Source organism: Trifolium pratense, linkage group LG3 (assembly GCF_020283565.1).
Source record: "Trifolium pratense cultivar HEN17-A07 linkage group LG3, ARS_RC_1.1, whole genome shotgun sequence".
Classification (NCBI taxonomy): Eukaryota; Viridiplantae; Streptophyta; class Magnoliopsida; order Fabales; family Fabaceae; genus Trifolium; species Trifolium pratense.
In genome coordinates, this window is record NC_060061.1 from 41,521,351 (window position 1) to 41,645,865 (window position 124,515).

General features: G+C 32.0%; 9 protein-coding genes across 11 annotated transcripts; 5 read left to right on the plus strand and 4 right to left on the minus strand.

Annotated features, from left to right (window-relative positions):
• Positions 1-27,687: 27,687 nt before the first annotated feature.
• LOC123917864 (asparagine synthetase, nodule [glutamine-hydrolyzing]) lies at positions 27,688-33,075 on the plus strand. The gene is made up of 13 exons (XM_045969741.1): positions 27,688-27,958; positions 28,960-29,098; positions 29,217-29,312; positions 29,724-29,865; positions 29,976-30,169; positions 30,309-30,470; positions 30,578-30,658; positions 31,275-31,496; positions 31,591-31,725; positions 31,830-31,910; positions 32,003-32,089; positions 32,169-32,276; positions 32,545-33,075. Exons 1-13 carry the CDS (start codon positions 27,879-27,881, stop codon positions 32,776-32,778), a joined length of 1,761 nt encoding a protein of 586 aa, XP_045825697.1. The 5' UTR covers positions 27,688-27,878; the 3' UTR covers positions 32,779-33,075.
• A 2,867-nt stretch (positions 33,076-35,942) lies between these two features.
• LOC123917314 (protein PMR5-like) lies at positions 35,943-40,684 on the minus strand. Of its 2 annotated transcripts, none has more exons than XM_045969005.1 (5): positions 40,141-40,684; positions 39,876-40,047; positions 38,749-38,927; positions 38,275-38,433; positions 35,943-36,467 (listed from the first exon to the last, which is right to left on the minus strand). In XM_045969005.1, exons 1-5 carry the CDS (start codon positions 40,467-40,469, stop codon positions 36,131-36,133), a joined length of 1,176 nt encoding a protein of 391 aa, XP_045824961.1. In that variant the 5' UTR covers positions 40,470-40,684; the 3' UTR covers positions 35,943-36,130. The 2 variants fall into 2 exon arrangements, with proteins under 2 accessions (XP_045824961.1, XP_045824962.1); XM_045969006.1 differs by having other exon boundaries at positions 39,876-40,061; positions 40,141-40,254.
• Positions 40,685-49,023: 8,339 nt separating this feature from the next.
• On the minus strand, positions 49,024-55,643 carry LOC123918177. Its single transcript, XM_045970152.1, has 11 exons — positions 55,277-55,643; positions 52,746-54,911; positions 52,519-52,639; positions 52,285-52,370; positions 51,914-52,158; positions 51,718-51,804; positions 51,493-51,592; positions 50,916-51,123; positions 50,707-50,827; positions 49,784-49,841; positions 49,024-49,500 (listed from the first exon to the last, which is right to left on the minus strand). The coding sequence occupies exons 1-11, from the start codon at positions 55,358-55,360 to the stop codon at positions 49,378-49,380; spliced, it is 3,399 nt and encodes a 1,132-aa protein (XP_045826108.1). The 5' UTR covers positions 55,361-55,643; the 3' UTR covers positions 49,024-49,377.
• A 1,514-nt stretch (positions 55,644-57,157) lies between these two features.
• Positions 57,158-67,295, minus strand: LOC123912842 (gibberellin 2-beta-dioxygenase 8). The gene is made up of 3 exons (XM_045963419.1): positions 66,778-67,295; positions 58,424-58,739; positions 57,158-57,422 (listed from the first exon to the last, which is right to left on the minus strand). Exons 1-3 carry the CDS (start codon positions 67,227-67,229, stop codon positions 57,192-57,194), a joined length of 999 nt encoding a protein of 332 aa, XP_045819375.1. The 5' UTR covers positions 67,230-67,295; the 3' UTR covers positions 57,158-57,191.
• A 5,711-nt stretch (positions 67,296-73,006) lies between these two features.
• Positions 73,007-76,768, plus strand: LOC123918454 (PHD finger-like domain-containing protein 5A). The gene is made up of 2 exons (XM_045970515.1): positions 73,007-73,138; positions 76,241-76,768. Exon 2 carries the CDS (start codon positions 76,263-76,265, stop codon positions 76,593-76,595), a length of 333 nt encoding a protein of 110 aa, XP_045826471.1. The 5' UTR covers positions 73,007-73,138; positions 76,241-76,262; the 3' UTR covers positions 76,596-76,768.
• A 4,646-nt stretch (positions 76,769-81,414) lies between these two features.
• LOC123913770 (internal alternative NAD(P)H-ubiquinone oxidoreductase A1, mitochondrial-like) lies at positions 81,415-85,462 on the plus strand. The gene is made up of 8 exons (XM_045964619.1): positions 81,415-81,987; positions 82,929-83,142; positions 83,468-83,628; positions 83,767-83,832; positions 84,066-84,229; positions 84,385-84,499; positions 84,834-85,013; positions 85,092-85,462. Exons 1-8 carry the CDS (start codon positions 81,532-81,534, stop codon positions 85,242-85,244), a joined length of 1,509 nt encoding a protein of 502 aa, XP_045820575.1. The 5' UTR covers positions 81,415-81,531; the 3' UTR covers positions 85,245-85,462.
• A 45-nt stretch (positions 85,463-85,507) lies between these two features.
• Positions 85,508-89,521, minus strand: LOC123913769 (jacalin-related lectin 3-like). Of its 2 annotated transcripts, XM_045964618.1 has the most exons (7): positions 89,009-89,521; positions 88,667-88,870; positions 87,412-87,870; positions 87,088-87,318; positions 86,621-86,992; positions 86,157-86,378; positions 85,508-86,050 (listed from the first exon to the last, which is right to left on the minus strand). In XM_045964618.1, the coding sequence occupies exons 1-7, from the start codon at positions 89,009-89,011 to the stop codon at positions 85,754-85,756; spliced, it is 1,788 nt and encodes a 595-aa protein (XP_045820574.1). In that variant the 5' UTR covers positions 89,012-89,521; the 3' UTR covers positions 85,508-85,753. The 2 variants fall into 2 exon arrangements, with proteins under 2 accessions (XP_045820574.1, XP_045820573.1); XM_045964617.1 differs by having other exon boundaries at positions 88,667-89,338.
• A 14,537-nt stretch (positions 89,522-104,058) lies between these two features.
• On the plus strand, positions 104,059-105,036 carry LOC123915122. The gene has a single exon (XM_045966269.1). The coding sequence runs from the start codon at positions 104,059-104,061 to the stop codon at positions 105,034-105,036; it is 978 nt and encodes a 325-aa protein (XP_045822225.1).
• Positions 105,037-111,432: 6,396 nt separating this feature from the next.
• Positions 111,433-115,933, plus strand: LOC123914473 (omega-3 fatty acid desaturase, endoplasmic reticulum-like). The gene is made up of 8 exons (XM_045965642.1): positions 111,433-111,942; positions 112,061-112,150; positions 112,294-112,360; positions 112,616-112,708; positions 112,810-112,995; positions 113,218-113,298; positions 114,567-114,704; positions 115,538-115,933. The coding sequence occupies exons 1-8, from the start codon at positions 111,629-111,631 to the stop codon at positions 115,727-115,729; spliced, it is 1,161 nt and encodes a 386-aa protein (XP_045821598.1). The 5' UTR covers positions 111,433-111,628; the 3' UTR covers positions 115,730-115,933.
• Positions 115,934-124,515: the final 8,582 nt, after the last annotated feature.

Consider the following 124,515-nt stretch of genomic DNA (forward strand, 5'->3'; position numbering starts at 1 on the left):
TTGAAATGATAAACTGATCGGTTATTATTTCCTTTTTTTTGACATATAATCATTTGGTGTTATTTTTTTGTTAACCATTAATTTGATTAATCATTTTTTTTTTGTACATGAGAGGGAAAAAGCCCGAAAACATTTCTGGGCATGCAAGTCCTGGAAACATCATAAAAAAAAAAATTTAAAGCTCTCTAGGAGGATTTTCCAAAACAAAAGCATTCAAATGAACCATAGAAATGCCAAAGTTTGAAAGCCAATCAACACGTCTATTTCTTTCTTGCAAAGTATGGTTGATTTGTACATGCCACCTCAACTTTAGAAGCTTCCAGATACGGTGAACTAGAATAGGGACACTCTCATTAAACTTGTAATTATCATGCATCATGTCAATCACAATCTTTGAGTCACTTTCCACTATAAGTTGAAAAAAATGATCCCTTCAGGCCATGTCTAAGCCCAAATATAGCCCCCACTTATTAGCATGTAAGACATCACAAGCTCCAATCTTCTTAATATAATCCATCTGTCGTCGGAATCACGAAAAAGACCATCATAACCAGCAATTTTTCTCATATCTTTATAGGCACCTTCATTATTGAGCTTGATCCAATTCTCTTGTGGTCGTTTCCATCCTAGCTAGATAGTATCCTTCAATTGATAACTTCTATAAAGAGGCTTCAGGTTGTTGTCTTCAATATCTTTTTGGATCAGTAAAGTTGGATTATTTAGCATTTGGAAATCAACTTCAAATATAGACTTATTCCTCCATTTCCACAAATACCAGCACATTGTCATAAAGGTGATTTGTCATCTATAAGTGTTTATGCCAGTCCCTTTCCTGTTGAGGTTATTGAAAACACAATCCCTACCATCAAATGAAGAAAAAGATTAGTTATAAACTCAGAAGGAACAATATAGAGCCATACTTGAGTTGCCTGGATACAATCACGCAACACATGAAGCACTGTTTCATCCCCATTTTCACAACGAACAAGTAGGCGACATCCTACCACCCTATCTACTTCTTCGAAAATTAGTAAGGATACTCCCATGTGCAACCAACCAAATAATGGTTTGAATGCGATGTGGGCCGCGCCACTTCCAAAGAATCTTCCAGTTACCAACAACTGTCGGACAATTCTTGTTGGGTTTTTGTATGTTGGCTACATTTTGCAAAAACATCTTTTAGCCAAGTGTTGAGACAAATGCGTTAGCATGTGGAACAACATCCCATGACAGGTTATCTCGCGCCAGCAAGCGGGTTATTTTTGTAGGCAATCTTTCGAAGATTAGCTTGAAGAATTATTCTACCCTAGCTTGTGCGCCAAGACACACGTGGTTTATTAATCTCCAAGAGGCGGTTTACTGTGTTACTTGGTCCTCAAGACTATTATAAAATAATAAGGAATCAAAAGATTTAATTTTATAATATAACCTCTGAAGGTTTTCTTGGAGCAGAAGTTTATTGATTCAAAGCCCACAAAGGTTCTGCTATATAAAGGGTGTCGCTAAACCCTATTTTATTAACATCAACCGAAGCCATTATTCGTCAAAGATGTAGTCTTTTAGAGTTTTGTGTCTTGTAGCCACTCTCAAGGAGAGTTGGTGTAAGTGAACCACTCGGGTTGTGAGATGTTCACTGTGTCCTCACTCATAAACCTGTGGGTAATGAGTTGAATATTGTACCTTGGAGAAAGCTTATAAGCAACTCCTAGTTGTGTACTTAGTCAAGGGTGTTGGGTAGGTATTGGTCAAGGAAGTGTGTCTTCCTGTTTGTTCAGAATTGTTCTATTGGTCCAATCACTGTCTGTGATTGATGAGGGAGTTGAGAAGGGCCTTATACCTAGGTAAGTCTTAGGTAGAAAGTATAGCACGGGTAGTGATTAAGTGAGAAGATCGTAAATTGAAGTGTTTGCTGTGTGGTCTTCGAATTAATACTATTTAGTGGACTTTATCCCTGGCTTGGTATGCCCCTAGAGTAGGCTGTTTTGCTGAACTGGGTTAACAATTCTGGTGTGTTATTTACTTTGCTGTTGTTTACTATTTTCATTGTTCTTTCTGTTAGTCAAGTGTTACGATAGGTGTCTGAACATCGTGGACAACACTTGTCTACTGTGCGTCTTTCAGTATTTGTTTTTTAATGATTATGTTTTTTCGTATTGTTCATGACAGACCAGGTGTCTCGACATCCTGTACAACATTTGGTTTCTCTATACTAGAATTTCAATTCTGATGCTGCAAAGAATAAACACTTTGAACTGTGAATTCCTAGGTAATTGTTCCTTCCCACCCAATAATATCAAGACCATCAACATCTGTAGGAGCTGGAAGAGCAAGAATATGACTAACATTATAAGCTGGCGAATTGTTCATAAGGAAATCATGGTCCCAATCTCCTGAAGTAGTCAAAGCATCACTAACTGAAAGAGTAGTAATTATGTAGTCCTGATTGGCTATTGATATTAGTGCTCCTTTATTAGGAGACCATTTATCCAGCCAAAAATTAGTACTATGACTGTCCCCGATTTGCTACACCACATGACAATGAAAATCATTCCAAATACCTACTAAGGCTTTCCTAATGGGAGAATCATATGACTGTACATTAATGCCAGCAATAAGGTCATTTATTATGCCCATATTTGCTATAGAGGACTTTACACCAAAGGTCGTCCGTGTTTTTGATTAAGTTTCAAAGCATCTTCATCAAAAAAGCTTCATTCATATGTTGAACTTGCCGAATACCATGACCCCCATGATTTTTAGGTAGGCAACAAACTTGCCAACTAACAAGACGAATTTTCGTACCCTGATCAGAATCTCCCCACACAAAATCACGTTGAATTTTATCAACCTCCTCACAGATGGTCTTGGGGATCGTAGCATACTGCATATGATAGTAGGGAATCGTGCCGAGGACAGACTTAGAGAGAGTGATTCTACCTGCCAAACTTAAAATTATTGTTTCCAAACACTCAACTTTGAATTTTGTTAACGATATGTTTAAAGTGGCCTCTTCAAACTCCTTCCTGGAGCAAGGTTAGCTCCAAGGTACCTGCCTAAGCTATTAGCTTGAGTAAAACCTGTATGTTGTAAAATCTCCTCGCGAAGCTGAGTATCAACATTTTTGGAAAAATGCAATGGGTTTTTGTCTATTTATCTTCTGCCTAGAAGCTTGACAAAAAGTATCAAGACAATGCAAAACACAATGAGCCTTTTCAAATGAAGTCTCTACAAAAAGGAGAAGATCATCAACAAAAATGAGAGATTTGATCATCTTTTTATTAAATAGTATAATAGTCAGAATTTCACTCTTAAAATGAATAAGTAATAAATCTCAAATTGTATAAAGTTATAAATACCCGAATAACTTTAAGCATATCTAACCCGATATGTAATAAAATGCGGTAGATTAGTTATATGTAAATGGAGAATTGTAGGTTAATTGTTAGGATTTTTGAATTTTGGATTTTTTAAGAGGTTTTGAAAATGAAAATGAAGTAGTTAGGTGGAAGAAAATGGGTTTGCAATATATGTAGGGAGCATCGAATTATAGAATCCGAAAATGTATAAGTGTCAAAAGAAAAGAAATGGATGAAGGTCACGAGAATTACGGGGGGAGGAGTGTGTGTTTCACGCCTAAAAAAATATGAGTTAGGATCCTCAGAAATATAGAGCTTCAGTTTAAAAAGAGACGGACACAAAAAATATATAATACTAATCAATAGGATCTTAACCCGAATTCCACCATCATTTAATATTGTTTAAAATAATTCAAATATCTTTATATCTATCTCTCTTCAAATAAAACTCTTCAATTTTTTAAAAAATGGACTGGAATCCTGACATGAGAAGTTTTCTCTTCCCACCCCCCGTGGTTCTTTTCAACTCCCCGTTTCTCCATTTTTGTCCTTCTATAAAAATTTCGGAATGCGTTTTTTGAAGTTTTTCTAGTTCAAATTCGGAAAAAATTCAAAAAACACATTCCAATGTTTTTTTTCAAGGCAAAAAAATTTTGGAAAACGCGTTCCAAAATATGTATGTAGGGCAAAAATGAAAATCCGAGGGGTAGAAAAGAAACATCGGAGGTGGGAAGAGAAATATTCTAAAATATACCGGGCTACTCAAAGCCCAATTACGGACCCAGCACAGCTGCTAATTCCCACTATATTTACTATTTAGTGTTAGTCGTTATCCGCACCCATCATTTGACAAACTGCACTCTTACTCCCCCCAAAAAAACTTCTAAATACTAATTCATAAAAATTATCATCACTTCTTCTAAAAAAGAAAATCACCATCACCAACTTCAAATTTTCTAATAACTATTCAAAACCCAACTTTCAGAAACTAACTTTCTTTTTTTTTGCTGTGTTTTTTAAGATACGTGGACGGGTCTAGTTATGGTGCATAAGCCAAACTTATGCACCATGGCTTATGCACCATGCATAAGCTTGCTTCCTACACCCCAGCCCATTTGCTTCCTACACCCAAGTCCACAACATAATTGCTTCGTACACCCCAGTCCATTTCGTCATACACCCCCAACATAATTACTTCGTACACCCCAGCTCATTTCGTCATACACTCCCCAACATAATTGCTTCGTACACCTCGGCCCATTTCGTCATACACTCCCCAACATAATTGCTTCGTACACCCCAGCCCATTTCGTCATACCCCCAAGCCCATCTTCAAACTAATTGCAACTAACGGTTATCATTTTTAAATCATCATCACCGTCAACAAAATTATCATTCATCGCCATCACAGAGTTCATAACCATCGCCGGCCACACCACAACATCACGAGAAACATCATTCATCGCCAAGTTCGAGATTAGTGATTAAAAATGGTTTCTTAATAGTATATCAATTCTTAATAATAATTTCATTGTTCTTTTATTTTATTAGAAACCATTACACAATTATTTTGGTTTCAAAGTGATTTTGAAAAAAGCTAGACAAAGGCAAAAACCCATTTTACAACGGAAGAAAGAAAACCATTAATTAGACAATTATTTTGGTTTCACATATAAGACTATCAAAACCATTAAACAATATTTATGGTTTCAGTAATAATCATTATTTAAAACCATCTAACAATAATAATGATTTCAGTGTATAACATCTTGAGACCATTTAACCAATATTAAGGATTTTAAAAATCTATTTTACCCTCATAGTCAATATTAATGGTTTAACAATACTAATGATTATATAAAACCATTTAACAATACTAATGATTTCAGTGTATAACATCTTAAAACCATTTAACATACCAAATATGATGAGATTCCAAAAATACAAAATAGGATTAATATTAGTTTGTCTAGCTTAGCATTCGATCATTCGAGGGGTGAGCGGTTGTAAACCCGCTGGTCCCCTTTTTACTCCAATTTTATTTATTAATTTTATTTGCAGAAGACAAACAACCGGAAGATAAAGTGCACGACAATCGTTCGGTCATTCTAGGGATGAGCGGATGTAAACCCACCAGTCCCCTTTTAAATCCAAATTATTTAATTACAATATATTTTTTAGGTTTTTATCATTTTTTTTGATTTTTTGGTTTAAATTATACAAATTAAATAAATTAGATAAAAAAAAAATTAACATTACAGGGGTGCAGAAAGTAAGCAGGAGAGGTGCAGGTAGCAGGAAAGAATACAGGCCCGACCCATAAGAAGGCACAGGGCGCAGCAACAAACAAAACAAACAGGGGAATGATCTGGGCTGTTTGATTAATCTGACGGCTCATGCATGATCAGAAGGGTGGAAGCACTAAGGCCACTTGATCAAGGATCAAAGGCTAAAACGGAATGGCGCGTGGAAGTAACGATGCAGGTGCGCGCAGGGGATCGGCGCCTATCCTTATGCACCATAACTTTTGCCACGTGGAGGGGTCAAAAAACTAATTTATTTGTAATTATATTAGTATATTTATAATAGGCTAAAACATGTTTTTTATTCTTAAATAAGAACATGTTTTTTGTAATAAGAACAATTATTTTGATTCTTAAACATGTTTTTTGTTAGTCATTTTGATTCTCAAATGTATTTTTCTTTTGTTAGTTTGATCCTCAAATATGCTTTATGTTAGCTAATCTGTCCAAAAAATTACTAATAATAGACATATTTAAAAATATTTTTGTAATTTCAATAGTGTATCGACAACATCTTATATATTTAAGGAACAAATCATTGTTTACTCTCCCCATATATATACATGTACTATTTATTTCTTTTATGTGTGTTTTTTTATTATATTATAATATTAATTTATGTATGTATAATACTAAATTAAATTATATAAAAAGATAATTGTGACTTTTTTTTGACAAAAAAAGATAATGGTGACTTAATAATATATGTTATATACATATATGAGTGGGTGGGGGCTTTGCCTCCCCCCTTTAAATTCGTCCCTATATATAAAATAATATTTTTATCAAGTGAATTAAACTCACCGGAATTATGCTATGTTAAGACAATCACTTGATTACATAATTGAATTGATAAATACCAATATTATTAGGCCAAGCGTCTATAATTTTATACCAATCACTTGGTTAGAACTATGCTATGTTAGGACAATCACTTGTTATAACAATCACCTGAGTTTGAACTCAAAACCTCGTATTTGTGTGTATTAATTTAAGTGTTATTTGTCGTTTTGTCTACTACAAAATAAAATGCTAATGGGCCTATTCTTTCTTAAAAATAACCGTGGCCAAAATTTTGATGAATAGATTGGACTGTGATGGCTTCTCATTAGGTCCCCCATATTTCTTTTTCACCCCTCTAGTACGTAAAAAAAATCGGTTTCTAAAATCCGAAGTTTTTTTTAGGGTAAAATTTACACTAAAAAAGACTTCGATTTCTAGAAACCGATTTTTTTTTTTTTTTTTTGCGAGCTAGAGTGGTGAAAAAGAAACATGGAAGCGGAAGCACAATTGACTACATTAACTTCCTAAGATGGGGCCTTTTCTTTTAATTTGACAAAAAAAGGTTTTCAGGAAAAGTGCTTCAAATTATCAAGGAATTAAATAGTGTTTATGATGTCTCGTGAGTTTAGTTCAGTTGACAGGGACAATACATTATATATTCAGGAAGCCGAGGTTCGAACCCCGATCATCCCACTTATGCACCTTGCAGGTAGAATTTCTAGCCATTAGACTAATTGACCAAAAAAGAAATAGTGATTATTACTGTAAAAAAAAATAGTACTGCTTATTTTTGGAGAATATATATTAATTAAAAAAACTTAACAGAAATAAGTAATTAATAAGTTAACAATAAACTTAGTCAAAAAAAAAATTAACAATAAACATATAAAATTTTATCTCCAAACATATAAAATTTTATTTCAAAAATCCATTAAGCCATATGCTATTAGATTTTCACCGTATAAATTGACTTTGGAAGAATAATTTTTTTATAGTGATTTTTGAAGAATAAATTAGACCTCAGCTAACGTTGTTATATATTATTATTTCTCTCAATTCTCTCTTCTTTTTTTAAGAAGCCAAATAATATATTAACGAAAATAATCTCAATTAAGTACAAGATGTACCTAATTAGGAAAAAATACAAGAATGTGAAGAAGATACACAATCACATCTCCCCTTCAAGAGAAATTACAGAAAATCAAAAGACTCAAGTAGATATAATCCCTAAACAGAATAAAGGATTGAACCACCACAAATGTAAATCATATACGAAGTCTTTTTTCTTAGTCTTCAACCACCACCAAACGAGAATCTTAATTTTATCAAGAATAGGCTGAATCGATAAAGGCATAAAGCCTTCCGAGAGAAAAAAATTATTATTCCTTTCTTGCTAAAGAAGCCAACAACACGTCGTCCAAATTGCCATCAAACACTTGTGTGTCTCCTTTTTAAACAAATAACTACTACCAAATTGAAAAGCATGAAAACGAACATCAATAGAAAAAATCACATTCAAAAAATAAATAACTAGCTGTTTCATTTGACCTAGGGGTGTACATGGGTTGGGCAAATCCGGTCGACCCGGTCAAACCAACCCAACCCAATTCAAAAAAGTGGGTTGGGTCGGGTAAGTGGGTGGATATGGATTTCAAAAATGAAAAACCCATTAAAAAAATCGGGTTTCGGGTAAAACCGGACCCAACCCAAAAAACACACTAACCCACTAGTGTTATGTTTCTTGAAATTTTTTTATGATAATACTAAATTTTTTTTCATTTGATTATTAAATATTTTTATATTGAAAATGAGTTATACTATTTTTTACAAAAATAAAAAAGATTGAATAATTTTTATGAACAAATATGATAATTTTTCGCATTATTTTTTTAAAATTTAAAAAAATTGAATAATTTTCATAAACAAATATAGTGATTCATGGTTTAGTCATTTGATATTAAAAAATGCAAAAACATCATTTGGATAACACGCTATCCAACCCGTAAATTAGTAGATTTACACACAAAAATGGGTGATTATTTTTTATAGTGAAAAAAAGTTAGCCTATTTTTCAAGAAAATACATTGATTGAGTTATTTTTTATGAAAAATATGATGATTCAACATTTAGATATTTAATATAAAAAAATAGAAAAATAATTTGGGTAACCCACAACCCAACCCAATCCAACCCGGAAATTAGTGGATTTACCCAACCCGGCCTAATGTTATAACGGGTGGTTATTTTACTAAACCCAACCCGGAGTACCATATGTGGTTTTGATTTTGGTTTTGGCCAAACCCAACCCAATCCGGCCCACGTACACCCCTAATTTGACCCACACCCTCTTCAGCAAAGTAGAGAATCCAAGTGGGTTACACCTCGTCACCATATTATCTTTGGTTGCTAGTTTATTTTGAAATAGTCGCCATGTAAAAATAGACGCTTTTAGTGGAAGTAAATTATTCCAAATCACTTCATTTTGTTTCGGCATGACCACTTGATCCTCCTTTGTTGACAAATGATAAACACCTTTGACAGAATAACCTTCAGACGGATTTAGCTGCCAGAGTCATTAATATTCACTTGCAAAAATAAAATTTATCATCTTTTTTAACAAAAATAACTTTATTTCTTAATTATGTTTAACCCTTATCCAAATATCCAACCCGTAGAAGGCAAACAATATTTCACATATACAAGAGTTAATAAATCAATAAAATACGACCAAATGTGAAATGTCACAAAGTTGAATTTGGACAAAAAACACCACACGTTATTGGATTATATAAACCATAATTCCAAGCATGATTATCCACTATTGATTCAATAATAATTCCAAAGTCATTGTCCAAAGACAGTGAAATTTCCAAGTTCCCTTTCGTGTCGCCGCACGCTTTTATTTTAGGTAATTTTTTATCCATTTTTCTAAGGCATTTTTTTCTTGAACATTTTAGGGCATTTTTCATCTTATCTTAGCTTGTGTTTTTTTTATAAGTGATGAATGCATGACGGTGATTGGGATTGTTGGAGGTTACCAAACAAACGAAAACATGTAACATCATTTCACATTATTTTAGTATTTTATGGTACCATAGCATAGCTACGTCATTTATTTTGTTTATTTAATTTAGTTATGCACAATGTGATATGTAATATATTTTTAATAAATTCATATAATGGGCAACGACTCCCCCGAATGCGTCTTCCTACGCCACATAATTATTTTTCTGGTTATCATAATATAATATGAGATTTTTACGCTGTTTACTAATCTTTATCGAAAAATCAAAAAATTAAACCCACAACTATTACTTTTTGACGGATGAAAATCACTTCCTTAAAAAGCTCAAATTCCTTAGTTCTTAAATGACTAGGCCACATAACCTTTAATGGCTTTATATAATAAAAGAAAAATGATTAAGCCACTTATCCATTTTTAAGGTGAAATTTCTAATCACTTACTTGACTAAAAAATAAAATAAAAAATATTACCACACAAATTTTAACTCATCAACTAAAATTGTCGAAATTATTAAGTTAGACGTCTGTGATTGGAGTTCAAACCTTAACTCCTCTATTTTTATGTGTCATTTTTTCTATAAGAAAAATTAATACTAAATAAGTTTCATTTCGTACATCTTACATATAAAATAGAAAAGAATGGCTAGACAAAAAAGAAAAAGAAAAAAGAGAGGATATTTTACCCCCTCCCCCCCATTATTGACAAATTCTTCTTAGCATAACTATAATTAAATTGAAGTTATTGTAAAAAAAAAAACTATAAATTGAAGTCACTGTATTTAATTAAAGTTTTGCAAGTTGATTCCTTCACCATTTTCTACGATCTAAATTCTCAGTAATTAAATCAGTATTTATGCTTTATTCTAACAGATTATAATGTATAATGATTCCATTTTGTTGGTATTTCTTCCTAGTACCTTCATATTTGAAATAGACAAATGACATCTTCTTTTGCTTGATGCTTTGATGTGCCAACACTTACATCTAAGTCTCGACATTTTGGACTATTAAAAGAAGACTCAAAAGGTTGTTGTAATTAAGAGTTAATTCATGACTTGAATATTTTTTCCTATATTTGTGATTCACATGATCAATAATTTTCTCCTTAAAAAAAAAAAATCAACAATTTTCCAAGAAAGCATAGAATATTTTAATGGGATTTTGTACAAAGAAGATAAGATTAAATAATAAAGACCCCTTTAACATTAGTACACGTGGTTTATTTGGATATGTTTGTTTTATCTTACCATGCCTTAGTTGTTTTGACCAAAGCAATTATATGTGTCCTAACTAACTCCTTCATTATTTGCACCAAGGTTTGTTGGTTTTTAATGCCATTCCATTCCTATTATACATGTGATGGATAAACTTTCAAATTTGTTTTTATTTTAAATTATTATTTTGAAGCTAAGCACAAATAAAATAACAAAAAAGGACATGTCCTAAGGGGTCCATATTGGCTATACCAAGGTGTCACTTCCTGTCAAAATGTTCCACATGTACTCTCTGCTCTCGTTTGATTGAGGATAATGAATGAATTGATAAGGCCAGAAGCAACACCCTACATTTGCTAAATTTGAGCACAAAGAATGAATCACATCAATGAATGTAAAGTAAAAGATAAAGATAAGAGTCCAAAATTTACAATAATGAAGTGAATATTGATTCTTCTTTTTCTATAAAATAAAGAATTTGATTGATTCATCATTATTGGTTCCTAACTTTAAGTCAATACAATTGGTAAGAAGAGAAATGTTTTTTAAGTGGGAAAAAGTTTGAGGAAATAATGTTTTTTAGAGTTGGATATTACGCTTAACACAATCCTATAAAATTGATTTGTAAGCTGATGATTGCTCTCACTTATAAATACACATCAGGCCATCTCAATCGATGTGAGACTTTCTTAACACACCCTTTGCGCCAAATATTATTTGGCTTGAAGCACAGATATAAATGGTAGATGGTCCGTTGGGAACCCGATAGCAGGCAGCCTAACAAATCATGTAGGAGGCTCTAATACAATCTTAGGATTTAGTATTGAGTCTAACCTAACCCTATAAAACCGGATTGTAAGGTTATAAACACACATTACCCTCACTTATAAACACACATTCATGAAAAAACAATCCCCCGTGAGCTTGACTCAGTTGGTAGGGATATCACACTATATATATTTGCAGGAGCCCGGGTTCGAACCCAGAACACTCCACTTATTCACTTTTAAGGTGAATTTTCTAGCCATTATGCTACTTGACCAAAAAAAAAGAAAACACATTCATGCCATTTAGCAACTGATGTGAAACTTTTCTTAAATGTGAATATATGGACCAATGAATTATAAATATTGAATAGTGTTTATATTTAAATGAAATGAACAAAAATTGATTAAAAGTTGAGATTTGAAAATTGAAAAAAAATGGAAGAATTTTCTTTTTAAAAGGATCTATTCTCGATAAAAAGAGGGTATGAATTAGACTTTTACCGATATAAAATATATTTTTTTAGGTTACAATGAAACTGATAATCAAACCCACAACCTCTAATATACGATTTAAATCCCTCAGCACTAGGCCAAACATAATGACTTAATGATATAAAGATCTTAATTTCGAGTATTTCTAATTATTAATGTAAGTAATTTTTAAATTTTAACACATTCTCCAATTCACTTAAAATATTTTAAACACGAAAATAAAACTTTGATAAAGACGAGTTAATCTTTATGAAAATAGTTAATGGATCCTTTATGAAAATGAGGTAGGTTTTTTTTAATAGATAAAAAATTATATTAAAAAACTACTTTGGCTCATGACGTGTGTAATTTTGTATTTTTAGTTGGTTGGGAGTTATTTTCGTTTTGTGTTTGTTGTTATGGATTTTTGGAGCGGTGACTTATTTTTTGAGGTGTTTGTAATAGCTAGTACTACTCTTTGTTCTGTACTCTTTGACCTTTTCAAAAAAAATAAAATCAAGTTGTACACATTTGATTATCGATAAAATAAAAAAAATAAAAAAAATCACATTTGATTATGGCAGCAATTATAAATTTGAATTTCGGATCTAATTTTGTTGTATATTTGGCTGGTAAGATGAGAACCGTTCAAATGATCTTTATAACATCAAAACTCCATTAAAGAATAAAAACTTGAAAAACAAATATGAAGTACTAGTACATCTTAATAGGGAGTTGATCTTTATTAGTTTTTGTTGATAAAATGCAGTTGTATTTTCTCTTTTTATGGTGAAATAGTTTATTAGCTAAAATTAAATTCCAATCATATATATTATATGTACTATCTTATCAACTGAGTTAACTCAACGAAACAACTCTGTTAAATCAATTTTACGAAAAGTAAAATGTGGATTTATGTTAGAAAAAAGAGGATTAAATCAAGGAATCTGCAATCTATACTAGCGCTACAAATTCTTCATCATTAAACCAATGCAAATGACTTAAAAGAATTAATTAATCATTATAAAAAAAAATTAATTAATGATTTTAAAGAAACGAGGAAATATGAAGTGGTTAACCCTTGAATCAATTTCACCAAAATTATGCATGTATGGTATGTAAAATTTAGCTACCCAATCAAATATATGCTTTTGTTTACGGTGTATTTAATATAGAGCTGATGATCGAACTCAAGACCTCCAAACTCTAGTATACTACTCAAACTTCTCATCACTAAATCAAATTTAATGACTTACGGACATAGTTTATTTATTGTTCTGGTAAAAATTAAAGGGGGTTATATTATTGATTAACTGGTGTGATTACACTTGGTTTAATCCCAACAACCCTGGGAGTTTTATAGATCAGAAAAAAAGGATCCCTCTACAGATGAAAATATGAAACTATTTATAGACTATTAAAGCCTTCTTCTCCAAGCTAGGGTTCCTACAAATCCGGTCTTCAGCGCCTTTTCCGCTGATGCAACGTGAAAGTAGGAATAAAACCTTGGTCTCCAAGCCATGGCAGTTTCAAGGAGTTGGTTTTTTCATTCCCAAGTTAATCGCTAAGGCAGGGAAGGATGGAGATATTTTATTATCGTATGCAAATCCGTCTTATGGGCGTTATCCGTCATCACCTACCTCGCCAAGGCCTTATATCGCCAAATGGACGTTTAGAATTTAATTGTTTTGGGCCTGTTTCCTTTCTCATATTAATTGGGCTAGTTTGATTTTGCCTTTAAGCCCATTGCCCAGTTCATTTATCAACGTAAATCATTTGAAACGCGTATCAAGACAATTAATGATCAATATTTACATTTTCTTTTTAACATGAAGCGAAAATCATCATTGTAATACATAATTACAAGGTCCCGAGTTTAAATCCGAGTGAAACGTCTAATCTAACATTATAGAGATTTGTTAGCAGTGCTTGTAGACTATTTTTTTTAAATGAAATATATTATGTACTTAATTTGTTTTTTTGTTATTTTAATCTGGTTTCAGCTTATCAAAAATTAGAGCACAAAAAACTTGAATTTGCTCTGAGTTTTGGTGTCGAATAATTGAGACGGACTCCTCTATTTATAGAGGAGGTCCGAGACCATTTTGAGAAAAATCTTATTACGCGTGGAGCAACCAATTTAAGGCATGACAATAAAATTAATATTCGCGGGTATTCGCCTAAATAATCTCCGCTTTGACGGGGAAAACTCAAATTGACCGGGTTTGAGTTTTCTCCGATTTCAAAAGACGGATGTGGACGAATAATGAGAACATTGATACTCACCTCACTTATATCAAAAGGAAAAAGCTAACATGTGCCCTTATCTTAAGAATCTAAATAAAGTAATGTTTTATTGAAATCTGTGCATTTGATTTGAATTTTAAACTTTTCATAAATTAAATGCACAAACTTTGAGAGAATATTTCTATTTATATATTCTTAAGGGCACATGTTAGCATGACCTTAGGGCACATATCAAAATTAGATTTTACCTCTCTTAAATTTGAAACTCTTAAACAATCTCTTAAATGATTTTCATATCTTTCTTTTATTTTTAAGTTGGGTATTAAACAAACCATTTTTTCTATTTTTTCTGTTTTAAAAAAACATATTGTTGGAACAACATAGTTCTAAGCTTTTAACTTTTTTTTTTTGTAATAAAAAAAATACCAAAGTACAACCTAAGTTCATGTGGGCATGGGTCACGACGGAAATACCTGAACTCCACTTGGGATATCGGAATCCAGTCGGATATGAGTTTGAGGTTCTACTTTTTATATCCGCTCGAAATTAGGATGGTTATGGGGATACCTAAATTTTATGGGTGTGGCGATCATTAATGATGGGTTGTTTCATATTTACAAAATTGGATATCCCTTAGGGCACATTCCAATAGTGCACCGTCCACCATATAAACACTAATTAATGAGTGTGCACTGTGTCATTTCTATTGTAAGACTTCTATCATTTTCGTGAGTATAACGCAGTTGATAAAGACATTACTTGTAATATGCAGAGATCGGGATTCATATTTTGGTAGGCTCATTAATTCACCTTTAAAAAGGTAAAATTCTAACAACTAAATTACTTGATAAAAGAATATCACACTTTATAATTGTTAAATATTTCGGCCTACGCTATTGGGCTTTTCATGTTAGTATTCTAGTCCACTAAGTATTATTATATGTGTTCCTACATAGATTCTAGGGTTCCTGGAATGTGACCTAGCCGGTAATGTTTTTATTATAGCTCGATAGGGAAGGTCTCCCTCGTCCTACGTATCCCTAAATTATTAGAGAATCAGAGCCATGTAGTTCTCTTATAAACTGGCGGTGTGGTGTATTATGTGAGTATCAAGCTAGCTGAATAGCTTTTCTGTGTATTTGGTGAAGGAGGAATGTATCCATAACTTAATGACCATAAGCCTATATATAGGAGAGTCTGATGGGAGTAGTCGGCTAGATAGTTGAGAGAGTCAAGGAGAGAATATAGGGAAAGGTGGAGATCATGGGAGAGGAAGTGATCTCATGTGTTCCTAATATTCCGGACATACCCGTTGACCCATGACTTGGTCTTATCCATATCCACTTGAGATGGACGGTTCGCGCCCTACTGGGCCTCTCGCTTCACAATCGTTGCGGGCCCATTAAGCTCGAGAAACTCGCCCGGTACAATATGAGAATTCTTTTTGGCACCTACAAATTTACTCATGTGCCCTGCAAAATTACAAAAATATCTTTGTTCACTACTTCAGTATAGCAGACGTGTAACATCTTGAAAATTTCATATTAGAAGTATTTTTTTTCAAAATTTTTATAACATCCGCTACTTAAATAGCGGAAGAGTAAAGATGAAAATAAGAAGGATGTGCGAGAAGTATCTAGCGTGCTAAAAGAACCATTCTTATTATATATTCTATTATAACATTTTGTAATGCAATGTAATTGACACTAGCTAGTGAAAGTACCCTAGTATATACCTTTGTTCTTTCTTTCCTTTGGTTATCATATCTCCATTGTTTTTTTTTTGTTACGATTATATTAGTACGAAGTTTCCACCACAATACAATAACTAATCTCCATCCCAACAGAATTTCCTCGATTGTTAACAACAGTTTCTGAGTTCAACTAATACTTACTCTTCCAATTTCCAACCAACATCCAATCAATGTTCTACTATGTTCCAAAAGACAAAAGTAGTTAATTTATTTACTTTTATGAGTATAGTGTACTTAATTAAAACAACTTGAAAAAGTGGCAATGACATACGTATGGCATCAACTACTTCGACCAAGATAGAGAATTTTGTATCACTAATGAATACGTACATGGATTAAACAATAAAAAACTTTATAATATTAATTCTTTCTATAAAATCGTCATCAATCAAGGTCACTTATTATATGGATTAGGGAAACGAACGAAAATAACATAAGAACGACCTAACGGAGATACCAAAAGTCGTAAACTATGCTTAAAAGGAGTGTGAACTAAAATTCATTTTTCACTAAAAACAAAAAAGAATCTCTTTATAACCTCTAAAAGTCACAAATATATTTTTGGATGCAAAAGAACGACATTGTTAATTTTCTTAATCGATATTTTCCACCATGGATGATTTATATGGATAAGGACATGCATGATGAAATTTTAGTTTTAATTTTTTGCTTTGGTCATGAACACAAAATACCAAAGATGTATCAATCATTAATACGGTTTCCAAATTTATCAAAACTCAAAAGTTATTTTAAACTAAACAATGTGTATTTTGAATACCAAAAAAAAAAAAAAAAAAACAATGTGTATTTTTTGATCAATAACAATGCGTATAATTAACGTACATAGATATCATCATCTCTTAGAGATGTCTAAAAGCCAAAATTTCTTCAAATGCAAATGGTTTTTAAGGCTTTTTCGATCGATTTTTCTCTTCTCATAAAAATGCATAATGCTGATCACATATTAATTTGATCATATTTTCTTTACATAAAAAAGAAGAAAATGATAGATAGCTCGATATATTCGGGCACTTATGTGATGACATGAATAATTTATTTTTATTTTATTGAATGGCAAAGAAAATTTTGTTGATATATAGTGGAAACAAGTAGAAATAGTACTTTGCGTCAAAAAAGAGAGTAGAAATAGTACTAAATTCACATAAAGATGACATGAAATATTTGTGTAATATAGTTTATTGGGGAAATAGTCATTTTGGTCCTTAATGTGTAACTTGTTGTCATTTTGGTCCCTCACTGAGGCAAAACTACTAAATAGTCTCTGAATCTGCATTCCGTTAGTCAGTTTAGACCCTGCTGTTAAGTTCGGTCGTTGACTCAACAAAAAGCTGACGTGACATTTTTTTGTGCACACATCAGCTTGCTAAGTTGTCACTAGGGACGGGGAAACAACAATTTTGGTCCCTGAATGTGCAACTCTCTGTCATTATGGTCCCTGACTCAAGAAAAAATACAAAGAGTCATTGACCCTACAATCCATTAGTCATTTTGGTCCCTAATGTTAAAAATGGTTGTTAACTTTATAAAAAAACTTATGTGACATTTTTTAGTGACACGCAGAGTTAACACATTTTTGCTTCTTCATACATTAAATAACCTAACAACTACATTTTTTGCTTCTTTCAACGATTGGTTCCTTGTTTCAAATTTTGTTGTTATGCAAATTCTATCGGGGAAATTAGATACTACCCGCTCCGTTCCTTTTTATTTGTCGTTTTAGATTAATTTATACTATTCATATAATCTACTTTGACCATAAATTTTTATTAATATATAAAAACCAAATGTTGGCAAATAAGATATTGTTCAATTTGTCTCGACGAATATTCTCAAAATATAAAATTTTCATAATTTTTTATAATAAATAATTAAAGTTATTAGTGATCAAAGTTATGCATTGGTATGTGTACAGTGATAAAAAACAAAAAATAAAAGGTAAAGGATGAAGTAGTTTATATATGATTTTTAGGTAAATGAATAGGTGACAATGATTTTTTTTTTAAAAAATTGGATTTAAAATTATGAGCTTTATTCATAAATGTATGAAGAAAATGAAGAAAAATGGGAGGAAGAAGATAAAGAAATGAAGAGAAAATAAAAAGTAATGTCATTTTAGTCTATGGTCACACAAATGTGTTAAATCTGCGTGCCACGAGTTCCTAAAAAATATCCTTTCAGCTTTTTTTATAAAGTTAGCAACAATTTTTAACGCAAGGAACCAAAGTGACTAATGGATTGCAGAGTCAAGCACTATTTTGTATTTTTTCTTGAATCAGGGATCATAATGACAACAAGTTGCACATTCAAGGACCAAAATGGTTGTTTCCCCGTCCCTCGTGTCAATTCAGCAAGCTGATGTGTGGCCAAAAAAATAACACGTCAGCTTTTTGTTGAGTTAACGGCCAAACTTAACAGCAGGGATCAAACTGACTAACGGAATGCAGATTTAGGGACTATTTAATAGTTTTTCCTTAGCGGGGGACCAAAATGACAGTGAATTGCACATTAAGGGACTAAAATTGCTATTTCGCCTAGTTTATTTTAGTTTGTAGAATTTGGATTTAATTAAATTTATACTCTATTTACATGTCAATTTCTGACATTTCTTTGCCATGTACAAAATTGAAAGTCAAATAAGAAAATTCGTGAAAACTACAAAGTGCATAGGTAGTTTAAAAACCCATTAATACTTTATTCATAAATGTCTAATCTATTCATATTTAAAAAAGTTAATAAATTGTTTATATTTATAAAATTTGTTTGATACGCAAAATATAAGTATCGAACCAAACAATACATAATAGAATAATACATGACAAATATTTAAGGTATTGAACAAATTTTGTGTTATACAATATTTGGTGGACAAAATGTTATTTTGGTATTTTAGACCACTTGTGCAAAGGATAAAAAGTTATCTTGTGGTTCAGTGAGGACAAGAATTTCAATTGTTGTCCTGTCCTTTGGCCACCAGTTTGTCCAGAATTAGGAACAATTTTAAAATCAAACACAGTACACCTGAAATTGTCATGTCCCTTACTACCTCCGTAACATTTTATAAGCAAAAATGCACTTTATAGGTTCATTGTATATTTAATGTATCTGATCCATAAATGAACCTAAAAAATGTATTTTTGCTTATAAAGTATTACGGAGTAAGTATTGTTTAGCAGATCAAAAGCAACCATTAATATTTTAAATTTTGTTTTGAATCTATACAAAAAATTTCAACAAGTAATTTTACTCCTCCAAATATAATTTAAGTCACAATTATTTACTTTTAAGTCAACTCCGTGTACTCTTATATTTTTGATTGACATAATTTTGGCATTCATTTTTATAATATTATAACAATCACTCCATAAAAATGTGAATTTGTCAGATAACATTAGCTTTTGGCTATCTAACGGGAGATAGGGAGGAGAGTGATATTATTGCACCAAAAGAGTATGACTATGGAGACCTTGTGTGTTATATTTTAATTTGTGGCTGAAGAAATGCAAAACTTGGAAGATCTTCAGGGAGGCAATTGAAATCAGTGATAATCACACTTGGTAACTTGTAGGGTTGTTGGGGGTAGTTGGGTGCAAGGAGAGTCCGATGTTGCAGTTTGTGGAACCACCTAAAATTCCAAGGTTGGTTGGAAGCAAGTAACCATTCGAGAGTACGGAAGACATTCTGGGGGTCGAAAAGGGTGTGGTGAGGCTTGTATGACTATCATAAAAATCCATGTATTGTCGAAAGCAAGCAGTTCTTCAGGAGGACGGAAAGCTACAATCTAGGGGCTGAAGAGGGTTCGGTATAGCTCGTAGGGTTGTCCTAAAAATTCAAGGGCAAGTGGAGGCAAACATTTTTCGGGAGTATGGAGAGATATACTTCGGGGGCCAAAGAGGGGATGGTGTAAACTTGTGGAGCTACCTAAAATTTCTATGGTGGCTGGATGCAAGATCTTCATGAGAGCGGAAGGCATTCCGAGGGATGAAGAAGAGAGGTTCAAACCAGGAAGTTTGTGAGTCTAGTAATGGTTGTTGGAAGCAAGTGAAGGTTGATGTCAAGATCAAGGTTCAGGTGGGACTTGGATTTGATCTGATGTCTTGAATGGTAGTTCAAGGTTGGAGAGAGCAACACGATGGTTGGTGGGAAGAAAGACATCACCATCGATTTAAAGTCAAGGTGGAGAATTGTTGAGCATGCCTTGAAATCCCGGTTATAAGAAGTCAGATTTTTTCAGTTCAAAAGTTGTGGCCTGCGCTAGGCACATCCACCTATGCATGGGGCACAAATGTTTCTTTCGTTTTTCAGTTTCGTGGCTGCCACCTGCGCTAGGCGCATGGTGTTGGGCACTAGGCGCGTGTGTGTGTGGTTAGGCTGGCTGCTTTGTTGATTTTGTAGAAAAATTAGTTGTTTTGAGATAATCTGACTTGAATCCTGTTTTATTTCAAAAGCATATTTGTTTATAAGATTTAAGCATATATTTTTCTATAAATAGAGGTTGCTATTAGTGCATAAAAATAAGAGAGTTAACAAAGATGTAGATGCAAGGATTAGGGTTTGCCACCACATAAAAGCTAGGGTTTTAGAGAGCAAAAAAGGGTTTTCTCTTGGTAAAACTCTAGGGGTAGGCGAACTATTTTTGTGATACACCTTGGGTAGACTAGATCAAATTGTGTCTTGTTTGTCGCATTGTTATTATTATTGCTTATCCTTTTGATTTTGGTTGTCGGTCCTTTTACTCCACACATCAAGTGTTTTATTAGTGTAATATTTTAGACGAATTCACAACAATTAGCGCCCACTGTAGGACAATCAAAATAATTTGAAGTGAGCATCATGAGTACCAAGGTGGAAATCAAGGGATTTTTTAAAGATAATTTGAAAATTATGAAAAGTGAAAATGAAAGCAATTTTAATATTCGAGAGGATAGATAAAACTTGTGGAAAGTCAAAGGAATTGAAATTGATTGATACACGTAAATGGAATTACTATAGACTTCCTAAACATTAGTTAGTTTTTTTTTTTTTTTTTGACAAAACGTATCCTTAGTTATATGACTTACTAAAATCTACCGTAAATTATCAACATAATTTGTCGTTGTCCTAAGAATGGGAGTGTAAGACAAAAGATAATGATCTTATCCACTTCCACATGTTCAGACGCGGAAAATATACATCATTACATTGAATGACCAAAAGATGATTGAATGGGATGTGCACAAAAAGACAAAAGGAGCAATTAAATTATTCATATTGAAAATTTCATTGCTTACTTTTTTTTTTTTCCGACCTTGATGAACATTTCACTTTTTTTTAAAATTTATTGAATAAGTAATATATCTAATGTTTTCTATAATATTATTAAGGAAAATACTAAACAATTACAATACCTCTGAAGTATTGTTTAAGGAAACAAATATAGCAATATAGACAAACTTACAAAAATTACTAAAATTATTGCAGTACATACAAATCAATAATTTATGTCGGTATTAAATTATTTGAGAACAACAAACAAATAAAATTTGTTCCATAAGTATACCACAACTAAAAAAAACAAAGGAAAATTAACATAAATTCAATCTTAAAGAGATTATACTTAGTCGCCACTAAATATAAAGAGTTTGAAAGCCATTAAATTTAATATGGTGAAAAAATTTGGATAGTATACTAGAAATCATCAGTTCGATTTTAACTTTATTGTTAATCAAAAAAAGTTCGGTAAAGAAAAAAGTAGAAAGAGGAAAATAATTCTTTAAGAGAAAAATGTAATACTATTTTAAATCATAGATAACATGAATAATACAACAAATTATAATACTATACTGTAATAGATAACATGAATACCACAAAAATGATGATATGTTTAAGAAACTTTAAAATGTGCTGTTTTTTTAAACGCTGCATGTGATAAATTGACAAGGATCTTTAGTTTACAGAGTCAGTTCAATGGATGTAGACAGTTTTTGGGAGCAAATTCGCATACATAAACACGACTCAAATTATATTCCACGGTATATCCCATTTTCAAGTACCAACTATACTATAGCTGCAATATAACATTATCATATTTGAATTCAGTGATCACTATAAAAATGTTACCGTAAAATTTAAATATATTGATCATGAAGTTTCACAACGGTTGTGAGATAGCTTAAATGTGTGTTTATAAAGTGAATTCAGTCCTCACTTTACAAGTAGGTTTTGTATGGATGAGTTAAGTTCAATACACAATTCTAAGATGATATAAAAGCGCAATCTCCACCTTACAAACGAATTTTGTATGGATAAGCACCCAATACCTAATTCTAAGATCGATCATCTTTTTCACTTTCTTGTCTTTCAACTTTCTATCTATTTTTTAATTTTGCTTTCTCTTTTCTTTTAAAAGTAAAAATATAATTAAGAGAGAAAATAAGATTAAGAGAGAGATAAAAAGTTAAAAGAGTAGAAAAGAGTAAAGCTACAAACTCAACTTTGATCTTATTGTGATTTCTTAAAAGCTACTACAAAATAATACGTCCGCGTACGTAGATGCAAAAAATTACTGTGATTTTAAGCAAACGTACATCTAATTAATATAATTAATGCAAAACTAAACATACACTACATTATAAGTTGAATAGAATAGTCATAAAAAACAACTAAGTTATTGGATTCAAGTGGTTAATGAGCTTCACCAAAAAAGACGGATTTTGGAAGAACTCAGGTTCAATTTCTGGGTGCACCAATTTCTTGACCAGACTTTACTTATCTCGTGGCCGAACTCTGGATAACTAGACCACTTTTCACCATAGAGGTTATATATAAAAAAAGAATAGTCATAAAAAATAAACATAGGCATAATCTCTCCAATGCAATTAGGTGGAATAGGGAGAAAGTTTTATTCTCTTCTTACTTGTTATTCAATCCGTCAAAGAAGTCGCTATTATTCACTAATCATATCCACGTAGATAACGCGTAGGGATCATATATCACACAAGTTACCGCCACGCAGGATTGTTGAAAATATGCACATAAGTTATACATTCTTTTTTAATCAAAGCAAGCAAAAACAATCAATTAAATAAGAACAATAAATATAATATTAAAAGCTATGGTAAATGTATGAATTTTGTACCTACAACAAAAAGTTGCCCAAGTTCATATTCTTCATTCATATTGTAAAATAAAATGCCATGTTAAATTTATCAATCTATATGTGCAATTGAATTATAGTAAAAATGAATTGAATATCAAAACTCTACAGAGAAGGGAGTAAAGAAGATCGTGAGATGCAATATCGAACCACCTACTATATAAAAGGAGGGATCCAGACTGTTACATTCGATATGTCTGGAATATAATATTCTTCAACTGAGAGATAATTTTTACAAACTATAAAACAAAACAATAATATGATATTGTTCGATTGTATTTAATTATATGTAGACATTTATAATGTAGAGTACTATGATAAAGACAATTCTAGAAAATTCAGTTTTGAAGGGAGAATCCACCTTATGTGTCTCACAGGTTCTCCGACGTAGATTATGTTAAGCATAAACGTGCTTCATTGATTATTGATCACAATACAAACCCCTTATATAGGTCAATACACAATACAAGTAACAAACTCTAAAACTGTAAAACTAGACTTTATGCTCACACGCGCGCCCTGAGCTTGCCTCTCAATTGTCTTGCGGGCCAAGCAACTCTTAACAATGCTATACACACAACAAGCTAAGCACAAGTAAACATAAACATTGAACGACTCCTAACACACACTCCCCTAAATTGAACTCCATTAAGAGATAGAGTTCAATTTACTGACTCTAATTTGCACAAGCCCAACTTGTCTCCATTTTGCTGAAGCCTTCAAAACTCAATGTTTTGGTCATGATGTCTGCTACTTGCTCAAATGATGAGCAGTAAACCAGTTGAACAGGTCCTTCCTTAGTCAAATCTCTTAAGAAATGGAACCTGACATCTATATGTTTACTCCTGTCATGCAACATAGGGTTCTTAGATAGTTCAATTGATGAACTGTTATCACAATATATGGTAATGCAACTGTTCTTTCTTGAATTAATTTGAGCCAAAATTCTAGACAACCAGATGCCTTGACATGCACTGCTAGATTGATCACAATTTAAGCATAAACGTGCTTCATTGATTATTGATCACAATACAAGCCCCTTATATAGACCAATACACAATACAAGTAACAAACTCTAAAACTGTAAAACTAGACTTTATGCTCACGCGCGCGCCCTGAGCTTACCTCTCAACTGTCTTGCAGGCCAAGCAACTCTTAACAATGCTATACACACAACAAGCTAAGCACAAGTAAACATACACATTGAATGACTCATAACAGATTAGTCATCGCTAACAGTGATGAAAACTTCATACTGATATCATATGGTAATAATAAAAAAAAGACATTTCTAGAAATGTTTCGCATTAATTTTGCTAAAATTACATATATGAAGAGCGATTGTTGATTTTTGACGATGAAGAGCGATTGTTGATTTTCGACGATGGAGAGCTATTATTGACGATGAAGAGTGATTGTTAATTCTCTGCGATGAAGAGCAATTCCGCGATTCTTGACGATGAAGAACGATTTTGCAATTCTCTTCTCGGTGATGAAGAGTGATTCACTGTTAGGAAAATTGAGAGCGTGAAAATGTTGAAGAGGGAAAATGAGAAATTGGGAATGAGAAGTGAAAACACGAAAGCGAAAAGCATGCGTCTTAACACAGAAAATAAAAGAATTGGATTAATTTAGCCACGGTTAAACCGTGGCAAATGCATTTCTTTACCCATAGGCCAAATAACCGTGGCTAATAGACCGTGACTAATGAGCGATTTTTTTTTATAGTGATACACCATATAATTATTCTCCGACTCTCCAAATAGGAGCATATATCATCTAAAAAAATAAAATACATCTAGGTGCTAGAATTTGGATTTGTTCCGTAATTACATTCAAAAGTAAAGTAAGAGTAAGGAAGAAGGATTTAGGGTCCGTTTAACCCTATTTTTTTTCTACTTTTTTTTTCTTCTCCTTAAAAGTAGGAAAGAAGTAAAAAAATTGTGTTTGACCCAACTTCTCTTTATTTTCTACTTCTTTACTTAATTTCTCTAATTCTTTTAAGGAGAAATATGACAAAATATAATTTTTGACTTCTCTTTTTCTTTTAAAGAGAAGTAGAAATGTAGAAAATAACTAAGGCCAAACGGGGCCTTAGAGTTAACTTGATGAAATGAAATTGCTATGCAAAAATTGTAGGTGCTCCACTTTGTATATATTTGCACATTAGTCAAAATCCCCTCAATATTTGATAGCTTGAATATAGGCAATTATAACAATTTTCTTTTCTTACTATAAAAAAAAAAAAACAATTTCTTTTCCAATCTCTCTACTATATTCAGGCACTTTTTATAAAATCCCTTCTAGGACCTTTTATAAAATCTCTCTACTCTTTAGGCACTTTAACACACTGTGGATTCTAAGGTGAGGGCTCCAACAAATCCCTCACCGGTGGACCATCATAAACAACCATCAGATTAATCAATCTCACATGTTCCCTTACACGCCCGATGAACACCTTTTTTTTTTTTCTTCTTCTTTCTTTCATCTATTCTTCTTTCTCCCTATCTCGTGTCAATGTCGTCATTTCTGCAACAATCGTCACCATTACCGGATCAAAGACATAGTCATTTTCCTCCACCGCTCCGGCAACAACCATAACAATTGCCACCGGGATGATTTCCAAAACCATGACGGCAAAAGTATATTTAAGTTTGACAACCACCGTGTTTTCATTTGTGCATCCCCTCAATAGTCTGATCATGTTAATCCATCTTCTTTGTTTTACATTTCAAGAATAAGTATGGACAAAATTTGTACTATTTTATTTTCTCTTAACTTGACCAAAAAAATCATAACCATTGCATAAATTATGCGTTTGATTATTACAGGCACAATAAGGAAATATTGGAAGTTTTATTTCTTGTTTGATTATCATATAAGAAAAAATTGCCTAATTGAAGAAATGATTTAAGTGAATACTATGGGAGTCAAGTAGATTTGTAATTGTGGAACTGCCGATGCATGTTTGGTGGAATTCCTCTTATTCTTGTCAATTGAATTTGAAATTTTTGTTACTATTTACCGTTGAAATGTTCATTCTACACCATGGTTATAGTTTTGCGGTTTTTTTCATAGGAAGACAAGGGAGAAAGAAAGAGGTGCGATACAATGTATATGATGTATAATAAGAAATGTGTGTTTGACTAATCTAATGGCTCTTAATTGTTATAATAATGGTCCATCGGTGAGGGATTTATTAGAGCCCTCACCCTAGAAGCCACCTTAACACACATCTTCTCGATCCAAATAAAAAAAATTAAATGTAAATCTTCTATATTTATCTGATATCTTGCAAAATCATATATACAAAACCATACATTAAAATTTACGATATTAGGTAGACATTTATATCCTAAATTATAGTGATGGGCACTTCTATTTATTTTAAATTTTAAGAATAAAAAGAGAAAATATCAACTCAAAAGCAGAGACAATGCCATGAGAAACTTAAGAAATGGGTTATTAAAAAACAAAAAAAACTTCCTAAACATCTTCCCATTACTTAAGTATACTATTATTATATGTTAAAATGGATACAAGTTGACGCAGCACTTGATTGGTATCAACTCACAAACAAAAATACAATAGTAAATGGATAAACCTTTCTACACTTTTAGTTATTTTGAGGAAGCAGGAAACCGCTCAAGCATAATCTAGAATCACATAAAATGATTAAATAAACAACAATAACAACAAAATCAATAATATCTTCATAAGAAAAAGAAATAAATCAATAATTATAATAATAATGATGAAATAGTCCATAAATCCTAATTTAACAGATAAAAATGTTAAAACTGTTAAGTTAAACGCTATGATCGCAGTCCGAAACTTGATCCTTCAATTTTGTGTGTGTGAATTTTTAATAAATTATTTTTATTTTTTTTGGTTCGTAATGACTTACCATTCTATCTACTAAAAATATAATAAAGAAAAATATATAATCAGGTGATAATAATAATAATAATAATAATAATAATAATAATAATAATAATAATAATAAGGTGACATCAACATTAAATTGATTGAAGTGGTAAATTTTTTTAGTGTCCTCTAAATAAATAGGCGGTTAAAATTTTGATTTATAATTCCTATGTAATGAAAAATTTTAATTAAGGTAAAATCATTTTAAATGCTATAAAAGTTCAAAAAAAATTATAAACCATTAAGTTTAATTTAATAGTAGGAATTTAGGATATATTAAAGATTTTGTGTGTTATTCTTCCGACCTCTGTTCGTCTTGTACAGAGACCAGTTATTAATAATATTATATTATTTTTCTGTTAAAAAAAAAATTATGTGTTTAATCTTCAGCTCTATGCAAACTAAAATTTTTCAAACTCTAAGCATATTTATAATTAAGAATTTTTTTCTTAAAACTTGTAAATTTAATTTGTAAAAAATTATTTTATCAACATTAATTTTATGTTTAATATGTGCACAGTTCACCATTATTACTCTTAAAAAATAATAAGGTGACAAAAATATCCCATAGCAAACCACGTCACAGCACGTGGCGTAACACAAGACAAAACAAGCGGTGGTCCCGATTTATCATCACCGGTAGCACCCGGTTACCTGTTAACAACTCCAAACGACACCGTTTAGAATCCACCCTTCACTTATAAATACGTGTACGTTGATAGAAGGTGTACTTAACATTCTACGTGTTACATCTTCCACACTCTTTGCTCCTTATTTTTCGTGTCTTTCTCTTTATCCTCTTCTCATTTTATCCATTCCCTTTTAAGTTTTTGGGTTCAAAATATTTATTATTGAAAATATTTTGTCTTGATTAATCACAATGTGTGGCATACTTGCTGTACTTGGTTGCTCAGATGATTCACAAGCTAAAAGGGTCCGCATCCTTGAGCTTTCTCGCAGGCAATACTCTTTTCATATTTTTACGTAATATTTATAGATCAAATATATTAATTATATAATAATTTAAAAAGTAAATTTTGTTTATATTTTATTACATGAACATAATATGTTCAACCCTTTTCTTTAACTTTGATGTTTGTATTCAAAGTTGTTTGTTTTGCATGTTTTTTCTTACATGATCAAACTCTTCTTTGTCTAGAGTTTTTCTTTTCTTGGTGGTTTACAAAGCTTCCATGGAAGTGGTTGAGTTTGATTTCATGGAATTGAAAATTGGGTGATTATGAGGAGGAATGAAAAAAAAATTAAGAGGATATAACTATATTTTTAGCAATTAGTAGCTAAAAATACTAAAGCATATATTTGGATATAAAATATGTATAATAATATTTAAATTACAAGTTCATATATTATGTGACAAGACAACTAAAGGATACTAGAAAAATCACCAAAATGGTAGTGCTTGTTATTAATTTCCTCGTATTAAAATGTCATGGTGATGTATCACCCAAAAAAAAAATGTCACGGTGATGTCTAGTGTCTACTAGTTCATCCAATATTATAAGGGGAATTAATGTGTTAAGGAATTGTATGTAAGAGTTGATATATATAATTATCTATTTATATTTGGGCCCTTGCTTATCTTTTTCAGTTGTAACTAGTAACTACTAGTAGTAATTTAGGATAAACATATTTGACTATGACAAGGTGAGTAGAGACAACTATGACACATTTTATCACATAATTCTTGAGATTACTTTATATTAAAATAAAAAAGTGGGATGTGGGGTCCACATGTTATGATGCAATAATTGGTTCAACAATTAACAAAAAAAAAAGGAGTAAAATTAATTTGTCCTTGAATTAATTGCATGTGGAAATTTTTAATTGCTTGTTCATACCTATGAAGTCCAATATGAATAATTAATAAGTAACTTTGGTTAATTGATAAGTAATAATTTAATTGATCATATATTAATGATTTTTGATATGATGTCACACAGATTGAAGCATCGTGGGCCAGATTGGAGTGGGCTCCACCAACATGGTGACAATTATTTGGCTCATCAAAGGTTAGCCATTGTTGATCCTGCTTCTGGTGATCAACCTCTCTTCAATGAAGACAAATCTATTATTGTCACTGTAAGTCTAATAATATTATTATGGTAATTTAATTTACACAATTATACTTCTCATACTTTATAATATATAATTTGGTATATATAATAACATATAAAATAAATTGTATCATATAAACTAGGTGAATGGGGAGATCTACAATCATGAAGAGCTCAGGAAACAATTGCCTAATCACAAATTTCGTACACAATGTGACTGTGATGTTATTGCACACCTGGTTAGTCATAATCATTATGTATTTTTATTTAATCATGTTTATGTACAAATTTTTTTTTTTAAAAAAAATAATAAAATATTTTTCCTATATAATGGTTGTGGAGAATTGCGGTCAAATGTGGTTGATACAGTTTCAATCGTTATCATGTTACGGTTTTGGCAACATAAAATCGCTATGTTGCGGTCCAAATTGCGATCGTAGACTTTTATTTAAGACTATGCTAACTAGTACCATATATAGAGTGTTTGGTATTACACTATTACGATGGACGTATCAGAATCACGGTGACCCACTTTGAAAAATCATGGTGGATGATCACCTTGATTCTAACATATTCACCGTGTTACCAAACATACCCTAATCATTATTGGAGATTTTGTTTGTTATTGATTTTGGTAATTTTTTTGTTAGTATGAGGAACATGGAGAAAATTTTGTGGACATGTTGGATGGTATCTTTTCATTTGTTCTGCTGGATACTCGTGACAACAGTTTCCTAGTTGCAAGGGATGCTATAGGGGTCACTTCCTTGTACATTGGTTGGGGACTAGATGGTAATTTTTATAGTGTATAGTACATGTATTTGAGAATTGAGTTCATGTGTTTTGTAACTATTAAGATTTGAATGAATTGTGACAAGTTTGATACATTTTTGTTATTGTAGGTTCTGTTTGGATTGCATCAGAATTGAAAGGGCTGCATGATGAATGCGAACATTTTGAAGTTTTTCCACCTGGTCACTTGTACTCGAGCAAAGAAAGAGAGTTCCGTAGATGGTACAATCCTCCATGGTTCAATGAGGCTGTTATTCCGTCAACCCCTTATGATCCGATAGTTTTGAGGAAAGCCTTTGAGAGGGTAAGATTCGCATAGACTAGCGATCAATACGGTCTAATATAGTTTGTAAAGCTTAAGACAAATTCTGACCTTTTTAAGTCGGTTCTGTAAGGTTGAGTTAGAATCAGTATAACTAATACGATTGATGCGTTGATTACAGGCTGTCATAAAACGGTTGATGACTGATGTACCGTTCGGTGTTTTACTATCCGGTGGTTTGGACTCTTCATTGGTTGCAGCTGTTACTGCTAGATACTTGGCTGGCACAAAAGCCGCTAAGCAATGGGGAGCAAAATTACACTCATTCTGCGTAGGCCTTAAGGTATTCACTTATTCTGGATTACGATAACACATCAATTTTAGTGGATTATTACATTTCATACAAGGTTGTATACTTGTCTTAATCTCTAGTCATGTTGTGTTGATTAGGGTGCACCTGATCTGAAGGCTGGAAGAGAAGTAGCAGAATTTTTAGGAACTGTCCATCATGAATTTGAGTTTACTATTCAGGTATATAATCATCTACTTCAAATAGTACTTGTCTGCTCAGAATTGCGAAAAAATTTCCGGTCAAATATGGCTGATGTGACTTTGATTATAACCGCAAACAGACTTAAAAAAAAAAATTATGTCACAGTCTGAATTGCGGTTGCAAATCTACTTGAAATGGTACTTGTTTGCTCAAAATTGCGAAAAGTTGCACTCTAATAGGGATGATGCAAATTTGATCATAATTGCATGTAGACATCAAAAACCTTGATGTTACTGTCCAAATTTAGGTCGCAAATCTACTTGAAATAGTACTTGTCTGCTCAAAATTGCGAAAAGTTGCGGTTTAATAGTGCTGATGCGACTTTGATCATAATTGCATGTAGACATAAAAAATCTTGATGTCACTTTCTGAATTTGGGTTGCAAATCTACTTGAAATAGTACTTGACTGCTCAAAATTACGAAAAGTTGAGGTCAAGTAGTGATGATGTGACTTTGATCATGATCGCACATCGACATCAGAAACCTTGATGCCACAGACAAACGGACTAAATTGGGACCGCAAACTTTTTGAAGACCATATGGGAAGCAATTTTATGATTCATTGTTAAATCTTTTATATGTGGTTTATGCAGGATGGTATAGATGCAATTGAAGATGTCATCTATCATACAGAAACATATGATGTAACTACAATCAGGGCCGCAACACCGATGTTTCTGATGTCTCGTAAGATCAAATCATCAGGAGTCAAAATGGTGATTTCTGGAGAAGGATCTGATGAGATCTTTGGAGGGTATTTGTATTTCCATAAGGCACCAAACAAAGAAGAGTTTCACCAAGAAACATGCCGCAAGGTCATAGAATTACATTACAATAGCTCTTATTCAGAAAAAATATTATGTGGTTAATATGATCATGATTAGTTTTTTTTTCTTTCTAATATTGCAGATCAAAGCACTTCATAGATATGATTGTTTGAGAGCAAATAAATCAACATATGCATGGGGTCTAGAAGCTAGAGTACCATTTTTGGACAAGGACTTTATCAATGTTGCAATGGACATTGATCCTGAGGCTAAAATGGTATGATACATGAATACAAAAAATGTTGCAAATTGCAATGAAACATTACTTAAAGATGTGACATTTTATCATTAAATGATAATTAACTATTCAATTTTTTTCAGATAAATCATGAAGAAGGAAGAATTGAGAAATGGATACTTAGGAGGGCTTTTGATGATGAAAAGAATCCTTATCTGCCTAAGGTACTCTACTCACTTATATGTTACATTTTTTGTCCATAATTTGCAAAGCTAATCTGTGATACTAACATATAAATTTAATTCTGTGTATGTAGCATATTTTATATAGGCAGAAGGAACAATTCAGTGATGGAGTCGGCTACGGTTGGATTGATGGCATTAAGGACCATGCTGCAAAACATGTAAGCATGAATCCAATCTCATTTTATCTTTGTAAACCATGTATGTGGCTAATAATTGTTTCTTGAAATTTTCTTATAGGTCACTGATAGAATGATGTTCAATGCATCTCACATCTTTCCTTTCAACACTCCACTTACCAAAGAAGCATATTACTATAGAATGATCTTTGAGAGGTTTTTCCCTCAGGTATATAGTGATTTGTATCCATGAGACTATAATTATTGTTCTTGATTTGACTTATTTGAGTTTATCTGCTGGCATAAATACGTGTCAGACTATTTAAGAGAGCTTATGGAAACAGCAGCCTATAGCACGACCACAAACTATTTTTAGCCTGTTTCCGTGAGCTCTTCAGAATAGCTTATACGCTAACGCTTAAAAGATAAATGCTTAAATAAGTTGTTTATCCAAACATGTTCTGTCTGATTGAAATTTTTGTGTCTTTTTTTTTCAGAACTCGGCAAGGCTTACTGTTCCTGGAGGAGCTAGTGTTGCATGTAGCACAGAGAAAGCTATTGAATGGGATGCTTCTTGGTCAGGCAACCTTGATCCTTCTGGTAGAGCAGCACTTGGAGTGCATGTTTCAGCTTATGAAAACAAACTGAACTCAGTTACCAAAGGTGTAGAGCCAGAGAAAATTATACCAAAGATGGGAATTTCTCCTTTTGGAGTTGCCATTCAGAGCTAGTATGAGACATGGGAAGGACTAGTTCCCTAAAAAGTCCAAGATATTATTTATAGTACTATAGTATTCAATAATTTCATAAGGAAAAATTTGCCTGTTGTGTATTTTATCTAAGGCAAATGCTATGTATAAGGCTTTCTATTTAGCTGTATTTAAGTGTTTTTCTGTTGTGTAATATTCTACATCTTGTCTTTACTTTGAATTAATGTGGTATTTGAAGACTGTCATATTGTACCATGGTTTTAAGAAAATTCTGTATTGTGTTGAATTTGAATGCAAGCTACTACTATTTTAATTAAACATTTCTTATCGATTTGCTGCAGTAAAAGAAGAACGCAATAATACATGGTGATGGAAAGTTTTGTGTAATTTGGCACTGTCTATATAACCGTTAGGATTAGATTACATGGATTTACTAGATTAATTAGGTCTTTGCTCAAGGTATTTGTATTTATTTTCAATTGAATATACCTTTTCTTTTTCTTAAAAAATATAGAGATGTAGATGGCATATAAATTTATATGTAAAATCCTTTTCGAGATTTATTTTAGAGATCATTACATGAAAAATTATATTATAACATAAAATATTACCAAACTTTTTTTATATAAATATCAAAAATATTTTTTTGCAATTTTACACCAATACTAAATATTATTGTATATAAATAAAGAAGAATATATCAATTTTCTCTTGTTTTACTAAAATTATATATTTTTATTTTTAAAATAAAAAAGCAACACAAACATGGAAAAAAAAAGAAGCTAAGATATTTTTAAAATAAATAATTTTGTTGTGTATAGATGGATATATTGTTTGAAAATATAATCACGACTTTTACTCTATAAATTTGTGGCTTTACCTTCGGCGAAAGTGGTTCAAACCTCCTCCTGATCGTAGTTGTGGGGATCAATCCGTGATCTCACTATCAAGTTCAGCGATAATCATCGTCTACAATGAAACACTTTTGCTTTGAATGTAATAAGTCATTTGACAGTGTCAGTACTTTGGGTGCCCATCAATGGATGGAATGTGAAGCAGACACACGATGTGATCAATGTGGTGAGCTGTGCTCATCGGTTTTATCTTGTGCTAATCATAAGAAGCAGGTCCATACACAACCTCCACCACCAATGCGTAATGGGTGTTTGTTTTGTTCAATGGAATTTTCTACTTCTACAGAACGAGACTACCACATGGCTAATGCTCACCCATTTTTGAAGAATTTACATGTATAATTTATATTTATGAATAATTATTTGGTCAGTTTTATTTATTATAGATTAGGGTTTTAACTTATTTTTAGGATTTTTTATTTTCTAATTATGAAAAGCAAGAAGATTATTTATATGATTTTGTATGCCCGCTATATATTTTATATGCTAATTATATGATTTTTATACTGTTAATTTGTCGTTATAGATGTGAAAAACTCACTATATATCTAAATTGTGGCACATCTTAAAAATTGTTTTGAAATTTTATTCTAATAAAATTTTGATATTATTAAATTACGATGCATTACAAAATAAGAGGGACAAACAATATAAAAAATTAATCTAGTTAAGCTAAAATATCAATACATGGTAGAACAATTTTATAGTTAGAAACATTGTTCCATAAACGATATATATATACAAGATTTATTAATAAAATAAGTAATGATCCCATTATTAAACAGATCACCAGTTTGTTTTGCAACAATTAAGCACCATCCAACAATACTAATCTTAGAAGGTAAATCATTCAAAGTTCATTTCGCTAAAAATTAAACTAAACGGTTTCAAAGTGTTACCGTCTATATAACCGTTAGGATTAGATTACGTGGATTTACTTGATTAGGTCTTTGCTCAAGGTGTTTGTATTTATTTTCAATTAAATATACTCCTTTTGTTTTTTCTTAAAAAATATAGAGATGCAGATGGCATATAAATTTATATATAAAATCCTTTTCGAGATTCATTTTAGAGATCATTACATGAAAAGTTATATTATAACATAAAATACTGCCAAACTTTTTTTTATATAAATATCAAAAATATTTTTTTTGCAATGTTACTTTTGTACTAAATATTGTTGTATATAAATATTGTTTTTGCAATTTTACTTTTGTACTAATTTTTTTTTTTTTTTTGCAAGGATCGAGGTTCGAATCCTGATACTTCCACTTATTTACTTTTTTTTTATAAGCAAAATTTTGAATTATAAGGAGTACAAAGGGTACTCGACCCTTACAATTCAAAGATATCTCCTTATATGTATTGAAAGCACACTAAAGGATTTTTTCACTAATCAGAAAAGATTAAATTAGCAATTGCTCCCTATTCGGTCTATAAACCAAAACCAAAAAATGTACATAATTTGGTTCCACTTATTTACTTTAAAATGTGAAATTCTATCCACTAAATTATTTGACAAAAAAAATTTAATTATTAATTTATTAAATCATATTTAGTGTAATTTTAATCTAAATATGATTTAATAAATTAATAATTTTATATATGTAGAGATTTACATTAATACACAAGTTTTGTTAGTCTGTCAACGTGGCAGGTGTTTGTTTGCTTTGGATTATGTCTTTAATGTATTATTATTAGGGTTGATGAAAACTTTTGTGCAATTTGGAACCTTCTATATAATATAAGTACCATTAGGGTTAGATTAAAATAAATTGTAGATTTGCTGGGACAGTGTTTGCTTTTTCTTTTTTTTTTCTTTTAAAAAAGTCGGTCTTTGCTCTTGGTCTTTGTATTTCTTTTGAATTAAATTTTTAGTTAAGTAGAAAATATTTAGACATTTGACAAAAATTATTATAGGCTACTTAAAAAAAAAAAAAAAAAAAGAGTCCACACAAAAGTATATGACATTTCAAACAATTGAAAAAGATTCAACTTTTAGTTTATCCTTACGAACATTAATTTGGCATATATAAGATTTCATAATTAATTTATATTATCATATTTAGTTTAATTTTAACCTTTAGTATTTTTAAAATATTAATAATTATATAGAGATTCACCACACTTTTCGACAGAATATTATGTAAGAACACATCAATTTCAATATTTTTGAGTGTTCTTAACTGAAAATGTAATCGAAGATGATAGTTATACAAGCAATTTTCTTAAAGTACAGACTAATAATATTAATTCCCAAAACCGGAGCAATAAGCCGAATTTGTCTAATTCTCTTTGAAAATATGTCTTTAAATAACATGATTAGCATATATTTTTACATATGAAACAGTTGCAAATTTCAATCATGCAACCCTCTCAATAAATGCATTACCTACTTATAAATAGTAAGAAGAAATTGTGTTAATTTAGTTACTAGTAATTAAAACACAAAATTTAGTTTAGTAGAACAATGTAGTATAGAACAATTCATTCCAAGTATCAGGTAATCCAGGAAGACACCAATGACTGCAATCAGAGTAACTAGGATTAGCTCTTTGTTGAGGACTCAAATCGCCGCTATAAACGGAAGGATGTCCATCTTTTCTATATGCTGATAACATTGTAATGTCAAGAAGATAAACAGGATAGTTCATTTCTCTAATCACCATGTCTATGACCTTCATTTGTTCAGGATATACACCAGGATATGATGTGCCTGTGCCACTGATTGGTGCTGTTTCACCATAGCAATTTTTTGATGTTATTGTTGTTACTCCTGAACTCCATTCATTTGGGCTGCATAGAATTGGCATTGAGTTTTAGCATAGCTTATGAATAAATATAGATATAGACTAGCTAACCAATGCCTTTTTTGGATAAACATATCAAGTGTTTAGGATTTTGAGTTGGACTCAACTCAACCCTACAAAACCGACTGTAGAGTGATGTTTGCACTCATTTATAACTCATTCAGATTATCTCTCATCTAATGTGAGATTCTTTAACACATCCCTTCACACTCAACACTATTGAGTTTGGTGTGTGTGGATATAAATGATGGCTGACCTAATAGCAGGTGGCACAATGGATCTTAGAGGAGACTCTAATACCATCTTATGTTTTCAAATTAGCTATCCTGAAATGTTTATGAAAATAAGCTCAAAACGGCTTATGAACATATCATAAGCTCTCTAAAACAACCACACAAATGCTTATGTTAGCACATAAGCTCAAGTAAGTCATCCAAACAGGCCCCAAATCATTAACTAATTTTCATAAAGGGCTTTTGTGAGTTTACCATTGCAACTAATTTTCTTATATTGTATAGATATACTTAAAACAATTTTAATATCTACTACCATGTTTTTTACTTTGACCACATATTTTTCACTTATGTTGAAAAGTTTTGATTATGAAGCCACAAAACTACAAAAAAAATCAGCAGCATTGGGGCTGCAGACCAAGGACACTCCCAATGAAATAATATATATGGCCGCCACCATGTGACATTTAAATATATGTTTTTTATGAAATAGGTGGCTCGAGACCTCAAACCAAAAATATAATGTACTAGTCAGTCAATAATCCTTTGTAAAAAATGTATCTAATGACTCATGCATTTTATTTCACCGACATATTAATTTTTTGGAATTATTTCCATGATCATGCACGTGGAGAGCAAAGTCTCCAGATTGAATCAGAATATCAGATAGTGGAAAGGCAATAAAAGTGGAAACAATATTTCATGTGATGTGAATTGTGAACATTACTACATTAGTGGTCATGAAGGTGATAAAAAGGTAACTTTTAACAAAATTTACAACCTCCCCCGTCTTGTTAAAAATCTCGCCCAAGTCTATCAGAAGTTCAGAAGATATCTTCTGATGGTAGTGTATTTTTTCAGCTGAAGATATCTTTTGATAGTGTATTTTGTCTGTTGTAGCAACATGGACGGAGAAGATACCTTTTGGTAGTGTAATTCTAGTGAATATTGAAGGGGTGCAAAATTTGGAAAATACAGTGTGCTACTTAGCGATCTGAGTTCGCATTTAACTAGCGAACCTTATAAAAATATTTTCATAAGGGGTGAAGGAAGGGTGGGGGGACAAAAATATTAGATTTTATAAGATTTGCAACTTAAAGTGCGAAGTCAGTTTGCTACTTAAGTAGCGAACTGTGTGTTTCCAGATTTTGCACCTCTTGAGTTCGCTACTTAAGGAACAAAGTAGCAAACTGTGTTTTTCCATATTTTTGCCACCTTCAACACTGACTACGTAACAACGTAAGTAGCGAGGGGGTAATTTTAGAATTTCATGGGGCGCAAAAAGAAACACCCTTGTACTAGAGATAGGACTAACACAAGCCTATGAATTTAAGCTCCAAGGCTCAAATTGCAATGGATAAGAGAATGGGACTCATACCCTTTTTAGGCCTCTTATCCCTTAAATTCAAATCATAGCAAAATTTAACAATTTACAAACCAAAGATATTTCTAGGCTTAGGATATGCTTTCCCAATTGAACAAACACAATCATGTTATAGTACAATAATGTATGAGAGAGAAATCAGGTCAAGACAGTAGAAAGAGAGTTAGAGTCCCTACTTGGTATGTGAAGGTGAAATTCCAAGGAAGAACACTTTGGTTTTGCTTTTATCAATATTTTTTTCTACCCAATTAGCCCATGTTTTTAGACCTCTTTCCATAGCTGCTAATCGATCCATTTCTTGGTAGTATTTTCCTCCTAATTCTATATAATCCCACCTGCATTTCATAATAACCCAACTACTAAATTACTTTAAAAGTTCAAATCTTTAAAACAAAAAATTTTAGTCTCAAATTGGAAATTAAGATAAAGACAGATGGACTAGTTTTGCCCATTTATAAGTTTCTTTTTTGTCAAGTAGTTTAACAATCAGGGTTTGAATCTCGGTCCCTGCATATTACAGGCAATATCCCTGCGAGATATGCTAAATTCACTGGGACAAAGATATCTAATCTAATTTATATAAACAAAAAAGCATATCTAACTCTAAATTTTATAATAAAAAGGAAATTAAGGAAAAGATATTTGCCTACCCTTGAAGAGATCCTTGATGTGTCCACCAATGTCCAGAGTTAAAGGACAAGATATCAGCATTCCTCCATACATCCCCATTACCATCAATTTCCTCCAGCTTCAAAACTCTCTTCCCTTGGACCACATCAACCTCTACCAAAAAAGGAGCTTTATAAAATGAAATGGTCACACCATAGTCCTGCACACACCATATCAAAACTCAGTCAAGAATCACTTATGTTTTGCAGCTGTAAAATGTGACTTTTTATGTTTACATTAGTCTACTTTACACACACATGACAACAACACATGAACACTGTTTTGCTTCCAGTTTGCATCAACTAGCCCAATACATATATAATGGCTTAATAGTACACTACTTTTGTGTCCCCATCAAAGACACCTTTTTTCCACTAGATACTGTCCTATTAAAATTAATAATATTAATCAATAACCTAACTTCCCTTATTTTATAGGAAAATTAACTAAGAGGTATGAACAACTTTCCCTTTTCTTGTAATAAAAAATTGAAACTTCCTTTTTCCGAAAAACCCAATTAAAAAATTTTAAAAAAAAAAATTGAATCTTTTTTATAAAATATAAAGTGGGTAATTGTTGAGTTTAATTTTCATCCATTATGATGTAAAAAAAAAATCATTGAGTTTAATTTTCATCCATTATGATGTAAAAAAAATCATAATTAATTATATATATATGACTTCTTTTTTTATCAAGTAGCTTAGTGGCTAGAAATTTCACCCTTAAGGTGGATAAGTGGGATTACCGAAATTCAAACCTCGGCTTCCTGCATATATAATGCAATAATTCTGTCAACTGAGCTAAGCTCACAAGACAATTATATATGACTTTATAAGTTAAATATTTTCAATAAACTAACGATTATAATTGATTGACGGTGTAAAAAACTTTTCTTAGGGCATAAATCAGGCATCTTCTCTGCAGAACAAGAGAGACTAATCTCTCAAGTCTTATGAGACCAAATAGATAGCAAATTTTTCCTATGAGTTTTAACTTTGCTGAATGCACCGAGACTATGTAAAAAACTTTACATTTTACACTATGGACGGTGGTAAATATGAATTAAATCCAGTTTTGATATGCATCCAGAAAATGTCAAAAAACTTACCAAGAATCTGAAAGTTGAGAGTTGTTCTCCTCTAACAAGTTGTGTTTGTGACTGAGGCACATCAGCATATATCATACATATCAATGACTCCCATTGATTTCTCCCCAAAGAATCACCAACAAACATAATACTTTTTCCTCTCATTCCTATCAAAAACTGAACTCCATTGAACCTAACAACAACAAGCTAAAGAACCATTAAAAAAACCACAACAAAACACAATAAAACATAACCAAAAAAATGCAATCTTTATGTCTCTTGTTACCTTGGAAGCTCACAGTTAAGTGGTCTCCATCTATATTTAAGGTAATTAGAATCGGGCCGGCCAAACATTTTACAATTGAACTGTGGATCTATGATGGGGCAATTTGAAGATTGGTAAAATGGGTCAGTGTCATCAGGAATCCATGTTCCAACAAACAATGCACAGTTTGTTTGGTTAGCATGAATCATTGGTCTTTGATGGTGGAAATTGTTGTGGTGGTGTTTCAAACTGTATAGAATAGCTGAAGAAGCTATATAACATTGAAGGGTAACTATGAAAAGAAGAAAAAAGAATGAAGAAGTTTGAGATTTAGAAGAAAGGGTTAACATTGGAGAAGTTAATAGAGAAAACAAAAAGTTTGAAGATAAAAGGTATAGGGAAAGAGGGTTAAAGAAGGAGGGATAATTTGACTGTTTTCAAATTTATTTATGTAATAAAAAGTGTTGAGTTTATTTATTTTTGTTGAGATTTGGATTTGGTGTGTGGAAAAATTATTAAATTTTTTTTTTGGGGGTTTTGTGTTTTGGTTGTGTAGATGACAAGTACATGGGACATGGATTCGGTGCAATCAGCACTTGTGACTATAAGTGCAGTCAATAAAATCAAGACCGACAATCGGTATTTAAAGATCAGAGTTTTGATATTTTAATTGCATTTAAATATGAATTATTTAATGTTAATCAGACGACTCTAATGCACCGACGGCATCAAATCGAATAGATTCAATCCATTTCCCAAGTACATGTGATGTGAGTATGGAAGGGGAGAGAATGTGTTTCTTTGTTTGTCTACCACATGATATGAAATTTGTAATATATGTGTTTATTTTTTATTTTTTTGGTAAATAAAAAGCCACTTGCTTTTTATGTCGGGGAGGTAAGATTCTTTAATGAGAGAACTTGACTCAAGAGAAGGGTATTTTGGGGTGGGCCTACAAAACTTGTGATTGGTGGGTTATTCTTTGAGAGGTGAAAAGGGGAAAGGATTGTCTCACTCTCCAGTAAAAATTTATCGAAGATAATTTAGTGTTAAAATCTCATTCATGTGAATTTATTCTATTTGAGTTTGAGTTTGATTGTGATTAATTAAAATTTTATTGCAAAAAATTATTGTACTTTAAAGATGGATTATTTGTGAAAATTGGAATTTGAGTATATTGATAATCATTGTTTAGGAATTACTCCCTCCGGACCACAATATATGTCACTTTAGGGAAAAAAATTGTAGTACAATATATGTCGTTTTATATTATCAATGAAACATTTAATGTTATTTTTCCTATTATACCCTTAACTATTTATTACTTTCTCTTCTTTCAATTCTTCAATTTATTTTTTCATACCATAAATGAAGGACAATTTTGTAAATCATCTCATAATATCTCTTTTCCATACAACATTAATTATCATTCTTAATATGTGTAAAAGTGCAAAAGCGACATATATTGTGGTACAGAGCGAGTAAAAGGTTAACAACAACGAGAAGGAAAGAACTTGGGCTTTTCTTATTTGAAGAAGAGAACTAGGTACTTCGGAGCAACAAATTATATGAAGATTCTTTCTTTTGACATCCCCCTAGTCACATACACCTCCCCCGATTTTTCAATACTATCCCCTCATGCTGTAGGAAGGCTAGTTGTGCCGGATTGAAGAGGAAGTGGCACGTAAACGGAATAATGCAGATTTAATTATTTTTATATTTTAGATAGATTTGTTATTTTTATATGTTATTTTAAAAGTATTAAACAATAAATTAATTAAATAATTAATTAATAATAATTAAAAAAATTAACGATTGAGAACAAAGTCAATGAACGATTGAGAGTGAGCGAACAAACACGAAGGATGTTAACACGAGCATGATGATTTGTTTTTCTGATTTCTTAGGGTTCCATGATTTGGGAACCAGCGTTTGCTTTTCTGACTTCTTTGAGTAAATTACTAATTTTTAGTTATATAATAATGTAATGAGCTTGACACATCAGCAAAATGTTGACCACATTGAGTTGGGTGACTAAAATTCAGAAAAATCTAAAATAGGGGATGAAAAGTTTAGGTTTTTCAAAATAGGGGATCAAAAAGTTGGCTTTTAAAATTGAGGGATCAAAAGTTCAGGTTTTTCAAAATAAGGGGATCAAAAAGTTGGCTTTTAAAATAGGAGGATCAAAAGTTCATATCTTTCAAAATAGGGGGATCAAAAGTGCATTAAAGCCTTAATATTATTTATTTTGTTTAAAGAAACCAGCTTATTATTTATTTTGTTTAAAAAAAAAGGTTTCTTTTCGGATTTAAAGAAAATATTATGAACGCTATAGATGAATAAAACTTTTCAATACAATTTTTTTTCTCTTTAACAAACGCCTTCAAAACATAATTCCTTTGTTCTAAAATATAAGAGAAAAAACTTATTTTTGTTGTTCTAAATTATAAGACAAAAAAAGAAATATTTATCTTTTTTTTTCTTCTGAAAACTTGGTATCCGGCCTTAGGATCAAATCTATCTAAAATATTTATCTTTTTTAATATTTTCTTTTTGCTTATTCTCAGTTAACTGTCTCTTATATTTTCCATAACCAATCAAAATTGTTTTTACACATTTTTTCATGCAATTTATTTTAAGAAAAATACACAAAAATATACTCCAGATTATTATATTTTAGTTTTTCTTAATAAATTTGATTGTTTTTTTTCTTATAAGTTAGTGTTGAGTATGGCTTATATGTATCAGGAAGAGGCTGAGGGCGGCCGAGGAGCTGAGCTAGCCGAGAGAAGCGAATTGAGTGAAGGAATTGGGTGTTGAACAAGGTGGAGTTCAAATGCATTGTGATAGTCAGACTATCATTTACTTGGCCAAGAATCAAGTGTATCATGCGAGAACTAAGCATATCCATGTAAGGTTTCACAAGGTACTTACAACTTGTCATATATTATTTGAGAAGGTTCATATTTCAAAAAATGCAGCTAGCATGTTGACCAAGCCAGTCACCAGTGACAAGTTCAAGCACTGCTAGAACTTGTTACATGTTTCTCTGTGTTAAGAAGGAAACGACTCCCTAGTGCTAAGGATGCAGATATCATACAGTGGTTCTTCATAAGGGTTTGATATTCGCCAAGGTGTAGATTGTTGATTATGGCTTATATGTATCAGGAAGAGGCTGGAGGCGGCTATGGAGTTGAGCTAGTGGAGCAAAGCGAACTTGGCACAAATGTTTTAGGGGGTGAAGGGACAATAGCCCCGCGGTACGGTTCAAGGTTATTTATTGTTGTTATATGGACCATAATATTATTATTATTATTATTATTATTATAAATACCGCTTGTAATATCGAAATCCTAATTCATTCATTTATCTAATAGAAACAAGTTGTAACGAATTCTACAGTCGGAGGCGTACTTACGGAGAACTATGTTATCAAACATGTGTTCATCATCGTTTGCTTTCATTATTATTTTCTTTTGTTACTAGTTATGCACAACCAGTAGGATGAAAATATCATCATATTTGTTAGCAAAAACCAAAATTACTTTTGAAATATTTAGAAATTAGAACAACAAAATGTCACCTCTCTCAAGCCTAATTTTTAGTTTAATCATTCTCACTATAGATAATTTAGGTGATCTGTTGATGCTTCCCTTCACAAGTAGTATTTGTCTTGGGAACAAAGAATCCTGACTAAGTATTTGTAAAAAGAGATATGAGAATACTTGTTCTATGAGAGCATATTTGGTCAAAAGGTTAATTGGTTTGCCACGTTAACTTTCTTTGAAAGAAGAACTTTTTGCTCTTTCCCACAAAAGAAATTAACAGTTTTGATAAAGTATATGTTCTTTCTTTCCTTGGCTCATCGTTATGGAACATAACTATTGTATGGTTTATTTTAAGAATGTTATAACACAATTAGAAGAATGTTCTTTTGTATTAACCTTCGCTGGTTTCTAGGAGAACGAAGTTCCAATATTTCATAGTTCAATCGCTTGATAAATAAAGCCCGGTAAAAATTTGTATACGTTTTGATTACTAATATTATTATAACACAATTAGAAGAATGTGTTATATGAACGTATCCCTTTGTCTTAACACACAACCCATACACAATTCATCAATCGAGCTGTCATTTATAAGAACCGACGATGTGGTTTGTCCTTAAGCATTCCGACATCCCAGACCCTCCATTTAAAAGGAAAAATCATCGTTTTCACTATAAATAGAGATAATACCAATCCACCAAATCATATTTTGTTTCAAAGCCGACTTTGAACATAATTAAATCATGATTCTTCTTCTTAGCTTCATCTACAACCACATTTGTAATCAAAACCCCATCAAGATTCAAGAATTTGTCTGTCGTTCACAAAAGTTGATTGAGTCACATACACCACCTTTCAAGTAATATTTTTAGACAGAATTTGCTAAGCATTTTGAAAGTACCTTATACACACAACCACCAAAGAAATCAATGTAAAATCTGAAAAAGCTTGAGGACTAAACTTCTTCGAAATTAATGTTATAAACTTGTTACTTAATTGACGCACCAATTTGTTTATTTCACTCACTTAAGAATGGATAACACTATCCACCACCATTTGAGTTTTTTTTTTTTTAATCAACAAAAGAATCATATATTATAACTAGCACTCTAAATTAGCACAAGGTGCGCACAATTTAGATGCTAACCAATGTCAAGATAAAAAAAAAGCATATAGCTAAATAGTTGAAAATAAAAGTTTCAAAACCGACAAATTCAAACAAAGTAGAGGGTTAAAAATCCAAAAGTTAAATGCACAATCGAAATTTTTGAACTTCACCTTGAACCACCACCAAACATGTAATTTAATTTGAAATACCATTGAATCTGCAACAAAAGTTTTATTGTTAAAACTAGCGGCCAAACAGGGTCTAATATGCAAATTTATTATGTCAAAAAAGAAAAAAGTCTTATATTATTGTTAGTTTGTTAATAAAAGATTTTTGCTGCTAAAAATATATTATGCTTTATGTTATGGTGAGTTTGTTAATAAAATATTTTTGCTGCTAAGAAAAAGACGGATGTATTGTTGGTATTATGAAAAGTTCACACAAAATTTTTTGTATCATCTTTATATATAAGTATAGATAACAATTATTATGAGCCCTCCATATTAAAGAAACTTGGAAGCACTTCTTATACTTCAAAAAAAGAACTTGTAATCCGATAAAATAATGAGCATGAACAACCTTTTATTATGAAAAGCACTTTGAATCTCTAACCACCGGAGAACACCACACCAAACCTTATGTGACATATCACAAGCAAAGAAAATATGCGAAAGCGATTCATTAAAACCGCAACTAAGAACACAATGTTGAGCATCAAAATTCAAAATACCACTTTTAAAGAGGTTATCATGAGTAACAATCCGGTTCTCCATGAAACACCAAGCAAAAACTGAAACTTTTACCGGTCCCACCTTGTTCCAAACCAATAGAGTGGAATTCAACAGCGGCTCCACTACCTCCTCAATGAGCGTTAAAGATTAATAAGCACCTTTAACGGTAAAAACATCTGAGTGCAAAGACCTCCAAAGCTACCTATCAATCACATTAGGCTGCAAAACAAAATTTATGAAACAAACCACAACACCCTTTCAACATCTCTTCTTCCTAGACAAACAGGGGACGCCTGCAACTCCAACCGCCCCCAACTACACCCCAATCCTTCTGACACATCTCGCCCATTGACACCCCCTAGTCCGTAAAAAGACGTGCTAATCTAGGAAATCATCCCTCAACGAAACCCCTTCTTCCAACTGATGGTCATCCCAAAACAAAAGATGGAATCCTTTGCATTACCCACCGGTCTAGAAATGAAATTGTTGAACCACTGATCAATCTCATTAAAATACCCATTTTTAATACTATTTATGTCCTTCCTCCACTATGAGGCCTTCCGTCCACCGGCACCGACTACACCTCTACTCTCTCCATACTTATGGACTAATGCATAACCCCAAAGCCCACCTCTCTCTCCTCAACCTCCAACAAAATTTACCTGACAAAACAACATTAAACTCCCTCACCCTCCTAACAGCAACCCCCCAACCTCGTTCTAGATAAATCATATCCCAATGAATCTTTCAAGCCTTCCCATCCCCACCCCACTACAAAGATTTAAAGAGAGATTTGATATTAGATACAACCTTTGGGAGCCTTGAAGAAGGAAAGAAAATAAACCAGAAGTGAAGACAATGCAGCTCAGAGAAGATCCAAACGACCCCAAAGACAAATAATGAAAGTTCCATGCTAACAAACGAGATGTTATTCTATCAGTGACTGGTTTCCAGAACGATAGTCTTCTGGGATTACCCCAATAGGCAATCTGAGATAGGTAAAAGAAGTTTTTTCCAATTTTACAATGGAGCACACTAGCAGCCTCCTCTAACCAAGAATCAGGAATATTCACCCCAACCGACAAACTTTTTATGAAAATTAACTTTTAAACCTGACTTCAGTTCAAACAACAGCAAAATAGCTTTAATAACATGAATATTTGCCTAATTCTTCTCGGTAACTACGAGAGTATCATCAGCAAACTACAGATTTGTAACCTTTTTTTTTTGGTTTACCAGATTTGTAACCTTAAACGACTCATCCTCCCTAACCGAAAACCCTGAAAACACTTTAGCATGGACTGAAGCATTCACCATAGCATTCAACCCTTCTGCCACAATAAGGAAGAGAAAAGGAGACAAAGGATCTCCTTGTCTCAACCCTCTTTCAAATTTGAACTCATCCTCAGGACTACCATTAACTAAGACTGATGCAGATGTTGATCGAACACACTTTGATATCCATTTTCGCCACTTGCAAGGAAAGATCATCTTGCTCATAATAGAAAATAGATAACTCCACTCCACTAAATCATACGTTTTTTCAAAATCCACTTTGAACAAAATCAACTCCTTTTTCTTTTTTGCTTCATCAACAGTATCATTAGCAATTAAAATACCATCAAGAATTTGACGACCCTTCACAAAAGCGGATTGATTAACATTAACCACCATTTGATAATCTAATTCAAAGATTACATTATGCAATTGTAATTGATGTATCTGGTTTATTGGATGACAAAGACCCAAGGTAAACCTTCACGAACATTGATATTTTGTTTATAATATATTGTTCTTGCTTAGATAAACTATGTACTCATTCTGGACACATATACCAAGACATGTGCCTCCTCTGCACCGAGACAACACACATATACCAACATTCTTCACTTCTAGGACAAGTTACGAAATGATGCGAAAAGTTCTCCTCGCTTGTTAGATTGAGAGTCTCAAGCTTTCTAAAATCCATACTACCACTGTTGGCCTTGTATATAGAGAGTTTCTCCCAAAACGAATTCCTTTAGTGTTTTCGGATTTTGTCCTCAAACAAAACGACTTCATCATTCTTTCAGTTTCATTCCCAATGGAGGGGGGAATTAGAAAGATGCTCGTTGCATAGCTCAAAATAGATTGAATGACTAATTTAATGAGAACTTCTCTTCCATCCTTTTATAGATTTTCATGACCAAATAGTTGAGCTTTTCCCAAATATCTCTTATGTACTTGAAAGTGCTTTTTTTTACTTCTGCCTATCATGGAAGGCAGGTAATTCCAAATACTTCCCCATTCGAAGATTTATGTTTAGGCCTAGGATAGATGACATGTTATCACTATTCTCTTGACATGTATTTCTATTGACAAATATTTCTTAGTTGTTCAAATTTATTGCTTAGTTTGAGGATCGTTCATACTTAGTCAAAATTTTCTACATGTGTCTAGTTTCATCCTATGTGGACCTGAAAAATAAAAGAAAATTATATGCAAACAAAATGCGAGTAATATATGGTGCCCTGCAACAAATTTTGGTTCCGTGCATTTCCCCACAACGTTAAGACTGCTAATGTAGAGCAGACAAACCTTCAACACAAAGGACATAGAGATAAGGAGACAACGGATCCCCTAGTTTTAAATCCCGTGAAGGAAAAATATGACCTACAAGATCAGCATTAACCAACACAAAGTAATTAATAATGATAACACACAAAAGCATCCAATCACCCCTTCTAAAGGCAAAGCCTAATTTTTGCAACATAGAGCAATAAAGGCATTGCCATATATTAATCTCCCTTCTACAAATGCTAACTAACTTTTAGAGACACGTTTGTGCATGACTCTCTTAAACCTATTTTGTAGAACTTTAGAGACAAATTTTCAAAGGACATTAGACATGATATAGGGAGTCAATCAAGGACAATATTTGTTTCGATTGAAGAGAGGGGAACATACCTTCTTCTAACCGTGTACAAGCAATGTTAAACATCTTAGCACCACAAAGCTTCCAAAACCGCTTATAGAAGAAGACAATTCAAACCATAAGTGCAAATTTTATAGTGAATCATTAATTCTAACCATTTGATGGATTTATTCGGTCATCCTTTTAAATGATACCAAATCGTATCTAAATCATAATAACTTCTTCACTAAACTTATCCTCTTCTTTTTTGTCAAAGAGCCAAGTGGCTAAAAATTCAGCCCCCTTGAAATAGTTAGTTGGTTCAGTGGTGATTGACGCTGAACTTGGTAGGGAGGACCGCGGTTCGATCCCCCGCAACTGCGATCGAAAGGGGGCTGGAACCACTTGATGCCAAAACTGACCCCCGAACCAGATTAAACTGGTGGTGAAAACCAAAAAATAAAAAATAAAAATTCACCCCTTGAGGTGAATAAGTGGGAAATCCCCGAGTTCCAACCCCGACCCCTGCAATATATAATGCAATGTCTCTATCAACTAAACTATTCTTCACTAAACTTATCTAAATCTTAGTTTTAACAAATTTGAAGAACTTAACTCGGTGGATTTCAAATGCATCATAACTTATGATAAAGGCTGAACTTTTTGGTTTCAATTTTCTCAAATCATTCTTGAGTCAAAAGAAATATAAAAAATAAACTCGATTATAATAGGGTTTTTTTGTACAAACCATTGTTAATTATACCCAAAACTATAGACATTTAGCTCCATTCACTTCATTAAAATTTACCTCTTGAAGTATCATAAACGCATAAAAAGTCTCCCACTTATGCACATATATACTTTGTACAAAGGAAACACAAACAAAAGAAGCTATAACTGAAGATAATCCGCATTGATGAACACTTCAGTTCCCTTCAACAAAATCTTGTGTTTCCATTTTACTCATAATTATAAATCCTACTCATGATTTTTCACCTTCCTTCTTCTAGAGTAACACAAGCCATTAAACTTTTCAAAAGTGCCCTGTGAAGTGGAGGTTCCGTCTTGGCAATGTTGATTCTCAGGACTTGGTTGCTCCCCCTATACGCCAATAAAATCATCACTCTCAATTCAAACAAGAGATGGCACAAGAAGAATATACAAAGAATCAATGTTGTTAATCGCAAATCATAGAAAATAGTAGTTTGTTTAAATTACACTACACTAAAGAGCTTGAACAATGCAATAGCAGCTATTTGACAATACTTTTGTACTAAAGAATGTACCATAGAATAATAGTAATTTGTTCAAATTCTGCTATGCTTATGGTGCCACTATTTGACAATTGTGTAGAATAATATGATGGATAACAAGATGTAATTACCATGGTGACACAGTCAATAACAGCACTGCCATGATTATCATTATTGCCTTCAGAAGTACTGCAAAAATATCAGACTTGTTAGATACATCATCATTATCACTACCTAAAATCATCTGAACAACATAGTACACTAACAAAATAATAATAACAACGACAACAATAACATCAATAATGATAATAATATTCATTCTACTATGAAATTGATATTTAGATTATCATATTAGAAGACCAATGTGACTCGGCATTCGTAAGGAAACAAAACATATCTTACTAGCACAATAAGATATGTACAACCTCTTTACTTCCTAAGTGTGTGAATTACAACTATGAATATCAAATGACATAGGTAAACATGTAATTTAGCAATATAAATGGAATTTTTTTATGCCATAAATCATCATTCATGTCTGCAGTTTTATTAAATGAAGAACAACAAAAGAATATATGTGTTGCTTGAGATTTGCGAACTTATGATTATGAAATTTCAGTATATATATTACTATTGTTTATTTTGGTTGGATCTTACGATTCTGATTACGTAAATAACAAGAACATTAATACAAGATAAATTGTGCAACAGACAGACACTACCTTAATACAAGGTAAATCATGCAAAAGATAGAACTACCCTTCTTATAAATGAACTACCATAAAAATGAACATTCATTGCAACTAACATTTTAAATTCCACGTCTTCATGAATATATTTAATAACAGTACAAGGGGTTCCTTTTTATGCCGAGTAAATACTCGTGCAACTTTCCCTTTTTGGGCCACAATATTATATCACCTTTGCAGTCACTTTTTTTTTTTTGTACATACATTTGCAGTCACTTTATTGCACTATTATATCACAAGCATTTAACATCATAATCTTGTTTTTCTTGTATGGTACAGATTAAATAGACAAGGGTGAAACATACTCCAACATTTGTTGGTCCTGCATTTCTTTTTTCTCTATCTCTCCGGCTTGGTCAACTTCAGATACCGGAGACTTGTTAGCAGTACTGCTTCCGGAGATAGTATCATGTTTTTGTGGGAACTCTGCAAAAATAATCATCGAAGTTGTAAATGTAATCCCATTAGCAAGGCACAAACTTACTTGTCTACTAAAGACAAACTAATTACAAACCTATTAACAAAACTGAATCTGGAGATTGAATCTTCATCAAAAGCTTCTGGCACATGATGGTGCTGGGAAAATCTAAGAAAGTATAATCCAGATATTTTGATCTTTCTAAGTTTGTCATCTTAGAAAAACCAAAACAGCCTGTCCATGTATCTGCCACACTTGGAACAGCAGGCAAAACGAGCCGCTCCACTCCTAATTGCATGAGTTTCTGGTGAAACAAAATATTATATTATATTATATTAGTGTATATTAGTGAGAAAGTGGTAGTAAAAATAACTATAGTAAAACAGGAAAAAATTGAAAAAAAAACATTTACTAATCCATTTCCATATAAAACCTAAAGTTTGATGATCATTAATGTATAGCTTTAGTTATTAATGTAGCTTTCGTTGATAACAATATCATAGAATATGTAAAAATTGTGAGCATCATTGGAATTAAATTAAGATATAGAGTAGAAATAGAAATGTTGCAGCCAATATACAAATAACATATATTATGATGATAAAAATGAAAAGGGGCTATCATAAGAGGGAGCAAACCAAAAAGGGCAAATGAGTTCCTTGTTTATTATTACCTTTTCCAGTTCATCCATTAATATGCGACACATTCCATGTCGACGATAATGAAATCTGGTAGCAACAAGAGGTACTTCAGCTACCTTATCTCCAAGGACCCTAAAAATTTGTAATAGTTAATCAGAATGACCATATCAAAAGGCACTAAAAACTGCTGCTAAAAAAAATGCAACCATTCAGTCAAACAAAGCCTAGATTTTTATGGTAACAAATTTAAAACTCACCTAATAGTTGCCACACTGACCAGATCTTCATTTTTCTCCAGAAGTACAGTATAGAAACCCCGGAAATTCATTCGATTAAGTTCGGACCTGAAAAATTCACAAGTACAGATATCAGATATATGACAAGAGGTAAAACAATAATTCACACAATATAAAAGGTATTCTAATTAAATTTTGATGGATAAGAATCTCTTACCATCTGCTGAATATAACATCTTCCACCAGATCATTACAAGATGCGGATTCCTTTAGGGGCTCAAAACATTCATGCATCACCGAAAGAGCAACATTGAGTTTGCTGTAACATTCTGCCGATAAGCCACTTTTACTACTATCAAGATCACAACTCTCAGAGTCTATACACTTTACCAATGTCCATGTTAGACCATCCACACCCACTGAAAATGGCTCTCCCAACAGATTTTGAAGGCCTGCGTATAACTGAAAAACAGACACAAACTTTAGTTGCATTAAACTTTATTCCATTAAATCTCAAGTGCAAGCGTTGACCAGAATCACATATAGAGAAGTATTAGCGATAAATATAACTTTGTTTCAATAATATACCTTTTCACAGTCTTTTCCGCAGAACCGGCTTTCCACATAACTTCCAGATTTACTTGTATCTCTACTTTTGAGGCACGCAACATGATCTATATTAGGTTGACAAAGATGAAATGGTAAGTAGTAAGTACAATATATATTGATTCAGAGATGCACACATATACTCATCAAATTCAAAAGATGTCCGGGTATTGATGAACTATTAAAGCAAATATTTTTTTGTGTCGGCACACTTACATTTATGTTCACACTGAATGCATGTATGGAAATGTCCATCCTCAGCACCCACATTGAATTTGCTTTGTCCACAAATCCCGCAATGACATGATGGACAAAACCATTCACCATCAGGAACATCCTATACATGAAAAATGAAACCAGTTATTAATGCAGAACAATAAAACTGAACTAAATATGAGATCCACTAAATATAGCATGAGCTAGAATGAAAATAATTAACCTACCTCCAGACCAAGACACGTCTTATGATATGAAGATGGGCAATTGTCGCACAAAAGAAGTTCGCCCCCGTAGTGGCAAACCGAACAAATGTAGTCGTTTTCACCCTGAATCAAAACACTGAGTGGTTTTACCATAGCCTCCTTTGACTTATCTTGCATTATTTGCATCTGGAAAGATAAGAGCGACCTACCATCGTCAAGAAAGATACTAGCACTTGGTCTGGTGGTATTAATGCCAGAAGCATGAAATTCGAAGGAAACAAGACTGTATATTCTGCAACAACAGTCACACTTGATTCCTTCATGAGTTATTCTCCCCCCAGCCAAAACACGGCGCCCACGTTTTGCTCGATAGGAAACCTTAGACCTTGGTAACACCATGTTGCTGTCTATCAACCAAGACAGAACATTTAGAGGTTTCTGGTTTGACAAACAAGAGGAAGATGCCTCTCTCACCCTTTTATGTGATCTCAGCACCCTTAGAGTTGATTCATTGCTTTGGCACTTCGGCAGGCTGTCATCCGAATTCCTAAAGCGTTTTCGCTTTCGATTTGCACGTGATTTATTCGCAGCAGCAGTGTCTATAGTGTGTACCTCAGGCTCCTGAGGAAGCAAATGTGATGATCTATTTGAAGGTTTTTGAACAAGTGATCTATTTGAAGGTTGCATGCCAGAAATAGTTAATTTTGGAATAATTTCTTCAACGTAGAATTTGCATGCTGTGATCAGTGACTGGAATCTCCGCTGTTGCGGAGAAATGTACACAACACCTCTTCTTCTATTATCTGGAGGTGGCTCAATTAAAGTCCATCCTTCTGCTAAAAGATGTCTTTTTACTTTTGAAATAAGTTTACTTTTCTGTTTCGCCCCGAATTGTTTGTGGTATTCCACAATGGCTTGAGGACAATAAGCTTGTTCATCTGCCGCTGCAACAGAAGGAGGCGCTTGTTTGTCTGCAACTAGAGGAGATGCATCTCGGTTCTGAATATCTTCCAATGGATTAAGAGGCACATCGGGAATAAGACAGTCACTGGTAGGATGCATCGATTCCATTTGCATAACTTTACAAAGTTCAATAAGTGAGTAGTAGTAAGGTTTCTTCTTGCAATGGTCTCCAGGGGGTGGCTTGTACCTGTAATGTTTATTACGGTCAACGTCAATTTCCCATCCAAGATATGCAAGATGTTTCAATACTTTTTCCTTCAAAGATTGCATAGCCGTTTTGTCCTTAGAAACAAGTATATATTGCTTAACAACATCAGGACAGTATTCAGTTTCTGAAAATATTACACGTTCCCACCTATTGGAGTTAAAATAAGTTAATGAAGTGTGTTCCTTTTTCTCAAAACCGATAGCAACCGAAACTTCTTCACCAGCGCCGTTGCAGGAAACTTCATTTTGAAACCTAGACAAGTCCTTTTCAACAGGAAGAACAGATTCTATCGGCTCAAAATTTTCCTTTTCAGATAAATTCGCGTTTGAATCAACATTAGATATTAGTTCAACTAAGTTCAGCTCTGGAAGCTTCAAGGCTGACAAAACTTCAGTTAATGTAATAGCCATGTAGTCACCAACTACCTCCATTATCATGTCTCTCCACAAATCCTTCTTCACATTCAAAGTCCATTCCTCAATTGCGGAAAATTCAACTTTCTGTCGCACATCATACCAAATTTGCTTTACCGAAACTGGAACATAAGATTCCCGCTCACACTCCTCAATCAATTCAAGAAACAACCATTTCCCGCGTTGCTCCCACTTCTCCGTGACTTCATCCCAATCCTGAGTAATCCGCATTTCATGAATTCCGACCTTCATTTCATCACCCAAATCAGGGAAAAACACACTCCTCTCCTCCATTCCGTCACAGTGATCATATACAACACCTTCCCACCAAGCTTCCTGATAATTTACATCAACACACAGACCATACTTAAGATCACATTTCTCAAACTCAACCAAAGGTGGCAGTGGCCTAATCACCCCGCGTATACTCGGAGTTCCGAAATTACCATCCAAAACACTTGAAACAGTCACTTCTTCCACAAAATGACTCAACCCATCATCATTCAAAATATTCTCATATCTAACATAACGATTCAGCTTCTCACAATGAATAACTGTTCCTGGATGCCATGATCCCAAAAAACCCTCCTCAAAACTCCTCACCTGAAAATAAAAATCAAAACTTTTTAACACCCCTACAATGAAACTTCAAATCAAAACACCAACATAAATAAACAAGTAACAAAGAAGGAAAAAAAATTACAACTTTTTTATCTACCCCTCCTTATTACATTACCATAAACAGTTCCAATAATCATAATCATCAAACTTTGCATGAACCCCAAAAACCCACAAACCATGAGAACAAAAAAAAAATTCAAAAAATTTCAACATGGTAACAATGACATTATCAATATTAGGGTTTCCCACACAAAAAAATAAACAAACCCACAAAAAAATTGAAAAACCCACAAATAAAAATCAAACCTTTCTGCAAAAAAAGGAAATAAAAATAAATTTGACATTACCTCAACCCTTTCACTGATTTGAAGCTTTTGTTGCGGGAAAGTAGGTTTAGGGTTTATGGAGCTCGAATTCTCGAAAGCCTCCATTAGCAATGGAGAAGATAAGGTTTGGATTTGAGAGACAGTTTCGGAAGTTTTTGACAATGTGGGTTTGTACTATGAAGAGATGAAAAAGGGGGAAAAAAAAAACAAAAAAAAAAAAAAAAGAGGAAGAAGAAAGTTTTGTGAATACTAAGAAAACAAAATGGGAGAAAATTAAGCGATGAAATCTTTTAGGTCTCTATTGATTTGATAGTATTTTCTTCTCATAACTTTGTTCCCAAGTAAGCATGAGTCACACTCGGTGCTGAAAGCCAGATACTCTCCACTAAAAGAGCGTCGTTATTTATAATATAATATTCTTTTTTTTTTTTTTTGTTAAATCCTCTAGTTTTCAGGAAAGAAGTCGGTGATCTTAAAATTGGTTGTCAGGTTGTCAGGTAAGTAAAGTATAGTTTTAGTTTTCTTTTATCGGTAAACCCTCCGGTTTTTAAGAAAGAGTCGGTGATCTCAAAATTGATAAAAATTAATTCGGTACACTCAGACTCTCCAAAGCAAATACCTAACTACATTTCACAATACTCTAACACAAGAGTATAAGCGAAAACAAAAACGTTAGATATGAGTTTAAAGTGATTCTGGTGTATCTTCTAACGGAGAATTATAGTCTCTATTTATAGAAATATAATTAAGCCTTCAAATTTGAATCATTTGAATCAAATCTGTAAATAAAACATAATCTTTGTTTTTAAACATATCAATTTAGAAATAAACAGAATCTTGCAAAAACATATTTTAAGGCAATATTTACAAATTTTGTTGGATTTTTCAACATGTATATTTTCAACGAACACCAACAACTCATTTACGTACAAAATGCAAACCGCTAGTAACGACAAATTACGTAAAGAATTTGTACGTTATTGGCAGAATATTTTAGCCCGGAAAAATTAATTTTTTTGTAATGTATCTTGCCTTCGAACCCCTAAATAAGGCAGCGCCCGCCGGAATGCACATTATGCACTGCCTTTAACCATCAGATTTGCTTCTAAATTATATACCTACCAAGCTAGAAATGGCCACTCAAACTCATATCCGTCTGGCCCCGACACCATTGTCACAGGGGAGGTGGGGTGTAATAGCATATAAAGAGAGGAGAGGAGATAACTATAACCTTTTTAGACTAAGAAGAAATAATCTCCACTTTATGGAGAAAACACCTAGATGGTTCTAGGAAGACGATAACCATTTTAAGGTTGCTAAAAGAAATGGTGAGATCAATATTTTTTAATTAATACATAGCTATGAAACACGGACACTCGTCGCAATAGATGTGTTCCGGTGTCGGACACCGACACGATGCCAGATACTTATATAGTTACATTGAATTGTGTAATTTTTTCAAATTACTATTGGTGTCGACATGTCAGTGTATGTGTCGTGTCTGGTATCCGTGTCTGTGTTTGTGCTTCATAGATACAGAGAAATGAGTTCCGATAATCTAAAGTTCGGCCGTGAGGTAAGTAAACTCTATCAAAAAATTATTTTTACCATGAATCAAACTCCAATTCTCCCAAATGATTTATCCTAAGGAAGTTCATTAATCACTTAAATTCAATGTCTTGTTTCTTTAATAATATTTTATATAAACTAAAATCATGATGTCACCCCAAAAGAAAAACATGATAGATAAAACATCTACTATCCACTAACACTTTTAATTTATCCAATTCTATGTTGGTGAACAATAACAAAATTTTAAGATGATTGCTCACCTAGCCCTAAAATGTAACATTTTATCAAAAATATGTTGCTGCTGGTAGTATATTTTAACATATTTGAGGATTTAGAAGATGAATTGAAAATTTTACAAGTTTAATTAACAATCTTGATTCAATTGAAACCTTGCAAGCCCAACTTTATGCCCAAGGGCTTTGATGTCTTTTTGCACTTGTGCTCTGAACTCATTGTAAGTAAAGGGATTGTACTTGGAGCTCTCAATTACAATGTCATCACCTGGGAATACAAAGTAGCATATTGAAATCCTTTCTATATCTTTCTCTACCTTCACTCTGTGTGATGCACTCTTGTATATGTCACTGCTAATTGCCTAAACCAAAATAAATTTGTTATATTGAAGAATACACACATTGTGATATATAACTTATAAATATAACTCGTATGTTTAACATGAACTCAATGATGGAATATGTAACAAATTATACTTCCCTAGTTCCCTCCCATTTATTAGTCCCTTTCAAAAAATTGAACAAAAAATCTTAAATTAAAAATAAATTTTTTTCTTTCCTTCACTTCTTCCATTCCTCTCCAACCACACAAATCCTTTAAACGGGTTTGACTTTCCTCCATTTATTATCCTTCATTTATTCTTCATTTAGAGAGATAGACACAAGTGAAGATTAGTGGGGGCCACAAATTAGTGGGACTCACTTTTTGGGTCCCACTAATTTTTAATGTGTCTATCTCTATAAATGGAGAATGAATGGAGTGCTAACAAATGGAGGAAACCCAAACTACATTTAAACCTCTCCAATAACACATCTAATTTTTGAATTTTTCTCTTTCCACCCCGTGTTTCTTTTCTACCCCTGTTTTTTCATTTTATCCCTTGTATAAAAACTTTGGAACGTGTTTTTCGAAGTTTTTCTAGATGAAATTTGGAAAACACATTCCGAAGTTTTTTTCCAAGGCAAAAATAATTCAAAAATCGCATTCCAAAAATTTATTCAAGAGCAAAACTGAAACGGGAGATAAAAAAACACGGGAGGTGGGAAGAGAAATTTCCTTAATTTTTTTTCTTCGGTAAGGTGGTTTAATTTAATCAAACAAGTCCCCATCTCTAAAAGTTTGCTTAGGAACTCAAAGGATGTTGGGCCTGAGTGGGGGGTGTAAGTTACACTCAAGTGTTTTTTTTAATTTAAGAAACAACTTATTTTTTAGATTTATTAAATAATCGGTATATATAGTCTATAATATAGATCAAATAAATTAGTTATTCAATAAACCTAAAAAATCAATTAATTCTTATAAAAATGATCGAAAATAGAAACAAATTAAAATTAACGAGTAACAAAATAAATAAATTAAGACCTGCATCATGTCACCAAGGTTGACAATCAATGTGTTGGAAATGGGCTTTACAGTTAGCCATTGATCATCTTTGAGAACTTGAAGCCCACTAACATGATCATCTTGGTTTAATATGGACAATACTGAGCTATCTGTATGAACCTCCATTCCCCAACCAACTTCAGTGCATGGATAACGATACACACGTACAAGACCAGTTTTTTCTGATACATAGGACTTTGTTGATTTCAGATTCAATTCAAGGTTCTTAGCCATTGCTTCAAATAAAGTTGTAGCAATTCTTGAAAGATGAGTTGCATAGTCCATTAGCAAAAGCCTTCCAAGAGAAACATTTAAGTCTTAGAACAAATTAATATAGAGTAGTTAGATATTAGTGTTCTTCAAATTATACGCGTCGTATAATTTGGTCCTCAAATTTGTAAAATAGTAATTTGATTCATTAAATTGTAAGATGGAGATTATCCCAATCAGCAGAGTAATGCATATTGTTTTAGACTCGCTTCTTTGAGAAGAAAGACACAAAGTAATGTAGGCAACGACGATTTTAGAAAGGTAGCGGTAGCTCAACATAAGTCGGTCAATAAGATATATCCTAGTGGTTTTTGGTTATATAAAAAAAAAGATATATCCCAGTCCTTTCAAGATAATTTCCCTAGGTTTGGTCCTTATTAATTGGGAAATAAGACATCTTGGGTCACAAAATTTTAAATTTGTTCCGACTCAACTATATAAAACATTAAATCATGATGGCAAAAAAAAATAGTCGACAAAGACGGTATATAATTCTTTTATAAGTTTTTTTCAACTTTTTTTTACAAGTTCTTTAAAATAATTTATGAAAACAACTCTGAATATAAAATCAGTTTAACTTTATTTTACCATTTACTATAGAAATTTAAACGTTTATTAAGATAAATGTTTGTGTTATTATATGTGAATATATGCCTTGACAGGAACATTGTGGTTTTGATGATTGACAAAAGAAGTCTAAGAATGACAATGATGCAAAAAGCGGAAAAGAGGATCAAGCTTTCATGACTTGGGTCATAGACTTATTGAGTTGTAATCCAGATATTTTTAGGATCCTTGTGTGAGTAGTAAAAATAGCTCTCATGAAAATATAACACACACTCACAGTAATTTTTACTTAATTATGATTTTGCATACAATTAATTTTGCATAAATTGTCTTTGGAAATTGCATATTTTTTTATCTCTTTAAAAATATTTTTAAGCATGTTTTTGAACAAGGCCATAATTATATTACAGCAAAGGAATTGCTAGCTTCTTACTAAACGTGATCATGATTTAATTTCCTTGCTACAAAAACATTTATGCAAATAATCAATTAGCCAATCTTTGTTTCAACGTTTTCCTTTTAATGCTAATTGATTATTATGATCAACAAATGAGGAAATAGTATATGGCATTAATCCATGATCTGCATTAAACAAATTCTAGCCGTTGTGCATTATATTATTTAGGCATGTATTTTTTATATGGCATATTGGATGGAAATTCGTTTTCAATGATATTAAGTTATCATGCAATGGATTATCACATTGTCCAGACCTGCTAATTGTGCATTAATTTTTTAACGGCTATTTTCTAAATTTAATTGGCAAACGGCTAAATTATTTTTCATTGCACCTCACTCATATTTTTCTATATAAATGGGTGCTTTGTGGCAGCTCAAACAAGAACTGAATTTTTACATCAAAATCATATAGAAAATAATACTCATCACTCTCACTATTTCTACACTTGCTAATATATTTACTTGAGAGCTCTTTTATACTACATAGTTTACTTTGTAGTACTTGTGCTTCAATTTGTTATATCTACACACTTGGTGTAAGATCATTGTAATTTCTTTTGTATTGGGTGTGATCCCAAGGTTTTCAAGAGAGGTGATATCTCTTGGTTTAGACGCTCTTGCACAAGGGAGGTGATATCCCATTGTTTGTGTTGAGAGTTCTCGGTTGTAAAGGTTATTAGCTTATCCTGTTATAAAAGCTTGGTTTAGTGAAATCTCAAGGTGCTTTCCTTGGGGACTGGAGTAGGCCCTTTGTTTTTGGCCGAACCAGGATAATTTCTTTGTGTTCTTTCTCCTTTCCCTTTCATCTCTTTTATATTCCTTGCAAGTTATTTCAATTTATTTACTTGTTTTCGGCAACTTTATTTATAATTTCTTATTCTATTTAAACTTATTTACAAGCACTTAATTTTATTTGATTAAATTTTTTAAGTGCTTATTTTTAATCGGTTTTTCGAGTACACAATTCACCCCCCCTCTTGTGTCGTTTGGAGTCACTTGACTAACAAGTGGCATCAGAGCATGAACTCTTGTTAAAGACTAATCGTCTCAAGAGCCAAGATGACTTCAAACAATTTTTATGGGGAAATTTCCATAAATAGACCACCACCTTTCAATGGTGAATTGTATGGTTATTGGAAAGAAAAAATGAAAATTTTTCTTCAAGGTATAGACCTTGATATATGGGATGCCGTGGAAAATGGTCCATTTATTCCCACTCGTTTAGTTAATAATGTAGTGGTGAATAAACCAAGAAATCTTTGGACCAAAAAGGAAAAAGAAAAGGTACAATACAATTTGAAGGCTAAAACAATTATAAGTATCGCTCTAAGCATGGATGAGTTTTACCGAGTTTCAAATTGTACTACCGCAAAGGAAATGTGGGACACCCTTCAAGTGACCCATGAGGGAACTCCCGAGGTCAAGAGGGCAAGAATGAACACATTAATTCGTGACTATGAACTATTTAGGATGAAATCGGAAGAAAATATAAAAGATATGCAAACACGATTCATCCACATAGTTAATCATCTCCGAGCACTTGGAAAAACTTTCAATAATGAGGATTTAATTAATAAAGTTCTTGGATGTCTAAATCGAAATTGGCAACCCAAAGTGACTGCCATTTCAGAATCCAGAGATTTAGCATCTATGGAATTGGCTACTCTTTTTGGAAAACTGCAGGAACACGAGATGCAACTAAATCGACTCATAGAAAGTGAAGAAGGAGAAAAGAAAAAGAAATGGCATGCTTTAGCTGCAACTACCAAAAATAGTGACTTTGAAGGTGGTGACAGTTCTGATGAAGATGACGTGGACATGGCCTTAATGTTTCGGAATTTCAAAAAGTTCATGCGACACCAAGGTAAACCAAAACAATTTCGAAATTCCCAAAAGAAAAGTGATGAAGGAACCTCTTTCAATCCAACATGCTATAAGTGTGGCAATAAAGGTCATATAAAATTTGAGTGCCCGCTATATCAAAAGAAACATGAGAAATTAGATAGAAGACCACAAATAGACTCCAAAGGGAGAAAGGCTTACATTTCATGGGACGACAAAGACATGAATTCATCCGACGAATCGGATAATGAGGAAGCAAATCTATGTCTCATGGCTCATCAAGAAGAAGAGGTAAATTCATTTGAATCTGAGCCCAACTTTACTTATGATGAGTTGCTCTTTATTTGTGAAGAATTAAATAAAGAGTCTAGTAAGTTTAAAAAAATTGTTTCTACTTCTAAGAAAACTATTTCCACTCTTGAATCAAAAATTGAAGTTTTAAATAAGGAAATAGATAATCTTAAAGAGAAACAAGTTTTTGTAAGTAAAGTCTCTACTTACACCCCTTGTGAAAACAAGAAAGAAAATATTGAATGTAATGAATGCAATATCTTGAAAGATAAAGTTGAAGATTTGAATAATGTTCTTGCAAAATTCACAATGGGTAGAGACAAATTAGACATCATTTTGGGCAATCAAAAGGGAAGCTATAATAAAGCTGGTTTAGGCTATCAACCAAAAAGACATTTTTTACCTTTTGAAAGAAATTTTAGCCCAAACAAAACTTCTAGCAGACCTTTTGTTAAATGTTTCTATTGCAACAAAAATGGTCATACTTCATCTATTTGTAATTTGAGAAAGAACCAATATTTAAATAATAGATGGGAATGGATCTCAAATGACACTTTGCCTAAAATTAACTCTCAAGGACCCAAAATGATTTGGGTACCAAAAGCCAAAACATGATTTTGTGTTGTAGGTGTGTTTGAAGCCCAAGAACTCAAATATTATATCTTTAATGGCTATTCAAAGCACACGATACGGGAGAAAAAGGAGTTGTCCGTGTATCCCAAGGCGATGTTATTGAAAGTTCTCCAAAAAGAAATTGCATATTCAAGGGAAGCAAAAATTGTTTACTCTTTTCACTTTACTATTTTTTATAATTTTTTTTTCCTGAATATATGGCTTGCCATGATTATTTCTTTCCCGCTTTTTTATAATGCCAAAAGGGGGAGAGTTGTGTGATTTGCATGTTTCAGGGGGAGTAGTTTGTAAATGTTTGCATATAGAAAGGGGGAGAATAATATGCGCTTATCTCTGACATATACTTTATTATTGATTAATTTTATCTTAACCCCTTCATTGAATAAATCCCACCATGAGATGTTTGTCATCATCAAAAAGGGGGAGAATGTGAATATATGCCTTGACAGGAACATTGTGGTTTTGATGATTGACAAAAGAAGTCTAAGAATGACAATGATGCAAAAAGCGGAAAAGAGGATCAAGCTTTCATGACTTGGGTCATAGACTTATTGAGTTGTAATCCAGATATTTTTAGGATCCTTGTGTGAGTAGTAAAAATAGCTCTCATGAAAATATAACACACACTCACAGTAATTTTTACTTAATTATGATTTTGCATACAATTAATTTTGCATAAATTGTCTTTGGAAATTGCATATTTTTTTATCTCTTTAAAAATATTTTTAAGCATGTTTTTGAACAAGGCCATAATTATATTACAGCAAAGGAATTGCTAGCTTCTTACTAAACGTGATCATGATTTAATTTCCTTGCTACAAAAACATTTATGCAAATAATCAATTAGCCAATCTTTGTTTCAACGTTTTCCTTTTAATGCTAATTGATTATTATGATCAACAAATGAGGAAATAGTATATGGCATTAATCCATGATCTGCATTAAACAAATTCTAGCCGTTGTGCATTATATTATTTAGGCATGTATTTTTTATATGGCATATTGGATGGAAATTCGTTTTCAATGATATTAAGTTATCATGCAATGGATTATCACATTGTCCAGACCTGCTAATTGTGCATTAATTTTTTAACGGCTATTTTCTAAATTTAATTGGCAAACGGCTAAATTATTTTTCATTGCACCTCACTCATATTTTTCTATATAAATGGGTGCTTTGTGGCAGCTCAAACAAGAACTGAATTTTTACATCAAAATCATATAGAAAATAATACTCATCACTCTCACTATTTCTACACTTGCTAATATATTTACTTGAGAGCTCTTTTATACTACATAGTTTACTTTGTAGTACTTGTGCTTCAATTTGTTATATCTACACACTTGGTGTAAGATCATTGTAATTTCTTTTGTATTGGGTGTGATCCCAAGGTTTTCAAGAGAGGTGATATCTCTTGGTTTAGACGCTCTTGCACAAGGGAGGTGATATCCCATTGTTTGTGTTGAGAGTTCTCGGTTGTAAAGGTTATTAGCTTATCCTGTTATAAAAGCTTGGTTTAGTGAAATCTCAAGGTGCTTTCCTTGGGGACTGGAGTAGGCCCTTTGTTTTTGGCCGAACCAGGATAATTTCTTTGTGTTCTTTCTCCTTTCCCTTTCATCTCTTTTATATTCCTTGCAAGTTATTTCAATTTATTTACTTGTTTTCGGCAACTTTATTTATAATTTCTTATTCTATTTAAACTTATTTACAAGCACTTAATTTTATTTGATTAAATTTTTTAAGTGCTTATTTTTAATCGGTTTTTCGAGTACACAATTCACCCCCCCTCTTGTGTCGTTTGGAGTCACTTGACTAACATTATAAAATGAGAAAAATAATATGCACCGATAATGTAAAATAATTTTACATTGTCAATCAATGACAATCATGTATTCCGCCACATCACCTCACTTCACTTCACTTTCTTCATATGACATGAAAGATGGATGATTTCTTATTGGATGACCGTGCAAAATTATTTTACACTGGTACATCTCAATTAAACTCTTAAAAATACTATATATATATATATATATATATATATATATATAAGCAACCTGTAAATCAACCGTTATACATCTTTCATAAATTGTTGGGTATGGTAGGACCAAAAATTAGATTAGGCAAACCCTACTTTGCTGCAGGCTAACTTTATTATGACAATAATGTCTTTGTATCTGTCTCTACCTTCATGCTGTAGCATTTGTTTCCATCTGTGTAACGATTCAATTTTAATTGAAAGCAACAATTCAATTTCAACTGAATATTGCAAATATTCTCCAAATCAGAGACGGCCAAGACTGCTAATAATTATTTGTCGCATTCATGATAATTTTTTCTTCTTCTTTTCTTGAGCAAATATATAATATATTGTACACTAATTCCATATTTGTCCCTTCACTTTTTTTTCCCTTCTTTCTGAATGAATTGGTCCCATTTATGAATTATGACAGGGTCTTAAAATTACTAGTTAGCACTCATGTTTTCTAATTGTCGCTACTTAAGACAATATGCATATTATTCAAATTTCTTATCACTAGGTCAAATCTAGTGGCTTCTCAATTGTCGTTTTTGTAAAAGGATTTTGTTGTTCTTTATTTTTTCGCATATATCTTTAAAATATGAAAAATTTAAATATGGATTACTCCTATAAAATATAAATGGTCTATCATGGAGCAATTCTTAAAATATATTTAAATTTTAACAGCGACATATTTATTGTTTGATAGTATAAGTTAATGATTATTCTCATTTTTATGATTAAAATAATGACTTAATTAATACTTATTTAACTAAAATAACAAAAATTAAAAATATAACATGTATTGAACTGACTTCGATCATATAATTGTTTTAGATGTAAAGACTTGAAAGGACTGTACTTAATTTTTTATTTTAAATAATATTATTGATAATCCTAAATTTTTTAATAATTTTAAAGACCGGTTCACGGCGGATAGCATCAGCCTTAAAATATTGTATATTAAGTTCATCTTGACATATTATATCTTTAGAATTTACTCCATACTATAGGTTCGTCTTAACCGGGGACTGCTCGAGGGTGGGGTAGTGGGGTTGACCCCACTTGCATATTATAGTTTTAGTTAAAATTAATATATTTATGCAATGTGATTCTACTTATAAGATATTATTCTTTTTATATAGTCAATTTACTTTCTACAATAAATTATAAAATTAATAAAAACACATTGATTAAGAAACTAAAAGAAGTAATTTTGTATAAAAAAATTATAATTATTACATTGATATATAAGTAACACGTTATATAATCAAAAATTGATCAACAAAAATAAATGTATTTGGTCCAAAATTTGAACCAAATATTTTAAGTTTGTTTGACTCATTTTTTGCTTGTATTTTAAAACGAATTTTTTTTTTTTTTTTAACTTATGACATTGACTCCACTTAATAAAATTTATAGTTTTGTGCCTGATCTTAACATATATCCTTGAATACAGTAATCTTTGTTCATATTATATAATAATTAAGTTCGGTGAGAATGTCTATCAAGTCTAATCATCCATGTTCAACAAGGATTTGCACAATCTAATTGGTCGAAACACTTGTTCATGCACTGTTAAGCAAAATGACATATTCGGAATAAAAACAATATTGCACCCAACAACCGACCCATAAAAGTCCACGTTCCACATATTGCACGCATGCACAAATTCCCAAAAATACGAGACATAGGGTGGCCAAGAAAGAGACGGGGGATAAGATATTGAACTACTCCCACCATTGGATTAATGATTTCTTAATCGAGATTAATCATCGCTAATAAAAATTTCATATTAACATCATGAAAATGTAAAAAATAAATAAATTAATGTGTCCATTTTGTATGTTCCCTTTAATTTTGTTTTTATATTTTAGAGTAAATTAATAGTATTAATAGTGAGTATATATAGAAAATAAAATAAAAAATACACCTAATACATTGCATATAAGTTTATATTTAGAGATAAAAATAATTTATCATTAGGGACAAATGAAATGTTATATATCAATATCGATTCAATTTCTTCTTTTTTTTTTATTAATTAATCGTAAGTATATATTTTTTTTAATGGCAAAATTTTTATTAATGTAAGTAACCATGCCATTTAAAAAAAAAATCGTACGTAACTATCAATATCAAATATATCAATACTTGATAAATAATAATAATAATATTTTTTAATTGTGTAAAATAGTAGTCAAATAAACAATTAAATAAATAGAAAATAATAATTGTCATTGATCTTACCTCATTGACTCGAGTGAAGGAAGATGGTGTTGAAATTGAGAGAGTTGACACAATGGCACATCAAAACCTTCAACCCAATTGATATTTTGAGGACCTCTTGTTATAGCTGTCCCAGATGGAGTTAAGGCAGGGGTACCCCAAAAATATGTAATAGGACTTTCATTGCATGCTTCTTGTTTGGACTCAAAAGACAAAGAAAATAGTTCTTTAGTTAAATCTTGAAGTTGTTCCAAAAGTGTTATTGGAACACCATGATTAACCAAACGAAATAGACCCCATTCTTTACAAGCCTCATCCAAATTTTTGTGGTTTAAGGACTTAAGATCTATGATTGGAATAGGATCCGGATCTTGAATCGGGTTAGGATCCATTTTGTCATTTGGGTCGTGTAGGTTTTGTGAATGGTTGTTGGGGAGGCGGAGAATTGGAGGGTAGGAGTCTAAGTTGTTCATTTTTGTTTCATGTAAAAATTTGAGAAATGAAAAATTGGAGATTAGAATGATGAGGTAACCATTGAAACCATATAGTACAAAATATATATACGAGTGATTCATTCATTTTTCTTTTTATAATAATAATAATAATAACAAAATAAAATTACTAGAGTTGTGATAGTGGGCCTTAAACACGTGCAACTCGACAAGTGTCCATACGGTCCCATCTGCCTAAAGGCCCAAAAAAATCTAGAGAAAGTCCTTGTACGGTTTGTTGTTGTATTTGAGTATTTCACTTTTCAATTCAATTCATTTAAATTCAAAGTGAAAAATCTACTCTCAAAATATTTAAGAGTAATTCGGTTGGTAATTACAAATAATATTATTGAAGAGATTTAAGTTCGACTTTTAAATTTTTCACTTCTTCATATTAGGCTACTAACCAAAAAAAAAGTATACTCACCTATTTTGAATTATTTTTATTTTTGAAAAGTCATATTATAAAGTATAAACTCTTATTATTTTTATTTAAAAAAATTATATAAAAATTATATTAATTATACAAAAAACATAAATTTTGACAAAATTGCATTCGTGAGATAACCTGCGAATTGGATTTGCATTTTAAAATGTGAACCTAGTCGATGGTTAGAATTCTTGATCTTTGTAACAATAAATGATCTTGGACGGTGGCTAGATTTTAATTGGCCACAACAATCACACGCATCTGAAAATTTTATAAATTGAAAATTTTCTTTTCTTTCATTCACATTCTCCCATCTCTTAATTATTCCATTTAGTTATTTTTTAATATATTTTTGTTACTTAAGGCGTAAAAGGCTGCATAATCCATGATCGGTTAGTCATAACGATCTTATTATAGTTTTTGATGATGATGATTGAAATCGTTATGCTAATCCACAAGGGATATTTTGGGGCCTATTGGGAATTTGGGATAGTTATGATCACTAACTAAGAAGAGTACATCATCTTGTGCTCCATATTTCCTAGGCGAGATTATTGAATTTTGCATCCCAAAAGTGGCAATCAGTCCTCCATCATTTTGCACTCCTAAAAGATAGGTCGATGGTGGATATATTGTTGTTGCTATTGTTTTATTACTTTTTATGTGAAATGTAATATGTTAGTTTGTTTTACGTTGCAATAAACATAGCTCAATGTAATTTTGTTTTATGTTCTAATGAAATCAATAAAAATATTCCTATTCAAATTAAAGTAGCAATGACTTTCATGCTATTTTTCCTGCTTTTTAATTTCATATCTTATTAATCTGAATAGTCATGTACATTTTGGACTATAATCATTTTACATAAAAAAAAAAGAAGCAAAAAGTGGTTAATCTAATCTGAGTAGTCATTACAAGTTTAAACTAATTTAATCATGTGCTATATCTACCGTTTCTTCCACAAAATTGCCATCTTCAACTTTTGCACTATCATTACTTGTCTCGAGGGGTGGCATTTAGGGTGCACAAAATGTAAAATCTGTGCACCATGCACAAAGTTTAAAAAGCAAGATGGGAGGTTGGATTTTGCATTTCCATTAAATCTTATCATACATCTCCTACACCTTATCACATACCCTTCTTCTTCCAAACTTTATTTTCTTCTCAGATCTGAATTTTCACTAGTTGGATTCTAAAATTCTGGATTTAAATGTGTAAACTCAGGTCACACTATATTCTCTTGCAATTATATTTCCCGACAATTGGTTCAAGCTCTCCGCTTCGGGTCCAAACAAAGTGGGTCGAATTCTACCTCCGCTGTGTATACCCATGACCCACCCACACGGTGTCTGTGCTCGAAAATCACCACCTGGCGTCGGAGCTCGTGCGCCGCAACTAAACCTCCGGCACCGTCGCCGATAACTGCAACGTGGCGCGGTGTTAACAATGGAGTTGCGGTTGACATGATGAATTTAATTGGCATGAACAATGAAATTAACTTTTTTGTTTTAATCATAATCGTAAAGAGCTGGAATGCTTCCAAGAGCTGAGCATAGAATTATAAAATGATTTAAATGAGAAAGATGAAAAAGTAAATCCACAGTTTCATGTTAAATATTTTGAGATTGAAATCTTAGAATTTGTGCCTTATTTTGGTCCAGCAAGTTTTTAGTAGTAATTTTTGTGTTCTTTCAATGGATTAAAGATGAAAAAGAAAGAAGATGAATGTTCCGTTCAAATACTTTAATGAAAAAATTCTGACAAAGAAGAGTGTGTAATTGTGTTAGCATGTAGGAAGAGTATGATAAGCTTTAGTAGGCAAAGCTTATCATCGATAGTAATTTTTGGGAAGTTTTTAGATTTTTAGATTTTTTTTTGGGAAGTTTTTAGATTTAGATTCAGATTTAGATTTTTCTGGAATTTCTTTCTATGTTTAGATGGTGATGAACATGAAGAAGAAGAGAGAAGAAGATGAAGAAAAGTGGGTGATGATGGATGTTAGATTTGATACTGACAGACCATGCTAAAAATATGCTCTTTAGTTGATCTAATGGCCAAAAACAAATTTGTGCATGGTGCACAAATTTATGATATGTATAAATTTGTGCATGCTAAATGCCACCGTCTCAAGGTTTATAACCTTCTTCTTATGTTGTGGTCTTTAACCTTCAACTTTTGCACCATCACCATAAGAGAAGAACTTTGTAGCTATGCACATACTTGCCTTTAACCAAACACTTATTTAGATATTGTATTTCTGTTCTTGGATCCCGAATAGACTTTTTCAATTTGTGATGTGCATTATAAATAAGCTTGATAGCTATGTTGCCTAGGCATGAGTACGATACCGGTACCCAGTATAGGTACAAAATACGACATTTTTAGAAAACCTAAGGTATGAGTACGTTTGTATAATTTTTTTTTTAAGATATAATTATATAAATAAAATTACAGTGTTAAACCAAATAAGTAAACATAAAAAAAAAAAATCACACTTTAAAAGTAATTCAAATTGTTCGCATGACAACAAAGCATCAAAACTAAAAAACAATTTGCTCAAAAAGAGCGGCCTTTAGGTTAAGTTTATCGAAAAAAAGACTAGCAACTTCAAGAATACTGGCTCCATTAAATAGATTTCGTTCATCTCCACCAATATCCTACATTTTGGTTGCTCCTTTATTATATATATCTCACTCTTTTTTGACAAAAAAACCGAAAACAATCTTTTTTTTTTGTGTTTGGCGTAGCCCATGTGTACGCATGGTGTACCCTGTATGAGAAAAAAAATTAAAAATATTGGTACGGATTTCGGTGCGTACCATGGTGTGTACCAGGTACATACTATAGTACCTGATACGTACCTGGTACCGGTACTCTCCTTCAAATGGAGTACTCATGCTTTATAGCTTGATAGTAGTTGGAGTCACATTACGTCTCTTCTTCAGAAGAACTCAAGTGATTAATAAACTTTTCTTAAAACAAATCATTCGGAAGAACTCAAATTCGATTACTGATGCAAACAATTTTTTATCAGACTTTCCTAAATTCGCGGCCGAACTCTATATTTCTGGGATCTTTTCCTAAGAATCAATGGGTTAATAAAAAAAAATCAAAACGTGGGAAGAAAATATATACTACTTATGAAGCACGGACTCCGACACGGACACCGCGACACGATACAGACACGGACACCACGACACCGCTAATGTAAAAAATATAGGACACCGCTACATATTTATAAAACATATAAATTGAGAATCAAAATATATACATGTAAATCTAATTTGAGCAAGTTATTTTTTTTAAAAAGTTTTAAAACAAGATATGATAGTATTTTACCTTTATTTATCCATCTACGATCGAAAAAACTAAAAATATCGTAATCAAAATGTAGTGTCTTCAATCCCTCATTGATCAATATTGTTGTTTCTACACATCTTTAACTCTTGTAGATATGTGTGATAGGTGCATAAGGAGAGTATAAGCAAAGAAAAATAATTATTTTTGGGACACTTGTCAGACACGTGTCATACGAGTGTCTTACAGGTGTCGGACACCGATCAAAGGAGTGTCAAACTAAATGAAAAATTGAATTTTTTCCGACACCGATATAAGCTATCCGACACGTGTCGAACGAGTGTCATAAGAGTGTCGGACACCGACACGTGTCGGACACCGCGACACACCTAATCATAGAGATGTCGGTGTTTCCTATTTCTGGGATCTTTTCCTAAGAATCAATGGGTTAATAAAAAAAAAATCAAAACGTGGGAAGAAAATATATACAACAGCTGCATATTTTCCATTTGTGGAGTAAAATCTTAAAGGGTCTTGTTAACATGTGCATATAAGGCACATGATAAGGTATCTTAATATAGAAATTTAATATTTAATGATATAAGACATTTAATGTTTGGAAAATTAAAATGCACAAATTTTAAAACATAATTTCTATTTTGATTACCTTAACATGTGTCATATATGCATATATTAACATTCTCGATTCTTAAAAGCACTTTATTCATACTCCTCATTTGCAAATAATACAGTACATAGAGTCATACTAGTCACAAGATTTCAAGAATCAAGACCTCTGTCTGCCACACCTCGTTCTCCATAATTACAAGCAATCACCTAAATGGAAAATATGAAACAGAATAACCATTAACCAATGGATTAATGACACATGTTATATACTTTGAGAGTTACTTATTATTATTTTGTATATTTTTAAAAATTAAAAGATGAGGGAGTAATCTTAAAAGGCCATGTTGAAGTAGAGTAAGGGATCAAAGTTTAAACTTAGATTATGATGTCCGACATTAATAATTTTAATATTTCTAGTAGCTGAACTAAAATTTGTGGACCGTTGAAGGTTCGTTCTAATTACTAATACTATTAACAAGGATGCCTAGAAAAAAAAATTGTGCTAAATATACGCTACTTAAAAGTATGGGTAAATCCTTTTTTAAAAAAAGTATGTAAATAAAACTTAATTATTGTTGTTTTTTTTTACTTATTTATATATATAAGTCAGGATCAAATGATACCAATATGTTAAACTTAAAAAATACATATATTGACCGTTGGATTGAATTAGATTATAACATATATCATGTTTATAAAATATGACATAACGAACTAAAAAATAATCAATGTTTGTAACAAAAAAATCATTGTTTTAATGATAAAATGCAATAGTCAAATTTTTTTAATCAACAAAAAAGCAATAGTCAAATTGTTTTATTTATGTTCCATATACTTACTATTTATGGGATTTGGTCTTCTTCTTCTTGACTTATGAGCTTAATCCACACGATCAAAGTTTTATTTCACTTTTCAAAAGTACATATTTTTTGTTTTGGTTAATGGAGCATCACACATAAAATCAATCAAAAGAATTAAAAGATGAAACAATGATGCTAAATTCGTGCATGTTTCATAAATCATAAGGCAATTAATTTGATTTTTTAATAATTATAATGGAATGTGCAAATAACACTTACAATTAATTTGGATTGGGCTTGAGATCTGGCCCAAGACTAGAGTCTGGACGCTTCTCATAAATTCCCCATGATGTTTTCTCTCCCCACCCCGTGATTCTTTTATATCCCCAATATTCCGATTTTGTCCTTGCAAAAAATTTCGGTTCGCAGAAATCGAATTTTTTCTAGTGCAAATTCAGAGTAAATTTCGGTTTTTAGAAACCGAAATTTATTTTCAAGGCAAAAAAAACTTCGGTTTCTACGAACCGAAGTTTTTTCAAGGGCAAAATTGGAAACTCAGGGATAAAAGATTCACGGGGATTGGGAGAGAAAACATCATTCCCCATTCATTGTTCAAATTTCTCACTTTTTGTGTTTTCTTTTCTATTCTTCTTCATCTTTCATCGCTTCCGCACAGTACAAGGTTCTTAGTTCATACAAAGCGACGTCGTTTAACACTTCTCTACTCACAACAGGTACTTTAACTTTCTTCATCTGATTAATGCTATAAATTGAAATTTTTCTTACGATTTGTTTCCAATCACCGGTTATATTGTCAATTTTTAGGTTTTCGTTTTTGTTTCTGGTATTTATTTCAAAGTTTTTAAGAAGAAAACATTGAAACCAATTAATGATGAAATTTATAGAAGAGGAATTTGATTATATTGGAAATAGATTAAGAAAAAGTTAAACAAGTTTTAGGGTCGTTTGGCCCAGCTTTTTTTCAGAGCTTATGCAATATAAATTAGGTTTTATGCTATTTTATAAGTTCACACTAGTGAAAATTGTAATTTTATAAGCTATTTTATCATAAACTACCTTGACAAACTTATAATAATATATAAAAATTGCATAAGCTCTAAAAAAAAGCTGGGCCAAACACTTTGTTTGGATTGGTGGTATGAGATGGAATGGAGTGGTATGTGGTGGTATGAAGTGAAGTTCCATTGTTTGGATTCTTTAAAAATGAATGGAATGGAGTGGTATGTGATGGTATGGATTCCATCCCATTCCATCATTTTCTCTTATTTTTCTTCCCCTCCAATTTGGGGTGTATGGGATGGAATACAAAATGTCCAAACAATGGAATACATTTTATGCTCCATTCCATCCCGCTCCGCTCCATTCCATCTTATTCCATTCCGCTCCATTCCGTTATGTACCATCAATCCAAACATAGCCTTAGGCTCTGTTTGGATAAATAGCTTATTTGCAGCTTATAGCATGACATGATATTGATAAGTGCTTATGTATAAGTTATTTCTATAGCAACGGATTACAATAAAGTTTAATTGTTTTTGTATAAGATATAAGTTGTTTTTATAATCTATTTTGGAGAACTTATGCAAATAAGTTGAAAACACCTTATAGATCTGTTTACATAAGTTCTCCCAAACAGTTTTACACAATTTATGTTAGCAGATAAGTTTAAATGAGTCTATCCATACAGGTCTTTCATACAACCCTTTAGAATAACATGGAAATCACATCACTGCCGTAAGCTCGTAGCAGAAGGTAGTATTAGACCGAGTAGAAAAGTAGGAGTGATTACTGTTAGGCTTGAATTTATAGTTAATCAATAACAGTAACGATTGCTTTGAAGAAATAATTAGTTGAGATTCAGTGTCATAGGGAGTTCCTTTTGCCTGGTTGTTAGCAGAGAAATTTTCACATAGGTCATTCTCAAGGCATCAATCAAAAAGTAGAATAATGATGCTTATTAAGTTCTGATTAGGATGCTTATTTTTGTGGCTTCTACAATTGATAAACACACATAGAATCACACTCAAACAGTCAGACAAGCTTTACTAAATCCGAGAACTTTAGAATACCATGATCATTTTAGTAGGTTAAAGGAAATTAACAATGACAGTTAAATACTTCATGAGTATCTTCAGAATGCTAAATTATTATACGTGAAGAATTAATAATTGGAAGCAAAACTTAAGCTAATGTTTTTTAAGGAAAAATGTTAGGAAGACTTTAATTAACTAAATATACTATGATTACTGAACTTCACCTCTTAGAATAGATAGCTAAACTTTTTCACCGTTGGAAGTTTAACTTTTAAGAATTAAGATTACTTTGCAAAATGGAAGGATGAAGTATAACTGTATAGGAATACTCTTGTTCAAAAAAACTGTATAGGAATACTTGTCAAAGTTTAATCTTTTAGTTCCTTGGCTGTAAGCAAGTTGCTAATATATTGGAATGTTGATTCTACAAACTTATGTCTTTATATTTGCCTACCTTTCATTTGTTTACCCATCCTATCTAATTTGAGAACAACTAGAGCAGGAAAAATAATACTCCATATTCAAGATACTGGACCATTTTGCATGTTGTTTCATAGCTGCATAAAGCATTGGGCCTGCCCACAGAATGTGTCTAATATATGAGTGTTTCTTTTGGCGCCCCCGAAGTTTCTTGCATGCTGTAAACACTGTCCGCTAGTTAAGTAGCGGACGGGTAAAAATGGAAAAGAGCAGGGCGCACGAGAAACACAGGGGGCGCCAAAAGAACCTCTTTTAATTGTGAGTCTGATTTTTTAATACAAGTCCACGCTCTGGCCTTGGCCTGCTGGACTTTTTAGCCCTGTGGGCTTTGGATTTTGTGGGCGTTTTTGGGAGAGTACACACTGGATGAATAAGGTGTAGGTTCAACTTTACCATTATTCTAGATTATCATCAATTTTTACAGTGCGAGGTTTTGACTTCAATTTCATGCTTGCTGTAATGGACTTGTTTTATCTTTAGAGAAAATTTTTTAAAGAAAAAAAGAAGTATTTGAAGGCAGAGCATGTTAGAGGTTTTAGGGTTTATGGTTGTAGTCAGTTGTATCAGAATATCTAAAGTTCCACCATCGTGCATGAAACTGAAATTTTATACAAGCTTTACTTGATCTATGCCCCCAGGGTGAGGTATATGGTGTAGGACTGTACTGTAGGTTATAATAGTTTGAACTATGTTATTGTTATGACTCTATGAGGCAAAGCTTCCCAACATGTTATTAGGCTCTTGAAGGTTTATTAACTTGCTCGGACTGACATTCCTTTCTCTACCATGAGTTTGTGATATTCATCTTAGGAGAAGTGATAAAATAGAATTTGTAGCCTGTAGGGTGGTAAAGCTGTCATTTTTTGTTGGAACTTGGTAGAGAAAGAATATCATTGAATACTTTTAGTTGCAGTGCCCTTTATATTTAGTGTCCCATCAACTGGGAAATTGAAAGTTGTGCTGTTTATTTTTTTATTTTTTTTATAATGTTTTTGAGGTAGTTGGTTATCTGTTATGACTTATGATTATTTGCTATTACCAGAATCCATGTTCTTCTAATGGGAAGATCATGATCATTTCATAGCTAATGTGATGAAGAGAGTATCGGATCAGCTGATTAAAATAGATTCCACTTGCATATGCATTTTGCATACCTACTAGGGAAGATTATTACTAATATTACAATCTATCGACTATTACAAAATTTTGTTTCAATTTTGCTATAATTATAGTGTATTAGTGAGTATATTCTGTTTGACTTTCAATTGTATACAACACTAAAGATTTTGTATACATATTCAGCATCTAGCAGGTTGTTGAAAATATGGCCAAGCATCATCCTGATTTGATCATGTGCCGTAAGCAGCCAGGAATTGCTATTGGACGACTGTGCGAGAAATGTGACGGCAAGTGTGTGATATGCGACTCTTACGTGCGTCCATGTACACTTGTTAGGGTCTGCGATGAATGCAACTATGGATCGTTTCAGGGTCGATGTGTCATATGTGGAGGAGTAGGAATTTCCGATGCTTACTACTGCAAGGAATGCACACAACAGGAGAAAGATAGGGATGGTTGCCCCAAAATTGTTAATTTAGGGAGTGCTAAAACTGATTTATTCTATGAACGCAAGAAGTATGGTTTTAAGAAAAGATGAAGAGGATGAATACAACATTTGTATTTCTATTAAACATTTACTCATTGTATGCCATGATCTGATATCTGCATTATAGGATGATGTTTATTCAACCTTGTGCATGTAAACTTTTATATCTGGCACAATCGTCGTGTGTTTAGTTACTATTATTATCATTAACCCTCATTTCCCTATACTGGGTGTTTTCAGGTCAACATGCAAATTACAGAATATTTAATTGATAAGTAGATTAAATTATCCGTTTAAATTCTAAATAATAATGTTTTGGTCTCAACAATGAAATGTAATGAATAGGGTTAAATCATTTTGGCTTAAATGCAGTTTTGTCCTCCCCTGTTTTGATTAAATTGGAATTTTATCCCCCTATTTTAAAATGCGGACTTTTACCCCCCGTTTTATAATTTTTTTGATTTTGCCCCCCTAATATTCTGCTTTCGAGTCACAACTTCAAAGCTTCGTACACAACTCAATTTGGATCAATAATTCATCAAACGGATATCAAAATGACTGTAATCGAGTTATCTTTCCATAGAATCAAACCTCACTAAATTTGGAGTTACAAATAGAGATTAATTACCGTTTTAGTGAAGGTATGTCCCCCAAAATTCTGCAAAAATTTGTTTTCGAGTCACAACTTCAAAGCTTCGCACACAACTCAATTTGGATCAATAATTCACCAAACAGATACCGAAATGACCATAATCGAGTTAGCTTTCCACAGAATTAAACCCCACTAAATCTGGAGTTACAAAGAGAGATTAATTACAGTTTTAGTGAAGGTCTGTCCAATTACTAATAATATTTAAAAAACAAAACATGTATATTTGTTGTATTTTTTTTTGAAAATTGTGTTGAAATAACATTTTCCTAAATGGTGGTAGAATATGCAGGTGATATACAGAAGAAAAAAAAACAAAAAAAAAAGTAAAAGCTGCATGTGTGAACGCGCCATCCACAATGACACTGTCCATTGTTGGACTCGCCATCTAGAATGTAGCAACCTGATAAATTTTAATTTTTTAAATAGATTTCACTATTAAGATAATAAGAGTCTAAGTCTATTTTAAAATTTAATTATAATAATTATTTTATTTATTTTTAATACACACATACACGCGAGTGCACACAGGCACACACGCGAGTGCACGCACATACACACATAGTAAGTTAAAAAAAATTGTTGCCCCTAAACTTTTGGTGCATGTGGAATCGCTTCTCTCGAACACCCTCCAAAACTCTTTCGAAAATGACTAATTTAAGTCGGAGAATTTATGGGACACACAAGGTGGATCCAAATTTTCTCTATACGCATCTAGAAATGGAACTCTAACCATATGTTTAAGGTGATCAAAACTCTTATTATTTGGACCTATTTATTGTTGGTGGGACCAAAAATTTATTTAACTCATTAATAAAAGAAAAGCCACTTGGAACATGCAACGAGATTTTTTTTTAAAAAAAGAGAATAAAATTAAAAATAGAAAATAGTTGAATATTATATTAAAATGGTAAAAATTATTATTTTTAAAAATGGTAAAAATTATTATTTGGTATAAAATGGTTCAATAATAATAAAATGGTAAAAACTATTATTTGGTATTAAAATGGTTGAATATTTCAAAATGCAATAAAAAACAGTATCATTCATTTTTTATTTTTTTTCCCAAAACAAAGTTTATGAAAGGTGTTGAATATGTTACGTTTTATTTATTTATTTGGTATGGTTCAATAGGTTTTCTTTTTGTTACAAGAGAATGAACGTTAGGTGTGGGCTATATATGTCATAAATATATATTTAAATGTTATTCTTTGTTTTTACTCAATTTAATATTAAACTTAAGTGAGCAATGCATTAATTTTTTTTTTATATATAATAATAGTTCTTACAACAACGACTCAAAAAAATAAATTAACACAACAACTCTACATGACTTTCATCACTCGGCTATGCTTGTTAGGGCTTTTATTCAGCTATGTGACCATTTGCTTTGCTAGGAACATGCCCAAAGGTAATATGACTTGTTGATTTCTTTATATTTGTTTTGAAACATTTTCTTTTGACTCGATGAATCTATTTGTTGTTTGCGAAAAATTTAATCTATTTGATAATTATGTATTTTTTGATCTTTTTCTATTCAATCATACGTATCAAAAGAATACTCAAATGTAAGATTGGCAGATTGCATTAACTACACTTTTGAAAGTGTTTTTATGTCATCAATGTATTTTTGAAAGAATTCGAAAATAAGGAAATGGTATGATTTAGCGATTTATTTTTTTCTGAAAGTCCTTGTTGCACCAAACAAATACCAAATTATCCCACTTTTTATAGAAAATTCAGTAAAATCCCGTGTATGGTAGGCCGCAACATGGCACCACTGTGAAGGCAGCCATAGCGGAAAGCATGGCGCCATAGGGTCTGTGTCCACAGATTGGGACAATACAAAACTTTTTTTTGAAAAGTGAGACAATTTGGTTTTTTTTTTTATGTAACAAGGACTTTAAAAAAAAAATCCCATTTAACTAGTATTATATATCACAATTTTAAATATCAGTCACAAAACAGAATAAGAACTAAAGAAATGGTATGATAATTGCAGTAAAATGCAGTCATAATGCAATTTAATTGCAGTTTCGATAACATAAAACTACTATTATGTGGCATAAGTAGTTACATACATTTTTTATTTAAAACCTTGCTCTATTGTATTGAATGTGCTAGCTCCATTACAACTTCAAATATTATTTATTTTTTATATTCACTAATTATTTTATTTATATAACAAAAATATTATATAAATAGTGGCATTGCCTTTAATAGGGAACCAAAATAACCAATATGAAATAGTAAATGATTACGGAGAACCGGTGGCTAATCCTGGACATGATCCCAAAAATCCTCCTCCTTCTCATCCACTTCAAGGTAAGTATATTATTGTTATCATGATTTTATTTTATAACTCTTGTATTTGAATTCTAAAAATCAAATTTTCTTATCAACTTTTATTTAAGTTATTTTTTTTCAATTTTATTTTTTTTTGTCTTTTGAGTAGACCATTATTTTTATTTATATAACAAAAATATCATATAAATAGTGGTATTGAACGACTTTAACAGGGAACCAAAATAACCAATACGAAATAGAAGATTACGGAGAACCGGTGGCTAATCCCGGACATGATCCCAAAAACCCTCCTCCTTCTCATCCACTTCGAGGTGAGTATATTATATTTATTACGATTTTATTCTTAACTCTAGTATTTGAATTTTAAAAATGAAATTTTCTTATCAACATTTATTTATGTTATTTTTTTTTCCATTTTTTTTGTCTTTTGAGTAGACCATTATTTTTATTTATATAACAAAAATATTATATAAATAGTGGTATTGATCGACTTTAACAGGGAACCAAAATAACCAATACGAAATAGAAGATTACGGTGAACCGGTGGCTAATCCCAGACATGATCCCAAAAATCCTCCTCCTTCTCATCCACTTCGAGGTGAGTGATTATATTATATTTTTTTTTCTCTCCTAAATTCATTTTTTTTGTCTAATAGCCCAGTGACTAGAAATTCTACTTTAAAGATGAATAAATAGATTGTCCGGTCCGGGCTTCGATATCACCTTCTGCAAAATATATGTGATGTCCCAACGAACTGAGATAAGATCACTGAGACAAAATGCATTATAATTTAAGGAAAATATTTATTTATTGAAAAATAAAGATATTAAATATTTGTTAGCAAAAAGATATTCATTGATATAGTTAAGGATAATATTTATTTATTATGAAGGACAATGTAAATTAAGCTACTAGGCTTGGTCTAGTGGTGAGGGATTTGAATAATATGCTGGAGCTCTCTGGCTCCATTGTAAATAAAAGAAGGACGGTGTAAATTACGGTCATTATTCAAATGAATGGTTACATTTTTTTTTCAGAGTAAGTGATGTAAATTGGTTAAACTTACTATCATCCAAAATTTAAAAGAAAAATTTGACTTGCCTTAATATTCTCACGAACTAAAAAGTTCATATCTAATACTTTCGTCTCTTTTTTTTCCCTTTTATGCAGATTAGTTAGGACAACTATGAAAGAATATAGGAGTTAAAGGCACTGTTTTAGAACCATCCGAAGTTCATCGAGTTCAATCACACTATTCTCAATGTGTTATGGAAATGAATCACGAGAAAAAAAATAAGCCACGTATTTGAGAAACTATTAAAAAATTAAATTTTTTGTGTGTTATTTGCATCAAGAATGAAAATAAATTAAAGAATATAATCCATAATGCACCTTTTCATTATTATAATGCACAAATATTTTTTGTTTTTGGTTAACCAAGGTTAAGAATTGTTTATTTTAAGCATTGAACTCAGAACCATTGATTTTAGGGAAAGATTACTAAACATTTGAAGACAATTATTTGGTTGCATAACTTTTAAATTACGGTGAATTTTGTTTTTTTTTTTGTTACGATTAATTCAAATTTTGTTGAAACAAAGAGAAAAATAATAGACCGGCAATGAATCGAAAAAATAGAAAAAGATAGTACTAACAATGAACCGAATAAATAGACTCAAATAGATTTACATGTCAATATTGTAATTTTTTTATTCGATTTAATTTTAATTTTTTTTTGTCAAGTAGTTTAATCGCTAAAAATTTCACCCTTAAAATTTGATTAGATACATCTGAATGAATTAAAATTTGAGTTTTTGTTGAGGAGTAGTACTTAGCAACATAACTAACCCATCACAAAGCCTACATCTTTGGATGTTATTTACTTGGTTCACTTTCCACACCCAATCTAGATTTTGTGATGCATATCTTCAATTCATATATCTAATAAACACCATAAAAAAAAAAAACACACTAAAAAGAATACATCAAAAACCTATTTGAAATTTTCCAACATAACTAGAACAACTAACATGTCTTGGTTAAGAAATCTCTCAAAATTTTCCAACATTAAATCATCTCAAAGACCCAACAAAACAGACCCATTTTTTCTTTTACCATCATTCACTTTTCTCTCCCATTTCAGTTCTCAACCCATTGAGGAAAAGCCTAGTGTTAAACATATTGAGTATGCTTCAAGTTTGCAACCAACAAAGCCTCATGAAAAACCAAGAGTGGTTGTTCTTGGTTCAGGTTGGGCAGGGTGTAGACTCATGAAAGGATTGGACCCTAATATTTATGACATTGTTTGTGTCTCACCTAGGAATCATATGGTTTTTACTCCTCTCTTAGCTTCCACTTGTGTTGGAACTCTTGAGTTTAGATCAGTTGCTGAACCTATTGGAAGGATTCAACCTGCTATTTCTAGGGAGCCTGGTTCTTATTTCTTTCTTGCCAATTGTACTTCCATTGATGCACACAATCATACGGTGTGTTAACATGAATATTCTTTTTTTTCTAGCTAGTATTTGAACATGAGTGCAAATGTTAACACACACACACACACACATATAAATAGTTTCTAAAATTATTATTGGATTTAATCTGCTTAAAAAAATACAGGCTAAATTGCATTTTTTGCCACCTGATTTTCACAAACTTGCGATTTTAGCCTCTTTAATTTACTTTCATAATAGTACTTTTGGCCCCTTTAACAAACTTGCAATTTTGGCCCCCTAACTTTAGTCCCTTTTGCAAAATGGTGGCTCCCCACTAATTTTGACCAAGTCAATGCACACGTGGCAAGTGACCCACATGTCACGTCAGCATGTCTTGCCACTCAAACAATAACTCACATGTCATGCCAACATAACTTGCCACATATGCTGATGTGGCATGTGAAAGTTAGAGGGCCAAAAATGCAATTTAGCCTAGTTTCTTTGCAAAAAAAATTCAAAGTATCGAGTCGTTTTAGTCTTTAAATGTGCGAGACAGTGTATCCATAGTCGCTAAATGTGTTCAAACATCATGTAAGTGACTAATGGAAGATGCATTCAAGATAAATTTAACTAACAACAACCACATTTAACGATCAAATTGATTAACTAAAAGACACATTTCGGTATGTTTTTTGTAATTTTGGATAACTCAGGGGATATAGCAATACACAATACCACATTTTACTCGTTTATTCCTTGATAAGATTAATTGATTACAATGATTTGGAACATGTTTGGCCAAGAATTTATTTTTTCCATGTCAACTTATATCTTACTACGTTTCTTTCCTTCAACATATTTTCTCAATCTATTTATTTTTTGCTCCAAGAAAAACATAGTATGATATTAATTTTGGTTGGAATGTGGTTGAAATGTTGGTACTTGCAGTGTGGCTTATATGGAAAATTTGTATCTGATGTTTGGTTTTGAAGGTGCATTGTGAGACTGTAACTGATGGAGAACAGACAATAGATCCTTGGAAATTTACAGTCTCTTATGATAAGCTAGTAATTGCATTAGGATCACATCCTGCTACTTTTGGAATTCAAGGAGTCAATGAACACGCCATTTTCCTTCGCGAAGTTCATCATGCACAGGAAATTCGTCGAAAGTTGCTCCTCAACTTGATGCTATCTGATGTTCCAGGTTTGCTACAATGTTTTAAGCCATACTTGGATAAACAACTTAATTTATTGCTTATAGCATAAACACTTATCGTATATCTGCTTATGTATTAGCTATTTCTATAATGTCTAACTGGTTTCATATAAGCTATTTCTATATATGAAAATAAGCTTAAAACAGCTTATGGACATGTCATATAAGCTGTTTCTGTAAGTTCTGTTAAGTAGTCTCGCAAGTGTTTATGCCACTAGATAAGATCAAATAAGTCGATCCAAGCAAACACTTAATCTTAGTATGTGTTGTTGAGTCATTCTGTTAATCAATTCTGTGTTTTACTTGGATACAGGAATTTCAGAAGAGGAAAAAAAAAGGCTTTTGCACTGTGTTGTTGTTGGAGGTGGTCCTACTGGAGTTGAATTCAGTGGTGAACTTAGTGATTTTATCATGAAGGACGTTCGTCAAAGATATACTCATGTGAAGGATTACATCCGTGTTACATTAATCGAGGTATGTTCAATAGTATCAGATATATGTAATACAAAATTATGCAAGCCATTTTTGGTTTTAGAAAATTACCATTTTTCTATGTCAAAGATGTCTTTTACTTTGTTCTAAGGGAACTTATGTTGTTAACCAATTTATTAGGCCAATGAGATATTGTCATCTTTTGACGACCGACTCAGGCTCTACGCTACTAAGCAGTTGACTAAGGTAAGCTAGGCATTTCTGCATTTTGAATGATTCATATAAGTTTTAGTTTAACATGATACATTAACATTATCTTGAGGTGTTTCTGATTGGTTGTATTGTGTTGATAGACGCTATGTTTATACAAGAATTATGTCTTTCACATACTGATGAAACTCGTCATGATAATAGTACTGTTTAGTTGTTTACATTTTCTATATTAGTTTTATATTTTCCAATATTGTAGTTTATCTCAGTCAGGAGTTCGTCTTGTTCGTGGCATTGTGAAAGACGTTAAAGCGCAGAAGATTATCCTAAATGACGGTACTGAGGTTCCGTATGGTTTGTTGGTTTGGTCTACTGGTGTTGGTCCATCGCCAATTATTCAATCTTTGGATCTCCCAAAAGCTCCCGGTGGAAGGTTAGTCTCATTACTCAACATTGTTGCATTCGCTTCACATTGTCAACTACGGAAAATTTGCAAAGTTGCAGTTGATTTATAAATAGAATTATAATCTTTTATCTGCCATGTAATGAAAGAAATCTCAAAGAAAATTCTGACTATTCTTATCTCAGGATTGGTGTTGATGAGTGGCTTCGTGTTCCTTCGGTACAAGATGTGTTCTCAATAGGTGACTGCAGTGGATTTGTTGAAAGTACAGGAAGACAAACACTTCCAGCATTGGCCCAAGTAAGTGATATTAGAACCAACCCTTTCATTTCATGTTTTCACTTTTTATAAAGTATGGACACTCCTCGGATTAAGCGTGTCCCGATGTTGGACACGCGTCGGTGTCCTACACCGATACGACGCCGGCACTTATGATTACATTTAATTATGTCATTTTTTCAAATTATTATCGGTGTTGACGTGTCAGTGTCATGTCCGATGTCCGTGTTTGTGTCCGTGCTTAAACAGTTTCTGATACCAAAACCAAATAGAGCCTTTAGTAGTTCTGATAGTTTCAACTTTTCCAGAAAGTTTGTTTTCGGCCATTTGATACATTACCATTTGGATTTCACAGGTGGCAGAAAGACAAGGTAAATATTTAGCAAGTATGTTGAATAAAATTGGTAAAGAAGGTGCAGGCCATGCAAATAGTGCAGAAGAAATAGAACTTGGTGATCCTTTTGTTTATAAGCATCTTGGAAGCATGGCAACTATTGGAAGATACAAAGCTCTTGTCGACCTTAGACAAAGCAAGGTAATTAATATAACATCATTCCTTAGCTTTAAAAGCTTTCGTGTTATTATTGTTACCTTACTAATCAAGGTCGTGCAGGAGGGAAAAGGGTTAGCACTGGCCGGAGTTCTGAGTTTTTTTATTTGGCGCTCGGCGTATATTACACGCGTTGTCAGCTGGAGGAACAGATTCTATGTATTTATCAACTGGATTACAACTCTTATCTTCGGCCGTGATATAAGCAGACTATGAATAAAAACAGTGGCAGAAGAAAGAGGTAATTGACGACCGAGCTTGAACCTTGAAGGACAAGGCAATGAAACTTTCATCTTGAAACTTCTCATAAATCAGAAATCTCACCATCCTATGTCCTTTTGTACAAATTAAAAACCAAGAAATCATTTCTCATGTTCATAATTAAACTACTCATGAAATGCATGATCTATATGAAATCAATTTATTTACTTACATGTACATAATCTCTTTTTGGTCAGTAAATTCTTGGATTGAAAAAATTGTCACAAGTTACTCTTGCAATTGATACTGTGTTAAAATGTATAATTAGATTGAATATAAGGACAAATCATTATTTAGATAGTATACGAAATCCTTGATTTGGCCAGGAAAGACTGCACTGCTTTGGGCCCTAGAAGCGAAGGGAATGAGCTCGGCTGCTTATCCTCTACACTTCTTTTTTTTCTCCGTGCCCCTTTCGCAGTAATCATCTGATTAATATTATTACAATTTTTTAATCTTCAGAATCAAAATATCTTGAAGAGGGATGATGACCTTGAAGTTTTCTGACTTCCTAACCAGTGTTGCATATGGACCCCAATAGCATCCAAGTACATGCTACTCCTCCCATGAAAACCCACCACCTTTCCCTCCGTTTTCGTTGAAGTGAAAAACTTCCCTACTTCATCACCAAATGGACCATACTTTCCTCTACTAGTATGGAAAGTCAGCGACTTAATGACTATAGCTTGTTCATCAGTAGCAACCGTACCATGATAGCCTGTTATGCAAGACAGAACCTCATTCGGATACTCCAATTTTATCTATGAACACAATATAGGCATCATTAGTAAGACTAAACTGACTAAGAATGAATAAGAAAAACCTTTTTGTGTTAGAAATCATGAATCTGCTTAAGATTATTCATACCCTATGTGTGATGCTTCCTACATTACCACCATGCTTCACAGACCATACAGATTGCTTATTCCGATCATACTCGATTTGAATTGAGCAAATTCCTTCTGGTGATTTTGTCAAATAAATCTGCTTAATATCAGAAAAGACTCCGTCATCCCAAGGTCTACCTCCATCTCCACCCCATGGACCTGGTCCGCATGGAGCTGGTTCTTTAATCACACCACTAGGAACCTATGAAGTCGATGGCAAATTATTTGAAATATGATATACATGATTCCGAAGATAACATAACATAATTTGACAGTTGGATTGCTTATTTTCATATGCTACAAAAAGATATTATGTATCAGTTAAAATGATAGTTTGTCACGTCCTATTATATATATGATATGATAACAGTATACCGTAGACTCGTGTGTAACACCGGAAAGGTGATATATCAAAGCATTAGCAGAAAATGATTTAAGAAATACCTCTTCAAGTGGTGCTGGTTTAGAAAGTACAGGTTTGGTTGGCCATTGAGCACTTTTGATTTCAGTAATACTTGGTTCTCTTGGTATGATTTCCATGGAGGGAGATGTTGGAACTGATACTATTACTTTTCCTTCTATGACATGTACACCAAGAGCATCTAGAAATAAACCTTTTCTACCATGAATGCCAACTACCTTTCCTTCTTTCAGCTTTGTTGTGAAATAAGTTCCATATTCATCTCCAAATGGTCCATAAGTCCTTTTGGTAGTGTGGAATGTAAGTGACCTTATAATAGAAGGCCCCATGTACATCAAAGATCCATAGTAGCCTGATATATGTGTTAGTACTTCATTTGGAAAATCAAAGATCATCTGCAAAATTACGCGTAAAAACAATTAGGCCCCGTTTGGATAAACAACTTACGTAAGTACGCGAGAGCTTACATAGTAAGCTCTTATGTAATCACCTTTTCATGTTTGAATCCTCCAGCTCCACCATATTTGTGTCCCCATACGGCCTCTCCATCAAGATCATACAAAACTCTTATCCACACAATTCCAATGTTACGCGACAAATCGATTTGCCTGATTCCAGTGTAAGGTCCATCATCAAATACATATCCACCATTACCACCCCAAGGTCCATATGTTACCACACCATCATCAACTATTGATGGTGCCTTCACCATAGGAACTATCTGAAGTTAACAAAGATTCTTAGTTTCACTTCTTGCAAACATGCACCAAAACATAAAAGTTGAGAAGAAAATTAAGGAACGCTTTTTTCTTACCTTTTCTTTTGATTCAATACTGTTAGGTTCTTTAAAGGTGAGAATCTTATTGGTTGGTGAAGTTTTGCTAGAAAAACCATCTTTCTGTTTTACAGCAACAACAATATCAAAACCTTGGCTAACACTTCCTTGTATTACAGAATAACCAACACTGTCATTGGTGTTATTAATGTGGTTGTGTGAATTAGACAATGTTTTGGATGGTTTTGGCTGCTGATAGGACCTTAGATGGACTCCAATGGCATCTATGTGCCAACCATATCTGCCATGGAATCCAACAATCTTGGCTCCTGTCACTGGCAAGGTAAAGTATGTTCCTTGTTCAACTCCAAATGGTCCATAGAGTTTCTTGTTACTCTCAAAACTTATTGACCTGATGAAGATTGGTCCCCATTGATTTAAGCTACCATAGTATCCATCAACGGATGTTAGGAACTCATTTGGGTAATCAAGTTTGATCTGCACCACAATCATAAATGTTTAATGTTAAACAATTATGTGTATTGACATATACAATCAATTTTCAGGAATTATAAATAATACTCCCTCCCGTCTCATATAAGCAAAGATTCTTTTTCAGGTTCATTGAATAACAAATGTATTTGGTCTATAATATGAACCAGATACATCAGTTATTCAATCAACCTGAAAAATGAATCTTTGGTTATCTATGAGACCAGAGGGAGTATTGATTATGGCCAATTGCTATTGAGCCGAGGTGGATCCTGAAGGATGTTTGGTGATGTTGAAGCGCAACAGAATGCAGATGTTCTGCATCTCATACCTGCAAGTACTCCAACGCTTAAGTTAGTGAGAAATCAAGGGGAGTGAGAGGTGATAAAAATGGTGTGTATCTTTCTCTTGAGTGAGAGAGGCCAATAAATAATGGAGCTCATCGAGAGAACTCGTTGAGGTCGTTGTGCAATATCCGCAATAATTAGCAGATTGACCTCTGATCAGCATCACACTATGATAAATGATTATCCCCAGAGGGCATTAAGTGTGTGCTTAGCCCTAGGCCGCTAATGAGATGATTCAGTTCGGATGAGCCTTGGCACAGTCCAGAACAGTTATTAAGCACACAAAAAATTTGATTAACATGTTATTAGGATTTGTTTTGAGTGGATGGTAACGGGTTGAGTCATTCTATTATGTCTGATGAGACGTCCCTACCCTACCCTAACGCGTCTAGTCATTAGTAAAAACTAACAAGTTGGACCTTCAAAATAATAAGTTAAGGACATAGAAAATTTACCTTTTCAATTTTATGGCCTCCACTTCCACCATGCTTCAATGACCAAACAGAATCTCCTTCTTTGTCATACTCAATCTGAATGGAGTCAATTCCTTCTCCATGAACTATCACCAATTGCCTTATTGTTGAATAAACACCATCATCCCAGCTATATCCTCCACTTCCTCCCCATGGTCCAACTGATACCGGTTTCTCCTCTAAACTCTGCATTAAAAAACATCATTCAATTTAAAAATGTTAAAAAAAGTGAGTCAAAATACAAGGTAGTTGAACACATAATTTGCAATAAAAAATGCATTGATTGATTCATAAGTAACATAATCTTCTTTAGTCATGCACTACCATCTTCTTTTTGCTTTTGTGATTATACTTAGAATTGTTGAAAAGAGAAGGCTGAAAGTATAAGTGTTTAGAGAAGGCTTAATAGGAATTTATGGTAGCAAAAAGTGAGGTTTATGCTTGACAGAAGATTATGAAGAAGGTACTAATTTGGAATCCACAATGGAAGGAAAGAATTGAAAGGTAGAGGAATCATGTTCCATGTAGAATTAGTCTCATGTTTCTTATAATTTCATTTTCATGCATTTGTGTGAATGTCACTTAGTAAATACTAAATAGTGTTTTTCCAAAATCTTATTCTCCATTTACAGCCCAAAATAAAATTCTGTCAATGAAAATGGAATGAAATTTCTATGTTATCTTAAATTCTCCATTTGGAATATAGAAAGGTGCACATCAACTATGCAAGTTGATTGAGCTGGCAAATGGAATCACTTAGTGGTAAGTTTTGTAAATTCTCCAACTATGTTATCATCAAATGCATATTATGCTACCTTCATGCTTAATTGTTCAAGAGTCTAGTAATCTTGTTGTCTTTTGTTTTTTTTTTGTAGGGTGAATATTTTCTAGATAATACATATATTCAAGATAATTACACATGAAGGAAAGGTAGACATGTAATAAATTGTGCTGCTAAGCCTTTCGGTATAGCAAAACCAATAGTTGAAAAAGTAATTTTGTTTTGAAATTGAAATTCATGTTGATGATGTTGGTTGATTTAGTTTTTAGAAAAGTAAAGAAAAATTCATGTTAATGGAAATTATTGGCCTCTATAAATTTATTACATTTAATTTTTATTATATTAAACATTTTATGTAATACACATACATTCTGTTGTAAAAATCTCTTTAATACTATTTTTTTATAGACAAAAATGTATGTTTGTTAACTTGTTAGTGTGTTATGTTAATAGTCAGGATTTGAATCCTGAATCGCTTCTCAAACTTCTATGGGCGTTTCAACTCAATCACTTGAGCTACGCTTTAAGTAGGTGAACCTGTTGCATAGAGCGATTAGCCAAATATGAGATATTTTATTGAGTGATTAGCCAAATATCCTCCTGAAATTGCAAAAATTGCCAAATACTCGCTTGAAATGTTTGAAATGTCAAGGGTATTTGACTATTCAATGTATTTTATTTCATGAGGATCATCATGCAAATTGATCAAACCAAGAGTGAATAAAGAGAGGTTTGTATGAATTTGAACAAAATAAAACAGAATAGCAGAACTAATTTTAGTGGTTAAATTACCATACAACCACTAGAGATTCACTTAATTCAATTGTTCAATGAAGAAGTCTCATATCAAAGCTCAAAGAACCACTATTTCTTAAGGATTCAGAACTTAATATATCTTATAGAAGAAAAATTAAGTAAACTCCTAACTTTTGAACTGTTGAGCTTAATATATCTTATAATTAATGTGTTAGTGGGAAATATCAAAGTTGAGACTGGAGTCTGGAGATAGGAAGAGGTTAAATTTTATGGGGGTTTCAATAAGAGAATTTTATGAAATTATAATTTTATTTGAGTAGTTTATACCTTTGTTGAGAAATATACAAAATTTTGAATATCGTTTAGTTAAGAATTTAAAATTTCTTATAATTTCACTAAATTGATATTTTGCCATTGTATATAAACTAAAATCTCACTCATTTATTCATTTTTCCTTGTCAGAACATTTTCTTTGAACGTTTTGGGTTGCAACTTTCTACCATAACACATTTTTGAAGTGTTTCTGAGAGTATTTTTCTACTGGAACACTCATCTCAATTGTTCAGATTTTGCGTGTTTTACCGAAACACTCAAAGTGATTCTGTTCTGTGTGTTCCGCTGGAACACTATTATAAAGGGTTCCGGTTTTGTTTGTTCTACCGGAACACCCATACAAACTATTTCAGTTTTTTAAGAAGAAATTAAATTTTTACTATTTGTTTATTATAACTTTTTTGCAGTGGTACGACTAGAGCACGAGATGTTGGGTTTTGTGTAGGAGTGAAGGGTTAATCATAAGAATTGGAGGTAAAATTTTCAAATATAAATAAAAGATACAAACATGCGTAGGCCCATAAGTTATCAATGGGCTCTGTTGTGTTAATATGGTTATGAAAAGGTAGATTTCTCTCCCCACCTCCCGTATTTCTTTTGTACCTCTCATTTTTTCATTTTTGTCCTTGATTAAATATTTTGGAACGTGTTTTTTGAAATTTTTTACCTTAGAAAAAACTTCGGAATGTGTTTTCTGAATTAAACCAGAAAAACTTCGAAAAACGCGTTCCAAAGTTTTTATATAAGAACAAAAATGAAAAAATGGGGGCAGAAAATAAAATACAGGGGTGGGAAGAGACAAAATCTATGAAAACTAAAGTGAGAGGGAAAATAGAAGTTTAATTTCCAACATGTGTTTAGAAGTATAATTTTTTTTTTTTTGGTACCATTTAGAAGTATAATTTTAGAAAGGAAAAAAAAGACTTTTTCATATATGTAGGTACATCAATAAAAATAAATAGAAGTTTCTATATTTTCGTTGATGTACTTATTTGTATTAAATATCTCATTATAAATGAAATGCTACATTAAATAAGTAGTTAATGTTTTGATTCCTAACTCTTATGTATGAAAAAAAAAAAAAAAAGAATTGTTAGAATGAGAAAAACTCGTCTTGTGTGTTAAACATATTCTTCAACAGAGATTAGTAACCAAATTCTTTGACAGATGAAGCCTATTTATGCAATGTATTGAAAATGATCATATTTGCAGCCTGAAGAATATCTCTCGTGGACTATAAATAGAAGACTTGCATCAATGAAGAAATGTTTTTCACTACTATAATTCTTACAAGTCTTGCTAAAATTCCCTAACAAATTCAGAGCAAACATTTGAAGTTTTGACAACAAGTTAAGAGAGCCAATGAACATGTTTTAACTTATATTCATTTGTATTTTTTAGCTTAAGATTTATATCCTTTCCATAGGCTTCTATATACAACGGTTCGCTGACCTGCTCGGACCGGATGCAGGCTCGGTTCCTAGTTGAACCGACCGAATCGGCTAATCTGGTCCGATTTCACTACCTTGGTTTAAATGCTTATATATAAAAATTCTTTATCAAGCTCAACTTTCTTGTGTTTTCCACTATGTTCAAAATACATCAATAAAAATAGGAGAAAATACAAGCATGTAGAGGCACAAAGTGAAAATCAATTTGGCATTGGTCTGTTAATTTCTCCAACAAGTTAGGCAATGGGGCCAATTTTAATTTATAACAAATATAGGGAGAAGAAGGAAAGCACTGACAATGTTCTTTTGGGTGGCAGGACAAGTTACAAAAGATAGTTGTTTTACTTTATGGCTGCACCCATTAAATAAAGTGGAAAGACATGTTTGGAGCAAGGTTCAAAGACATATATACTTTTTGGAGAATGTTAACTTGTGCCCTTAAGGCACATGTTAAGGAAACAAAAATAGAAATTATTAAATGCTAATTTGTGTATTTTGACTTTTGAAGCATTAAATTTCTTATATCATTAAATGTTGAATTTCTATTTTGGTATATCTTAACATGTGCCCTTAGGGCACATGTTAACAAGACCCATACTTTTTATTCTCCCAAAAGATACTCATTTTATTAAAATATGAAATAAGGAGCAAGCAATTTTTTATGTAAAAAAATAAGGAAAAGTCCTCGGGGCACTGTTTATGGAACAAAATATAGTAATATCATATTGAAGTTTGTGCGGTCAACGCCTCGAAAGTGTAAACAGTATTATTTTTAATTTTAAAATTTCTTTTTTTGATTTTCTTAACCAGTGCCCCGGGACACCGGTTAGCATGACAAAAAAATAAATATTTGGATGCTTAATAATAGTAGAATTGGAATCTTTTAGACTACACTAGATCTCAATCATAATAGACAAACAAAAATATGTGAAACATATTAGCAAAGATCTCAAGTCTCAGCTATTATAATATTGTTTATATTTTGTATGGATCTACCAAGCTATAATGACAAAGCCACCATATATTAAAGTATTAGCTACTTTCTTAGTTAAAACATTTTCGTTAATAAAGTGTAAATGTTTCATTAAAAACATTATTGGAAAATCTGATCACGTGACATAGAGCAACAGAACCAGACATGAACAGAATAAAAATTTAATATTCAAGAGCGGTTAGATAAGATGACATAGATTTTTTATAGTTTAACTAAAATTTTATGTTCGATTTTTGATTTGGGAATGTAACAATGTTAAAACTCTAAAAAAGAATATATCATTCAATTAAATTCTACAAAGTTCGAAAGATTAATCTCTAAAATGATGCGCAATAGCATGAGAAAGAAAATACAAATTTAATTACTAGACCAAGCTAACCGCTTTCGGAGACCCCAAAATAATGCGAATAAAATATATTACAACACCCCAAGATGTCAAAGTTAAACAACTAAAATGTATTCAGTAATTGAGATTTTACGAATCGATGACAGAGTAACCAGAAGGATTTCTACATAATATTGTACTATATACATAGTCCTATAACAGACACATTTGTTTTTCAGATGATATGTTGCAACTGCTTCACATATAGTTATATACAGTGGCGGAACTGGAAAATAAATCTTGGGTGGGCCGCACAAAAATTATAATATTTAAATTAGATATAAAAATTATATTTCATACAAAAATTTAATTTAGAATAAATATGAAATTTACCATTAAATTAAATTTCATGCTCTAAATAATATTCTACGTGTTCCAAATGACTTGAAAAATTATCAATGATTTATTTTAAATTAATATTTATATAAGTTGGATCATAAAAAAATTATATATTTTATTGCTTAAAAGATAATAATTATTTTTAATTGAAAATAGTTGTGCTTTTTTTATTAAAGAAAAACAAAATTGTCTATTTTTTTGTATTGATTATATACATGAAAATTAACATTTTATGAAAAAATGTGTTTGGTTAAGTGGTTTGAGGAATTGTTTTGGTCTCCAACTCTCCATGGGTTCAAATTATGGGTATTAAACATGAATTTTTTAAAAGAAAACAAGAAAATGCAAAAAATAATGAAGGAGGGAGTTGAACACACAACCTCTTCCCATAAAACCATGGGACAGACCACTAGGCCGAACTCTCGGTTTAGTAGATTTATACCGCAACCAACATATATATAGTAAATACATATAATTTTACAAAGCTCCCAAGGATATTTAAGTAATTTCACATTTTTTGGGGGTGGGCCATGGCCCTCCCCAGCCCCCCCTAGGTCCGCTGCTGGTTATATACCGAAATATTGAAATAGTGAGAGTATCAAAGTTCGAACTCCGGTCTCTTCATTTTACATTGAATATTCTTACCAACTGAGTTATGTTCACAGGGACTCATACTTGTTTAATTTTGAGGGTAATTAGTCGTATCCGTATTTATACGTATAATGTAGATTTTTACTCTATTCATTGTCTGTGTTGTTTGCATGTATTTATTAGGCATGAGTTCAATTGTTATCTCTATTCATAGAATTTCATGAGAAAATGTCCACTACTATTTTTGTTATAAACAAACCGACCTATAAATTTAAAAGAGAGTATAGACATTTTCTTACCCAAAAAAAAAAGTCGATGACTCTTAATAAATTTAATCCAAAATTTGATTATTCAGGCTTATATATTTGTAAAGAATGATAGTATAATCATTCGATTAATATATTAACACGTCGTTTTTATCTGCAAAGTATAAGTACTGGACAAAACAGTACAAAACATAATAGCAGAGGATAAAGTTTAAAGTGTTGGACAAATTTTGTCTTTGTACTATGTGTGGTGGACAAAGAGTTAATTTGATATTTTAGACAACTTGTGCAGAGGATACAAAGTTGTTTCGTGGTTCAGTGGGGACAAGAATTTAGGATTTTGTCCCGTCTCTTGACCCCCAATTGTCTAGTCCTAGGAACAATTTAGAAATCAAATACAGTATAGTTGAAGTTACCTTATTCAATCTCTTATTTTTTAGCATATCATTCAGACCTAACTTTAACAAATAATTCTAATCTAAAATTTGATTAATTGAAAAAATTATATGACCTTGAAAGAAACAGAACAGCCAGCAAGAACAAATAGAAGTTCAAAGAGAGTAAAACTTAATTTGTTCAATTTAATGTGGTTTATTTTATATTGAAGTTTAGGATATGCAAATGCGACTCCAAAGAACAATGATTTTTTTTATAAGGTTGGTAATGAAAATCGAACTTATATATATCCATATCTTTTATCATTAGATAAAATTTAGTGCCTTCTAAGAAAATAATGATTTATCTTATATATTCAATTTTATTCCTCACCTAACAATGTCATGAGACATTAGTTTAGTGGTAAGACTTTTATCTATGATTATACTCTCAAGAGTTTTGGTTAAAATCCCCCTCCCAAAATTTGTAAAATGACCATTACTATCATTCCAATTATTTTTATTTCTTTTGACAGAACTATCATTCCAATTATAATAATTTCTCTATTTTTAAATAATATAGTTTCTCTATTTTTAAATTTTTATTTTGAACTATAACTCTCGCATAAGAAAATTTCTTCAGCCCACACGTGCAGAAAAAGAAACATCAACAACTTCCACAAAAACTCAAAAAGCATAGAGAATTTTGTCAACAAACGCAATGTCATGGTGTCAAAACTCAAACTCAACGTATTTGTACTTTTCTTGAAATTCTTGTACTCTTTTGTGGCGGATTCTAGGGTGGGAGACCATGATAGGTCTCACACCGATGAGTCATGTGTTATGTGGTCTGGATTGAATGTGTACATGATATTATGATGTACTGTCAGTATTAAATTTTTTTTTTTTGAAAAAAAAGTTTTTGATATTTTTTCGGGAAAAAATTATCAATTTTTTCCCGAAAAAAGTTCCCGATTTTTTAGGGGAAAAGTTTCGATTTCAGATAAAAACAATTCCGGAGTTTTTCTGGAAAAAAAGTTTCCGTTCTTTTTTCGGGAAAAAAGTTTCGGATTTTTTCCGAAAAAAAGATTTCGATTTTTTCTGGAAAAAGTTCCGATGTTTTCCGGAAAAAAGTTCCCGATTTTTTGGGGAAAATAGTTTCGAAATGTTCATCTGAAAAAGTATTGCTGATACAAAAAAGAGTGAAAAAACAGAAAATATTTAAAACTTTTTTTTCGAATAAAATATTAGAAATTTTCCAGAAAAATATCGGAAACTTTTTTTCCAGAAAATATCCAAAACTTTTTTCCGAATAAAATATCGGAACTTTTTTCCCGAAAAAAAGAACGGAATCTTTTTTGTTCAGACAAAACCTCCGAAATTGTTTTTATCTAAAATCGAAAATTTTCTCCCGAAAATCGGAAACTTTTTTCCAAAAAAAAAATCAAAAATTTTTTCCACAAAAAAGATCGAAAACTTTTTTTCGAAAAAATCGGGAACTTTTTTTCAAAAATAGAAAATAATATAATACTGACAGTACACCATAATACCACGTACACATTCAATCCGATCCACATAACACATGACTCATTGGTGGGAGACATGCTCTACTAACTCACGCTAGCATCCGCCCTCTTTTGTTTCTCCAAAAATTGTAAGAAAGAAAGAAGTCTATGATGTTTAGTTTCCAATCTTATCTAATGAAACATTTAATTCAAAGATCTTTTTGATGAATATACTCAAAGATTAATTGATGAATATCATCAGTGAAAGTCACTGAGACACATCATTTGAAAAATCTAAATTGTAATTTCTTAACTTTACATAATTCTACCGACGTCGGTGTTAAGTTGATACTCCCTCCATCCCAAAATATAAAAACTTATTGACCATTACACGTATGCCAATACATAATTTTGATTACAAATATTTTTAATTATTTATTAGTAAAAATTATAAAAATTTGATATTTTAAAAATATTCATCGAAACAAATCAAACAAGATTCTTATATGATATTATTTACATTTATATACTTTAAAAAAAAAAGGTCAAAACAAGACATATAAATAGTGCATTTAGTCAAAATTGATCTTATAAAATAAAACAGAGGGAGAATTAAACAAATAAATGTCATGTCAAATAGTATTCCCGAGTCATTAGTTAAGAAATTCAAAAGAAGTCATTTTCACATTGAAACAAAACACTATTTGTACTTTAAAAAGTAAAATACACAAGTTTCTAAACTTGTTTACCATATTTAACTTATTAATCAGTGTCGCAGAGACGCTAAGACACTCATTAGCATTTTCCAACAAATAATCTCTTATATTATAAGTTTGTATACACAAGTAAACCCTAAACCTAATTTGTTTTCCCTCCACTTTTATATTGCAGTAAAAAAAATGATGGTGCAAATCATCAAATCTCTTAAGCACAGTTTAAACAATTAAAAACCGATCGATAATTAAAAATCTAGCAAATCATCAAATCTCTTATCTCTTATATTCTAAGCTTATTCAGATACACTGACCCTAAACCTAATCATTTTCCCTCTCTTTTTATTGCAGTTTTATATTAAAAAAAATTAAATTAAATTTGTCTACAGTGAGAATCAAACCCACATCCTTTGCTTACAATTAATAAAGATTTTCAACCACTAGAGCTAGGTAACCCGACAAGAAATTGATAATTACATAATGTTTAAAAATATTAAATACATTTATATAGTTTATAAACTAAATTGAAGAGTTATTGATAAAATGTATAGACTAGATTGGTGAGTTGTTAAGAAAGAAAAATATATCATATTTTTAAGCATAATTTTGTTTGAGTTGTTAAAATTTAAAAATTATTGAATTTTTGTATAAAGATAAAATATTAAGTGTAGCACAACCTAAAATAAACGTTAAAAAGAAGAGAAAAAAAACTTTCTAAAGTGTTTTTTAATACCATACAAAATGAGACCGTAAATATAGGTAGAATTATATATATATATATATATATATATATATATATATATATATATATATATATATATATATATATATATATAAACAGATCTTTTGAATCTCAATCATTTATCTGATCGGGAGAAGCTGGTATAATTAAACAATATGCACTAGCGAATATTGAGTTGATGTTACATAGTTGTGGGAAGAGTATAAAAGATTATCCTCTGATGCCTCGAGCAGGCACATCATTAATTCCTGATATATAACATAGTTTGATACATGATGAATTGAATTATATCATACAATCATTAGCTGAGGAACATGTCCGATTGATGTCAACTACAACTTCAGAGCAATATAAATTATATGACACAATATTAACGAAAGTTAACGAAAGCAAGCCTGGTGTGTTTTTTCTATAAGGTTATGACGGAACAGAGAAGACATTTATCTGGAGGGTCATGTCAGCCGCATTACGATCAAAAGGTGAAATAGTTATAATAGTTGCGTCAAGTGGGATCGCTACATTGCTTATACCTGGTGGTAGAATAACACATTCAAAGTTTTGTATTCCGCCAACTGTTGACGAGTTTTCAACATGTTTCGTAGTTCCCAAAAGCCCTTTGGCGCTCTTAATACAAAAAGCAAAGCTCATTATATGGGATCAAGCATTAATGATGCACAAACATTGCATCGAAGCTGTTGATCGAACTTTAAAAGATATTTTCAAGTTTGTTGATATGAAAAATAAACACATTCTCTTTGGTGGAAAAGTTATTATTTTTTGCAGAGATTTAAGACAAATTCTACCAGTAATACCCAAAGGTACAAGGCCAGAAGTTGCTCATGCTACTATTAATTCTTCGGTTCTTTGGAATTTTTGTGAAGTTTTAACATTGAATAAAAACATGAGTCTTCTTAGTGGTACTTCGAGTATAGACGTTGAACAAAAGAGATTGTTTTCTGAATGGGTTTTGGGTGTTGGCGATGGAGAAATTGGAGATGACAACAACGGTGATTTAGAACTTGACATTCCATCAGATTTACTGATTCGAAATTCAGGGATCGCTGCATTGCTTATACCTGGTGGTAGAACAACACATTCAAGGTTTTGTATTCCTCCAAATGTTGACGAGTTTTCAACATATTCCATAGTTCCCAAAAACCCTTTGGTGCTCTTTATACAAAAAGCAAAGCTCATTATATGAGATCAAGCACTAATGATGCACCAACACTGCTTCGAAGCTGTGATCGAACTTTAAAAGATATTCTCAAGTTTGTTGATATGAAAAATAAACACATTCTCTTCGGTGGAAAAGTTATTATTTTTTGCAGAGATTTCAGACAAATTCTACCAGTAATACCCAAAGGTACAAGGCCAGAAGTTGTTCATGCTACTATTAATTCTTCGGTTCTTTGGAATTTCACACAAATTCTACGAAAAATTCAGGTGATTTAGAACTTAACATTCCATCAGATTTACTAATTCCAAATTCAGGTGATCATCTTACTTCTATCGTTGAAAGCATCCACATCTTTTACAAAACATGAAAGATATACCATATTTCCAAAATAGAGCTATATTAACTTCTAAAAATTTTATATTCGACACAATAAATGATTATATGTTGGATTTAATTCATGGTGAAGAAAAAACGTATTTGAGTTATGATACTCCACTCGCACACAATACAGATGATCATGCATGTAGTGGATGATGTCCACACTCCCGAATTTTTTAACACGATTTCTACGCCAGAGCTTCCAAATCACAACTTGAGACTTAAAGTTGGAGGTCCAGTAAAGCTATTAATGAATTCGAATAAAAAATTTGGATTATACAATGAACAAGACTTACAAGAACGGAAAAACGTGTTCTTGAAGGAAAAGTTATTTCAGGAAGTAATATTGATGATCAGGCTTTCATACCTAGATTGTCTCTAACACCACCCGACGTAAGAATTCCTTTTAAATTTCAACGGAGATAATTTCTTTTAATTGTTTCTTTTGCGATGACTATAATAAAAGTCAGGACAATCTCTTAAGCACATTGGGATATATCTTCCATCTCCAATGTTTTCACATGGTCAGTTGTATGTTGCGATTAGAGAAGGATTGAAAATATTAATTATCGACGATGACGGTGAAGATATGAATAAGACTTCCAATGTAGTCTATAAAGAAGTATTTCGTAATATTCCATAGTTTCTGTTGTATGATCATTTTTCTAAATTTATTGGTGAACTAATTTTTAATGTTTCTTTTTCAAAAAAAAATAAAAAATTAATGTTACTCATCTTTTTTTAAAATACCTTTCAATATTACAATTATTTTTTTTGTTACATATTAGGCTAATTAGACCCTTGCAGTGCACGGGTCGACGTTCTAGTGTACATCATTTGTGTACTTCATATAGTCATAGGAATTAGACATGACAATGTCGAAAGATCGGAAATGGTTTTTGTCTTCTCCGAACCCAAACACATAATAGTTTGTATCCCCGTATCCGTTCCAATTTTTAATTGAGTAAAAAATATATCCCCAACTTCATATACGAGCGGATTTGGATAACCTTGCTCCACTCTATACCCACAAGAATTCGCATTGCATTTTGTATTTTAAATTATAAATATTTTTAAATGAAGTTTTTGTCCTCTATTTTTAATTTTTTACAATTTTAGTCCCCCTATTTCAAGGTTTTTTTTTTTTACTTTTAATCTCCCTCTCCATTTTAAAGTCAAATTTAATGACGTGACTAAATTATTTATGACGTGGCAAATGATATGTCGATAGAACAATTAGACATCTTATTATTATTATTTATTTAATTTTAAGAGGTTGTAACAACTTTTTTTTATAAAATAATCACTTTTAAAAATATTACATCCGTTTGTTACAACCCTACTTCGGCTTAGTGGAGTAGCGAGAGTGAGATATTGTTGGTTAGATCAAATATAGGATGTGAGAGCTCATACATAAGGGGAAGATTGTTGGATGTCAAGTGTGAGTGACTGAATCTCACATTTTCTGTGAATGGATAAAATTTTGGATATATACAAGATGTAATTCATATACTTAATGCCTCAAGTACGATTGAGATGTAATGACTCGCTCTCTTGTAGTCTTAGAGTATTGGTCCATTATTGCTTTCGGCATTCTTTCGGACTCCTCAACAGTTGAGTTCTTTTTAGATTGATCCATTATGTTTGTATCATCTCCCTTTTAATTTTGTGACTATGCAAATGATAAACATTTTTTTCACAACTAGTGATGAACAATATCCTGGTGTCCAGTGGTGTATTTAGGATCCAAAGTGTTCAAACTTTTGCGTTCAAGTTGTGGAAACAAAAAAACTACGCGTAAAAATGCAAATATATATAAGGGTATATTTGAGAAAAATCAAGTTCCGAGGTTCAATTTGAAGTCCTTTATGGTGTCCATTCATCACAACTCACAGTAGAGATGAATTACTCGTTGTTTTGAGTTCGTAAATTCTAATTCTAATATTTCTCTTGATAATGAAGATATCTTTGTGCAAAACTAGCTACTCTAGGTTTAAAATTTGAGAATTCAAATTTAAGGAAGTTAAGGGAAAAAGAAAATAGATGACCTGGCATATTTATCTGAGTTTTCTCATAATTAAAATGTCATGCATACTTTTTTAAACTGAACTTTGGTAAATAAAAATGTTAATTGTACAAAGGCTTAACTACACATTTGGTCCCTTACGTTTATTTTAGGTTTCAATTTGGTCCCTTACGTTTAAAAAGTATCAATTTGGTCCCTTACGTTTATTTTAAGTTTCAAGTTAGTCCTTTCCGTTAGTTTTGTCACTAACACCGTTTGAACAGTACACGTGTCAGCGTGTCCAAGTGCCACGTGTCAGTCCACGTATGCAAATTGACTGCCACATGTGACAAAATTGACGGAAAGGACCAACTTGAAACCTAAAATAAACGTAAGGGACCAAATTGATACTTTTTAAACGTAAGGGACCAAATTGAAACCTAAAATAAACGTAAGGGACCAAATGTATAGTAATGTACAAACATATATAGTGTAACATAATTAAATTAATAATTCAAAAAAATAAAATGTTAAGAACTAATTAGTGGAGTAGCGAGAGTGAGATATTATTGGTCCCTATATGAGCTTACACTAGTGGAAAAAACACTTTATAGAAAATTTCTTAGGTCGGTTAGCGTTGCCACCTGACTTAAGAACATGTGCGGTGGCAACTCCGTAAATAAGTAAAACTTTGTTTGGTCGGTTCCGCCATCAACCGACGTAATAGAGATTAAAAAAATAATATTAAATTCAAATAAAATTCATTAATTTATAAAACCTTCTTGTTAAGTCAAGAGTCGGTCAACTGACTTAAGAAACCTCTTTTGTTAAGTCAGGTGGCGCTTAACTGACCTAAGAAGTATCTTTATTTTTAATAATAAATTGAATTATAATGTGGCATATGAGAATCGAACTCACCTCCTTGACATAAAAAACAAATCCTCTTTACCAAAAAAAAAATTCCTAATTTTTAATTTTTTTTATTTTAAGAGAAAATCATAATCTTTTAAAAGAAAAACAACAATGTTACCGTAAAAAAAAACAAACAATAAAAACTAATAAAAAACAAATATATATATATATATATATATATATATAGACACACGTAAAAAAACGAAAGAAAGAAGAAATTAACAATACGAATAGTACTGAGCCCTTCTTCTTGGAAGTTCGATACGCCATCTGCTTCTTCTTCTTCGCTGCAATTCATCACTACACCTTCTTCACTGCACCTTCATCACCTTCAAACCGTTGATAAAGCTTTGAAACCCTAACTTTCATAGAAATTCAACTGAAACTTGAAAAATTGAACCGTTCCCTTCGCTGCAAGCTTGGAAATTTGAACCGTTCCCTTCACTCTTTCATATGTATGTAAACTTTAAACCCTAACTTTTTATTTTTATTTGTTGTGAGTTTTCAATTTCAATTTCTATTATTATTGTGCATATTTGTGTTTTTTATCATTATTATTATTTTATTTGTTGTCAGTTTTTAATTTCTGTTGTTATTGTTGTTATTTGTGTTTTTTTTTATCATTATTATTATTATTATTATTATTATTATTATTATTATTATTATTATTATTATTATTATTATTATTATTATTAGACCAAAAAAATAGGACCACCTATGATGATACAGACCAAACTTGCTTAAATTCAATTGAAATTATCAAATGTAATTTGTGAACAAACTTGATCTCTACAAACACAAGACTCTTATTGAAAACATAATCGATTCTTAGGTAGTTAGGTTTGTGTGCACTTCCATAATTTGTTAAGAGATAGAGTGATATTATAAGCACCCTCTTTGTGTGCAATATGGTTGCGTTGTTTATAGTGGTAGTTATGTAGCTATAGCTACCCTCTTTGTTTCGCGTGGCAAGGTGACTTGGGTCTAATAGTTATAGTTATGATGCGACGAAAAACCTTGAAGAAAGTGTCAATGTAAAGTGAAGAATTCTAATAACAAATCAACTACCTAATAATGGTGAAAATTAATCACAGCTACTCATAGTATAACTACATGGGTATTGTTAACATGTGCATATAGGGCACATGTTAAGGTATCTTAATATAGAAATTTAACATTTAATGATACAAGATATTTAATGTTTGAAAAGTTAAAATTTAATGCTTCAATATTTAATACTTTCTATTTTTGTTTCCTTACATTACCAAAATCATGAAGGAGTTAGTTGATAAGCTATTACTTAATCAAAATCAGCTTAGATATTTTTTGAAGTGATTTCTATAGGGTTGGTCTCTTGTAGGAGACTTTGGTCCCTATTCTAAGACTGAGAAAACCTACTCATCAAAGTACAATTAAATTTGGTCACATTTATTCAGCAGGTTTTCCTCTTTGTCATCTTAGGTAACCTTCAATTACTCAACCCTCTTGTGACAGAATCACATTAACCGCTACCCTTGAAACTCTATCATCCTCACTGTTTCGCATCTTTTAACCACCATCACAAATTAGAGTGGTTTAATTCAACCTCCTCAAGCATGTGCTTCACTTAGAGTGAAGTTGTCTTTGTTCCATCCTTAATCTTTGTGGATGTTTATTTTTTCCAGAAGTAGTTATGGATCGTAGTTGGATGAAAGCTAATCGTTTAGGTGCAGAGTTCGAAAATGGAATGGAAGAGTTTTTTCAATATGCTCGGGAAAAACTTCCTAATAATAATAATAAGTTTTTCTGTCCTTGTGTTAAATGTTTTAATAGAGCGCCACAACTTTTAATAGATGAAATACGAAATCACCTTGTTTGTGAGGGTATTTGCGAAAGTTATACCAATTGGATATGGCACGGTGAACCGTCAAAAGACATGCCAAGTGTGCCGGAAAGGGAGGTAGTTGATGTAGATATGGACAGTCAGTTAGAGGATATGATTAATGATATTGGACCCGAGTATTTTCAGCGTGCTCATATGTACGATAGTTTGCGCGGTGACAATGAAGAGCCGTTGTATCCAGGATGCACTAACTTCACACGGTTATATGCGGTGTTGAGATTATTCAACTTGAAGGCAAGAAATGGATGGACCGATAAAAGTTTTACTGAACTACTAGAGTTGTTGTGTGAAATGCTCCCTGAATGTAACAAATTGCCAAATCGTAACTATAAGGCAAAGAAGATATTGTGTCCGATGGGTATGAAGTACAAGAAAATACATGCATGCCCTAATGATTGCATATTATACCGAAATGAGTATGAAGAATTGAAGGATCGTCCCACATGCGGGCAATCACGTTTCAAATTGAAGGATGATGATTTGAATAGTGATGAAAACACAAAGCGTCCTCCTGCAAAGGTGTTGTGGTATCTTCCAATAATTCCAAGGTTTAAAAGATTATTTGCTAATGCAAACGATGCAAAGAATATTAGATGGCATGCGATTGAGAGGGAACGTGACGGACAACTTCGTCATCCAGCTGATTCTTTGCAATGGAAGAAAATTGATGATTTGTATCCGGATTTCGGTAATGAGGCAAGAAACCTTAGGCTTGGACTTGCTACAGATGGAATGAACCCATATGGAAACTCCCATATGGAAACTTAAGCAGTATTCATAGTTCATGGCCTGTTCTATTAATTATCTATAATTTGTCTCCTTCAATTTGTATGAAACGAAAATATATTATGTTATCTATGATGATTTCGGGCCCAAAGCAGCCAGGAAATGATATAGATGTTTATCTAAGTCCTTTGATTGAACACTTGAGAATGCTCTGGGAGGAAGGTGTTGATGTGCTTGATGGGTATTCCAACGAGAATTTCAAGATGCGTGCAATGTTATTTTGCTCTATCAATGATTTTCCTGCATATGGGAATTTGTCCGGTTATAGTGTTAAAGGACATAAGGCATGCCCTATATGTGAAGAGAATACATGCTTCCAACAATTAAAAAATGGAAAGAAGACAGTTTACCTTGGGCATCGAAAATTTCTCAAACCTAATCACCCATATCGCAGGTTAAGAAAGGCGTTTAATGGAGACCAATAAAATGGAATTGCTCCACAAGCCTTAACTGGAGAGGAAGTTTTTGGACGGGTCCAGGATGTCAATGTTCTATTTGGAAAGCACGAACAACAAACGACTGATACAAATATATGGAAGAAAAGGTCGGTGTTCTTTGATCTACCTTACTAGTGCAATCTAGATGTTAGACACTATATCGATGTAATGCATGTGGAGAAAAATGTGTGTGATAGTGTAATCGGAACACTTCTCAACATTCCGGGCAAAACAAAGGATAATGCAAATTCTCGTTTAGATATGGTTGAGATGGGTATACGACTACAATTAGCTCCAAAGTCATCTGGTAAGCGAACATATTTGCCTCCGGCTTGTCATACTTTGTCAAGAAATGAGAAGAAAAGCTTTTGTGAGTGTCTACGTAGCATAAAAGTGCCTCATGGTTACTCTTCAAATGTCAAGAGTCTTGTCTCATCGAAAGATTTGAAATTGGTTGGCCTAAAGTCTCATGATTGTCACGTATTGATGCAACAACTACTACCAGTTGCTATTCGTGGCATATTGCCTAGAAAGGTTAGAGTTGTCTTAACTAGGCTTTGCTTATTCTTCAATGCTATTTGTAGCAAAGTCTTAACTGAGTTGTCTTAACTCAGTTAGTAGGAACATCGCATATATTATCCAAAAATCGGGGTTCGAACCCCGGACACTCCACTTAACAAAAAAAAAGAAAAAATGGTCAAACTTAAAAGACGAATAAACACAAATTTGCCTATTAAATATTTAAACACTTCGGTATATTATTCACTTCGACAAATAAATCACATAATTGATCTTATGTTAACTTATTTAAAATGTGTTTTAAATATGTAGTGAGGCATATTTTAGACCTTGATCATAATTTGAGCGTATTTGTCCAATAACCAATAAAAGCAAATCACATAAGTATATTTGCATGCATGTGATAACTAACATTTAACTTGTAACCAATTTTTATTTCGCATAGAAAGATGAATCCCTCACCTACTTGTGTTCGATGTGGCCTTCAGGATGAGACCTTCCTCCATTGTGTTCGAGACTGTAATTTCTCTCGAAATCTTTGGCTCCACCTTGGACTTAGCAACATTGATTTCTTCTCAATTATGGATAATTATGATTGGTTAAAACTTGGTTCTTTGGGTCCCTAAGCCTTTACCTTCTCGGCGGGTGTCTGGTGGGCGTGGAGGCATCAAAATTTGATGATTTTGAATAACGAGACTTGGCCCCTTTAATTTATAGGCTATCCTACAACATTCAAAGCATGGTCGAAGATTTCATGTCGTGCTTCACTCCTTCTTCTGCTGATGCACCGATTGACAGGTTCGTCAAATGGAATAACAACTATCGTTGCATCATACTTAATGTTGATGGAAGTTGTCTTAGTTCCCTGTTCGAGCCGGTTTCGGGGGACTTATCATGGGTCTTTTGATATTATGCTAGCTGAATTATATGCAATCTATCATGGCCTCATTCTTGCCAAGGATATATGGCCATTGGAGATCTTGTTTGCTACTCTGACTCCTTGCATTGCATCAACCTTATCAAAGGTTCCATTTCTAAGTTTCATGTCCATGTTGTTTTAATTCAAGACATAAAGGAGTTACTCTCTCACAACAATGTTACTCTTTGCCACACTCTATGAGAGGGAAACCAATGCGCTGACTTTTTAGCAAAGCTGAGAGCTTCTTCGGGTTCTCCTCCGACAGGCATACTTGATCTTCTCAGGAGTGACATAATTGGGACTGTCTTCATTAGAGAATAGTCCTTTATTTCTTTTTGTTTTCGCTTTTTCTTTTTTTCTCTCTTTTGATTAGCATTGTAACCAAAAAAATTTATTCTTATTAATTGATGGATAAATATATTTAAATTATGAAGAGATAAATTAAAAAAAAACCTTTAAATATCAATTATTGGTTTTTATTTATGGTTAAACACTTAAACCAAAGGCCTTATTTTGTCTTATTAAATATGTCATGTCATTTGTTCGTTAGGTGAACCTTGTCAGTTGAATGTAAGAATTTGTCACATTTCCTTTTCCATTGATAGCATAGTAGGCATTTGTTTGCTTCTCAACGCTCTTATTTTGAAATTAGTTGTTCACATTTATGTTAGGAGCAATTCTAACGTGGAACAGCAAAACATTGTTCAAATGAAGATTCTAAAAATGTGTTCAAAATGATGACGCTTACACTCTTGCACATAATGCAAATATGAACAAGAGCCACGAAATCTCTTCGATGGTCAAAAGAAGAAGGTACGAGTTGTTGTCTTCTAATTATTGAGGCACGGGCAAATCAAATTTTAAGGGCGTTTGAATTGAGATTCTATGTGTACTGCTCGTCATCTTCATCTTGACGTGTCATTTTGAAATAAACTCTATCGGTGTTGCAACGGTTGGTTCTCAACTATTTTACCGACATATCTTATATCAAATCTCTCATAGAAGAGGTTCTTGATGTTGGGGAGTCCATGGGAGCTCGGGAGAAACAACAGGGTCAATGCTCCAGGATGTTAAAGAGAGGGAGACGCTATATCCCCACTTAAAACCTTAAGACATTAGGTTAATGAGTCACCTTTCTTATAAATTCAACATTCTTCCTATACATAGTCGATGTGGGACCTAACTACTCACACTTGAGACCCAAAATTCAACCCTCAAGTGTGAGTTCTCACGTCCTATAGTTGATTCAATATCAGGATCCACTCCCGCTCCCCCACCAAGCCAAACCACGACTACAAGAGAGGGAGACGCCACATCTCCACCCAAAACCTTAAGGTGTTAGGTTAATGGGTCACCTCTCTTATAAATTAAATATTCTTATAAATTAACCACTCACACTTGAAACCCAACACTTAATGTACTAAATCTTTTGGATTAAGTTGTCACTATTCAATATTGTTTCAGAGATATGTCAACTCATGTGTGGATTTACTAACCAAAAAGGGATTTGATGCTCCTTTATCCCCCGTTTTAATTAATCCTGATTGTAATTTTTTGCATACTCTTCTAGTTTTAGATTGTGAGGGTGCTACTATCACTTGTTTGGTTCGTTAATTTAACTTAATTTTTTTTTCTTTTGTTATAAAAGTAGTTTACGTTAGTTCTACAAAAGGAAATTCTTACTCGTCGCGAACCATTCTATCACGAGACCATCACAATATAGTATACTTGACTAAATACCCTGTCCACGTACCTCTTAATCTTAGCCGTCCATGTTTTTCAATAGAGACAAATCTAACCATTAATTACTATTCATGATAGGTTCATGAACTTTTTTTCGCGATGAATAGCACTCTATACAAAAACATTTATTACAATTTCATGCATAGTGAATATAACATGCCACCAAAATTAAACCTGAAATTGGATTATGGAGAAAAAAAAAATCCAAAACTTGTGAAATATGGAGACTAAAATATCAAATTTAGAAATGAGAGAATTTTACATATTAGTTAAACAAGGAACCAAAACTTTCACGCATGAAATTCTTGATGATTGTTATGTAATTGGACTTACCAAATACATATTATTGAATGATATTGATATTGTCCGAGTTTGTAGATACGATAACATAATACTTATTTTTGACCTGTAAAAACTGCAACATCAAATTATGCTTAACCTGTCGTTATAAAATTGGCTCTTAAAAAGTATTACTCTTTAATTTATAAACTCATTTTAGATCTTCTCTTTATTTGATGTGAAACATAGGTTGGTCTTACTCTATCAAATATGAATAAAAAAGGGAAAACATAAATATCTTGATTAAATGTGGTTGGTCTTACCGTAAAATGAAATATGAATTCGATTTTTAATGGGAATAATTATTGACCTGATTTTATTTATTTTATGGTTGAACTTTGAATTATCGTATCTTTTTTATAAAAAAAACTAGAGGATTAATACCCAAATATAAAAATTTGGGCACGTTTAACGCTAGCTCTCATGTTTTTTTTTTTATGACATTCTCTTATATATTGTCTCTCATATTGTCAAATTTGATTATTTATGACTCGATTTAGAGAAATAAATTTTATTCTCCAAATCAAACGATTCCTAAAACTATTGCACCATAAACATATTGCAGAGGATTAAATCCCTCTTATTATAACTTATAAGTGAAATGACATAGATTTTCTTGCATCAATTTTTATTTTCATTATATATTTTCATAATTATGTTACTAGTCCTTCTTTTTAGTTTCTTACAAGACATTACTTCTTAATTCTATATACATCTAAATAACGTATCATGCTAAAATAAGTTTTCTTTGAAAACTAAGTGTAGAACATTTTTGTTTAGACTCCTAAAAATCGATGACATGCACTTTTAATTTGATAAATATGAGATTATCACGGCTTAAATAAACGAGTAATATCAATCCTTAGTTGATTTAGTAGTAATTGACCCTGGACTTGGTAGGATGAACCACAGTTTAATCTCGCGCAACTGTGATCGATAGGGAGCTGAAACTACTTGATGCCATAACTGACCCCCCAAATCAGATTAGACGGTTCAGTAGACCGAATTAGGGATGACAGAAAAACCCAAACCCGAGAGACCCACCCGAACCCAAAACCAAGTCAACGGGCAAAACCCGAGTTGACTGGGTTTAGGTTTGGGTTCGGGTGACACCCGATAATATGGGTGTGGATTTGGTATCAGTCAAACTCACACCCGAAAGTCAAACCCACACCCGAAACTCATACACCCACCCGAAATATTTTATAATTACCTAGTTATCCCCCATATTCTCCCTCAATTTTCTTAGAATACCTTAATTTTAGTTGTAATTTAATTTCTTGAAAGTCTATGTTGTAATTTCTTGAAAGTCTATGTTTGAATTTTCTTGGAAGACCTTAATTTTAGTTATAATTTAATTCAAAGTCTATGTTGGAATTTAATTTCTTAAATTTGCAAATTATTTTCAAATGCGCTGCGGGTTTGGGTTTGAGTGGAAAAAACCCGAACCCAATGGGTGTGAGCGTGAGTGTTGTTTTGCCACCCGAATAGTCTTTGAGTTTGGATTTGGGTTATGATTTCGGGTGTGTGTTTGGTAAGTGTCAAACTCGCATCCATGGACGCCCGTTGTCATTCCTAGACCGAATAATAGTGGTAAAAAAATAAAAGAAAAAAAAGAGTAATAATAAACATTCAATTCAACATTTTAATCACCCGAAACAATTTCTCTCTTGCCTTATATATTTCCATACTTGGTACATTTTCCATAATTAGTATATATTTTTTACTTGTAAGTTTTACTCCACTCACGTAGGCCATATATTTTTAGACCATAGAAATACAGCCATTAGGTATCCTCCTTTATACACATCTAATATCTAATATCTTATAGGAGGTTGGCATAGATTCGTTCAATAAAGGTATAAGTATAACAATACCAAAAAACATATAAAGGGTAAAAATGTAAACTACTTTATGAAAAAATATATTTCCTCCAATTTAAAATTAATGTCGTAGATTAAAAAACAAAGTTGGGGTCTTTTGCCCTATTTTGTACCAAAATAATAATAATAATAATAATAATCTATATTTATATCTATACTATATATAAAGATAATACATGAGTTTTGGTGTGAACTTTTCATAATACCAACAATACCCTTATTTCTATACTATATGTAAAGAGAATACATAAGTTTTGGTGTGGACTTTTAATAATACCAACAATACCCTTAATTTTTGTTAGTAGCAAAAAAAATCTCTTATTAACAAATTCACCATAATATAAAACACTTTTTCTTTAGCAGCAAAAATGTTTTATTAACAAACTCACCGTAATAATATAAGATATATATGTATTTTGACATAAATTAAAAAAAAAAAAAATAGCTTACGAATATAGATCACAAAAACAAAATTGTACATTGAAAAGTAAAAATAAAAATTTGTTAAAGCGACACTGATCGTAAAACGAGGAGTAATATTGAATAAGTAAATTATTAATATTGTTAATATATTACTTATTTTTGGGTTATAAATAGATGACCCCATCCTATGTACCAAAAGAATTCATCAACATCTAGGTTTGTACTCATCTTACATCTAGCTATAAAATTCCCTTTTTTTCGAGCCTCCACACCACAAACAACATTGTTAGCAGAGAAAACATCAATCAACAATGGTTGTTCAAGAACCAAATCTGCTACATGTTGGTAATGGTGATGTTCTTGATGGTAAAAAACAACACAACCAACAAGATTTTGATCCTAGTGCTCCTCCACCATTTAAGATTGCTGAGATTCGTGCTTCAATTCCAAAACATTGTTGGATTAAGAATCCATGGATTTCTCTTTGTTATGTTTTAAGAGATTTGTTCATTGTTACTGCATTGATAGCTGCTGCAATTTATTTCAATAATTGGATCTTTTGGCCAATTTATTGGATTTCTCAAGGGACAATGTTTTGGGCTCTTTTTGTTCTTGGTCATGATTGGTAATTTATTATTTCAATTTTAATTACTATATATGTTTATATGCAAATTCAATTCACTTTGATTTCTTCTGATTTATATGTATTTGTTAATTTTAATTTCCTTTTTTGAATTCAATAGTGGCCATGGAAGCTTTTCTAATAGTGCTATGCTCAATAGTGTGGTGGGCCATTTCTTGCATTCATCAATTCTTGTACCATACCATGGATGGTTAGTTTATTTTATTCTTTATAATATGCTTTTCTTCTTCATTTTATGCTTTTTAAGATTCTTTTTGTTTATTAACAAATTTTTCAAATCTGATTTGACAATTCAAAAATGTGATTTTTATTTATTTTTTATTTTTTTTGCAGGAGAATCAGTCATAGAACTCATCATCAAAACCATGGACATGTTGAGAAAGATGAATCATGGGTTCCGGTATTTTTTTTATCATCACATTAATTAATCGTTCTTAATTTCATCTCAATGCATGTTTAGATTTACGGTAAATTTGTCAGAATCACGACAAGTCATTATAATTTTACAAAAGTTATGCTTTAAACTTTAACGTGTCATAATGAATCGTTGTGATTCTGACAAATCTATCAGCATGCATGTGACTAATCTAAGGATGTGAAAATCTTGTTGTTTGTGATGATATTATAATGTATGTGTCTTTTTCTAATGTCCCAGCTCACAGAGAAGATGTACAAGAGTTTAGACAACATGACAAAAACAATGAGATTTACTTTTCCTTTTCCAATCTTTGCATACCCCTTTTATTTGGTGAGAGATTCTTTTACAAAATTAATATTATTTATATGTTATATATTATATTTAGAAAAAATAATTTCTTACTATTTTTTTTATATGAACAAATATTTCAGTGGAATAGAAGTCCTGGAAAAGAAGGTTCACATTTCAATCCATATAGCAAATTGTTCACACCAAATGAAAGAACTGATGTGTTAACTTCAACTTTTTGTTGGGGTCTCATGTTTTGTTCTCTTATTTATTTATCCTTAATAAAGGGTCCATTTTTCATGCTCAAAATCTATGGAGTTCCATATTGGGTAATCTAATCTAATCTCACTTTTAAATTTTTTGTTGTTATGATTAAAATTACTTAATATTAGTCCGGTAAGCTTAGCTTAGGTATATGCAGAGGTCGGCGTTTAAATCCCGAACCATCCAATCCATTTTATAGCCAGTAGCTTATCTGACCGAGAATTAGTTAATATTGTTTCAATTTAATTGCTATGAATTATTGATTGGTTTAAATGTGTATAATGTAGATCTTCATCATGTGGTTGGACTTTGTCACATACATGCACCACCATGGTTATAATCAGAAACTTCCTTGGTATCGTGGCAAGGTGAGATGAGAATATTACTATTTCTTCAATTTTTGTCACTGTTTTGTTGGATGTTATGCGATGAAATAGAATCTCAAAAAGAAAGCCAAAGGAATAGGACTTTAGTTTGAGATTCTTTTTCATTTCTTTTTTAATTCTTTTTCTATAGCTTTTTTAATATTCCTATAAAACAGTAAAAATACTTTTCAAAGTTTTTTATGTTTGTTTTTCGGATTTTATTGTTTTTTATGTTTACGCGTATAATAAATAAAAAATAATTACAAAAATATAAAAACGTAATCTCTAGATCTCAAAGGATGAGACCTTTTTATATCATTACCAAAATATAAATAAAATTTGATCAATAGCGACAAAAACACTCAATGAACAAATTTTATTTATTAGTTTTTTTTGAAGGAAAATTTTATTTATTAGTTGTTAAAAAAAAATTATTTATTTTATAGCCAAATTTGAACTCTAATTATTATTATTTTTTTACACAACAAACTCTAAATTATTAAGTCTACTTTATTTATAAATCATATGGTAAATGAAAAAAAAATTGCATTTTGTTAATTATTTATAAAAATAAATTCTCAGTTTGAGTTCAAAAAAACTTAAAATGTATCATCAAAGAAAAAAAACTTAAAATGTTGAGTATTTTTTTTTGTCAAGTGAATGTGTGTGTATTTATATTCTAGACTAGATACATTGTATTTTTTGTCAAATGAATTCAGATCTAGCTTTATATTGTCATAAAGTAAAGGTCATGTACTATTCACCACCCTTTTACGGACATGCGTTACCCTATTTACACCGACTTTATTATTTATTATAATTATAATATAATTGAATTTTGCTACACCATTCAAAATAAAGAACCTTTGTTGTACCAAAATTGGAATATCAATATATATATTGATATTTTTTTTAACCAAGATATTTTGAAACATAGATAACATATTTTATATACAAATTTTGTCGTTTCTCAATAGTATTTAGGAACTTGTTCCATAATAACAGGACCTGGATTCAGTGAATTCAACAGTGGTGCAGTCATGCATTTAGCAGATTTAGACCGTACGATCTTGATCGAACGGTTTAAATGTCAACTCAGAATTTTATATTAAAATAAAATAAAAAATTGTTTAAAAATCTAAACCATTTTATCTTGATCAACGATTCACAGTCACTGACTGCATGCAGTCATGACTGCATTGAATCTGATTCCATAATAACAACATGTTACTTACATGAAGTATTATTTTGTTAATTTATTTATTTTACAGGAATGGGATTATTTGAGAGGTGGTTTAACAACGGTTGATCGTGATTATGGTTGGGTTAATAACATTCACCATGACATTGGAACCCATGTTATTCATCATCTTTTTCCACAAATTCCACATTATCATTTGGTTGAAGCGGTACACACTCTCTTTTTCTCTCTCATGCCATAGTATTATTCTCTCTTTTTACTTAGTTCAATAATAAAAAGGGGTTATAGGACCCAAATAATAAGAGGCCCACTGTTTAACTTGGAGGGATGGTGGTCTTAGAAGTGGATGGAGTGTGACTACACATAGTGACTTTGTCCTTAATGTTAGGGGTTTAGATCCTAGAGTTAACTCTATAATTTTGTTTCTTTAATTTCTGATTAATGATAAAAAGAAAAACTACTATCTAAAATTTGAAAAAATTGAATTTTGTATAATACACCCCCACTTTTTGAACTGTTGCATCCCACATTTTTGAAACTTTATTTTTGGACAATAAACTTTTTTATTTTGACCAAATAAATATATTATTTAAAAATAGGTGTGTGTAATTAGTTCGATTTAGACCTATTTTAGTAAAACAATGTTCGAACCGATGCAATGTTCATTGGTTTTCAGAAATGGAATTAAACCAAACTAAGCAGTTTAATTCTGCTCAGATGATCGGTTGTTTTTATACATCTAAACGGGGTTTAGCAAAAGGAAGACATCATATTCATTTGAAGAAAATGTATTTACCATTTTGATACATTTAAAAACTAATGCGACAATGAACTACACTTGTGAGAACCAAAATAATTGTTTTCCATTTAAACATCTAAAAATGTGGGGGTCTATTATCAAAACAAGGGTGTTAGTAATTACCTCAAAAAGTCATTGCAAACATTTTCTTGAATTGTACTATATAAGTTGATTGATGATTATTTTCTTGAGTTGTACTAAAAGTTGATTATTTTAACTTTCGTTTTCTGAAACAATTTCAGACAGAAGCAGCAAAGCCAGTGCTAGGAAAGTATTATCGTGAGCCTGAAAAATCTGGGCCAGTCCCACTTCACCTATTAAAGTATTTCCTTCACAGCATGAATCAGGACCACTTTGTGAGTGATTCTGGAGACATCGTGTTCTACCAAACTGATCCTAAGCTCCAAAATAATTCTTGGACCAAGTCCGAGTAACTCTTTTTGTCCTAAATTTGATTGATTTTCAATCACTCAATTATTTCTTAGGTGAATTAATTAATGCTCTTACTTATAATGTTTTTAACCATAGCCATTGAATTATCAATTAGGTGATATGTATAAGGTTTTATTTATGATCAAGTACTTGAGAAATGCACTTATATTTTTCAATAATTCATGATTTATTTTTTTGTTGATTAATTTATAATCCATTATTTTTAAGTTGTTGCAAATGAATGTGTATCTCAAAACCTAGAATGTTAATGGTTTAGTAATGCAAATATAGATGGAGTCATTCATCATGTGTTGTACTAGTTTATGAAAATAAAATGTACCACACCTACTTGTACAAGAGATTCATTAATTAACTCCATTACTAATAATAATAATTAACCTTTTATGTAGGTAAAATATATCATTTGTGATGTGTCCTTTAAGTTGTTTAAGTTTAATTGTACTAGGTCATTTGAAAAATATTACATGAGAAGAATTAGAGAATTGCATGTAGTTTCATAATTAGAATTTGGATGATGAATATCTGTTGGGATTTGTCTGCTTCTTGTTTTTTTTTTGTTCATGTGCTTAGGGTTTGGGGTATAATTGAACCAGTTTGGATCGATTTTTGGTGAATCTAATGTCCGATCCAATGAACTTTCGATTGGTTCAGCTTGGTTCGAATACTTTAATTGGTTTGCAGCGTTTTTTTTTTTAATGTATTTTCTGCTATTATTTTATTTATCCAAACTTCTATTATTTTTCAATCACACATAACACTAAATGTAATCAATTATCACCATACATAAAAGAAAAGACAATGGTTTTCAAACACATGTTTCAATTCAAACAAAGCCGACAAAATACAATCTATAGGTGAAGTCCACCACCAAATACAAAGTACAACCATATATAAAATTAAGTTCATAAATTCAACATCAAATAATAAAGTACAACGATATATAAAATTAAGTTCATAACCAAAACGGGGATTCCAAATTGCATGAGCAATAGGTCTTACTATTAGAAAAAGTTCAACATCAATTAACAAGGAACAACTAAAATAAAATTTCAATTCTTTTTCCACTTGAATCGCTAATAATAACATGGTGTGGTCTGAACTAAATAAATAATATATGGTTAGTAATATTCCTATTGGTTCGGTTCATTGGTTCTTAAAAACTGAATTCGAGAACCGAACCAAACTACATCGGTTTTTAATTGGTTCAGTTTTAGATCCGAAACATAAAAATCGGGCTTTTCCTATTTGGATTGGTTTGGAATGTCGGTTCAATTGAGTTTTTCTGGTTCGCTTACACCCCTACATATGTGCTTGTCACTCATTATGGTTATTGAGAGGTTTTAGACAGATTGGCCTCAGAATGTTTTGCTTGAAAAGGCCATTGATACTTGGTGTTGTTGTGTTTTCGATGCATAGAGTTGTTAGTGCATGAATTTGTACTCTGGTTTAGTGTTGGCAGTCAAATTCATTCACTATTTCTCTTAATCTAGGTTTGTGCTTGCAAATGTTCACACTCCTCATTTTTTGAAATTTGATTTCGTGTTCATACGCGAGTTCGCTGAATTGTGCAAGAGATGAGAGTGTTTGCTCCGAATTTGAATTTGTCTGATGTGGTCTCTTTAACCGGTTAAGTGGTCCTCTTTTATCCTTTTGGATTGTCATATAATTTTTCTTTTTATGGTTACTTTTTTTCTTTTTAGGGTTAAATATATTTTTAGTCCCTACATTTTGCTCTATGTCAAGAATAGTCCTTACATTTTTTTTATGGTTAAAAAAAATCCTACATTTTTTTTCTGTTATCAAAATTGGTCCTTGCCGTTAATTTTTTTTTTAACAAAATGTAGATGTGGTGCAATTGACCAATAACATGATGACACGTGTCTTTTCCACAAGAGTTATTGCGCACATTTTCACACTAAATCATCTTTTATTTGTATTTGCATTTCTCTGTGAACACTTAGATCAGGAAATGCAAATACAAATAAAAGATGATTTGGTGTGAAAAGGTGCACAATAACTCTTGTGAAAAAAAACATGTGTTATCATGTTATTGGCCAGTTGCATCACATCTGTATACTGTTAAAAAAAAAATTAACGGCAGGGACCAATTTTGATAACGGAAATAATTGTAGGATTTTTTTTAACTATAAAAAAAATTGTATGGACTATTCTTGACTATATTACAAAATGTAGGGACTAAAAACATATTTAACTATTGTTTTTATGGTTATGATGATATTGTCATATAATTTTAGCATTAGAAACACGTATATTATGAGGTGACATTGTGCCTAACATAGTACTTCAATTCATAAAGCACCATGCCACCAGCACACACATGATTTGTTATTTTAACCACATAGATCTCTTTATACGTATTGGTGCTATTTCAACCAATGCTAATAAAGCTCTTAATTATATTCTTTATTTTATATTGAATAGACAACATCACGCCCCACTAAATTAAGCATACACACCCTAAGTGGATACTCAATGGGCCCAAGGGATGGTAAGATCTATATGGAATACTATGAATTTGTAGGTTAATGATGAAAACTCAATGCTGGATTATGATGTCTATTTGTCCCCCCAAAAAAGACTTGGGGTTTGTATATCAACAAAAATATTCATTAGGCAGTAGGGACTATTTTAATGTGTTGTTTCCATTTTGAATGGTTTAAGAAGGTTTAAGAAGACATCTCTAGTTCGCTCTAAAAAATTAATATAATCACGAATTTTATTGATGTTTGTCTATCTATAAAATAATGTAAAGGAAAAGCTAAAATGTATCTTAAGGACATATGTTAATATATCAAAGATAGAGATTTTGTATTATAAATTGTCCATTTTATTTTTCTAAAAGTTAAAAGTTATTTATTTCAAGAAACAATTACTATTTGTAAAATCCTTATTCCCTAACATCGACACATGTTAACATATTTTAACTATGATGGTCAAATATATTTTATTATTATAATGTAGAAAGTTATATAATTGGTGTAATATATAGTTGGACTAAGAGAGTTAAGAAAATGAAGTTTTAAAGAATGATAATGTTTAATCACCCAACACACAGGGCCAACTCGTAAGACACCTTAAACAAAGTGTATGAAAAAAAGAAAAAAAATACTATGGAAAAAAAGCCTATCACAAAGAAAGGTAAAATGTTTTTGAATTAAACTACGAATTAGAAATGTCTGAAATAGCTTTATTGCTATTTCAGGGGGCAATCTACATTGATGTATAATGAAAGTGATGAACCTATAACGATAACGAAACATCCCAAATAATCAACCTATTATCCAAGCAGAGTCTCACGAAATAAGTTTATTAGTTCATAATAGTAAAAATGTCTCGGAGAAAAACATAAACGTCTCTAAAAAATGATGAAAATCAGACAACAATTTTTCAACTGTTAAAAAAATTCAAGCAACTATAACCTTTGAATCTTATCTTAAATCAATAATGTCTCGCAAAAATTAAATGCATTGACTTTATCATCGATTGAAAAACAAATGTTAAATAAAATTTATTATGATAATTTAATAAATGATTTTGTTTCAAAAAATAAAACGTAAATAAAAATAAAATAATTTTGATAAGCCGCTAGACCACTAAACAAAAAAAATAAAAAATGGTTGAGCCCCAAAATTTCCACTATGTACCTTTGTATTGAGTCGTTATATCCCCACAAATCATGTGAATTTTTAAAAAATGCCCTTGAATTTTTTAAAATAAAACTTAAATTCATTTATATTTTTATAAACAATCTAAATATAAGGATGTTTTGAATATTCAATTTTTGAAAAGTCTAATTGGTATTCATTTCACACTTAAAAAAAAAAAAAGTTGAAAGAATAAGGAAAACAATGTGGGTTTCAATCTTATGCATTTTTACATTTTGAAATATTAAAAGTATAAATTTGTCATATGTAACCTGTGTTTGGTTTGGGTGAGATAAGGGAGAGAGAAGTTGGGGAGAAAGAGTTTGAAGAGAAAAATCAAATTTCTCCTGTTTAATTTGAAGAGAAATGGGAAAAAGAGAAGTTTAAAATGTGGAATCACACCTTTTATATTCTCTCACCATCAAGCTTGATGAGAAAAACTTCTTACTACATAGTCAACAGGTGAATGGAATCATCATTGCGCATAATCTCCATCGATTCATCATGAATCAGCAAATTTCATTACAATTTGTTCCGTTAGAACATTGTGCTCAAGGAAATAACTCTGGTGAGTATGAACAATGGTTAATCATGGATCAAATGCTTTTCACTTGGTTGTTTTTCAATCTTTTTGAAAGTGTTCTTTTTCGTGTTCTTTTTCGAGTGCTCAATTGCATGCATGTGCATGAAGTATAAGACAAGATTCACAAATACTTCAATTTTGTGCTCAAATCACGAGCTCGTCAATTGCAATATGAACTCAAGAACATGAAAGAAACTTGCAAAATCCATCAATCAATACAAACACATCAAAACAAGCATCAAAGGTCTACTTGAAGGAATCCTCAAAGGGCTACCTCGGGAATCCTCAACAGTCGGTGATGTTGTATCAGAGCAATCCTTGAAAGTCTACTTGAGGAATTCAATTCGTTCGTGATGATGGTGTATAGTCATTTTGAAGCATTGTTGTTACTTCAAGAAGCTCAATTTGAGAGGTTTATACACGAACTGAGCAATCCGAGTGTTTATGGAAATGTTGCACACACTAAAGCTCAAGTCAATGAACCTACCAATCAAAAACACACTCAAAATTCGTGGCAAGAATCAGCATCAGGATCGAGGCAAAATGCAATGCCAAATTTCATCAAAACCAAACCAGATACCAACTATTGGTACATGTATGATCCCAATGCTACTATGAAAAATAACACATGTGGTTATAGTGCGCCTTTACATGAGCCATTTATCATATCTAGTTATGGTGGCATTTAGGGTGCACAAATTGCACAAATGTTAAATTTGTGCACCATACACAAGTTTTATTTTGACCATTAGATTAAAAGAAGAACACGCTTTTATCATGATCTCTCGGTATCAGATCTCTCACACTTTCTCTCTCTCTACATCCTTTGCTCCTCATCTCCCCCCCACCACCCACCAACAACAAACTTTCCTCTGCACCATTGAAATCACAAACTCATCCACCATCACCACCACCCAATCCGACCCTCCACCACCATCACCCAGTCTCCCACCCTCCTAACCTCGACACTATCGGCATTACCTCCTCCTCCACCACTAGATTTTCACTTTTTTTTTTCTTCAATCTCAAACATTAACAAAAAAAAAAGTTGAAGAAGAAAGAAAGTTTTGAGATTGAAATTTTTTGCTGTTCGAAAGAACCAAAGGAATATGAATTTAATTGGCATGAACAGTTGTTAAATGTTTTGAGATTTTAATCTTTGATTTGTGCCTTATTTTGGTCAAAATTTTAAGCAGTGACTTTTGTGTTCTTTTCGATGGATTAAAGATGAAGAAGAAAGATGATGAATGTTTGCAGTTTTTTTTTTGTTACAGAATGTTTGCAGTTTAAATTAGTTGAGTTATTTTATGTTTTTAATAAATAAAATTAATTGATTAAAAGTAATGTCCAGATTATTCATTAAGTAGCTACAAAAACTCTAAATTGCAGTACTTTTTTTGTGATAATTTCAAGTAGAAAAAATTATGATTCATGAATAAAAACAACCTCTGTTTTGTTTTGCTTCTGTTGATTTTCTTAGGATGGGATGAGAGATTCTGGAGACAAGAGAGGGTGAGGAGATAAAGGTTTTACGGGAAACGAGGAGATGAGGAAAGAGAGAGGATGGAGTTGGACTTGGATTTGACTGGGTGTGAGAAAAAATCTAGTGTTGATAGACCATAGAAAAACTATATTCCTTATTTGATCTAATGGTCAAAAATAAACTTATAAAGTTGTGCATCCATGCACAAATTTAACAATTTGTGCATTGTAAATGCCACCTCTAGTTATGCCTAATGGTGTGTCACTTCAATCCTTAGGGAAATCTTAGTTTTTCTCACCTTGCAAACCTAACGTACAACTAACACCCAAATAATTGCTTCATGTTCCTAACATTGAATCTCTTAATAGTTAGTAAACTTACACAATATAATAATGTCATTTTTGAGTTTCTTAAAGGCACAATTGGATATGATGGTCTCTATAAATTCAAGCCTTACAAGTTTTCCACCAACTCTAGTGCTCCTTCTACTAGTTCTATTTCCAGTCATTTTTTTTGTTTTGAATAATCATGTCACTTTTTTTTTTTGACCGAAAATAATCATGTCACTTGTAATAATGTTATGCTTAGTATTGCAGCTGACAATAAATTTCAAAAATGGCACTTAAGGTTGGAACATGCCCACACCAATGCCATTAAGTTACTTTTAAGTCATTGTAACATTTTTTTTCTAATAAAATTGCAACTCATTCTTGCATTTTATGTTCTATGGGAAAATCTCATAGATTATATGCACCATTGTCTAATATTGTGTACGTAAATCCTTTTGAGGTAATACACTATGACTTTTGGCGACCAATTCCATTTGTATTATATTATGGCTATAATTACTATATAACCTCTGTTGACACCTACACAAAATACACCCGGATTTACTTTCTTAAAACCAAATTTTTAATTAGGCCTAAATTTCTAATCAAGCCTAAATTGGACTTCTTCTAAGAGAAAATTTTGTTATTTTTTACTAAAGAGAAAATTTTGTTATATAGTGAGTGGTTTGGTTTCTTATACAACACATGTGAGAGGAACCTCTTTTTACAAAAATTAGTTTTACTTTGTATGGGTTGTTTAGAAAATCAAACGACCCAATATCTAACAAAAATTTGAATTGTACTTTTCGCATCCCCCGCATTGTCTTTGTCACCTCTTGAAATGACTAAACTATCCCTCTTGCAATCTAGAGAGCGAGGTTCATGTTCGCGTTTCAGAACGCGAGTGTTAATATTTCGGTGATATTTAATTTGACAGTCAATTATATGATGTTTTTAGTACTATTTTAGAGTAGTTTTAGTAGCAATTAAAGACCAAATGCAAGCAGATACCTAAAGTTACAGAGTTACTTGTCCAAGAATCAAGAAAAGTGGAAAATGCATGAAAAACGGCAAAAAAAAAAGGAAGAAATTGAAGAATCTATCGCACCACGATGGATGACCATCGTATCACGATGAGAAGGCGGTTAAAAGATCATAACAAATCAATCCATCGTAGCACGATGGATCGCATCGTGGCCACGATGAGAAATATGTGAAGCACCGTGGGCACGATGAAAAATGAAGAAATACCACATCGCACCAAAAACGCAATAACTGGAGCTACAAATATCGGATCGAGTCATGTGACCATGCGTTGGAAAGCCAATGCAAAGAGCTAAAACTTTTGTGTTGAAGCAAAAAACTAATTCGGGATGCTATCGTGGCTAATATGGCATACATCGTGGCCACGATGAAGAGAAAACTTGGCCACCAAGTCTGCGTGCTTTTCAAGCAAGAAAAGAGGCTCATCTCGCCACGATGGATCCCATCTCGCCATGATGGAAAAGGCCCAAATCCACTAAAAACTATAAATAGAGCTCTCCTCCTTCACAATTATTCATTCAGAAGTTCAGAGAACTATAAGCTCTCTAAGGAGCAAAGGAGGAGGAGGCAAGGAGGGCTAAGGAGCTCTCAAGAGAGGGAGACTCTCCCCCACCATCGGGAGACGAGAAAATTCCTCCGCAAGGAATTGAGGTTATTTTTATGCATGTTTTCTTTATTGTTCAATATGCTTAATAGTAGATAAGTCCCTTTAGGTTATGGCAAGTAGATGAACTCCCATAGGAATGCTTGAGACATGTAATCTGGTTATTTTCTAAGTCTATATACAAATTTCTATTTATTTATTATCTGTTAGTATTTGTATTTATCGTTTTATACACTAGCATATATGAACGTACGCATATTCTATTAGTAACTAGCGTCGAAGTGGATATCGTGACACTTCTAAGACTTTGGAAACAAAGGGATACTATAACCTACTTACATGAGATCATTAAATTCAGTATCTACGGTTAAATTTGAGATTAAGAATCACCCATAGTTAAATTCTGTAATGATATTAGGGAACCAGTTACGCTAGAGAACTTGTTAAATTAGGAACCTCTAAAGGTAAGGAAGCCCTTTAAAGGCTGAACTCGTTAAGGTAATGACAAGAAATAACGAAGGCTAAACATAGTTTGATTGATTCGACCTAAACAGATTACAATAGAAGTAAGTATAGTTATATTAGGCTTACTTTAATAGAAATTAATCTCCATATAATGCTTCAATAGTGAGAAGATATAGCGCCAGTTACCAAGCAGAAATAGAGGAGGGATTCGAAAGCACTTAACCTACTTTTATCATCTTGAACTCTTTATTTTATCTTTAGTCTTATACTATCTAACTATGTCTCAAAACCTTTTCCAAACAAACAAAGCGAAAGCAAAACTATCCTCAATTCCTAACCGAAACTGGTAGCTTTGGCACAATCCTTGTGGAGACGATAACTTACTACTTTATTACTTGGTAGCAATTCTGTACACTTGCAGAGCAACCATCACTCGCCTTCTTGGATGCGAGATTCGTTTTAAAAATCGTTCACCTCTTAGGCTACGAAAGTCTCTTATATATATTCATCTGCCACCCCATTCCACCAGTTTTCCGAAAACTTCAAAATTATCAAAACCCTTAACAAAATCTAATCTGCGTAAAATTGTTCGAA

What these genes read in the sequence shown, in the direction of transcription:
- LOC123915122 (XM_045966269.1), top strand. Translation starts at nt 104,059, where the DNA reads ATGGATCGTAGTTGGATGAAAGCTAATCGTTTAGGTGCAGAGTTCGAA.
- LOC123913770 (XM_045964619.1), top strand. Translation starts at nt 81,532, where the DNA reads ATGTCTTGGTTAAGAAATCTCTCAAAATTTTCCAACATTAAATCATCT. An exon ending in TCCGTGTTACATTAATCGAG is followed by an intron (nt 83,629 to 83,766) that starts GTATGTTCAATA and finishes CCAATTTATTAG; the next exon opens with GCCAATGAGATATTGTCATC. An exon ending in TCGACCTTAGACAAAGCAAG is followed by an intron (nt 85,014 to 85,091) that starts GTAATTAATATA and finishes AAGGTCGTGCAG; the next exon opens with GAGGGAAAAGGGTTAGCACT.
- LOC123912842 (XM_045963419.1), bottom strand. Translation starts at nt 67,229, where the DNA reads ATGAACAACTTAGACTCCTACCCTCCAATTCTCCGCCTCCCCAACAAC. An exon ending in CCTTCACTCGAGTCAATGAG is followed by an intron (nt 58,740 to 66,777) that starts GTAAGATCAATG and finishes TTCTCTTGGAAG; the next exon opens with GCTTTTGCTAATGGACTATG. An exon ending in ACCTTGGTGACATGATGCAG is followed by an intron (nt 57,423 to 58,423) that starts GTCTTAATTTAT and finishes ATTTTGGTTTAG; the next exon opens with GCAATTAGCAGTGACATATA.
- LOC123917314 (XM_045969005.1), bottom strand. Translation starts at nt 40,469, where the DNA reads ATGTTAACCCTTTCTTCTAAATCTCAAACTTCTTCATTCTTTTTTCTT. An exon ending in CTTAACTGTGAGCTTCCAAG is followed by an intron (nt 40,048 to 40,140) that starts GTAACAAGAGAC and finishes TGTTGTTGTTAG; the next exon opens with GTTCAATGGAGTTCAGTTTT. An exon ending in CATCAAGGATCTCTTCAAGG is followed by an intron (nt 38,434 to 38,748) that starts GTAGGCAAATAT and finishes TATGAAATGCAG; the next exon opens with GTGGGATTATATAGAATTAG.
- LOC123917864 (XM_045969741.1), top strand. Translation starts at nt 27,879, where the DNA reads ATGTGTGGCATACTTGCTGTACTTGGTTGCTCAGATGATTCACAAGCT. An exon ending in CATTCTGCGTAGGCCTTAAG is followed by an intron (nt 30,471 to 30,577) that starts GTATTCACTTAT and finishes TGTGTTGATTAG; the next exon opens with GGTGCACCTGATCTGAAGGC. An exon ending in TTGAGAGGTTTTTCCCTCAG is followed by an intron (nt 32,277 to 32,544) that starts GTATATAGTGAT and finishes TTTTTTTTTCAG; the next exon opens with AACTCGGCAAGGCTTACTGT.
- LOC123918177 (XM_045970152.1), bottom strand. Translation starts at nt 55,360, where the DNA reads ATGGAGGCTTTCGAGAATTCGAGCTCCATAAACCCTAAACCTACTTTC. An exon ending in AAATCAGTGAAAGGGTTGAG is followed by an intron (nt 54,912 to 55,276) that starts GTAATGTCAAAT and finishes TTTTATTTTCAG; the next exon opens with GTGAGGAGTTTTGAGGAGGG. An exon ending in TTATTGACTGTGTCACCATG is followed by an intron (nt 49,501 to 49,783) that starts GTAATTACATCT and finishes ATTGGCGTATAG; the next exon opens with GGGGAGCAACCAAGTCCTGA.
- LOC123914473 (XM_045965642.1), top strand. Translation starts at nt 111,629, where the DNA reads ATGGTTGTTCAAGAACCAAATCTGCTACATGTTGGTAATGGTGATGTT. An exon ending in TCTATGGAGTTCCATATTGG is followed by an intron (nt 112,996 to 113,217) that starts GTAATCTAATCT and finishes TGTATAATGTAG; the next exon opens with ATCTTCATCATGTGGTTGGA. An exon ending in TTCCTTGGTATCGTGGCAAG is followed by an intron (nt 113,299 to 114,566) that starts GTGAGATGAGAA and finishes TTTATTTTACAG; the next exon opens with GAATGGGATTATTTGAGAGG.
- LOC123918454 (XM_045970515.1), top strand. Translation starts at nt 76,263, where the DNA reads ATGGCCAAGCATCATCCTGATTTGATCATGTGCCGTAAGCAGCCAGGA.
- LOC123913769 (XM_045964617.1), bottom strand. Translation starts at nt 88,876, where the DNA reads ATGCAGAGTTTAGAGGAGAAACCGGTATCAGTTGGACCATGGGGAGGA. An exon ending in GAGGCCATAAAATTGAAAAG is followed by an intron (nt 87,871 to 88,666) that starts GTAAATTTTCTA and finishes ATTGTGGTGCAG; the next exon opens with ATCAAACTTGATTACCCAAA. An exon ending in AACCAGCACCACTTGAAGAG is followed by an intron (nt 86,379 to 86,620) that starts GTATTTCTTAAA and finishes TCGACTTCATAG; the next exon opens with GTTCCTAGTGGTGTGATTAA.